At 32.7% G+C, this 144179-nt stretch overlaps 1 protein-coding gene across 4 annotated transcripts; it reads left to right on the plus strand.

Annotated features, from left to right (window-relative positions):
* The first annotated feature begins 45857 nt into the window (after nucleotides 1-45857).
* Nucleotides 45858-111029, plus strand: LOC113519262 (U8-agatoxin-Ao1a-like). Of its 4 annotated transcripts, none has more exons than XM_052893931.1 (4): nucleotides 45858-45967; nucleotides 105968-106079; nucleotides 108543-108621; nucleotides 109881-111029. In XM_052893931.1, the coding sequence occupies exons 2-4, from the start codon at nucleotides 105995-105997 to the stop codon at nucleotides 110041-110043; spliced, it is 327 nt and encodes a 108-aa protein (XP_052749891.1). In that variant the 5' UTR covers nucleotides 45858-45967; nucleotides 105968-105994; the 3' UTR covers nucleotides 110044-111029. The 4 variants fall into 4 exon arrangements, with proteins under 4 accessions (XP_052749891.1, XP_052749889.1, XP_052749890.1 ...); XM_052893929.1 differs by having other exon boundaries at nucleotides 45961-46090; XM_052893930.1 differs by having other exon boundaries at nucleotides 45965-46090; nucleotides 109908-111029.
* Nucleotides 111030-144179: the final 33150 nt, after the last annotated feature.

A 144179-nucleotide genomic window follows, 5' to 3' on the forward strand; every position in this document is an offset into this window, starting at 1 on the left:
CATAATATTGTTTTGTATTATTCTTTAAATGGTGTAATAAAGATAAATTAATAGAATTATATTTTTACTAGCTTTTACATGCGACTGTCTGTGTGTTTAAGATATGTTCATTGACTGGGCCAAAAAGTAGTCTTCTCCATTCTGTATACCAAATTTAATTATTAATGATCCATGATAAATTCAACCGTTAAGACGTGGAGGGAAGGGATGGTTAGTAATGGAAAGGTTAGTCCCCGTTGCTTAATAGTAATAATACATTAATATGTACCCTATCAGGTCGATCTCCACACGGTTCCCCCTGGAAACTGTCATGAGTAATTTATCGCTAATTCGTTATGATAGGCTAACTGACTTGCTTTTTCATTCTCACCTATCACTGGTACCCCACCAGTGTATACCGACAGCGCAGGCGGGGTTACCATGCCATTTACACGCATTAAAAAAACCGTTAAGACGCTAAGACGATGTCAAATAAACAAATTTAGACTCACATTTTTAAGTAAGGTAAGGATTATTTTCGGCTTTCTTAACTCTATCAAACCGCACCATTTACACTCTATTTATTCCATTACCCATTTGTAATTAGAGGCTATAAAGTTGTTTAATTTGAACCTCAAGCGAGCACTAAAGGAATTTTTCCATTCAAGTACATTCAAGACTTGCTTTCATTAAATCAAATTGCGTCGTAGGATTTTAATAGAGTCGTTCATTCAACTATAAATTTCTGCTCATTTCTACAAGAAATTTGAAACGTGTTATATTAAGAACTAGTTCTAACCAGTTTCGTCCGTATTGTAGTATTAGTTTGTATGGGAGAAAGGAATTGTTGGTAATTAGGACTATTGATCCCATATCTGTCAATGTATACCATGTAGTCCCTTCTGTAAATCATAGCGGCCTATTATTATTGTTCTGTTTATCTTTCAAATTTCTTAGCTTTAAGCGCTGGTAAATATACTACCCTTACGGGTACGTGACCAAGTTAGTTCAGTGTGTATGTTTTGTATAGAAGGCTATGCTTGTGTATGACGGGTGGCTACTTTATCCTCATCTATATCTACGAATTTTTTGACAATTCTGCAAGTATTTCATTCTTCATTGCATATTTTTTTTATTGGTGAAATAAATCGAGGTGATATAATTCATTTTCAAAATTAAAGGAAAAATGGTTAAAAAAAAATTTGACAGCTATTTTTTTCCGCAATGGACCTTAAAAAGGTATCCAGACACGATCAACTTAAAGTGAACTTGGTCTTTTATATAATTTTTGGGCATTCAGTGTTATAATGGAATTTTCCACCATTATGCAAAGAAGGGTTAATATGTCAGCCTTTTGTAGGGAGATGTAGAGATTTTTTTTCGTACACCTATTTGTTTTAGACCATGGTGTAAGTGGTTGGATATTATACCTGTCGATGAGAGGACTTTATTATTATTATATCATCTGTCCACTGTTGAACATAGGCATAAGAGGGTATTGCCAGTACTTGCCACGCTTGGCAGGTGGGTTGTCAACCGCAGTTGGGCTACGGTGACGTTTTAAGAGTGTAGTTGCTGCCATTCTTAGATCGTTAAGTTCCTTTAGTCGCCTCTTACGACACCCACGGGATAGAAAGCGGTGGCCCATTTTATGCCGGAACGACATGGCAAATAGTGTTGGTTTATTCTTGGTAAATTTATCATGATGAGCCATTTGACTTGACTGGGGAGGAAAGGATTGTAATGAGGACTATCAGTCATTGCTAGTAATATATTATTAGTATAGAGTTAAATAAATAAATAAATAAATTGGTCTCAAATGCATAAGAGTAGACACATAATTACTTCGCGAGTAAAGAGAAAATGCCATTGCGTGGGTAAGTTAACCTTTTCCTTACATTATTTATAGAATGCTATTGGGATTTGATGGCTTCTTTGCCATATAACAATAAGAACTTTTAACCCTACTCAATGGATACTTTACATAAACATAAATAATGTCTTAATTGAAGGAAAAAACAAGGCTGTAATATGAACAGTGTAAAAATGTAACTTGAATTTGAAAAAAAATAATTAATAATTGAGCTAAACCAACTGTAGACAAATTAAAATGTAGCCTGTATTTAAAATTTACTGGGTACAGATCCTCAGGAATGGCAACGCATGGGGGGTATCATGGGCGAAACAGTATACTCTGTTATGTCCAAGTTATTGCTCGTGTCTATAGGCGACGGTTACCACTTTCCATCAGGTGGGCCGTCAGCTTGTTTGCCATTCTAAGTTGTATAAAAAAAAAATAGATCCAGATGAGATATCTTGATCATAATGAAAAATCGATTGCTGTACATAGGCTTCTCCCATAAGGAAGGTTACATAGAGTGTATAAACATTACCTTTCCTTTTGCCATTGTCGCAGTTAAATAAGTATGGATAAGTTTACGTCAATAATTCCTAATTTCCTCAAATCAGAAATGCACCGCCTATTTATTCCTCTTCTTAAAAATCATTTTAATAACTAATTTTTAATAATTAACATATCGCTTGTTTAAGTATAAATAACTATATTAATAAATATCAATAGCTACCCTGAGAAGATTGGACGTTTTTATTCCAAATTTAATAGATACCGTTGTAACACGTAACAGTAAATATAACCAAGACGGATGACGCTTCCCATATTCTTTAAGCTATGATTTCTCATGGGGCCACACCCTTGCCGCCGTAGAGTACTTTTTGATCGATTTGAAACCTTTACATTCAATTCATTCGTCACAGTCTATATCGGTTGACAAAATATGCAAGTTTTATTTTATTCTGTCGTCATCTATTTTGTAATATATCTGTGTTTCGTTACATTTTTATCTTTATATAATTATAATAAAATTATCTTTTACTTGCGATTTCGTCCGGGTAATCGGGATATGTTTACTGACCAGGATAACAAATTGTCCAATATTCTTCTCCATACCATATAGTTATCTGTATACCAAATTTTATAGTAATTACTTAAGCCGTTAAGGAGCTATAAGGTAACAAATAAACTCACTTTCACATTTATACCTAATATTAGTAAGAATTTATTGTGTGAAATAAAAACTAAACAATTTTTGTAAATGTGATTTATGTGTATTTATATTTGATTTTGTGATATTTGATACTAAAAAGAAAACGAAAAATTTTATTTCTTTTTTCTCTTTATATTTTTGTCTGTATATATCTTAATGTTTCATATAAAAGTGGCCGGACTGATTGTGGTAAAATTGTTGCAGTATATTAAATTAAATATAGATACAGAATTATATAAGTATACATAGGTTATAGAAAGTTTTAAAAAAAATATCCTTATTGTTATGTTTTCTAAACCTATTATGTTATTAAGTAGCAAATTGTCACTACTTGCTAATAGATGGCACAGAAAATATAAAAATATTGTACAAAATTAAAATAACAAAAGACTGGGATCGTTAATAAAGAAATGTACAGATTATTATAGAGGTTGTAGGCATAGGTAGTTCTTTATATTCGCCTAAAGTTGTTCACTTTAAATAAGGGAGTTATGGAAATATAGAAAAAAAAAACATTATCCTACTTTCTTCAGTAATCGTGTAAAAACTCACTACGGAAGATATTAAAATAAACATGATATAAATATAAATATTGAACAATAAAAACATTGCAAAAAGGAATTTATATTAACTAGCTGTAGAGTTTAAATTAGAAAAAAAGTAGCCATTCTTCCTCTTCATCATTTTTCCCCTATTTCTTCTTAAAAATTCTATTTCTAAATTTAAAAAGATGAAGTAAATACGAAAAAATAATGTTATGCCGATAAAACAATACATTCTACATTACATGAGAGATCAAGCTATGAAACTATATATACTATATAGAAGTTCCAAAACTCAATAAACCATGACAGCGACGTTTCCGTCACGAATGTGTTTTGATATAAAATAAAATACAGGATATACATAGTATAAAGTAGTAGTTGACAGGAGTAGAGACCGTCACACTTAGGAATACATAATAATGTATTGTTCTAACATATTTAGAACTAAAACGTCTACTTGATACAACAGTTGTACAAAGACTAATTTGAATTTCGAAGCAGTCGCCTAACAGACGTGAGTTCTTTGACCGAAGTTACATTTGAATTAACTGTTTAACTATAGAATAAACTACTATTTTCTTAAGGAAAATCATAATTGAATAGTATGACATTATTGTACAATAATTTCTATGTACTAGAAAGTATCCCATTAATTTTCTATAGCAGTATTTTTTCTTTTTTATATGTGTCACACGACAACATCAATTAGCTGATATTTAAACTGGGATACCTTAATTTATGAGAAACCCAAGCTCACAGATGGTATCAACTCCAACCCCAAGTCTAAGGCGAGAATTTGCGTCTCTTTGTGTGTTCTACCGCTTGTATTCAACGGCTTATGTTCTGAGGAATTATTTGAAATGATACCAACAGCTACCTTTTATCATCGCACCGCTCGCCATCGACAGCGAATTCATCCTCAGACGCTTGAACTTAAATGGTCGCGTACAGTGCAGTTTCAGAGGAGTTTTGTCCAGCGAACACTCAGGCTATGTAAAGAGCTTCCTACCGAGGTTTTTCTTAGAGACTACAGTATGGTATATTAAGTTCTTGCAGGGTAGGCAACGCGTACGTGACACATTTAGTGTTGCAGGCGTTCATAGGCTACGATAACCGTTTACCAACAAACGGGCTATATACTAATAACATTTCTTTAATAAAAAGGAAAAATAAATACGAATAGTACACATTAAAAAAAACTTTATTAATTAATATAAAAAATAACTTCAACAATATAAGTGTCCTATATATGTATACTTAACTCTTAATCATCACTTAATAATTGCTGTATTATAAATAGTACAACTCTTCTTATTAAACAGAATCCCCTACAAGGCTGTCTCGTGCTTATAGATCTTTCTGTGGTCGTCGTAGTACTAGCACGATATCTATATATATAACAAGTATCTATGATCATAACATAAAATACCAATAATAATGTTATTATACAGAATAAATAGATATTTCTTTGATTCATATTTAAAAGCCACATTACTAGTAATAAAAAAAAAACCTAATAGTCTAAGAGCAAGTTACGTTACGTTCCTTTTCTAAAAAATACCTTTTTTTTATCGATTTCAACGTAGACCGCGCAAAGGAATACAGTGCAAAATACCAAATGCTTTCCTCAGTAATTCATTTTCGTACATTTTTCTTCTTTTATAAAAATTAAACTCAGGATGCCACATTTCTTTTGTAATCGGTTTACATCTTAATCTCTTCGAGTAGTTGCTTAAGTGCAAATATATCCGAAATATATTTGAAATCTCCCTCTTTATAATTTAATATCTATACCTGAAAATTTATTATTAAATAATATAATAAATTTAATAGCCTGGCAAAAAGCACTTAGGGTAACGAAATGGCGCCATCTTTATGAAAACATTGGAGGGTCATAGCAATTAATGGAACATGTTTCTGAGTTATGAGCGACTATTTGTTCCCGGAGGACAATATTTTCCTTAGCGTGAACTATGAGCTGCGTACATTAACAAATATACATAGTAATTAATTGTATTATAATAGTAATTGTATTATATCATTCGCATTTACGTGCAACTTTGTCTATGTGATCGAAATATGTTCAGTAATGGGATTAAAAACTATAAAAATCCTTTGTCTTTCTCTATACTATATATTTCATGGTGATTGGTTTTTTTAATGGATGATAATGGAATGGTAACCCCACCCGCGCTATAGGTATACACCGGCGGAGCACCAGCGAAAGATGATAGATAGCGAGGATGAAGTAGGTCAGTTAGCCCATCGTGACGAATTCCATAAGAATTGTTCACGATGGTTTCCAGGGGGAACCACGTGAAGGTCGACCTAATAAGGCATATTAGCAATGGCTAGCAATGGGGCTGTCAAATTCCAATGCTAACAATCCTTTTCCCCCCATGGTGATTGGTTAAGCTGTTAAAGCGCTAAGAGGTAACAAAGGTAACAAACAAAAACACTTTCTTTTTTTTCTATTTATAATATTATTTTACTGAAATAAGTGATATCTTGCGGAAGTCCATACCACTAGATATATGAATAGAATTATTTTGTTTAATTCTGCTAAATACATTTAATTCAGGTAAATAAATTTAACAATAGATACGTATACGCTACTGCATGCATTAATGATAATGATGAAAAGAGAGCAACATATGGAACATTTCTCTTTCCTATGCGTGCGGTAGTGAAAACGTGTCTACCGTTACATTAGTTTCCTACTTGTCTATGTGGCTATGTACTGGAGTGACAACCCTTGAGAGTATCTACTCTAGATTAATCAAAATAGAACACTTATCCCTTCGTACAAGGGTCGCGGCGTAGGTGTCAATCGTATAGGACACAAGTCGTAGGTACAATATTGGCGTCATAGTATGGAGCTGTGTGCAGGTTACGCCCACACTGTAACGAATTTTGAAACGTATCACTAACTACATAGTTGGCTAGAATGTTTTTTTTTTATGAATGATAATGGAATGGTAGCCCCGCCATCGCTATCGGTATACACGGGCGGGGCACCAGAAATAGGAAACAGTTCATTATGACGAATCTAACAATAAATCAATCACGATGGTTTCTAGGAGGAACCACGAGGAGGTCGACCTGATATAGTAAATTGCTAGCAACGGCTAGAATATGTTTATTGACTTTGTACAAAAGTCTTTTGCTAAAGTACCTCTGTCCCATTCGTATTTCAACCGTAAAGCAGTTCTGTTTGCATGGCTGTGTTTCGGTTTGAAGGATGGGATATGGCGTGAATTTACAGGGTACAGAGGAATAACACCTGAGTCCTCAGGAATGACAATACATGGGGAGTATCATGAGCGAAACAGTATACTCTGTTATGTCCATGGTATAACCGTTGCGTATGAGCTACTGCTCATGTCTATAGGCGACGGTTACCACTTTCCATCAGGTAGGCTGTCAGCTTGTTTGCCATTCTAAGTTGTATAAAAAAATACATAGATTCGTGGCCAGACATTAAAGGCCTGTATAAAAGCCAAAAGTGGCCATTTCGAATGTAATATTTTTTTTGCTGAGACTTTAATAAATATGTAGGTATAGATTTTAGTAATATTACATTAGTATTTTAGTATTATTACATTAATAGAGAATAGAAGAGGCAAAATGCTGCGCTATCTTATATGACATAACAATTTTTTAAAGAGCATAGTAGAAGGAAAAATAGAGGGCAAAAGAGGAAGAGGAAGACCGAGGAATAACTATATGGGACAGATAAAAGAAACACTAGGTGTCATGTCGTATAGGGAGGATAAGTATATGGCCTGGGATAGAAGTGGCTGGAAGAAGATGTATGAGTTAATTGCACCGACAAGAGGAAACTCTTAAATGAAAAGAATAAATAAAATATTATTAATAGTTAATGCACCGCATACTTAATTTCCTGCTTGCCTCATGGTTGATTAGTAGAGAAAGCCATTAGGTATCAAGTCCGCCATATGTACACTTACTTATATAATTGTGCATTGAAGTTTAAATATATAAATAAAGAAATTAGAAAAGGCAAAATTCGATGAATGAAATCGGTAATGGCATGTCCACGGGAAATAGGAATTTATTTTTATATATACAAATAAATTAGTCTAACTCACTTTTCATTCATGCTTGACTTCCAGAATTTAAAAATGCAATTTCGGTATCATATTAAGTTAGTATTAATTAACAGGCACTATGATCATAAGTATATATGTACATATGTATGTTATTAAAAAATAATAATTTACTCAGATGTAGTATACAGAGCTGTTTCAATACACCAAATGACGTTCGGAAACAAAATATTGTTTGATATAAAATAATTAGATATGATATGATCGTGACATAGAAAACAAGTACCTATCTATATGGATGTAAAGATAAATTAGTTTTAATGTATCTATGTAAAATTGTATAGTTTATTAATCATTTTATACATATGTATATGTATTTAGATGAAATATTAACATTTGGTAAATGGAAGAAATTTAATATTTATTTATCCAAAGCACAAAATACATTGTATTTTTTTTTGTAATTTAGAATGGCAAACAAGCTGATGGAAAGTGGTAACCGTCGCCTATAGACATGAGCAGTACCATGGACATACCTCCCATGCGTTGCCATTCCTGAGGGCTCAGGTGTTATTCCTCTGTATCCTGTAAATTCACTAATTTACAGGGTACAGAGTAGTAATTTAATACCACCCATATACCAATAGCTAGAGAAGAAAAGATATATATTATATATATATATATATATATATATATATATATATATATATATATATTTTACAAATAGTATTTGGAAGTGTGTGGTTAGTTAAAATGAATTTTCCTGTTTACGTTCGATGCTGTAGATATTTATGCAATAAAAATATAATTTAATATTTTATGCATTTTTCTGTAATAGCCAAACTGGAATCGCTGTGTGATTTCACAAAGTTAAATTGTTTTTCCCAAGTTTTGGATGTCGTAAAGGGCGACTAAGGGTGTTTTAATAGTCGATAATGATCCCCGTAAATAGATTTAGCATAATTATTGATCATCCAAACTGGGTAATTGAAAATAATAATGTCACAAAAGTTAAATTGTTTTTCCCAAGTTTTAAATAGTTTATGATCATCCGCTGGGTGTTTTAAATAGTTTATGATCATCCGCTGGGTGTTTTAAATAGTTTATGATCATCCGCTGGGTGTTTTAAATAGTTTATGATCATCCGCTGGGTGTTTTAAATAGTTTATGATCATCCGCTGGGTGTTTTAAATAGTTTATGATCATCCGCTGGGTGTTTTAAATAGTTTATGATCATCCGCTGGGTGTTTTCATTCAAATTGATACATGAAGCTACTAAGGAAACAAGTAATAATAAATCAGTATAAGAAAAATAATAAAATCATTATGCAATTTTGAAATGAAATTAAATGAATTTAAATGAATTTATTTGCTATTATGTGGACTTATTTTTTGCAGCAATTTTATTGCCTTATAGTAGTATAGACATGCAAATAGTAATTTAAAAATTACAATAAACTCAAATAATTTGATATAATTTGGATTAGTTTTTTTAGAATTGTCACTATAGGTCAGCTGGCCTAAATCTATCTCAACGTAGCTTTTTTTTTTAAGAAGAAAAAGGAACGGTTACCCCGAATCGGTATATGCAGACAGGGTACCAGTCAGGAATAATAGGTGACGATGAAAGCAGGTCTGTTAACCTATCCTGACGAATTCCACAAGAATTAGCCATAATAGTTTCCAGGAGAATTGCGTGGAGTTCGATCAGGGGGATGCGGTTATTGGCCCCCATTATTAACAATCTCTTCTCCCCACCTCACGTATCATCCCATATATCTCAGCTATTTCGTTTTAAATAGGTGAAATTAGAATGGTATCCCTGCCTGCACTATTGGTATAGGTGAGGTTGAGTGCAGATCAGTAAACTCATCGTGGTGAATTCAACAAGAATTAATCATTATGGTTTCCATGGGGAATCATGTGACGGTCGACTTAACAGAATATATTATCAGCGATGGTGTTGCTAGATTCATTACTTACAATCGTTTCCTCTCATATCTCTACTAGTGTACATCATTAGTATAAGCGTGTGTACAATTCTATCTTCATCTACAAAAATCTGGGCTAAACAAACACTTTACTCCTATTTATGGGTAGTTGGGTAAAAAGTGCTGACAACAGGAGAGATAGACGAAGGAGGAGAGAAAAAGTAAAAAGTAAAAAAAAATTTAAATTTTACCTGTCTTGTTGGTGTTGTTTCTTCTGGTATTGTACAAAATTTACTGTCCCGATTTCAATGAGGTTTTCACATTAATCTAAAGATCTAACGTAAAATCTGGATATATGTTTTATCTTGCTGTTCAAACTAGTAGTGGGCCATTGTACTAGTTTTCCTACTTCTGAAATCCACATGTACGAAGCAGCGGATTTTTTTCCGCTCCTGGTGAATAATAATACAAATAATTTATCACTTGCACCCCTGTTTTTAATAATGTCGGCATTTCCAGCCGCAATAATAAGTCAGCAATAATCTCTACGCATGAGCTCTTTTTTTGTAAAGACACTAATACCAACAGACTGTGGTTACATTGTCAGGTGAGGCGTGAAGGGCGCGCGTGTAAGCGGAAATACACCAGTTCGTAATAACTTAATGAAATAAATAGAATATAGACATGGAATAAAAATGAATGTAAATTTTAAAAATAAAAATAATATATGAAATAAGTTTTTTATAAAGAATAGTCTTTACTCTCAACTGTATCTGATATACGGGATAATACATGTATGCCAAACTTCGTGCCAATTAGAATAAAACTGAGTTTGTATATTACTTCTTGACGTCTTAACGACTTAACTAAATATTATGAAACTTCGTGTAAATATAGTATTTGATATAGGAACTATACAAATTCTTACGTCAATTACGCAGATAAAGTCTAGGGCTGAGTCCTTTACAAATTATATTTTTAAGAGTTTAATTTTCCCTATTTTTGAATAGAACATTACCTGATCTTTTTCTTTTTTTTATTTCGAGTAGGTATCACCTGAAAGGAGACTCTAGTGAAGTAAAAGTCTAGTACAGAAAAAAATAGTTTAAGAACTGTTAGAAACTCAGCAGCTATGAAAAGAAAATGACTTCACTGTTTAGGACCTTCAATATCATCATCAAAATATCAGCCGTTAATTCTTTCCTTAATCTTAATTATCACCATTATTATTTCTCCTACCGAATATATGTCTTTCCCAAAGAAGTTCTTACATAAAGGACGGTCTTGATCTTTCACTAATCACCAACACTGATCACAATTAACTCTCTGCAATTCATTTGAGATTATTAATTTAGGTTATTTGATTATAAAGATCTATCGCTTGTCAATAGAAACATAGCTTTAAACGCCAACAATTTGCACCCGCTTTGTAGCTACGATAATCTTTTTGTAGCCTAGTCATTATTTTTACATAGCGGATTCTGTTGGCGACTAACCCTTAGACGTGAAGCCGTAAACATAATACGTAAAAGAAAATGTAACTAGACCCTTGTTATATGAAAATATTATTATCTGGTCATGACACCTATTATGTTCAATCTATCGTTTTATATCTGGGGTTTTTCAAAAAAAGGGGATAAGCGGATTCTTTAGGGTAGGCAAGGTATGCATAATGCTCTTGGATTACACGTGTTTATAAGTTACGGTAACTGCTTAACACGAGGCGGATCATACTCGTATACTTGTCAGCTATTTCAGAGGTATAAAAAAATAATGACTCTAAATTATTAAACATTTTATTCCACAATAAGTCTGCATGCACGTACTTAAGCACGTACACACGCAGCACGCACGCACACAGATAATCGCCCACATGCACGTACGTACCAACACACACGCAATTGTGCACGCACACGCATCCACGCATGCACACGAACACGTACACGTGCACGTGCACGTTTTTAGTAGTCACTTAAACTTCAATCTTGTTCAAATTAGTATAAGACCTTAATTTACTTAAAATTATGAAGACTTTTTTATTGTAATAGAAAGATATTTTGAATGAGTCAAAAATTGCGGACGGTAAAATATTTATTACAAGAAAATACAATTGGAATTCAGATTTTGTGTACTCTAATATACGAGTATATACACATATTGTCCTAAAACAATACCCTCCATTCTTCAACCGTTAGGTAACAGGTAATATCTAGGAAGAAGACAGTGCTGTTATTATCCATTTACAATAGCACTACTTCTCAGAATGGCAACAAAGGGGGTGGGTGAGTCATGGGCGAAACAGTATATTCTGTTATGTCCATAGGTGGGCTGTTTGCTTGTTTGCCATTATAAGTTGCATAACTCCTAGCCAGATTATGTACAGAATTAACATATTTACATCCTAATAGTTCTGTTTGTTACTGAATCCCCAAAATTGCACGTTCGTTTGTTGTTTCCGGCTGCTTTCGGGAACTGCTAAAGCGATTTAAATAATTCACACTAAAACCTTTTGAAGGAAACCCACTACGGTTGGCGTTCACTCAGATTTATCTTAGTTTCGGATGGTAAGCGTAGGCTTAAACGGGAATTCACCTGAATTCACCTACACGGTGTTAGAGGCGATATTTTACTAATAATGCCCATTTATCAATTAAAATTTTTTTTGGTCTATTTTTTATAGGATTTCGCAGTGATTAAATATATTTATATCAAATCCTGTAATATATAATAATATATTATTTGGACTATTAAAATAAATATTATAGTAAAAAATTGCAATAAATACAAGTCGATTGCTTGGGACAGATCCCATTCATGTTTCTACCGTAAAGCAGTTGTGTTTCCATAGCTGTGTTTCGGTTTGCAGGGTGGGATATAGCGTGATTTTACAGGGTACAGAGGAATAACATCTGAGTCCTCAGGAATGGCAATGCATGGGGGTATCATGGACGAAACAGTATACTCTGTTATGTCCATGGTACTGCTCATGTCTCTAGGCGACGGTTACCACTTTCCATCAGGTGGGCCGTCAGCTTGTATGCCATTCTAAGTTGTATAAAAAAAACTAATTGTACAATAGATTGCTATCAAAGTACCTTATCAAAAGAAAGCAACTAATTACAACGTGAGTTAATGTTTTGTACCTTTTGTATGTGAATCCCTTTTGTCTAGCAAAGAATTACAGAGATTACTCTGAATTGTTTGTTAAAAAACTAACATTATGCGAAAGGAATGTAATCATTTTAAACAATGTTTGCTTTTTTATAACCATCGGACATCTTGAAACAAAAAAAAAGGTAGTTTCAGAAAAGATCTTTATTTAATCAATTGTATTTTTGTATGTTTTGTTATATATTATCATCATGTCAGTTTTTAACTGTTCACTGTTAAACATAAGCCTCCCATTAGAGGGGGTTTGACAATAGTTGACACGAAATAAATGAAACAGCAGTAAATGAAAAAAGAAAGATAATTCGAAACTGACCGTGGTATTTTCCAAAAGTTTAAAATAAAATAAAAAAAAAGAATTGTGGATGTCTAAAAATATCTTTCACTTTGTTTTATCTTTCTCAACAATTTTCGACCTATATTGAACTGAGTGAGATAATAATCGCTTTACAACTAGTAATATGCCTACCATTTACATTTGAGCAAATTAAGTTGATGTTTGAACAAATTAAAATACATGTTGGATATATTTTTAACAAAATACAAGATAAAAGAACCATTCATCATCATTATCATATCGGTCTTTAACTAATCGAACATAAGTCTCCCCATTGGGGGGGTTTTATCAATATTTGCCACGCACAGCAGGCGGGTTGGCAACCGCAGTTAGACTTTAGAGATGCTTTAAGAGGGACGCTGCTGCCCAACCAGAAAATACTTTTTTTACACACTTACAGATTGGTCCCACAGAAATTTTATCAAAATAGATTCAGTTGTTTAGTTTTTAGATTAAAATATTTGGTTTAGTCACATTTTTTTTTGTGGGACATAATTTTTATTTATTAGGTTAGAACTTCAGAAGTACAACTGTGAAAATCACATCCAATTTCGAGTATAAGTTTACATGCATTACCAGAACAAACATGCATATAATAAGACATTTTCTAAAATTATTGTTTGGGTTTATTTTGGTCTTATCAAGACCCCTAATAAAGCAATGTCTCTCTCAAAACATTTCCAAAGCCTAACTGCGGTTGCCAATCCGCCTACTAAGCATGGCAACTACTGGCAACTGGCTTATGTACAGCAGTGCCTAATATAGCCCCTAATATTGATTTTTCTTACATATCTCCTATGCCTAATATCACCTAGTTAAAATATTATTATTTTGGAAAGATTTTTATCAGTAGTCTATTACTCTAGTACTCACAATACAAAGCTCTGCTTATGAGTAGTTTGAGATTAGAGGACGCTGTGTAATGTGTTCTCGGCATTTATTTATAAATATACCTAAGCCCCTGACATACACATATGCTAGTGTAAATAACCATTCAAGACGAAGCTGTTTACTCAGATAATTCATATAAATTGCCGCCAGTGTAGTTATAGTCTTACCTCGAGCAGAATATCAATACTAGTGCTATTTTTATATCACTTAGACCTTACTGTACATGGATACATAGCGTCTGGACGTTTATTCGTTATTGAAACTATCATAGATAATAATTTATTTGCAACCAACATATAAATAGAAGATGCTAAAGGTTACATACATAAATAAATAAATAGTCATACTGGTAAAAAGAAAAGGTAACAAAAAATGAGGACCATTTTCCATCAGGTGGGCCGTCAGATTGCTTGCCATTCTAAGTTGTATAAAGAAAAAATTTAGTAATGTTGAACATTAGCAAGCTGTCTTATAAGACAAACGAATCATTTTCTCAACTATAGTTGAGAAAATGATGCGTTTGTTCATCATCTTCATCATCATCATCATAACAGCTTTTAAATGTCCACTGCTGAACAAAGCTTCCCTCATAAGGGGGATTTAGCAAGTAGTTGTTATGCTTGGCAGGCGGATTGGCAACCGCAGTTAGGCTTTAGAGGTGTTTCAAGAGGAACACTGCTCTCCATCACTCGTCCTCCTTTATCTTGCTGCACCCATGGGAAAGGAAGGAGTGGCTTATTCTATACCGAGACCACACGGTCAGGGTCACAATTGCATATACTTTCATTAAATTGTATTCAAACAGGCTATATGTATAAAAGCAATCGTGAAAGTAGATCGTAAGGCGTAGAGGTATTTTTTTAAGGATGATAATGGAATAGTAGCCCCGTCTTCGCTGATGGTATATGCTGGCGGAGCACCAATGAGGGATGATAGGTGGGAATTAAAAGGCAGGTCAGTTAGCCCATCGTAATGAATACATCTGGAATTTAGCACGATAGTTTCCAAGGGGGACCACGTGGAGGTCCACCTGACAGGGTATATGGCTAGCAATGAGACTAGTAGTCTGCATTACTAATAATTCCCTTCCCCCTAGTGCAAAGGTATGCTATCAGCATGCTGCTCTCAGTGTACTGTTGGCTTAAATTATTCAATTTTAATATTTCACTTTATTTCGCTGCATGTGCCACGCTTCCCACGTTGTCATATTTATTTATTTATCAAAGCATACTAACAGTATATATAACACATACTAGACATTACATTTACATAAAGTCAAGATATATATAAGTACTTATAAAATATTTAGAGGCAGCAGAGAGAAATTTTTCCTTACAATATTCAAGTTATCTGGTGAAATCTTACAGATGCATGCAGTGGTATGCAGTATTACCACTTTTCTCCTAAACTAACTTACCACTTACTTCTTGTACATATTTTTTTTTTATAAGACGTGTGTATGAAATTATACATTTACTTGAATGTCATTGAGTTTGGATAAAAAATTATGCCATTGTAAGTGGCATATATTACCATTTACCATAAAAAGTCACCTTGTTTTGTTTACTTTTCTGTGCTCAGAATATAAAATATGGTTTCTTTTTATGATACTTCATAAAAAACAACATTTCCTGAAAATAAAACAACAACAACAAGTTTTTATACCCTCTCCACTCCCCTCGACCACGATGTCCATTTCTCAAAACATTAAATTCCCATTAGAGCCTAATCCCATAGGTATTTTGAGAACGTTAAAAGCTTTACTTGGGACAGAGTGGAAATTTTTAAAACGTTCTGTTATCCAACATGAAACTTTCCCCAAATATTTTAACGAAATTTATCACTCTTGACATTTTAAAGCTTGCAATAACGGTTGATGTAGTAGTTTAATGCATGATGCAGAAACAAACGTACAGACAGACAGCCAAAGAAACAATAAAATAAAAAAAAACTGTTTTAGTTCTTACTGTTATATGTGTACATATAAAAGACTAAATTGTTGATGAACAGGTTTTCCCTAAAGAGTAAGAGGCTTTTCAAAAATGGTATTTTAAGGTTTCTTCAGAGTCGGCGATGCGCAAAAGACACCCCCAGTGTTACAGGCGTCCATAGACTACAGCGACTGTTTACAATCAGACGGGCAGTATGCTTGTTTGCAACATTCGTGGTATAAACGTGGTAAAAACGTTAAATATGCAAATATTTTTTACAAATTCTATACAACTTAGAATGGCAAACAAGCTGACGGCCCACCTGATGGAAAGTGGTAACCGTCGCCTATAGACATGAGAAGTACCATAGACATAACAGAGGATACTGTTTCGCCCATGATGTCTCCTATGCGTTGCCATTCCTGAGGACTCAGGTGTTATTCCTCTGTACCCAATAAATTCACGCCATATCCCACCCTTCAAACCGAAACACAGCCATGCAAACACAACTGCTTCACGGTTGAAACACGAATGGGACAGAGGTACCCAAGCAATGGACTTATGTACAAACTCTCCCTTTGGTAAATGTGTCAACTATAAAAAAAAAAAAAAAAACTTTAAAAACTATGACAATAAACAAAAAAATATATACACCCGAAAAAAACAGTACTTTTTCCTTCGACAGATATGAAATAAACCTTTAATATAATAACAAAGAATGATCCCAATTTAATAAAGGTATTTTCGTATTGAATTTCTATTGAATTAAAGTTTAACTTTATTAAGGTAATACGAGTCCACTAATTCACTCAATCCCCAACTGGAGTAGAAATTTCGGGCATTACGATCTTTACCATAGAGCTCTCCCGAACATTTCCGCCGAGAGACGGGCCATAATTTATTTTCATTAATTACTAGCCGAACACTTCAGAGGTCGTTAAAAAATTTCCTTTGTCGATACAAATTACTTTTGAGAAAAAAAAATAGAGACTTCGTCACGTTTCCATAACGTTCATTATTACGTTAAAAGGAGGTAAAGCTGTTTCATTATAAACATGAATTACTATTATTAACTAACAAGTGTTACAATAGAACAAAATGAGAAGGTAATTTTATATTATTGAAATTATCATTAGAACACTTTTAAAATGAAATTAATAACGAATCGAAACGTTTAATCGAATCGAACGAGTTCGAAACGAATCGATCGATTTTTTACTACTAATAAATTCTCATATGGCCGACCAGAGTTCGTTTATAGAACTTACTCGGGTAAGTTCTATTGGAAAAAACTACACCTATATGGGCGGCAGTAGGTTCGCCCCTTGCCATGATAAAATGTGGTCATGTCGAGTGTGTTCATTATACCTGCAGTCTATATATACTAGGCATGAGTAATATGGCTACCGATCCAATACTATCCTATATATTAGATTCCTCTGAACATTAATGGCGGAAAAAAGATTATTATCTATTTCGATATCGCCTATATCAGACGGATATCTATTTTCGAATGTCTGTTATCCAGTATTTTTTGGAGAACAGGCTTTGTACCAAATATGTTTTTTTTATGCCTGAAAATGGGATGGTTACCCGCCTGCGCTATCGATATACACTAGTGGGGTACCAGTGAGCGGTGATAGGCGAGGATGAAAAGGCAGGTCAGTTAGCCCATTGTGATGAATTCAATATTAGCATATTGATAGCAATGGGAACTAAACTCCTCATTACTAACAATTCCTCCCCCCCTACCGAATATGTTATTCAGTATTGGACCAGTACACAGATATTTTAAAATATATAGATATTCCATTATATTATCCACATCTGATATATACCTCTAACTTCTCATTGTCTGACTGACTGTCATGGATTATACTCGTATAATAGAGAATATTTATTTATTTCTGCACTAGCTATATTCCGCAGTTTTACTCATGTAAGTATACAAAATAACCTATATGCTAAGTAAGGATATAAATATAACCTACTCGTACCAAATTTCACTCGAATCTGTTTAGAAGTTTTTGCGTGAAAGAATAACAAATATCCTCTCATCCATACAAAAATCTGTCCTTACAAATTTTCACATTTATATGTTAAATAATAAAACTATATAATTGATAAATTAATATAAAATATTAATCTAATCTATATAATTTGAAATTATGAAGTAATGGAGTATTATTTCTACTAATATTGCCATGCGGTCTCAGCATATGGCCTCCCCTTCGTTTTCCGTGGGTGTCGCATGAGGCGACTAAGAGAATGATCGAGGGATGGGTAGCAACATCCCTCTTAAAACATGATCAAATCCTAACTGTGGTTATTAGCCCAGGGTAAAACTATTCCGTCGGAGATGTGGTGAGTGCGAAAGCGAACCCATGTCTCTGACATATGGCACCTTGAGGGTATATCGTCTGGTTTTTGGTGGGTACACCCCCACCTAACAGGGGGATTCCCACAGTACCCATTCACCTCCCACAAGGTGTATGCATAAAGCATTTTCCAGACGTTAAAAAAAAGGGTAAAACTACCGGTAAAACTTCAGAGGGAGGCCTGTGTTCAGCAGTAGACAGTACGGCTGATATCTTCACAAAAAAAAAACAAAAAGACTTCACATAACAAAACGGATTACAGTAAGCTTTCTAATATAAAGTACAATGTGTACTTGCTTACGACCTCTTGCATTTTTAACCATTATACGTAATGAGTACGACTTCGTGAATAATTCATAAAATCGTTGAAGTCGGCATTAGGGATCCATTCGTCGGGCCGCGGTAATGTCTACGTGAAAATGATTCTCGTTTTCCGGGGTCAAATCATCGAAAAACCCTTGTAAATGTCCCTATGGGATAGAATTTCAAATGTATGTGGAGATCATTGATATGCATTGAAATAGATGTCGCCAATGCATGTTTTGACTCCACAATTCCGCAATGGCCCTGTGGAACACATTATGTACGCGATATATTTCCAATTTATAAGTGATTTTATTGATTCTTTAAGTAATAGAAACAGTTTATTTCTATATCAATAACGTGACGATTGAAATTGCTTTTTTATTTAATGGGGCAATATCCTGGTATCTAATTTCATGTTCTAAATTCAAATATTAGAAATTTAATTTTTTTTATGCAATTTAAAATGGAAAACTGCTGATTGGCCACCTGATGAAAAGTGGCAACCGTTGCCTACAGACATGAACAGTATCATGGACATAACAGAGTATATCCTTTCGCCTATGATATCCTCCATGCGTTGCCACACCTAAGGTTTTCTCTCTGTATCCTTTAAATTCACTGCCATATCCCACCCCTCCAATCGAAACACAGTCATGCAAACACAACTGCTTCACTGTTAAAACACGAATGGGATAGAGATATGTAAACAAAAGACTTTTGTACAAAGTCTCCCTCTGGTAATTTGCAACATTATAGCAAATAGTTTAGCAGTGAGACGCTAAGTTTTTATAAAAAATAAGATATTTGCGTCGTCTATTTGCGAGCTCTATTTACATCTATGACTTTAAAGAGCTCCACTCTTAATATCTGTACGAGGTAAGGCTTTCTTCGTTTTGCAAAATTGCCTCATTAATCTTTGAGTACCGATACTGAGAACTCGACGCTTTGAGTGCAATTCTTTTTACCATTTTTAAATTTTACCTACTTATTTGTTTGTGAGTTCGAGCTTTTAATGAACAATGAGTAATCCATAGGCCGGTGTTCCAATCAGCTGTCCATTTTTAAGTAATTATAATTTTTGCCCGAATCGAGTATTGAATCCGAGGTACCATTATCAAAATTTTTCTTTAATAATAAAATATCAATTTGATTTTACAGTAAAATCTTTACTACAGTAAAGGTCTAATATTTATTAATTATTTTGTAATAAAGTCAAAATTATTATAAACAGTTTATGACGATTCAAAGAATAACATTTTAGTGAAATTATGAAATTATTATTTGTAGCGATAAATTTTTGAAAACGTCGCCTCAGAATTGAATTTTTAGTGTGGCTTACTCTTATTTGATATTTTTAAGTCATTTTCAAAAGAAGGAGGTAATTTTCAAAACTAGGTAGATATTCGTATTTTTTTATACGTTTTCAGAAAATTTTCAGACACTGAAAAAATTTTCTATAGGTAAATATATTTGTATTACATCTTTTCAAAGTACTCTCTACCAGCCTCTATACAAAGTTTCATGTGTCTGAACCAGTTTTCGAAACATTTTTTCCAGTCCGTTGCAAACATCTCGTTTACAGCCTTCTCGAACGCTGAGAACGCATCATCCGGCGACGAAAATTGTATCCCTTTGAGGTGATTTTTAATTTTGGGAATAAGAAGAAGTCACACGGTGCTAGGTCAGGGCTGTAATGAGGGTGACCCAGGAGTTTGACCGATGTGCTGTCTAAGAAGTCCCTCGTTTTGATTGCGGTGTGGGCGGATACATTATCTGTGTTTGGTCGCTTGTTGCTCACAACAGAGAAAACTTCTGCCAGGAATTTGGTAGTATATTCTTCAAGGCTCTCATATCCCTAATTCAGCTGTTTTGTGTGCATCCTTTTTACATCTGATAATACAAAAGGTGGACTATAATTTGGTTATAATAAATATGTAAAATATGATCATGGGCGGCGGTAGTCACTTACCATCAGGTGAGCCGCGTGCTCGTTTGCCCCCTGTGTTGTAAAAAAAAATTAAATATAATATATTTTTGTTTAATTTATTTAACTCTTTTGGCGTACCCACTACACATTGTAGACGCATCCAAGGAGTTTTCTTTCTGTGTCAATATCTAATATAGGGTAACTTCTTTTCTGCACGCTATTATGAACTTTATTGACTTTAAAATTTGTTTACATTAAATAGCTCAGTTTTCGTAGCGGCCACCAATGGGAACCCTTGTTTTATTTACATAATTCATATACTTATACGGTATTAAACCTATAGTACTATAGGCGATCCGTCACATGCAGCCCCCTAATTATCAAGAAGTTTACCGGATTGATAATTACAAAATTATTTTATGCCCCTCTCCCTTTTGACATGACCATATTAGATCTATTTCACTATACGCGGACCGTCATAATATACCGGGCTTGTATCAATTTAAAGTTACCGATACTGTCGCAACCTGTAGGCGTGTCGTCGAAGTTTTCTCATTTTCAGACAATTTCTTCACAAACTATAAGTTATTCATGATATTCATGCTTTCAGTGTGTTTGATAACTGGAGCGATATTATTTAGAGTATATTTTGAACAGAAACATGTAATGATATATAGATAGAGTAGAATATGTCTCACTATAAATGCTTTTACAGAAGTAGCATAACTTATTTTAACGGCGCCCTTTTAATTTGGGATTTTTATCATTAAAACAATCGTTTAATTTATTTATTACCATAAGGAGACTTTGTATAAAAGTTGTTTGCTTGGTACCCAAGCAAACAACTTTTCTGTCCCATTAGTGTTTTACCGTGAAGCAATTGCGTTTGCATGGCTGTGTTTCGGTTTGAAAGGTGGGATATGGCAGTGAATTTACACCTGAAACACCGGAATAACACCTGAGTCCTATAGGAATAACGCCTGTAGACATGAGCAGTACCATGGACATAACAGAGTATACTCTTCCGTCCATGATACCTCCCATGTCTATAAGCGACGGTTACTATTTTCCATCAGGTGGGCCGTCAGTTTGTTTGCCATTCTAAGTTGTATAAAAAGAAACCAGTATATAAAATATGCTATGAGTTAAAATATGATTTATAACCTATCTTCATAAATTTTCAGTCAATTCAATTGATCGGTTATTTTATAGAATTTTTAGAATATATGTGATATTTATACATAAATATTTTTTTTTTATTTATGAACCGATTGAAAAATAAACATGCATTAAATATTAAGTAGAGCAAACCGCAATGCATTAGTGAAGAATGCATTCAAATCAGTTCAGCCGTTTCTGAGATTAGCGTGCACAAACGTACAGACAGACAGACATACAGATAAACAAACAAAAATCTATAAATCATTGTTTTGGGTTCTATTGTGTTCCAAAAAACCCCTTATTAATAGTTTTTCTTACATATCTTCCATAGACAGTTAGTGATCAGTTACAATTTTATTATACAGGGTGGCCCAAAAGTCCTTAGAAAAGTAAAATTTGAATTAAACGAAAACGGCGCGCGTGAGCGGTGCAGGGGAAGCGGGGGCAGTAACTTCGATTTCTGGGAATTTAGTCGCGATGGAGCGTTTCACCGGAGCGGACCGTGCGTTTTGTGTGCGCGAGTTTTATCAAAACAACAATTCGGCAACCGTTGCGAGGCGTCGAGAACACAAAAACTTTGATGACACAGCTCTCCAAACGATTAAGAATTGGGTTGCTAAGTTCGAGGAGACCGGTTCGACGTTAGATAAACCGCGGTTGGGTCGCCCAAGGACATCACGTACGGAACAAAACATCGACACAGTGGCACAATCTATTCGTGAAAATCCTACACAGTCAACTCGTAAGCGTTCCAGTGCATTAAACGTATCCAGGACATCGTTACAACGGATTTTGAAGAAAGATTTACTTATGCACCCTTACAAAATTCAGTTGGTGCAAGAATTAAAAGAAACTGATGCTTTTCAGAGAGTGAATTATGCTAATGAAATGTTTAATCGGTTTACTTCGTTCAATAACATAATGTTCTCTGATGAGGCACACTTCCACATTAACGGACATGTTAGTAAACAAAATTGCCGCTATTGGAGCCCGATTAAAAAACTTACAAGCCCTAAAGTTACAGTTTTAAATGGCATCATAGGGCCTTACTTTTTTGAGGACGGCAGAGGGCGTGCTGTTACTGTTACTTCGGAGCGATATGTGGCAATGATCGAGGAGTTTTTCACACAAAAATTGCAAAACTTTCCAGGCTTTAATGCCCGAACATGGTTTCAACAGGATGGAGCAACTTCCCACACCTCCAATACTGCTATGCCCGTTATCCGTCAACTTTTTCCAAACAAAGTTATCTCTAAGAGAGGAGACATTTCCTGGCCACCACGTAGCCCGGATCTGACTCCAATGGATTTTTTTTTTGTGGGGCTACCTTAAGGCTAAAGTGTAATAACCCGCGGTCAATTAATGATAAAAGAAAACATCCGCAGAGAAATGGCAAGCATTTCAGCAGTGACGTGCCGCGCAGTCATCGACAATTTGCGTTTGCAAGAGTGCCGTGACTGTAACGGATTACATTTGGACGACGTTATTTACAAAAAATAATTCCCGTTTTTCTAGCTATATTTACAAATAAAAATATTATTCATAGTGTAATTAGTTTTATTTTAATTAATTTTTTTCATTACTAAGGACTTATGGGCCACCCTGTATGTAATGATATTGCATTATGTTCGTGTGGTCCCAGCATAGAATAGACCATCTTTTTCTTTCCCCCTTCCTTTCCTGTGGGTGTCGTAACAGGTGACTAAAGGAACTTAATGATAAAGGGATAGGCAGTACGTCCCTCTTAAAACATTTCTAAAAGACTAACTGCGGTTGCCAACCCGCCTACCAAGCGTGACAACTACTGACAAAACTCCCCTTATATGGAAGGCTTATGTTCAGCAGCGGACAGATAACGGTTGAAATGATGATGATATTGATGATTATACTTTAAGACTTACATTGTGTTAAAATATTGAGCATTTGAGAGCATCCAATAAAATGGACGCGTCAGATGGCTTTTGATTGATCGTTATTAGGACGTTATCGGACACCCGATACTCCATCTAAATGCATATATATCTATTATATAATATATCTGTCTCTATTTATGTAGGTTTATATTTATAAATATGATTTATAATTTATGTAAATATATATTTTAATTTCTGTTTTGAACTATTATAGCGCACTCACTACTTCCTATGCCACTGTGTTAGGTTGACTGGAAAAAAACTCTTTTAGAGATAAGTTCGCCTTTGCTAACATTGTTATTAACTTATTGTTGTTATTGTATGTTTTAGTGCAATAAAGAATATATATGTATATAAAAATTATTTCTAAATAATACCCTTACTTATATTATAAATGTGAAAGTGAATTTCTTTGTTCGTTACCTATTAGCATCTTAACGGTTTAACCAATCATTATGAAATTTGATGTATACGTGCTTTACAGGATAGAGAAGAATATAGACTATTTTCTATCTCGGTCAGTAAACAAGTCACGTAATCGAAGCTGTAGATAAAAACTAGTATTGAATATTTCTAAGTTTTTAACAAGACTTGTGTTTTTTTTTTTTCAAAATAAAACATTGCATAAAAGTTATCTGCTTGGGTACCTAGGGTCCACTCGTGTTTTCGCCTTTCGTTTGGGTTATAACAGTGAAATTAACTTATCATTATATTCTTTATTACTCTTATAAATTACATAGATAAGACAGTTATAAATATTGTGAACAAGGGTGGGCTTATCTCTGAAAGAGATCTCTTCCAGCTAACCTTATACAGTGACAAATGGTGGAGTTAGTGGGCAGCTAAATTACATGAATGTTGTGAGAATGACATAGATAGATAGATAGATGCATTTATTTGGTAGAACATTGTTTTTACATATCTTAATTTATTGTGAAGTATAAATGTTTGGTTTATAGCCTGAAGCATGCAAATTCATCGCTGGATAAGTAAAAATTATGATATTTAACTCTTAGATGATATAGATAGTGTTTCCATACAAATGCTTCGAGAAAAGTGGGTCAACTTTTTCATACAATTTTGCCTGATAAATAGTTATGAGTGATTCCTTTATAACTTCTATTTTTATTTTGTCTTACAAATTCTGTATGTAAAAAAAAACGAGTCAGCTAATTTGACAATTATCTGACAAAAAGTAGACCCATTTTTTTTAACTCGATGCTCTGTATAATGTAAGACTTAACTATTTTAATCTTACATCAATTATTCAATTGGTTAACAATAATAAAAAATCATAGTAGTATGTTAAAAATGAGTCAAAAAATGAATCAGATTCAATTCAATGTCAGTGGTAATTAATAAAAAGCACAAATTACGTATGCATTATAATAATAATAAATACTGTAATTAGTTTTTTGCCCGCTATTTCGTATGCGTGGATTTCAGAAGTCGAAAGACTAATCAAACACGAGTAGACTACTTCTAAATGCTATATTACGATAAAAATATACCAGATTTTAAATTGAACTTCCAAATAACAACTGTAGAAACCGCATCCAATTTGATACAATAGTTATGAGTTGGCATTATGACGTAACAATTATATAAACAGACAATTTCTAAAAAATATTATTTTAATATATATCGCTCTTATATATTTTTTATAAGATCTCTGATATATTTTTTAAATGTCTCCCATATACAAAAATTGTCTAGTTACAATTTTATTACATTAGTAAAATTAACAAATTATATAGATACCTACGTAAATAATGCCATAGGGGAAGCGACGGATTGTTAGTAATGCGTACTACCAGTCTTATTGCTAGCAATATACCCTGCCTGGTAGACCTCCACGTGGTCCCCCCTGGAAACCATCGTGCTGAATTCCAGCTACGTTCATCACGATGGGCTAACTGACCTGCCCTTCATTCTCATCTATCATCCCTCACTGGCGCCCTGCCAGCGTATACCGTTAGCGCAGGCGGGGTTACCATTCCACTATCATCTTTAAATAAAAAAGTCCATAGTTCTTAGGTAACAACGCGTAAGCGGTATGCTATAGCATAGTCGACAGTTACCACTTTTATACTGTTGTTTAAAGAATATGATGTTTATTTTACCATCATCATTATTTCAGCCATTTTCTGTCCACTGCATAATATATGCCTCCCCCATACACTGCTATAAGGAACGGTCTGTTTTTTAAAAAAATATTAACATACCGATCATTTTATACCACAATAACAACAACTTCAACATCAAATTTGTATGGGATCGATAGAGACGCAAACTTTTTCGTTTAAAAATTTGCTTTTCAAAATCGGTGGAGATATCGTGTAACATGAAAAAAAAAAAATGTCAAATAAAAAACTTTAACTCCTTTTAAAAACGCTTGTACAACAGTTTTTTTTTTGTAAAAAAATATATATTAAACATGGCTAAACTGCCATGGGTAACATTGAAATGTTCCTTTGATCCTTTACCTTTAAGATAAAAAGTCAAATAAACTCACGATGTTATTTAGTATTTATAAATATGTAAATAAATTGAATCTAGGTGATGTTTGTACATGAAAGATAATTCAGAAAACTTCATATGTTGAGTCTTAGTAAGAAGAAAAAGAAGTCAACATAAACATTTAAAGTCAATTCCTTGGGCACCTCTGTCTCATTCGTGTTTCTACCGTGAAGCAGTTGTGTTTGCATGGCTGTGTTTCGGTTTGAAGGGTGGGATATCGTGAATTTACAGGGTACAGAGGAATAACATCTGAGTCCTCAGGAATGGCAACGCATGGGGGGTATCATGGGCGAAACAGTATACTCTGTTATATCCATGGTACTGCTCATCTCTATAGGCGACGGTTACCACTTTCCATCAGGTGGGCCGTCAGCTTGTTTGCCATTCTAAATTGTATAAAAAAATTGTCTGTTAATTTATTTGTTTCAGCATCACGTAAAAGCTTATGCTGAGTGGGGACCATTTCAGCTTCTACCACATAATTATTATTTTAATGTATAACGTTATTATTGCTATTTTGTAGCTGAATAAATGATTTTGTTATTATAAAAAATATTATTTTTTTAAAATAATACTACACAAAATTGGATGTTTTCGCATTTGTATTCACTGAAGAACTAACATAGTATCTTATGTATGCTTTATCTATTATTATACCCATCTAAAAGTAGTTAGGTACTAACAAAATCCACGAATATGCAGGCAAAAGTTAGTTCTGTGTAAAAATTCGAAGCACGTTACCATAATTTGATTACCCAAGGACCTTTTCCATAGATGTCGCCTAAGTCAGACTCCCAGTTGGATTAGGACTAATTTGCGAAGCAAACTTTTCTTAATTGCATCAAGTCAGCCTCTAACCATACTTTACTCGGTCTCTAATATAAATAATTCTTATAAAGTTAACACTACGTGTGGTGACAGAGTATCTTATGGACTAGTTTTTACGTGCGACTTTATTCGCGTGACCAGGATTTACTATTATTACTAATAGCGTGATAGTGGTTTTTCTATGGTGTTAAGTGTTTCAAAGCCTTTAATATGGCTTACGTGCATGAACTAAGTGGAAATAATTTTTAAATGACTCAAACATGCATTTGAAAATTCAGAGGTTTAAACTAAAATTTGATCTACTGGGATATACTTCGTGATCTGAATAAAAAAGTACCTAATACCTTTATCTTACGTATCTATACCATATTTCATGATGATTGGTTAAGTCATTAAGTAATAAATAAATAAATAAACTCATTTTCATATTTACATATTGTAAAAAAAAAAATTAAGTCAGTTGGCCTATTGTGGAGAATTTACTACAATTGATTATTTGTTTAGAATTATTTTGTTTAATTCCGCTACCATTAGTATGTGTTTGACTGCCAATACTCGAAAATTGGCCATTATCATTACTATCAGAAGTTTTATTACCTTTTTATATTAGCCTTCAATCCTCGAATGCCATTTCGTAATGATAATAATATTTATTGCCATAATAATATGGAAGGTTACAGAACTTCTGGTAGTAATGATAGTAATCAATCTTCTAGTGTTGGCAATCACACACATACTAATGGTAGCGGATTTAAACAAAATAATTTTATCTATAATACCGCCTGGTCAGTATGGTAGTTATAGCATGTTATCTTCTTCATATGTGAAAAGAACTAAGTACAATGATGGAAATTTATCTAAATAAATAATTTAGAAAGGAAAATTTGTTTTTTTTTTCTTTGTAACTCAAGAAAGACTTCACAGATATAAAAATTCTTTCATCTTTAAAAAACGGCTTTATATATCAGAGAATTTTATTTTTAGAAGAATACCAAATTCAATCTCTACCCGTGTGGAGCCAGATTGATTTGCTAGTAAGTTATAACGGTTATACCTAATTATAGTAATAGCAGTCCACTAAGGTACCAAGAAAAGCTATGTGGCGGAATAATCTATTTAGATTAAAAGCTATGCTTGGGAATGGATTCGAATAAGAAACTTGCGGTGGATAATAAAATAAATACATATAATCTGGACTCGCCTATTAAAAAGTATCCATTAGACTGAAATATAAGCCATAATTATTCTTAATGGTATTTTAATGGTATTTTAACTTGATATTTATTATAAAGAGGAAAAATTTAATATTTTTATCATGGATAAAATAAAAAATGATGATAAACCGATTTTAAATGTGCTTTCATCTTAGAAATTAATTAAACAAAATAATCTCAGTGGAAAAATCGATTTTTATTATTATTTCCAAAGAGAGTTGACGTCAGGCAGGCGCCCGTCGTAAAACTATAAGCCAAATCTTTGTGTAATATGGATAAAAAAAATATTAGGCCGACCTTAAAAAAAATTGGGATTCGGGTAGGATTATATTATTATCAGGCAATATTACCACAGATGATGGTTATGAGTTTCTATCAGATCAACCATAATCTAATTTGAAATTCTCAATAGTGTAAAAAATGTTATAACGAAAACCTATTCTTAATTCGGGAAATGGCCATATGCTTACAGTATCGGAAAGGAAATCCAAACATATTGGCATCCAACCCGTATTCGAAACCACTTTGTAGTCACGTATTATTTTCTTTGTAGTGTGTATAAAGGGAAATAATCCTAAGGCCTTTTGTTTAAAGATACAAATTAGATTGACAGGGAAAAGTATTGTGGCGCAGTTTCCCGTTAAAACCTCATGAGATGACCTTTCACCGAAGGCTTTGAAGAGTCGAATCAAAGATAACCATTAATACGGATGTTTTTTACCTCGGCTTATCCTTTTTGACTGTCGAACACTGTACTAAGATGTATGTAAATAGCTAACAACATGATCACAGTATACAAATGTGACAAAAATAAATAGGTACATTGATTTTAAGAAAATATAATATATTAAATATGTTGATTTGTTAATTTAAAATGGACTAATAATGTTTCATATTATATAAAAGAGAAAATCCTTTCTTATACTTCGCCGTGTAGATCCCAGTATAGAATGGCCACCCCTTCCTATTCCGTGGTTGTTTAAGGGAACTTATGGTGAAGGGATGGGCAGCAGCGTCCCCCTTAAAACATCTGTAAAAACTTAACTGCGGTCGCTAACTCGCCTGCCAAGCGTGGCATCTACTGGTAAAACTTCCCTTCTGGGGAAGCAGTGGACAGTTAACGGCTGAAAATAATAAATAAATAAAAAATACTTATATATAATTATATAAATACTGTTTTATATCATAATTGTGGCAACTAAGCATACAACTTGTCTGATGGTAAACGGTCACTGTAGCCTATGAAAGCCTGTAACACTAGAGGTGTTACGTGCGCGTTGTCGATCTTGAAGATACCTTAATACATTTTTTTTCAAGAATCACATACTGTAGGTTCTAGAAAAAACTTCGGCAGGGACTTCATTATACGTATGCGAGAAGTAAACCCTTTTAAAACCGTATTGTCGGGACTATTTAAGTTCAAACGTATGAAGATGTATCCCCTGTTTTCGGTAAGCGGCACAATGATAAAAGCTGGCTGTGGGCATTATTTCGAATAATTCTCTAGAGCACAATACGTTATAGAAGCGGTAGAAAATACACAGGGAGGCGAAATCTTGCTAATACCACCTGTGAGTTTAGGACCGTTAATAATCCTCATAGCCTGTCTTTTGAACTAAGTCAAGAGGACCGAGTTGGTACGTGTTTACTGTTAGAATTAAAACTAGTAGGTTTATAATTAAAAAACTTTTAGCGTTTCTTTAGGCATGAGTTTCTCAATGTTCAGATTGACCTGCTGCTGACTTTCACCATCGTATAACCCGCCATAAACCAAAGTCTCATCCCAATCATCTGAACGAGTGGCGGTCTTCCACCGTGCGTTTTTCAAGGCACTTTCTTCCACGCACAACCACTCTATGAAATCAACTTGCAGCACCAGTATTTCCGAACCGATACGACATCATAACCTTCAAGAAAAAAAACATATTACTTATTAAAAGGTCAGCAGGACACCTGCGAATGTCGTTGGTGTTGTGGGTGATCATGGGCGGTGATAGTCACTTACCATCAAGTGAGCCGATAAAAAAGTAATATAACATCAGAAAGTTTAGTATTATCCTTTCAGATACCCTGTCCTATTGTATATACGTACTCTCTATTCAAGATTCCGTAATTTCAAAGCTCGGAGATGATTCATGAATAAGTTGGGAGTATGTTTAATATTTTACAGCTGATTGGAGTTCTTGAGCGGATCTTATATATATAAATAATAGCGTATACATTATATTTGATTTTCTCTTCCACAGTCAATATATTAATACAATGAAATGGGGCTTCAATTTGATATCTGCTTCAATCACCACCTGTCAAAAGCCCATAATTAATTGACCTTCGTTATTCCAATTTGATATTGATACATTTTCAATTTTGATATTGGATTTTCAACCGAAAAACCAGGCCGTGACGGTTTTTATTGCACTAATCAATTATATTCGTTGGCACAGAAAGGGTCATATGTATGTAATTATGAATTTTGACAAGGGACCAATTGTACCCGAGGCGGTGGATGCAAATATTTCAATTTGCACTTTGTTTAGATGTAGGTATTCTGTTTCTTTCAAAAGGAGAACTTTTTAATTGGTCTGTGTATCTATGTTACGATAAGGTATTTTGAATCGATTTTGATTTTTTTTATCTATTTCGGTGTTAGTCTCATATTAATTGTTAAAGAGAAACGATAGCTTTGTAATTAGCATTTTTATTTCGCAAAGATGAAATAAAAATGCTGGTTGCGTAGATATCTACTTGTACTACCTTTAACAAGATTGCATGTTCTAAATTAAAATATAAAAAAAATATCTCGTCATTTATCTACGTTTGTATGTGTGTGGGTACTTATGTGCGTATATGTATTCACGATGAAGATTTTTTTATATAAAATAGAATGTACTTATTATATACCAGAGGGAGACTTTGTACAAAAGTCGATTGCTTGGGTACCTCTGTCCCATTCGTGTTTCAACCGTAAAGCAGTTGTGTTTGCATGGCTGTGTTTCGGTTTGAAGGGTGGGATATGGTGTGAATTTACTGGGTACGGAGGAATTACACCTGAGTCCTCAAAAATGGCAACACATGGGGGATATCATGGGTGAAACAGTATACTCTGTTATGTCCATGGTACTGCTCATGTCTATAGGCGACGGTTATCACTTTCCATCAGGTGGGCCGTCAGGTTGTTTGTCATTCTAAGTTAAATAAAAAAAAAATTAAAATTCATGATATCATATTGTAACCATAGTGGAATATTATAATTATTATTATTATTTGAAACAAAAATAAAACTAACAAATAGAATTGATAATGTAATGCTGCAGCGCTGACCTTTAGCTGCTTCACAACAGTTATAAGCAATACGGTACCTTCCCAGGTGAGATACAAAAGTGTGCACCATTAAAATTCAAAGACGTTACTAAAATTGAAGTATATAATGTACGCCATCCTTGTATAGTTAAATATGCAAATATCAGTAACTTCGTCGCGACGTCGCTCGAAATATAATAAAGGAATTTAAAAGACACTTCTGTCCTTTGAAGATATACGTCGAGGGAGCAATATGTTAGCAATAGCTTTAACACTCCGCAGATATTCGACCTTACTTTTTATATACTTATATTACATACTAATATTATAACCTTTAAAGTGAATTTGTTCTTTCTTCTTGACATCTTAACTGTAAAATAATTGTTACAAAAATCTCATAGGAAACGATTTGAAGCTACATTCCAAATTTAAATTCTAGAACACCGCTACAAAATTGCGCTCTCCACTTCTTTTTCAGGATCCATTTTGTTAAGTGTGCTTAAGAACTGCATGACCTGATTCCTCCTTCGCACTTTCATCATCAGACGTTCACAAAAGGCGAAAGCTTCCACCCTTACATCGTAGATACACTATTTATACTCACAAAGCGCTTTACATCTTCCTTCATCATGCGTATGGCCAAGGAGTGGAACTTTTTCTCTGCTTATGTTTTTCCATGCAAATATAATCTGCACCTATTTAAGGCAAATGTGAATAGGCCATTCGTGGATCTGCGAACTCTATCTTAGACCACAACATCGCTTTTCATCTGGTGAGATTATGATCAATCGCGGAAGCCTTCAATAAAAAAATCCTTGCCTTGTGTGTTCGGAAGGCACGTAAAGCTATCATTTGGTATGCTACGTTAGAGGACTTAGTGTAAAACAAAGGCAGCCTTAAAACTCTTGAAAGTAAAGACGTCACTTCTACTATATATTAGGATATGGCAGTGAATTTACAGGATTAAGAAGCATAAAACATTAGTCCTTAGGAATGGCAATGCATGAAGAGTAGAGAGTATCATGGGCGAAAGAGTATACTTTGTTATGTCCATGGTACTGCTCATGTCTGTAGGTGACGGTTACCACGTTCCATCAGGTAGACTATCAGCTTGTTTGCCATTCTAAGTAGCATAAAAAATGTGTGTGTAATAGCAATAAATGATATAATGTATTGTACCCATCACTGTTCGTATCCGGTATGGTAGGTCTAGAAACGCTCGAGGTGACGCGAAAATGTAATTTGATGATGCACTGTTATCGGTTGCTCAACGGCGGAATAGACAATCCTGCAACTTTTAGCCGTTGTTCTTTGTACGCACCCCAACGCTGCATGCGATTGCGTGCTTGTCGATTACTATCGACACCGCCGGTTCGCATCTGTACTGCTCAGTTTGCTTCCACTTATCAGGCTATTTCTCTGCTCAATTCTCTGATTGCTCAGTAGCCTGATATTGATATATTTAATGACTAAATAGATATATTTTTAAAATGTTGTACAAAATTTGTAAGTTTGTAAAATAAACCTATGGCTCACTACACGTTATGGGAGACTGTAAGTGTGGTGAGTAATTTTTAAATAAATAACTAATTTTAATAAAATTTAAAATGATTTCTTATGCAATTTTATATGACAAACTGACGATTCATCGGATAGAAAATGATAATCCTATTATCCTGTTAGTTTTAGTAAACGCGAAAGCTTGTATTGATGGATGCATGGATTGATGTTTATTACTCTTTCACGCAAAAACTACTGAACAGATTTGAATGAAATTTGGAAAAGCGGGTAGGTTATATCCTAATTAGTATATCATCATATCAGCTTTTAACTGTCCAATGCTGAACATAAGCCTCCCCCTGGGGTGTTCTGCTTGTACTTCCTACGCTTGGCAGGTAGTTTAGCAACCGCAGTTAGGCTTTGGAGATATTTTAAGAGGAACGCTGCTGCCCATCTCTCGCCCTCTCTTAGTCATCTCTTACGACGCCTACGGGAAAGGAAGAGGTGGCCTATTCTATACCGGAATCATATAGGAAATTAGCATATAGGATAGTTTATATACTAATTTACGCAAACGCAGCCTCAGCTATAGCTGTTTGGCTATATATATGAAATAACCCATGCAATAGACATTACAAAATACAGAATGAAATTTGCCTGTAATTTAGTTTAGTATTTGAAGCATCAACAGATTCTGTATATTCGAAGTTGTATGTTACTACTCAGTGCTCCAATTTAATTAAGAAATGCAGTTCTAAGTGAAGTTGAGAACACGACTAATTGGTAAATTGGGACGTCTGTATACAAGGTGCAATTTATTTTAGTGTTGATTAAACAAACTATATCGCATTGAGCATTTGATTGAATTTATAGTCCATAAAAACCCTCATAAAAGTAAATGTGTTTAGTTTATTATACAGGTTTAGGTAAGGGGTATGCGGCTGAAACGGGGTTATAGTACCCGTGAAACTGTACAATTTTCCCCTTAGAGGTATAGATAAATGCAAAATAATTTAATTAATTAGCTAATTAAATTAAATAATTTATTAACACTTAATAAAAGCTAATTAATTAACGAATTGAATAAATCAACTACATTATTTTTACCAAATTTAATAAATTACTTAACATTAAATAATACATAACTAAAGAATTCAATGCATATTAATATGATATTATGTAATTAAAATAATTAATAACATTGATTGAAACAATTAATGAATTAGTTTGATTTAATTATGTGATTAATGAATTTGATTTAATTATTTAAATACATAAATTCATTAAAAGTAATTTATTTAATAAATTTTGTTACACCATCCTCAGCGAACATAGAGACAATATGGTCCATGAATAGGGTCAACCGAAAAGTCTATCAATATAAGAAAGATAAGAAAACCTATCAACAATTTAATTAATTATTCATAAAAAACGTAAAGTTACGTGAACGATGTTGTATGAAGGATTCAAAAATATCGTATTTTATTTTACTATGTCTAACACATATATATAGTCTGTCCCACTCGTGTATTTATTGCTAAGAAACTGTACTTGCGTGGCTGTCATTCGGTTTAAAGGACAGTGAAATTTCTGGGTACAGAGATATAAAACTTTAGTAGCACTTTAGGAATCGAAATACCAATGGCGTTACAATGTATTTAGTACATTTTGCATTTGGACAAATAATGGCTACGATGATGATGATGATTTTGGATTTAGTGGTATTTATAGTATTATTCACGTTTATAAGTGAAGTTTTTCACTTTCCATCAGGTTCTTTTAATGGATGAAATGATGGTATAAGGCAGGGGAAGCACAAAAGAACACCGATGGGTCGACGTGCAACGGCTTTGCTGACCCCATATGCGAATATAAGATAAATGGGTGATAATGTAATGGTAATCCTGCTTGTGCTTTTGGTATACGCTAGCGGGGCACCAGTGAGGGATGATAGGTGACGATAAAAGCAGGTCAGTTAGCTAATCGAGACGAAGTCCACTAGAATTAACCACGATGGTTTCCAGGGGAAACCACGTGGAGATCGACTTGATAAGGTGTATTGCTGGTAATGGGTTAGTTAGACCCTATTACTAACAATCCCTTTCCCCTCTTTCCATCAAGTAGGCCGTTAGCTTGTTCTCTATTACATGTTATACAAAAACTGTAAATAGATTATTTCACATTCTGATTTATTTTTATTCTTTAATTTTGATTAGGTGTATAGCTCTTTTGTTTCGGTGTAAGTCTCAGGAAACCTTAATCTCGGAGGATTTCGATTCCATTTTCTCAAAATGAAGAGTTTAGTTCTCTGTCTGTACTGTTGTAAATGCACGTTCTATTTCAGACAAATATCGTGGTTTAAATTAAATGAAATAAAATGATATATTTGCTGTGAATGTGGTACATAATGGAATGGAATTAATGATAATAAGTAGCTTTCACATTCAGCCAGTTTGGCATTCAACAGGTTCTTTTTTTATTTAGGTTTTTTATTTCACGAATTTATTTCACTCGACTATTGGATTTTTGTTAAAATAATTTATAAATGGTATAATAATACTGGCATAAAAATGTGATTTAGTTTAGATTTGTTATTCAATTCAATTCAAATCAATAATTTTATAAAGATTTATTTCTCACAATTTTTTCTTTTTGTTTTTTAATGTAAAATTAAAATTTACTACCTACTTACTTTTTTCTTGTATATTTATGCAAATAAATACATAAAATGCGGTTTAATTAATGAATCTAAAATAATCTAGCCAATTTGGATGATGTAAGGCAGTGTTTTTCAATCTTTTTCACGACGCGACCTGCGACCCCCTTATTATGTAAAAATATCTTGCGACCCCCTACCCTCCACGGTTTCGAACGTGTATGAATTTTATGATAGTACAATTATGAAATCCGTACAGTTGTATTTATATTCACAATTAGGTATCGATAAAATAAAATAAAATAAATAATACATAATAAAGTATCTAAAACAGATATGTAATCGATGTCTGTTATAGATACTTCATTATGTATTATTGATTGATTGAAGTATTTACGGATTTTCTTTTTCACTGCTTCGCGACCTTCCACGACCCCCTTGTTGAGGCTCGGGGACCCCCCAAGGGGTCGCGACCCACACTTTGTAAAACACTGATGTAAGGGATAGCCTTCTCCGTGTCTATTACGTAGGCAATTTAGTTGGATTTAATGTAATAGACAGATTTATTAATTATCACTTAACAGACCAGGGTTATATGTCTGAATAACAAACTATAATTCAACAACGCCCACGTTCTCCAAATTTAGCGCAGAGAGATTGCAGGCCACAGTGAACCAGCGTCTATTTAATGCTTAAAATAGATCGTATTGTATCCATGATTTGGGATAAACATGGTTCTTAGACTTAAATAATTGTTAATTAATTAATATGTACTCGCATGAGTGTATATGCGTGCACATGTATGTGTGTGAGTGTGTGTATATACACGTATAGTTTTACCAGAGGGAGACTTAGTACAAAAGTTGTTTGCTTGGGTACCTCTGTTCCATTCGTGTTTCAACCGTAAAACAGTTGTGTATGCCTGGCTGTGTTTCGGTTTAAAGGGTGGGATATGGCGTGAATTAACAGGGTACACAGGAATAACACCTGAGTCCTTAGGAACAGCAACGCATGGATGGTATCATGGGCGAAACAGTATACTCTGTTATGTCCATGGTGCTGCTCATATCTATAGGCGACGGTTACCACTTTCTATCAGGTGGGCCGTCAGCTTGTTTGCTGTTCTGAATTGTATAAAAAAAACTGAAAAGGTAATGGATATAAAAAGAGATTGCCAACAATGTGGTCATACTAGTGATCAATAGCAGTTATTTCCATCGAACTTTTCGCCATAATAGTTTATTTATATTTACAATGCATATATGTATTTTCACATATCTATATTTTTGTAACAGCCGTTAACTGTCCACTGCTGAATATAGTCTCTCCCATAAGGAGGGTTTTGCTATAAATTGCCACGGTTGGCAGGTGGATTGTCAACCGTAGTTTGGCGTTTTGGCTGGTGATGTTTTAAGAGGGACACTGCTGCCCATCTCTCGGTCATTGGCTTCCTTAGTCGCCTCTTACGACACCCACGGGAATTAAAGGGGTGGCCTATTCTATGCCAGGATATACATGGCTATATATGCTTCTGTAGTGGACTTTTAAACAGAGTTGACTTTAGCGTATGTAGTGCTAGTGGGTAAAATGTTTACACCTTAAAAAAAGTCGCAATTTTTTTAGTTAGGTTTTTGTTTAATTGAATACATTCTGTTCCGATGTTCAGTCAAGTTTACCAATGTCAAATTTGACGTTTGTTCTGACGGCCCCTGATAGGTGGTGGTAACCGTCGCCTATAGACATAAGCAGTACCATGGACATAACAGAGTATATTGTTTCGATACCCGCCATGATGTCCCCCATGTGTTGGCATTCCTGAGTTTGTGTTTATAAAAGTCTGTTTGTATTTTTTTAAGTTACTTATTTCGTAACTCCGTCAATTAAATCAGATTTAGATTTTTTTTTAACCGAATGGTTACGGAACCGAACTTACATATTGGTCCATACACAGAAATTTTATCAAAATTGTTTAATAATAAATTGTTACCTCATAACTTCGTCAGTTATAAACCGATTTGGAAAATTATTTCTTTTTTATCTGAAAGGATATACTTGCAGATTGGTCTCGTAGAAATTTTATTAAAATCGGTTCAAGAGTTTAGATTTGAAACGAAAATTTGTTTTTTTTTTCCAATTTCGAAGGCAGTCTTTTTTGTGGAACACTATTTTAAATTATAGATAACGCAAAACGTTACTCAAATATATGTAAGATGTATTCGATGGAATAAAATTTCGGATTTTCAGTGTCTACGTTTTAGAAAAACTTTTTCAGACAGGTCGGGTGCCTATTAAAAATTCTAATCAGATAAAACTCAATCGACTTTGATTTAGAGCGGTTTCGAAGCTCTTAAACCTGAAAAATCTTCCAGACTTGGCTGGAGAACAGACAGACAGATAGGTAGATTAACTTGAGAAACAGTTTATTGATAAGAACGTATTATGAATTATTTGTTGAGTATTTTTACTTATTTTTATATATATTATATACTAAATTTGCATAAATATACTAATATTATATAAATTTTTGGAGATTATTTATTAAATGTCGATTAAAGGGGTGAACGAAGTAAATAAAATTTAATTCATAGACTTTTTTTTTATACAACTTAGAATAGCAATCAAGCTGACGGTCCACCTGATGGAAAGTGGTAACCGTCGCCTATAGACATGAACAGTACCATGGACATAACAGAGTATACTGTTTCGCCCATGATACCCCCCATGGGTTCTTCTTCTTTACATTAACAAATAGAGTTGGTAGGTACTTTGTATAATATTTTTTATGATATATACATAAGCAAAGCTATAAAATAAACTAACACGTAATATTGGCAAAGTACTAGGACATCATGTTGCCGAGTAGGTTGCGCTTCCAACAACAAATTGTTGTTTATGATCAAGTCCTGGAACAAGGACAATATTGTAGTTGGATATTGTATAAAACGCTTTAAGTAGGTCAAGAAATTGCCCAGAGCACGCAATCACTGGCTACCTTTTCTCAATCATAAAACTTTATTAAACAAGAACAAAGTATACGACAACGACAATAATCCTTAGGGTGTAGCGGTTTAATACACTGCCTTATCGTGTAATGGTCATAAGTTCTATCTCCTTAATATAAACACTTGTATGTATGTTTTTTTGTCGGTTTGTATGCTAGGATTTCACGTAAAAATGACCAGTTTGGTTGTGACGAAATTTTTATAATTTAATATATTAAATTAGCAGTATTCCTGACTTAGAATGAGAATAATTGGAAAAAAATAATATTTCACCAAAGGTTGACTGAGAGAGAATGCTATACAATATATGTATTAAGACTGTCTTTTGTACCAGCCATTTTTTTTTTTGTAATAAATAAATAAAATAAATAAATGAGCCATCTTTTCCTTTCCCCTGGGTGTCGTAAGAGGCGACTAAGGAATTTTTTTTTAAATTTCCTCTAAAAACAAAAAAAAAAGAAAACTCTTTAAGCGAAGGATTATGTTCAGCAGTTCAATATAGTTCGAAAAATAGGATATATAAAGTTTTATAAATAATTTTCTAAAGAAATTTATTATATATATATTTAATAGAAGAAGATTTTGCAAATTACAATTACATTTAATTCCTTTATTTGTCAATAGATGGCGTTAAATATAGAAATGCTGTAAATGACTTGGGAGGTTATTACATAAAAAAGTAATCACGGGCGTGGCTTGTTACGAATGAAACTGTATTCACAAATCACTGGCTTACAATATTGGCAATAAATATGATGAATATCTAAAGGAAGCCAGCTAACAGGAACTTGCAATGAATACTTTAAATGCCGTTCGTCTCCTTGGTACTTTGTTGTTTACGATAGAATAGTAACTTTTCTGTGTAATGCTTTATTATACGGCGCTAGGAGTATTTCACAAATAAACGAGGTTAATAAACTAGCATTATGATCGATACAGACGTTCATTATGATAAATATAATAAATATAGTATACTAGATTTTACTTACGACTTCGTCCGCGAAACTGGGACTGTTTTTTTATAGGTGAAAATGACATAGTAACCGCGCCTGCGCTATCGGTATACACTGGCGGGCCACCAGTGAGAGATGATAGGTGAGGATGAAAACAGGCCCATTGTGATGAATTCAGCAAGACTTAATCACAATGGTTTCCAGGGGGAATCGCGTGGAGGTCGACCTGATAGGGTACATTGCTAGCAATGGGGCCATTACACCCTATTACTAACAATACCTGCCTCCCAACTGGGGCTGTTTAGGTACTGTTCAAGATAAAAAGGAGTCTATATCTTTCTACATCTAATATGGTACGTGTGGGGGCAAAGGGATTGTTAGTAATGGAGACTGAGAATCCTATTGCTAGCAATATACCCAACCAGGTCGACCTCCTCGCGGTTCTCCCTGGAAACTATCATGGTTAATTCTTGATGAATTCATCATGATGGGCTAACTGGCCTGTTTTCATTCTCATCTATCACCCTTCACTGGTGCTCCGCCAGCGTATCCCGTTAGCGCAGGCGGGGTTGCCATACCGTTTTCACCCATCAAAAATATGGTACGTGTATTCCCAATTTCATAGTGAATGATTAAACCATTAAGGCGCTGTAAGGTAATAAACAAACAAATTTACTTTGATTTTTATAAGATTTGTAAGGATTATAAGAGAAAGAAAAATGAAATAAATGAAAAAGAAAAGATAAATCAAAACTTTTTTACTTTACATTCGTTTGAGCTTTGAAGTAAAAAATTTCAAACAAACAAATTTTTAAATATTAAGACGTTTTAAATATTATTAAAGATTCTTTATTATTTATTGTACATAGAAAGGTATTGTATCAGAATAATAATAAAAAAAAAGCAGCGCACAAGGGTGAGCGAAAAAAGATACGAGAGAAGGAAAAATCAAGTGGACGTAGAACAGGGACAAGATTGAAATTTTATGGTTCGTTCATTCGTTCCTTTTGGAGAGAAGTCGGAAGAGGACGATCTGTCAGTGAGTTTGAACACTTCCGAAACAAACATGGATATATGTATGCCCCTATTTCCCATACATATACATATCTAATAATAAGTGTCTCTAATTATTATATATATATATATATATATATTTGAATATTTGTTAATTTAATTCACTTATAATCGTATTTACTGATATTACTCACAACTCAGGTTACATGTATATTTCAATAACTAATAACTTAACTTTTAAAATATTTGTCTAGTAATAAATTCTTCAAAATTGTATAATTGTTTACTTCATTTCATACTGTATAATTATGTTAAAGTAAATGCTGTGAATACCTTTAATAGGCATGTGCATTAATATCGTATTGTATTTAATGTTTGTTATATGTGTTATAATGCAATATGCTGTTGGTGTTCCTTTAAATTAAATACATATAAATAGATATATAATCAATATATTTATAAATCTTTCTTTTCTTGTGTGTAACCACAGCAACACAAAATAGTCACAACTCAGTTTATAGTTTTACCCTCAAAAGAGCAAAACATCGATATTATGTTGTGCCCAAAAGTGAATAAGCTAATAACAAAATAAAATTATAAATTATTTATACAATATGAAATAAATGCGACAGTTCATTGCAAGTATATTTGCTCTCTTCAGAAATGGCCGGCCTAGTGTTACAGGCGTCCATATCGTTTACCATCAGACGGCCTGTATGCTTGTTTACTACCTTTGTGTTATAAAAAAAAGGTAAATAGAATGACAAAGTATGAAATAATATCGTTAACTATATTTAATTTTATTAACAATACTTTTGTATGATGCATACAATCGCTAAGAAACTTTGCAGGAATATGTAAAATGGTGAATTCCAGAAACGAATCCACCAACTGTCTAACCTACTCGGTAGACGGCTGTCTGAGTTGAGTGGGAATGTTTCGAAGAATATCATGTGAATTTCAAATTAAATTTTGTACCCACAATATAAACCATCGACATCAAATAAGACTTGACGATGTCTGTGTGATGTATAACGGGAATTCTATGAACATACTATGTTTGTGGTTTCCGACAATTGTTTCGACTTCATCCGAAAGCCTTCTTCAGGGGGCGTACGGCGCTTAGCGTCACAGTGCCTCGTCTCGAATTACAGACTGCGACTCGCAGAGCCCACGAATGTGAATAAGGTTTAACGTGATACGAGACAAAAATGGATTTTTTATGTATAATAAGGTATAAATAAAATAAGCACTACACAATTGCTAGTATGGAAAAAAGGTTCTGAAGAAGGCGATCGAAAATACAGGAAAGAATATGTTAACAGTTATCCATAAGTTATATGGTTAAATTTAACTTATTTAACCCTAGTTACGCTGTTAATGTAAGTTAGTAGTATTCCAGTGAGTGAATACAGGTGAAAATAAAGTTATATATAATAATGAATGAAAACATGTATATATATATATATATATATATAATATTTTTTAGTGAGAGAAAAAATACACAATTTGTGTATTTTTTTATTTATTTATTAGAGATATGAAAAGTTATACTTACATATACTAAATATAGATGCTTTTCAGTGTTATGCAAATAAATAAAGCGTATAAATTTGAGTTGTATGCGAAATATTAGTGTTCGAATCACAAGGCAGCAAAGATCAAAAATTACTTTTTCATGTTTGCCATATTTTGTATCAAAACATCTGCCGGCCTTGTTTATGAAACCCAAGGTGGTAAACATAAAATGATACCTATAATAATAATGATATATATACCTTTAAATGAACTCAAAACTAGCTACATTTTAATAATATAAATAACTAGCGGCCCGGTACGTGCTTCGCTACGTACAAAGTGAAATAATAATAAAAAATAATTTTAACATCAGTATCGCTGACAATTTGCTTTAATCGAAGCACGTCCAAAATGAAATGACCCCATGAATGACATAACAACATGCTTGTACTGTCAACACTGAAAAAAGTTTGAATTTGACACAAAAATCCCCATTAACAAAACGATCCGCCATTTATTGAATTCATTTGTTACAAAAAATGTGATAAATGAAGAACCGTTAAATTTAACCATCTACTAAATAGTCCGAACAAAGCCTAAACATTTGGTTTGGGTAGGTGAGCCCGTTCTTGAGTTATAAAATTACAACGAAAAGTGGTATTAATTTTTATATATGTAGATAATAATATTTTTATTTAAATAAACTTATTTACAAGCATTTCTGAATAGCCATTGAACAAAAATAAAGTCGAATCTTGATCTTGAATGTGTTTATTAATTTTGTACAAGAACGTCACAATTGAAAGTTGCAGATAATAACATTATTTTTCTTTTTTTGTATAAAGGGCTAACAAAGAGTACCAGTTATTAATTAAACAGCCATTTGGAAACTAATAAATAAAATAAACTGCCTATTTGGAATCCAATTTTAGCTGAAAAGAACGGGTAAGATACTCAACTGTTGCTTTTTTTTAACAAAAGTTAGTTTTACAATTATTCGTGTTAATACAGAATAGCTAACAGAACAAGAGTTATTTAAATTAAATCTAGTCTAATCTCTTATTATAAATATTGTATTATATCTCAAACAAAATATATTCAAATATATGTCAGACTTAATTCATAATACATATAATAACTTATATAATTTGGGGGGATGAGATTGTTAGTAATGAGGTCCAATAAACCCATTGCTAGCAATACACCCTATCAGGTTGACCTCCACGCGGTTCTCCATGGAAACCATCGAGGTTAATTCTATGGGAATCGGTTACGATGGGCTAACTGACCTGCTTTTATCGTCACTTATCATCCCTCACTGGTGCCCCGCCAGCGTATACCGATAGTGCAGGCGGGGTTACCATTGCATTATCACCCATTAAAAAAAAACTTAAATAACTTTAATCAAAATACCATAAGAATCGTCATTGATTACACAGCGAACAAATGTTGTGTTGTACGTCAATCATTTATTATATTCTGTAACGCAATACTGCAAACATGTAAGGGTACTTTACTATTTCTATTTTTTTTTTAACCAAAAATAATTTAAAACATTGCCTATGTAAACAGTGTTTAACAAAACTCAGCCTAAGTGATTAAACATTATATATTCGGTGTTATATGTATAATGTTTTTAATTTATAATTTTTAATTTTTAATTTTTTTTCGTCAAAATTTATAAATTATTGTTTTTTATAATTTATTATTTTAAATACTTTTTGTTTTTAATAAATAGACGTTAAAAACTAGTGCTTTTGTAGTAAAACATATTCAGTATATGTGTTGACAAGTATTAAACACTTATCTCTGTCTATCGCAAGTTTTTAATTTTTTGTGGTAAAATAGTAGATGTTTGCCGATTAGCGCGTAAAAACATTGAACGTTCTTATGTCCAAACATCAAACGTCAAACATGTTTTTTATTTATTAATAAATAAATAAAAAAGATGTTGCACACTAGTGTTTTTGTAGTAAAACATCTTCAGTACATGCTTAGACAAGTATTAAACATTTATCTCTGTTTATAGCAAGTTTAGTTTTTTGTGGTAAGTGTTTGTAGATTAACGCGTAAAAACATTGAATGTTCTTTCGTTCAATGATTTTAGGCGATTATACAACACTATTTTGATTGCGTATACAGCGCACAAACGTCGAGTGGTCGTCAAAAGTTAGTGATTGTAACTTGTGCTATAGTTGCGTTTGCCGCCACTTGAGAATTTTCCCAACAGTGGACGCCGCGGTATGGGCTGCGGCGCAGATGACGGTAATAACATTTTGTTGACAACCCGCGATCGTGTGACAGGGATGGCATTGTGAAAATATATTACAGCAGTTGTTATTACCTCATATTGTTTTATTGATAACTTAATTGAAAATGGGATTATTTTTCCTATATACATCTCGTAATGTAATAGTCCTATATCTGAGGTATTTTCTATGTTGTAGAATTGAATATTTCGTTTTTAATTTTCTGAAATTAGAAAAAAAAACAAAGTAGCCTTCCAGTGAAGATATTTTGAGAGATGGCGCTAGAGTCACTGATGATACGCTATAAATTCAAGTGCTACGTTCGACAAAAAAAGGGAAGTTGACAATTGTATGTCAATTTATTCGATTTATGTATTTTGCGAATTTAATGCATGCATGATAATTCCAAGATAATGTAAAAAAAAATATCAATTTTACTACAAAATAATTTAAAATACTATCCAATAATATAATATCTATTATATCTAACTATCTATTATATTATATATAATAACCATTATAAATAGCGTCTAATATAACTCTGTGTAAATAATTAAAGATTGTTTAATCGATGTAATAATGCTCAAATCAAAATCTATAATCTGTTGCAATAAAATTTATTAATTTGAATACGTATTTATATTTAAATTTTCTTAAAATATTTAATTAAGTTATATTTGAATAGAAATTGAACTTACTACGCGATTACTTCTTGACTAACATGTTTTCCGTTAAGGCGTTCCCTATTTCACTTAATTTCTTTAATTTGATTTGGCGATGTGTGTTAGAGTTTTATAATATTTTCATTAAATATGCAATATTTTTATTTTACATAGGTGGGTGTCTATGTGAATAGATTATATAAATGAGTGTCTGCATACAAATTTTGCACCAAAAACAGGTTAAGTTTTTTTTATATTTATGAATAAGGATATCATAATATACTTTTCTACTCTGTTTATGGGATAAATTATAGTCTACGGTCAAATTGAAAAATTAAAATTATACAAAATTCCTACGAATATTTTTTAAAGAACAAAGTTAACAGTGTTTAATGATTCATAATACTGCTAACTGAATACTTTGATTTATATATGAGTATACACATACAATATGTTTTCGTTTTTAAATCATTGAAAATGCCATCATGTTATATTACAAGTAATATATTATTTTTAAGTAATGTATAAATAAAATTTGTTTCGAATAAAAAAAGTCTATGTGATCTAAAAAAAATTTGTTCAGTTAATGAATAAATTGAAAAAAACGCGTTTGGTTTTGATTTAAAAAAAGAAATGACAGCTAAATGTCAAATCAATTGATGAAATTTTGACCCTTTTTTGACACTCGATGCTCTAGCTATATAATCGAAAGTTTCCCATAAAGTTTACATTTAAACAAGGTTTTTTTTTTATAAAAATTAAAAACATACTGATTTGTAACAAATACACAAGATAACAGCTCTATATGGTTCCGCCCACCGCCTCAGTATTGGGGTTGAGGGCTGTATAAGGGAGACCGCGGCGAGTCGGCACTCACTCGCGGTACGAATCGCCTCCCGATTGCTCGGGCCGGCGTCCCGGCTATCCCGACGACACTACGACCGCGCGCGTACGTATACAGATTTAAAAATCGAATTCAGAAGTTCGAAATTGAAAATTTTAATTTGTCACTGAGATGAGTAAGTGTGTGTGTGTGTGATTGGTGAGTCCATCGTTAAGGTGCCTTCACATGGTAATGTTATCTCCCTTTTCGATTAATCTAAGGATTTTTTTCAGTATTACAATTTTGTTTACGCATTCCGGATGTCTTCGTCAATGAGACTATTCGTTTTCAATTCGTGATACGTTAAAGACTAGAGGGGAATTCGATGAATTGGATTTGGCATTGTGTTCTTGAATCTGAATTATTTTGGACATTCCTTAATGGAAAATAGCTTTTGGAAACGGGAAAAAATGAACGAATATTTTTTTGGAATAAAAAACATACTTTTTTAAAAATAATGTAAGTTTTTTAAATGGCATTATTATACAAATTTATATCTTTATAGGATTGTATGAGTATTATATTATACGTTATATGTATGAACATAAAGTATATATTTATGTACACATACAAATATTGGTTTCTTCAGGGTCGGCAAAGCTCGCGTAATACTTTTTTTGCAGGCGTCAATAGGCTACGGTAACCGCTTGCCATCGGGTGGGCCGTATGCTTGTTTGCCACCAGTGGCATAAAATTAATTAGTAATTGCTCATTCTAAGTGTGCAGTTTGTATGTATCTATCTTTATATATCAGCCAAACACTTAATGTACCACCATGACTAAATCTCATTTCTGAATTAAATACATGATACAGGTTTGCAAGCCTAGTGAATAAATCGTAGAATTAATCATCTATGTAAAAGTGCTTTGGCATACAAAATTTAAAATTAAATGAAATTTTTGCTTTACAAGAGAAAACTAATACATTCAAGCATTTCTTTAGAGAAAAAAAAAGTTTAAATTAGAGATATAATAATAAAAAATAATACCCTTATTAATATTATAAGTATGGAAATGAGTTTGTTTGTTTGTTACCTCTTGACGCCTTAACGGCTTAGCCAATTGTTATATAATTTAGATGTATATAATATGTTATTTTTTAATAGTGGCAATGGAATGGTAACCCCGCCTGCGATAACGGTATACGCTGGTGAAGCACCAGTGAGGGATGATAGGTGATAACTAAAAGGCAGGTCAGTTAGCTTATCGTGATGAATACGCCTGAAAATTAGCATATTGATTTCTAGGGGGCACCACGTGGAGGTCGACCTGGTTGGGTATGTTGCTAGCAATGGGACTTTTAGTCTCCATTGCTAATAATGTTATCCCCTCGATGTATATTTACTAATCGGTATAGAGAAATATATAGATTACTCTTTAACTCTGTCGATCAATAGATCCCGGTAGTTACGCGTACGAAATTAGGGGCTAAAAATTAGCATATGATATATATTTTTTTTATTATCAAAATTTCAATAATAAAATGAAACGTACTTAAGTATTCTAAATATTAAATTCTTAAATTCCTAGCCCAATTTTCTTATTTAATTCATTTCACGTCGCCGGATTTCCGGTTATCCAGGTGTCACCGGAATGGTCCCGGTTTAGACGCGAGGGTTTTGTTTAACGTTTCTGACGTGTACAAATTTCGGTCAATTTATTTCAGTATACGTAAAAATATATAAGAACCTAACAAAGCTACAGAAATGTTCAGAAATCGTGCTTAAATCTTAATATATAGAAATTCCGTGTCACGATATTCGTTCACGCTGTTTTCTGAAAGCGCTCGACCGATTTTAATGAATATTTGTAAATATGTGTTATACGACCCACAATGATAGATAGAATATTATCTCAATAAGAAAAATGGAGCCGGTAGGTGGCGGCAGTACACAAAATAATGTTCGCAGAGTTCGCAGAAGTTTATATATATTTCATATTATTTTTATCTTTTCCCATTATACTGTTAAAAATAATATATCTAGCGGTCTATTTAATGGAAATTGGTAAAGTGTACACGTCACTTATAAATATGATGTCACAGAATACACTATGCCACCCAGTTTGTTAGTTTGTTTATAATACTTTATTATTTATATACAGTAAAATCCTTAATACAAAATTCATTAAAAAAGAATGAGTGCAATAGCGGACTTATCCCATAAAAGAGAATTCTTCCAGTCAACTTTTGAATGTCTGATAAAACTTGTGAATTGGTAGAGAGATTAACCTAGTCGTAGAGATTACATTGGTTGCCTTCTTATTTAGTATGGTAACATCTGTAAATCTATACCTAATAATTTTAGAGTCGTGATTACGAAGTAATGTTTTTTTCCAAATGCGTGAGAGAGGTAGACGCATTGTCCTATCAGAGGGAGACTTTGTACAAAAGCCATTTGTTTGGGCACCTCTGTCCTTTTCTTGTTTCTACTATGAAGCAATTGTGTTTGCATGGCTGTGTTTCGGTTTGATGGGTGGAATATGGCAGTGAATTTACAGAGTACAGAGGAATAACATCTGAGTCCTCGAGAATGGCAAAGCATGGGGGGTATCATCACAGTATACTCTGTTATGTCCATGCTACTGCTCATGTTTATAAGTGACGGTTATCTTTCCATCAGGTGGGCCGTCAGCTTGTTTACCATTCTAAGTTGCATAAAAAAATGACGCATTGTCCATCCAGTTGAGTTACCAAACTCAACCGACCGAGAAAGATAACAATAAATGTGACGAAGAAAAGTGGTATCCAATGTTTATAGACATAATATAGGACAACAAAGAATCGCTGTAGAATCGTTTACGTACTGGAATTGAGGACATACTCGTAGAAGACTTTTTTATTTATTTTACCTGACACGTGGATTCCCTGAGGTTCTGATCTTTTAAGAGCTATTGTATTTGCCTTTTCCCAGAATCCGTAGCGAATTTCTACCAGTAACAGGAATTTAAGATTTTTTTCACAATAATGTAACTAAATACATTATTTATCCTGAGGATATAAAAACTTAGGATAAGGAATGTATATACCATAGGGAACAGGCCGTTTGTGCATCGTAGCTGTCTATATTATTTATTTTATTTGACATATAAATTACTTGAGGTTGTGATCTTTTAAGATCTAATGTGTTTGTCTTTTCCTAGAATCCGTGGCCAATATTTATTAGTAACAGGAATTTAAGTAATTTTTTCACAGCAATGTAACTATATTGGTTATCCTGAGGATATAAAATTTGAGGATAAGAAATGTATTTATCAGATGAGACACACAGTTTCTGTATATGTAGATAATCATATAAAATATGACGTTTTTTTACTTTGGTTTAATTAGACCGTTCGTTTTCAATTTATAGTATTTAGTGAGGGTACTTGTCATTAAAAAGTTATTATTTTTAATCTAATAGATAACATACTTAGGTGGTATTTTTTAATAACTATAAGGTTACTATTTTAATAGAGGTTTCATTCTTACAATAATGTATTATGTTTCTGTACCAAATTGTATTATACAACTTTAAATTTTGTACAATTTTAAAATTTCAAAAAGCTGTGCATGTGAATTTGAATGTACAAAAATATAAGTATTATATAAATTTTACTTATCAAACAATATATTTAGGTATTTTATAGGTATATAAATGGGCTCCTTTCTTACTTTCCTGTTTGCAAAAGTTTTAATTTGAATATTACAAGATGGAATTATAATACCATTGCGGATGTAGAGGAACTTGATGAAATTATTAATGAAAAATATGAAAACATGCAAATGAAGGACTCGAAGTTGATCCTTGTTTTGTATATAGAATATCATTATTTATTAACTATATTATTAACATTACAAAGCTTGGAATCTCCTTTCAAAATGCCTTAAATAAACCATTCTCTCTTCCTCTTTAGAATAAGCAGTAAGAACTGAGACCATTACCTTATATGATGATGATGATATAAAATATATTCAGCATCATTTTATTTTTATTATTTATCATCTTTATTTTTAGGGAACCTCGAATACCCATATTTTATAATTGTAATAAAAAATCAGCTAATTAGCCTTAAAAATATTATTAAAAATAAACAACATTATATCTCTTTTCCAAGATCATGTTTACTTTTGACATGTTTATTTATTTATTTATTTATTAAATACAAGAAATCTACAACAGCAACTACATTGGACCCTGCACTAGGCAAACCTGTATCTATTTAAAATCTATATGTATTTAAAATTTTTAAAAACTTAAGTTAACAAATATTAGCTTAATTGTCTGTGATAATATTTAAACTTTATCACCAGACCCTAATCATTCATGATTCTGTCACGGAAATGGGACAAAATTGGAGTTCAGTGTAAAATTTAATGCCCTTTTTTAACCCTTATACGGATTTTTTAAACCAGTTTGCGCTCGATAAATTAATAATAAATTTAATAAAAAAAGAACAATCGATAATTTAAAAAAGAACAGAATTTATTCAGAATAAAAAAAAAAGAAAAAAATATTTTTCTTATAGAAAAAAATATTAAATCATTGGAAAAACATTCTCTCCATAACTTATTAAAGCGGTACAGTTCAAACGGCTCAAAATATCGTAAGGGTCAAAACTTAAGCCAGACCGAGGTGAAAATCTCCATAAGTATTATATTGGATTCACAAAGCTCGTGTTTCCAAAAAGGGGAATCCATATCCTCAATTTCCTTTTTCCCCGGTCTGTTTTTACACTTCCGGGTATAAGTGTGCCCTTAGGTATTCCTCGGGCGTGATAATGGCATAACAGCACTTTTGCTGGAAGCAAATATTTGTTCTACAACAGACTGGTATCCTTTTAAGGCGCGGCTGCTTTTACGATGCTAAGTAGATTGGACGTTTGTTTTTTATACAATAATAAAAGGTAGTTGTGCCTTATATTATTTTTTTTTTCATACAACTTAGAATGGCAAACAAGCTGACGGCCCACCTGATGGAAAGTGGTGACCGTCGCCTATAGACATGAGCAGTACCATGGACATAACAGAGTATACTGTTTCGCCCATGATACCCCCCATGCGTTGCCATTCTTGAGGACTCTGGTGTTATTCCTCTGTACCCAGTAAATTCACGCCATATCCCACCCTTCAAACCGAAACACAGCCATGCTAGAATAAGTTACATTTTTATAGATGTTACATTACAAGAAAATTAAATCAACTATAAGTCTTAGATTATACAAACACCCTTATATTTCAGATACGAGACGGGAAAGTAAAATGGTTGGCCTCACGTTTCGTCGACAAAATTGTCCATAACGACACTGCTGCTATTAATCACTGTACGTGTGCAGACTCTCATTTATTTCAGCATTACCATGCAAAGCAGGCAGCAACAGTTGCCAAGTTCGTAAACGCCCTTATTTTATTGGTCCGTGAAGATTATCATTAAAGACAATTTCAATAGAAAATAATGAATAAAAGAAATATTATCTTAAATGAAATTAGTGGAAAATCGAAACGTTCAATCAATTAACTAGGGGGAAAGGGATTGTTAGTAATGGAGACTGAGAATCCCATTGCTAGTAATATAGCCAACCAGGTCGACCTCCTCGCGGTTCCCCCTGGAAACTATCATGGTTAATTCCTGATGAATTCATCATGATGGGCTAACTGGCCTGTTTTCATTCTCATCTATCACCCTTCACTGGTGCTCCGCCAGCGTATCCCGTTAGCGCAGGCGGGGTTACCATATCATTTTCAGCCATCAAACAGCTTCATCGTGTCGTCATCATCATATCAGATGTTAACTGAACCAATCCAACGCTGAATATAGGCCTCCCCCATAAGTGGAATTTTAGCAGTAGTTGCCACACTTGGCAGACGGATTGGCAACCGTAGTTAACATTTGTTAATGTTTTAAGGGAATGCTGCTGCCCTCCCTTGACCATTAAGTTGCTTTTGTCGTCTTTTATGATATCCACGGGAAACGAAGGGGTGACTTATTTTATACCGAGACCATATGACAATAACAGCTTAGTTCTCAGTAATGACAACGTATGAAGGGTATCGTGGGCGACACAATATACTCTGTTATATCCATGTTGCTGTTCATGTGTATAGGCGACGGTTACCATATTCCATTAGGTGGTTTTTTTATTGGATGATAACGAAATGGTTACCCCGTCTGCGCTATAGGTATACACTGGCGGGGCACCAGTGAGGGATGATAGGTGAGGATGAAAAGGCAGGTCAGTTAGTCCATCGTGACGAATTCAATGATTAATTATCTACGATAGTTTCCAGAGGGAACCGCCTGGAGGTCGACCTGATAGGGTATATTAATAGCAATGGCGACTGACCTCTTTATTACTAACAATCCTTTTCCCCCATTAGGTGTGTTGCCAACTAGTTTTTCATTCTAAGTTGAATAAATAAATTACATTGCAATACGTGATATATAGTGATACTATGTAACGAATGAATATACAACAATTTAATTTTAATAGTGTTTAGTAGAAGGGAATAAATTACAGGGATGTGAAAACCAAAAACGATTTTTATTTAAATCGATTATTATTTTCTTATAATCGATTTTTTATAACCGATTTTTATAGTAATATTATTAGATTTTTAATTAATCGATACATAAATTCCGTATCATGAAAGTTTAAAGGATTATTCGTTTTGATTTTTAGTTTCGAATTGGTTATTATTTAATTCATATCATTTAATTTGATTTTTAATCTGACAAATTGTTAATATGAAAGCTCTTAGCTTTATTATTTGAAATATGAAAAGCATGTAGATTTTTTCAAAATAGAAAATAAATCTATTTATTTTGCACATATCGAATATTTATTTTTTAATTAAAATCGATGTTTGACAAACCGATTAATATCGAATAAAGAAAAATCGATTTGAATTTAATAGTTTCTTTTCCATTAGTGTCACATCGCTAATAAATTGTGAAGCGCTAATGAAAGTTTCGGGTGAGTGCCATGGCAATTTAACTGAGTCTCTGTTGATATTACTGAGTGAGTATAAAGTTAATTCAGTAACTTTTGCTGTACTATTTTAATAAGTATTTATGGACTTAGTAAACGGTTATAGGGGAGACTGAATAGTTTACTATATTTTAATAAATGTGAAGTCTTTAATGTTGGCTTATTTGTAAAAATACTATGGGCAACATCATAAAAGAAATATGGCGACTGTAAACCTCCAAAATCAAATCTAACCATCTGTTTTTTTATGATTGGCTTTTTTCCATGTTTAATTCTGTTATTTTAATGGTTTCATGTTGCAACAGGTGTTTTATTCCTAAATAAAGTGATATCAAATAAATTATTGTTTGATATAATTTTTAGAACGTATAGTAGTGATTATGAACCGACTTTAAAAAGGAGGTTCTTAATTCATTTGAATTTTTTCTGTTTGTTACCTTTATCATATTAGCCTTTAACTGTTCGCTGCTAAAAATAAGCCTTTCCCATAAGGAGTTTTGCCAGTAGTTGCCACGCTTGGCAGGTGGGTTGGCAATCGTAGTTAGGCTGTTAGTGATGTTTTAATAGGACGCTGTTGCCCATCCCTCGCCCTCCCTTAGTCACCTCTTACGACACCCACGGGAAAGGAATGGGTGGTCCATTCTATGCTGGAACTGACACGGCATTTGTTACTTTATTTGTAAATCAATTTAGAAAATTCTTTTTTTATTTAAAATTTACTTACAGACTAGTCAATGAAATTTTATCAAAATTAATTTAGTAGTTTAATTTCTATCTGGTGTTATCACAATTGAAGTCGGTTTTGTTTGTGAAATACAAACTTAACCCTTCTTTGCATGTTTTTTGTATTGGTGAAATAAATCAAGGTGATATAATTCATGTTCAAAATTAAAGGAAAAAATGGTTAAAAAAATAATTTTGACAGCTATGTGTTGTTTTTTGCAATGGACACTAAAAAGGTATCCAGACATGATCAACTTAATGTGAACTAGGTCTTTTATATAATTTTTGGGCATTCAATGTTATGATGGAAATCTCCACCATTATGCAAAGAAGGGTTAATTATACTTGATAGGCAATAAATAACTCATTTTGAACGCTGAATCATTTGCAGTAAGTTATTTATTGCCTGATAACACACACTAACTCTTTATCACCAAATTCATACTTCGTGGTTTACTAAAACTACGATAGATACATAACGAAACAGTGTAATATCAAAAACTTTACAAACCTCTGATTTTCCTTGTTTCATTATCTTCCTACCCTTATCCAAATTATTATTTGGGGTCGACGTAATATGTTTTCCTATCCATATTAAGAAAAAAAAGATTTGGCTTATTGTCTTACGACTGGCCGCCTGCCTGACGTCAACCCTCCTTGGGAAAGCATTTGTTAGTGGTTTCCGCCACCTACGGTCAAGAGGAAAGGATTGAGGAAAAAGGAAGGGAACGTTGGAAGTGCGTAAAGGAACATGGTTAATAAGAGAGATAAAGGACTTATATGGGAAAGGAATGGGGGGGGGGGGGACACTGCAGTTGCGGGAAGGACTGGGACACTGCAGCGGCTCGGGAGGCCGGGGTCGTATACCCGTATGCCCTTATTCTAGAATCGAACAGATTTCTAGACGAGAACACCCCTGACAATTCTGATTTTTCTTGTTTAAATACATTTATTTATTTTTTATTGACCACATTGCAAAAAAAGTATTTTTTTTATGGACGATAATGGAATAACCCCGCTTGGGCTATTGGTATACGCTGGCGGGGCACCAATAAGGGGTGATAGATGAGAATGAAAAACAGGCAGCTCAGGTAACCCTTCGTGATAAATATTCTTGGAATTTTTTATATAATTATAGAAATTTAAATATTTCAATGAAATATATAAATATTTAAGTACTTTGTGCGTGTGTCTTTGTTGTAAAATGATTTTATCTTAAAATTCAAATTTTATAACAAAGTATGAATAAACATCTGTTATTCTTTCATGAAAATAAAAACTACTGTTAAATTATATATCTAACTTAAACATTTGTAATATTTAATATAGAGATTCAAGCGAAGCCGCAGAATACAGTTGTTTTTATATATAAGACCGATTTCGATACATTATCATCGGACATACTTATCTACTAGCTATATCCTACGGCATTGCTCGTGTAAATCAGTTTGTAAAGTATCTTATGTGTTAACTTAGATAAAATCTACTCGTGTACCAAATTTCGTTTAAATCTGATACGGAGTGAATTTACAGGGTACAGAGGAATAACATCTGAGTCCTCAGGAATGGCAACGCATGGAGGGGTATCATGGGTGAAACAGTATACTCTGTTATGTCCATGGTACTGCTCATGTCTATAGGCGACGGTTACCACTTTCCATCAGGTAAGCCATCAGCTTGTTTGCCATTCTAAGTTGTATAAAAAAATCTGTTCAGTAGTTTTGACATGGAAGAGTAAAAAACATTTATGCATCCTTACAAACATTCCCATTTATAATATTAATACAATTTTCTCATCTGGTTGAACTGAAATTTGTAGGTACCTAGGTAATTTCATAAGACGTAAGTCGTTTGCTTGGGTACTTCTGTCCTATTCGTGTTTCAACCGTAAACCGTATAAAAAAAAGATATAAAGAAATATGGCATAATATTTGAAATAAGTATGATAATGATGTGTCCAACATCTTCCAGCTCCAGAAGGGATTGTAAGTAATAGAGATTAGCAATCTCTAATTGCTAGCAATATATCAGGTCGACCTTCACGCGGTTCCCCCTTTCGAAGTCATACTGATTTATTTTTTGTTGAATTCATAATGGGCCAACGACCTGCTTCATCATCATCTGCCATCTCTCACTGGTGCCTCGCCGGTGTGTACAAGTAGCGTGGGCGGGCCATTCCATTATCACTTATTAAAAAAAAAAAACATCATACAGGTGACTATTTTATATTAGATCATCGTGTTTTTTATCCCTAATAAGTTGATATACGAGCTTACAATCTTGGGTTAGAATTTGGCATAATGCCATATATTGCTTCAGGCCATAAAACAAACCTCCTTTTATATTCTAACAGACATTTCAGAATCTCTGCTCTAAAAATGAGATGACATGATTTATTATTTATTTTATAATATATTTTTATTGACTATTAGTGCAGGCGGCGGTTACCTTTAAAAAGGCCATACGTCAAGGATTCCGTAGATAATTTTTTTTTTTCGAATATACAAATAAAACTTTTTCATATGATATCATTTAGATTAATAGATTCAATCAGACGTTTTTAGTAGTGAAACACAGATTGGTCAAAAAAAACAAAGGAAAAATATATTTCCTTTGCAACGTAGATAGCTTAGATTATGTAGATAGAGCATCGAGTCTCAAAAACAGGTCAACTATTTGTCAGCTAATTGTCAAATTAGCCGATTCGTTTTTTTTTATCAGTGTTCTATATACATACGCATAAAATGTATCTTGACGTATTATTTAATAAATAAAATGAGTTTTTACCCATTAAAAAGATGCAAAAAGTTATAAAAGTAAATAAATATAAAAGTTATAAAGGAAACACTCGTAACTATTTATCATGCAAAATTATAAAAAAAATTGAATCGCTTTTTCCTAAGCATTTGTATGGAGACACTCTATCTATATAATCTAAGATAAATCTATAGCATTACTAGTTGCTTAGATATAGCTCTGTGACATATAGATGTAGTACATGCAAAGTCGCATCATAAGGCTTCCTTTGTACTTTGGTACGGAACCCTAAAATAATAACTGTATCCCTTCTAAACTCTACTATTTTTAGTATATAAGGCTTTACAATACAATAGCTTTAACCCGCAACTTTGTCCGCGTGACCGGAATATGTTCAGGGGCTGGGATAAAAAGAAGCCTTAGCGGTTTAACTAATCACTATGAAATTTGGTATACACGTGGTATATGGGATGTAGAAGGACATTTCATATCAGCCTTTAACTGCTCACTTCTGAACATAAGCCTCCCTTGGGAGGTTTTGCTAGTAGAACACTTGGCAGACGGATTGACAACCGCAGTTAGGATTTGGAGATTTTTTTTTATACAACTTAGAATGGCAAACAAGCTGACAGCCCACCTGATGGAAAGTGGTAACCGTCACCTATAGACATGAGCAGTATCATGGACATAACAGAGTATACTGTTTCGCCCATGATACCCCCCATGCGTTGCCATTCCTAAGGACTCAGGTGTTATTCCTCTGTACCCAGTAAATTCACTGTTCAATCCGAAACACAACTGCTTCACGGTTGAAACACGAATGGGACAGAGGTATCCAAGTAATCGACTTTTGTACAGTCTCAAAGATGATTTAAGAGGGACGCTGCTGCCCATACCTCGACCTCTTTTACTCGCATCTTACAAAACCCACGGGAATAAAAGAGGTGGCCTATTCTATGCCGGGACCACACAGTAAGTGTCACGTTCAGCTATAATATTCTTAATTTCATTTACATCAAAAGGCAACAGTTACTTTGATTTTGAATCAGATGGGCCGTAAACTTATTTGCCAGTCCAAAATATAAAAACTGTCCATGCAAATAAAGGAGTGTTTCCCTTACAATTGTACCTTAGCATCAAAACCCGTGAGTTGGAAGTTGCCACTCAATAATCAAGTTTAAAAATTACGAGGGAAGCTGAAGTGAGGCGGATCAGATGGATCAGATTGTTCATGGTAATTACATTAAACTCAAAGCCAATCGGCTACTTCGGAGTTGTACGTAATTACAAAAGGTCCTACCTGAATAATCGTGGAAATCGAATTATTCTTATTAATATAATATAATATAATATTTTAAAATGTAAAAGTGAATTTGTTTGCTTTTTTGTTTGTTTGTCACCTCTTAGCTTTCTAACAGTTTGTGGCGACTCCCACAAACATATTTATATTTATATTTATCTATAAATATTTAGTATATATATATATATATATATATGTATATATAATATACATCTATGTAATATATCACACTACTAAATACAAATATAAACAAATACAATATAGACATAAATTACATAATATATAACATGCACTTACACATACTAAAACACAGCACACGTTTTAACCGATCGCGTCCGCAAAGTAACACGCGCTTGGCAGATCACACCGCATAGTACAGCACCGTACCTCGCCGCCGTCCTCCAGCTGGAGGTTTATTTAATTAATTTGTTATTATTTTAGTAATTAATAGTTAATTTAAGTAATTAATTAAATTGAAACTGAAGTTTAATTATTTACTATGAAATTTGGTATCATCATTATCATCATCATATCAGCCCTTAATTGTCCACTGCTGAACATAAGCCACTCTCTTGGGGGGTTTTGCCAGTTGTTGCCAAGCCTGGCAGGCAGATTGTCAACCGCAGTCAGGGTTTAGAGATGTTTTAAGGGGGACACTGCTGTTCATCTCTCGCCGTCGCTTAGTTATCTTTTACGAAACCCACGGAAAAGGAAGGGGTAGCCTGTTGGTGGCCATACGGCTATGAAATTATGTATATACGTAGTATTTGGTATGGAGCAAGATATAGGCTATTGTCCCCGTCAATCAACATATTTCGCTCACGCGAAAGAAGTCACGGGTAAAAGCTAGTTTTAATGTAGTTTTCTTTTCATTTGTATTAGCATTTATAAAGCCTTAACCGCTAACTACCTAACTATCCTTTAGCATTGCATTCCTGTTCATAATATTTATAAGTAACTTAACTTTATTTAACTTATTTTGTTAACTTTATTTTCATAAAATAAATCAAAAATATAAATAACTAACTAGCCCGTATGAATCAATATATAAAGTATCATATGTGAGTATATATATATATATATATAGCATTCACTCATGTAACAAATTTCATTTAAATATATTCAATAATTTTTGCGTAAAAAAGTAACAAACATCCATATTTACAAACTTTCGCCTTTATAATATTAATAGAAGAGCTTTAAGTTGTTGTTTGCATTTATTATTTATTAATTTTATTATTCTATTTAATATTATAAATAATGTTGTATAATTATAATAATTTTATTTAATAATCAAAATTTAATATAAATTAATATTGTACAAACATTGTGTGGGATCCTGGTTACCTTATTAAAGAATTTACTTATTAAGAGTAGGATCACCTATTATGGCATAAGAGATTTTTGTGGCTATTCACACACGGTTGAGCTGCCAGCATGCTTGCAGTACATATTTAGGTCGCGTGCACCTAACGCCTTCACGGGACTATCTCGGGGGCTTGATAAATAGGTTCCTACGTCGACTTACGACGCGGTTCAAGACATGACGGATGACTAGCATCGCCTTGAAATAGCGTTGTCATAAATTAACTGTCATCTATAGGAAATTTTCTAGGGAGTTGTTATGAATGGTGTTATTTGATATCCGGCGGATTATCTCCATCGTTAACACTTAATAGATTCAGCGTGGATATTTTATTTTCATATTTATTTATTGTGTTATTTATTTATTAAACTTTAATTCTCCTACAAAGTGCAAATGGCGAATTTAACACTATATGGCGTTATCTACCAGTCGACCGTAGATAGGTATAACAGGAAACATAATTGACGGTGCAACGTGATGAACAATATTGAAACAGTAATTTAGAAATAACATATATATAATACGCATACCCACATTATAGATACATATGTATTGATATTATATGTATTGGAGTTGCATTCTTTTTTTGTTTTCATCTCAGATTTTAAATTACATAATGCATGATGATGAATCCTGACTGTTTTCTGTCACGGTAAGTGTGTTGATTATAATTAACAATAACACCATGGAGATTTTCAGTCATTTTATTTTTGATTTTTAACTTTTTGTTTCGCTGCTTTTGCTGGCTAATTAATGATAAAGTCAATAGTTTATTGCCATATCGTCATATCAGCCTTTAATTGTTCACTATTGAACATAAGTCTCCCCTTTGAGGATTTTGCCAGTAGCTGCCATGCTTGGCAGGCGGATTGTCAACTGCAGTTAGACTTTACAGATGTTTTAAAAAGGACGCTGCTGCCCATCCCTCGCCCTCCATAGTCGGCTCTTACGACAATCACGGGATAGGAAGGGGTGGCTATACTTCGTATATATATATATATATATATATATATATATATATATATATATATATATATATATATATATATATATATATATATATATATATATATATATATATATAGTAAAACTATTAAATAGCGTGATTTTCAAAAATAGTAAAAATATAGCGTATCAAGATTTATAAGTTAGATCTTCAGGAACATAACAGTAAAAGCTGCAGTCAATTTAGTGTATTAGTTTTTGCTTGATGCCGTAACAAACATATATACAGATAGATGGATAAAATATTGTTTTGGCTTGTCTTCAATATATCCAATGTACAAACATAGGTTGGTTACAATTTCGTTACATTAGTAATATTTTATAAACCATCGTATAATAATATTGAGTAATATCGTATTTACAAACTTGCTGGTCACATAAATATTATAGGAACGCTCGTAAAAGGGACCCCTGACCCAAAAACCATTTCTTATTGATCCTTGACGTGTGACATGGGATCTGACAATAACTTCCAACGTGTATGGGGTGCGGTGTCACATTTGAATGCATATGTTATATATATAAAGGTTGGATTTAAATGTTCAAAAAATATTTTCAATAAAATCTTTATAAAAAGAAAAAAACATTTTTTTTTCACGTATTCTTTTGTAGCTCAGTGATGAATAGGTGCATTATTTCGTGTATATGGAATTCAGCGTTCGTTTCTTGATCTTGGTAACTATAAACGAACTTTACTACTTTGACTCGAAACTATGTATTTTACAAAGAATAAATGTTGGATTTAAATGTTAAAAAAAATATTTAAAGGTTGGATTTAAATGTTAAAAAAAATATTTTCAATAAAATCTTTATAAAAAGAAACAAATATTTTTTTTTCACGTATTCCTTCATAGCGCAGTGATGAATAGGTGCATTATTTCGTGTATATGGAATTCAGCGTTCGTTTCTTGATCTTGGTAACTATAAACGAACTTTACTACTTTGACTCGAAACCATGTATTTTACAAAGAAACACTAGTTAGATTTTAGAGTTCTTTTTTTTATGCAACTTAGAATGGCAAACAAACTGACGGCTCACCTGATGGAAAGTGGTAACCGTCGCCTATAAACATGTACAGTACCAAGGATATAACAAAGTATACTGTGTCACCCATGATATTCGTAATGCGTTGCCATTTCTGAGGACTAAGATGTTATGCCTCTTTACCCTGTAATTTCATTGCCATATCTCATCCTTCAAACCGAAACACAACCATGCAAACACAATAGATTCACGGCAGAAACACAAATGGGACAGAGGTAAAGAAGCAATGGACTTTTGTGTAAAGTGTCCCTCTAGAAAAATAAAAAAAAAAATTGAGATATAACAAATATCAAAAAGATACCAAAGCGAGACGTAGTATAAAAGTCACTTGGATTCAATTCCATTAGTTTTCCCCAATTCCCCAACTCTTACAGAGTTAAACTCGCCTGTTGTACATTTTTGATCAAAATAATTTGTAACAGTGTAAAAATTGTGTGTAATAAATAAATAAAATTATACAAATTAATATATAAATAAAGAAACAAATAAATAAATAAAAATAAATAATTATGAAGAACTTACACTATAGGTAATAGGGAAATTTCTAAATTATGCTCAACTAAATAAAAACACATTCGTGTAAACAGCCGACAACATTGAGTTAAACATTTTCAACGCAAACAGTGTCGCCTGTAATAAATTCTGTAATTACCCATTAACTTGCAAATGAATAAAAACATTAATAATTAATGAAAAACATTTTAATTTAATTTTATTCATTCTCTTTGACGTTGATAAATATTACGAGTATATAGCTATAATTAAATTAAACACCCTAAATATACCGTAAGACTGTTTATATCTATCTATCTATCCATTTAAGAGCTGCGCTCTTGTCGGTGGAGCTCTTGCCACTAACTACGATTTTCATCGAGTCTCTTCACCTCTTGATACGACACGACACCAACTCCTACCTTGATCTGCCTGATGTAACTATGTCTCGGTCTCCCTCTCCCCCTTCTTCCTTTTATCTTACCTTCTATTATAATGTTCATAAGTTCGTCGTGTCGTATCAAGTGTTTATATATACCCCATTAATTAAAATATAAGAAATGGTAGCAATTTTGAACTCACATACTTTATATGTATTTTTTTATTTTTACTATTATTATTATTATTTCAGCCGTTAACTGTCCACTGCTGGAGATAAGCCTTTCCCATAAGGAGAGCTTTACCAGTAGTTGCCACGCCAGGGGTGGCACATTCTGTGCCAGGGCACACACGGTGATTTTTTTTTATTAGTATTCTATTGTTCTTATCATCCTTAATTTGTTTTTACTAGCTTTTATCCGTGACTTAGTCCGCGTGATCGGGATATGTTCACTGACAGGGGTAAAAAGTAGCTTTTTCCATCCCATATGTATGTGTGTACCAAATTTCATACTTATTAAGGTTAAGTGAGTTAAAGTTCACATTCACATGTATAATATTAGTAAGTATAGTAGTATAGTAAAAGATAGTAGCATTTTCTTTCTCATTTTTAAGTGAATTTCAAATTAATAGAATGCTCTATTTTCGCTAATTCTAAAAAAATATCAATATAATTACACTGGTTATTTAATTAGAATTATTTTGTTTAATTCCGCTAAATAAAACATAGAATTAAACAAAATAATTCTAATTAAATAACCAGTAGATTTGCGCAAGATAATTTCTAGTTCAGTAAAATACAATACAATTACAGAGAATATAACTGACATCCATCTACATTTTTACCAGAGGGAGACATTGTATAAAAATCGTTTGCTTGGGCACCCCTGTCCCATTCGTGTTTCAAACATGAAGCACTTGTGTTTGCATAGTTGTGTTTCGGTTTGAAGGTTAGGATATGGCAGTGAATTTACAGGGTACAAAGGAATAACATCTGAGTCCTCAGGAATGGCGACACATGAGGAGTATCATGGGCGAAACAGTATAATCTGTTATGTCCATAGTACTGCTTATGTTTATAGATGAGAGTTACCACTTTCTATCAGGTGAGCCGCCAACTTGTTTGCTATTCTAAGTTGCATAAAATAAAACATCCGTTTTGGTCTTGTAATAATTTTGTCACAATCAATGTTAGTCATTATAATAGAGAGTACCCAAAAAATAGGTAGTACATTTTTTGCTGAGTAAAATCTTATATTTTTACATAGTAAAAAAAGTTTTCGCACTACTAGAAAAAAGTTTATAGCTAAATTATTATGTATGCATAATACAACACGAGGTTTTACGAGCGCGAAGCTTTCTGCCAACGAGCAAGCAATAAAAAAAATATTCGTAAAACACGCCGCTCACTCCTCAACTTCTGTTTACCACAACACAAATAAAATTTACTTTTATACGGACATCATTCGGTTAAAGTTTATAGATCGAAATTTGTTGAAAAATATACGCGTACTATAACTGGATTACTTTCAGAAGGGGATAAAACTCCTCATTTTTTTATGCAACTTAGAATGGCAAACAAGCTGATCTTTAATCTATTGGAAAGATATCGATTGGAAGCTTTCATCTATTGGAAAGTGGTAACCGTCGCCTATAGACTCGATACTATGGGCATAACAGTTCATACTGTTTCGCTCATGATACTCTTCATGCATTGCAATTCCTGAGGACTTAGGTGTTATTCCTTTGTACCCTGTAAAGTCACTGCCATATCTCACCCTTTAAACCGAAACACAGTCATGCAAACACAACTGCTTCATGATAGAAATAAGAATGGTACAGAGGTGCTCAAGCAAACTACTTTTGTACAAAGTCTCTTTCCGGTATGAAGGAGTGGGAGTATGTAGGAGTCCTTACTAATATTTTAAATTAAAAAAGAAGGAGATTCATAATATGCTAATATTTAAATGAATTTAGACGAATTTTTTAATCTGCGAGTTTATATATATTAAAAATTCCATAAATCGATTTACTTCTGAATTTACAATAAAAAAATCTTAGTTTTTTTTTCATTAAATCACGCAAAGGCCCTGTTTTAAGTTGTAAATATTATAATACCATTAATATTAACTGCCATAATGGATTCGCTTCGTGGACATCGATGGCCGTCTGCGTAATTCATCATTCTCGGTTTACTATTAACCGGGAAGACAAGGAAAACAGCAGATTTTTCACAATTTTACGTAATCCATCCCATCTATCCTGTAATTAATCTTGTGTTGGCGCCATGGTTCTTCCTTTTTTAATATTGCTACTACATCCGACGAGCAAAGAAATGACTGGAATACGAAATTGCAATATGAAAATTGCCTTATTAATCACTTTTTTAGATTAGGTACTTTAAATATTTTTTTAATTAATGGTATTTATTATTTATATTATCTGTCTGGTATACGTGTAGAGTAAAAATATAATTAAAATTGTATTCTACAAAGAAAAAAAAACGAAAAGATAACCAGTTACTTCGATCTGATTTACACATTCGTATATCTTTTCAGATAAAAAATAGTACATACACATTATTCCTTTCAAAAACACAATTTTTTTTTTCAATAAACAGTTTTCTTTTTGCATAATATTCCTTTGTTTTTTTTTTCAATAAACAGCCAGTACGAAATTTAAATAAAACCTTTTATTAGTTACCTCTTTGGTAGCCATGTTTCGAAGTAAAAGGTCATTCCATTTTTAAATTACAGGACAGATATGAGTTTACATAGTAATTTATCTGGCCGAAAAACACGACAGATATGGATTTTCATTCAACTTTTGCCGGCCGCTGCCCGCATGTATCTGGACAGTACGGCAATTTTGATTTATCTCTAAGAAGATTGTCAAAATAATGCTCACATTTCCAAGCATGCTTGAGAAAAATATAATTACAGCATATTATTAGCTCTTAAAATTACTGGTTGTTAAAAACGGTTAAGACGGAATTATGTAATTAACGAGATCTTTTAGGCTCTTTTATATATAACAAATAATAAATTTGAAAGTAAGTTTGTTTATTTATTTATTTATCACCTGAACGGCTCAATAGTTATGAAATGTCGCATGCATGTAGTACCTCTGTTCTTCTCCATTACAAGTTGGTAAAAGACTAAACTTAAAGGTCGTTGAATGGACAGCAATGTCTCTCTTAAAACATCATCAAATCCTAACTGCGGTGGCCTGTGCTCAGCGATGGACAGTTACCGTCCGATGATGATGATAATAGGGTATTCATTTGTACAGATCTGTTATATCACTGGTTAGTTGTTCACAATAAGAATATAATGGAATATTAATACGTTATTGTTGAAGCATGTTAAAGTTTTTTTTTTTTATTCTTTAAAGGGCTTTTACCTTCTTCAGGTATATTAGTCCTATCGTACCCTGAATTGATTTCTCAAACAAAACTTTATCTACTTTCCCTAGACACGGAAAGAGAAGAATTAATGGGCATCAATAATTTACAGAGATGCTCAAAAATTTCTGGTTTTCGTTCAGCTAACATAGATTGAATAAGACCAACATTACATTTATTTAAGTTAAAGTGGCGCATGAATTCTTCTCTTTCCTAAAGTTCAGGGAAACTAATAAAGTTAACTTTATTAGGTCCCTTTTTAGATGTGGTAGACGTATTTTAATATTATGGTAGTAACAAGAGTACAATGGATTAGTTTAATGGTCTATAAAGTTCAGATATCTATGCCAAAAGCTTTAAGTTACTTAAACTTACTTGTTGCTTAATAAAAACAATAAACTTAACAATATAAGCTTAAAGCTATTATTAACGATATATTTCCATTGGATCAATATAATAATAATAATTATTATTATAACAGTCATTAACCCTGTTGGTAGTTTTGCCAATAGTTGCCACGCTTGGCAAGCGAGTTGGCAACCGCAGGTATGCTTTGGTGTTGTTTTAAGTGACATGCAGCTGTCCATCCCTCGTACATTAACTTTTGTTGTTTATGTTCGTATGTAATTGTCACATGGGTCGTCAGTTTGTTTGTCATAATTTATCGTTTATTATCTTCTTGATTATAAGTAAGTTTGTTTGTTTGTCATCTTTTAGCGCTTTAACGGCTCAAGAAATCATAATAAAAATTAGCATATTTCTAGTTATTCCATTCCAAATGTTTTTCAATCGACTTCAAAAAGTAAGAGGTTTTGTTTGTATTTTCTTTCTGTTTGTCAACTCATAGCTCCGCCAGTTCCAAAACGGATTTAGTATTTTTTTTATAATAAAAGGATATACTTACAGATTAATGCCATACAAATTTTATCAAAATAATTTTAATGGTATAGTTTTTAGATTAAAATAACTATTTTTGTCACAATTTCAATCGGTTTCTTTGTGGGACGTAATCTTTAATTATGTACATCGCAAACTAACAAATTGTCGTGGTCACGCGGACGAAGTCGTGGATAAAGACTAGTATAAAATAATCGTCAAAGTCTCGCTTATTCGAAATAGATTAAGAAACAATGTAAAATTGAATAGAAAGTGGTTTGAATTAAAAAAAAATCTGTTATATATTTAAATATGTATACACTCGTATACACGTGTGTTATACACACACATATAATACAAATATTACAACTAATAATTACATTAATTAAAATAACGAATGCAAAATAACATTAAAGAGCTTAATTTACGATTGCTGTCCCTCAAAAACTTTGAATGTCCCAATTGACCTCCTAAATATATTTTGCGTAATTGTAAACATCAAATATATTTTAAACAAATTATAAAGGTAAGAGAGTAACATACCTATCTTGATAATATAAACAAATTTTAATCAAAAACATTTACAGTTGGTCATGACCTTGGCATGCCCTTTCATGAAGTCGTAATGAAGGACAGGTAAAATATATAGACATTATTATCTTTGTATATATATATATATATATATATATATATATATATATATATATATATATATATATATATATATATATATATATATATATATATATATATATATATTCATTTATTTATTTATTTATTTGGTACGTATTAAAATAGGTTGTAAAGCATATTTCATATTGTTAGGTGATTAGGGTATCCCCATCCCCAAATTACATGGCAGAACAACATTTTGACATGTCAACTAGTCTTTACATATAAAAATCCTTTGTCACGATGTTTTTTTACTGAAGGGCGTGGGTGTCGAAAGAGACGACTAAGGGAAATTAATTGGTCGAGAGATGGGCAGTAGTGCCCCTCTTAAAAGATCGCAAAAGCCTAACTACGATTGCCAACCCGCCTGTTAAGCGTGGCAACTACTGGCAAAACCCCTCTTTTGTGTGAGACCTGTGCTTAGCAGTGGACAATTAAGTCAGAGGCTAATATGACGATACTTTGTAATTTACATTTCCATTTTTTTTATATAACTTAGAATGGCAAATAAGCTGACGTCTAACCTGATGGAAAATGGTATCCGTCGCCTATAGACATGAGCAGTACTATGAACATAACAGAGTGTACTGTTTCGCCCATGATACCCCCCATGCGTTGCCATTCCTGAGAACTCAGGTGTTATTCCTCTGTACCCAGTAAATTCACGCCATATCCCACCCTTCAAATCGAAACACAGCTATGCAAACACAACTGCATCACGGTTGAAACACGAATGGGACAGAGGTACCCAAGCAATCGACTTTTGTACAAAGTCTCCCTTTGGTGACATTTCTACATTGTCATTATTGTAAAAAAGAATAATCATACTAAGTTCTAGAGTTAATAGTTATAAATTATTCAACATAATTATAATGATCCACGCGTCTAGAAATTTCCTGCAAAGTGGTACAATTAAATTTCAACACTGGATGTGATATATCGTGAGTGTCAGGACTCAGGCATTATTCTTCAGGTAGGTTGTATTATTAAACTCTAGATTAATATTAAAATATAAATGAGTGCATTAATAAATACGAGTAAAATTAATGACACAATTACTAGAGGGAGACTTTGTACAAAAGTCGATTGCTTGGGTACCTCTGTCCCATTCGTGTTTCAACCGTGAAGCAGTTGTGTTTGCATGGCTGTGTTTCGGTTTGAAGGGTGGGATATGGCGTGAATTTACAAGGTACAGAGGAATAACATCTGAGTCCTCAGGAATGGCAACGCATGGGGGGTATCATGAGCGAAACAGTATATTCTGTTATGTCCATGGTACTGCTCATGTCTATAGGCGACGGTTCCCACATTCCATCAGGTGGGCCGTCAGCTTGTTTACCATTCTAAGTTGTATAAAAAAAAACACAAACTGAAAGTAATTTGGTTTTACATACCGCATATTCATGAATTTAGGAAATATCTCTAAGTTGCTGTGTGATCCCGGCATAAAATGGGCTACCCCTTCCTTTCCCATGGGTGTCATGAGAGGCTACTATGGGACCTTAAAAATCGAGGGATGGGTAGCAGCGATTCTTATAAATCATCACCAAAAGCCGAATTGCGGTTGCCAATCCGCCTGCCAAGTGTGGCAACTACTGGCTCTCCGTATGGGAGAGGTCTATCTTTAACAGTAAGCAGTCAACGGCTAATATGATGATGAAACGGCTAATATGGTGATGATGATGACTGAATGAATAACATAAGTTATAATGATTTTTTTTGATGGGTGAAAATAGTATGGTAGCCCCACCTGCGCTAACGGGATACGCTGGCGGAGCACCAGTGAAGGGTGATAGATGAGAATGAAAACTGGTCAGTTAGCCCATCATGATGAATTCATCAGGAATTAACCATGATAGTTTCCAGGGGGAACCGCGAGGAGGTCGACCTGGTTGGCTATATTGCTAGTATTATTGCTATATTGTTTTGTATCACATTTTGTTGATCAATAAAGTTTACTTAAAAATAATTATAATTAAACAAAAGCATAGACAAATAATATTTAAATCCCATACATGACGACTTAACTGACGTAATCAGATGGCGAGGGTTTTTTTTTGATGGGTGAAAATGGTATGGTAACCCCTGCGATACCGGGATACGCTGGCGGAGTACCAGTGAAGGGTGATAGATGAGAATGAAAACTGGCCAGTTAGCCCATCATGATGAATTCATCAGGAATTAACCATGATAGTTTCCAGGGGGAACCGCGAGGAGGTCGACCTGGTTGGCTATATTGCTAGCAATGGGATTCTCAGTCTCCATTACTAACAATCCCTTTCCACCCAAGTTATAATGATTTTAATAAACAGTTTTTTAAGTGGTCTGAATTTTTTTTTTATCAACTTCGAATGTTAAGCAAGCTGACGGCCCACTGTGGGGTGACTCTTGAAATAGTAAATATATTTAAATTAAATAAATTTCTATAGATGGACATTGAAATTGAAATGTTTTGTACTCTCGACTTGCAATACTAGGCACGATATAATGGTTCCATACTATTCAGATAGATGGATATTAGTGTAAATTATCAATGTAAACCTATTCCAATTCTCACCTAATTCCTAATTGTTGTTTCATGAGTGTAGTATAAAATAGTTATTTACATAATAATAATAATAAACATAATAATAAATTTATTTGTATTAAATAGGGTAGGTATCGGTGGTCTTATATTACATAAAGTCTCATGCCTGTTTAGCCATTACAGAATAGCATGCAAATATCCCATTTTGATAGGAACTGATTAATTTATGCATCGACAACTATATTAGATATTTATCTATTCTTTCTTGAAAAATTCGTCAACAGAGTAAAAGCTTTTGCTAAGTAACCATTTACATAATACAATTTTAAATTTATTAAATGGAAGTTCCTTTATATCCGTAAATATATTGTTAAAGATTTTCAAACACATCATATAGGAATTTCTTAATAAACGGCTGGTTTTAGGAATTGTATTGGTCACTAGTTTTTTTAGGGTATCTTGCGCATTGGCAATAGATTGGATTGATATCGATATTGGATTCAAGAGTAGACCTGTTGACCGAAAGTGGTAACCATCATTTATAAAATTGAACAGTACCATGTACTGTACAAAGTTTATATTTTCTTATTTTATAAATTAATCTAGCAACCCGCCCCCGGCTTCGCACGGGTACACATTACATGACATCACATTAGAAACCTCTAAAATTATCAGTATTTCTCTACTATATTATACATGTATTATACATATAAACCTTCCTCTTGAATCACTCTATCTATTAAAAAATCCATATCAAAATCCGTTGTATAGTTTTAAGGATCTAAGCATACATAGGGACAGACAGACAGGAAGCAACTTCGTTTTATACCATGTAGTGATTTTCTTATTTACTTTAATGACCTCATTTACATATAGTATTTATTTATTCTTTATTGTACACAAAAAATTGCAACATATAATATATATAAAATAAAGATGTACAACAGGCGAGCTTAACTCTGTAAGAGTTCTCTTCCAGCAAACCCTGAGTGGAAAGGAGCATTAATTATTAGCGGGCAGTATGCGTACAATAATAGAAGAAAACATTATAGATGTTTCTATTAAAAAATAATAAATATATTGACATATATAAGTAACACATATAATTAAAATCAAAATACATACATATATGTATACAATATAAAATACATATATTTATATGTAATAATAATAGTACTTATATTTTAAATGAGGCAGCTTACTTTTACATTCACTTGTCAAGTTCTGATTCAACTTTTTTTAATACATTTAATACGGATTTACTGCAATTAAAATGTTAATATTTAAATGTTGAAATATGTAAATATATTTGCTAAACTGAAAGATTGTAATATTTTATATTAACACACGAGTTTTATTTATTTATATATACTTGATTGCACATAAAGACTACATTGTTACAAATTATTTCGACCAAAGATATGCAACAGGTGAGCTTAACCTTTTTAAAAGATCTCTGAGTGGAAGGGAGTATTAATTACCAGTGGGTTGTGAGCGCACAGTAAAAAGAGGAAACATTCATTTTTATTTCATTTCATTTATTTATTTTGTAATACTTAGGTTGATAACAATGGATGGTAAAAGAAAATAATAGTTACAGCTTATATTACAGTAGTTATAGCTTATACAGGGGTGGTATCATGGGCGAAACAGTATACTCTGTTATATCCATGGTATTGCTCATGTCTATAGGCGACGGTTACCACTTTCCATCAGGTGAGCCGTCAACTTGTTTGTCATTCTAAGTTGTATAAAAAAAAATATACACCAGAGGGAGACTTTGTATAAAAGTCGTTTGGGCACCTCTGTCCTATTCCTGTTTCAACCGTGAAGTAGTTGTGTATGCATGGCTGTGTTTCGGTTTGAAGGGTGAATGGCAGTGAATACAGAGAATAATACAGAGGAATAACACCTGAGTCCTCAGGAACGGCAACGCATGGGAGGTATCATGGACGAAACAGTATACTCTGTTATGTACATAGTAATGCTCATGTCTATAAGTGACGGTTACCACTTTCCATCAGGTGGGCAGTCAGCTTGTTTGCTATTCTAAGTTGCATAAAAATGTATTTATTTATTATTTTTGAGGGTAGCTTACAGCTATAATAACTTAATAATTAAATATACATGACAACAATAAGCTAATTAAAAGCTACCATATATATAGTTAAAGTTACAGTGTAAATAATTAATATGTGTTCAAACACAAGTTGAACATCATTAAAACTACTGAATGAATAATTTGCAATGGTTTAGTAATAATAGATACAGTCGTTTTAAATAGATGAGAACGGAATGATAACATCCTGCGCTAGATTTATAGAAAAAAAAGAAAGAAACTCTATTTTACAGAAATATACGACTACATACACACAGGGGTCAAAAAATTATTAAGAATAATAATAACGAAACTATACACAAAATATTAATGTATAAATAAAGAATATAAAATAAAAAAGGTAAAAAAAAAAAATTCGTATTATAACATATATCCTTATACTAGTGGAATACCAGTGAGGGATGACAGCTGAGAATGTAGTCAGTTCAGTTGGTCCTTCGTGATGAAATTACTAGAAATTGGCCTTGATGGTTTTCAAGGGCGACCGCGAGGAGGTCGATCTGATATGGTATGTTACTAGTAATGGGGTCAAAGAGCTCGATTGATAGCAATATGCGCTATCAGATTGATCTTCATTCGGTTCTTCTTAGAAACCATCTTGGCTAATTCCTGATGAATTTATCAGGATGCTACGGATTATCTGACTTGCTTTCATCCTCACCTATCATCTCTCACTGGTGCCCCGCCAGCGTATACCGATAGAAGGGCAGGTTATAATTACATTTTAAATCTTAAAAAAGACTGAAGAATGGAGTTATTTGTCTCTGTTAGATATAAAAAAATCCTAAAATGAGGGTAGAAACTAAGAGTTTAGTGCAAATATTTTATCGATCAATAATTTCATTCACATACCCACATTGAGTCTACTATAAAATATACTTCATATCATATGGGAGAATTTATTACTGAATATAGGCCTTCCCCAAGTTGACTTTTGCTAGTAATCGCCACGTTTGGCAGGCGGGATGGCAACCGCAATTGAGCTTTTGGTGATGTTTTAAATCCCTCATCTATTAAGTTTCCTTAGTCGCCTATTTCGGTACCCAAGGAAAAGAAAGGTGTGGCCTATTCTAAGCCGGGATCATACGACATGTCTGACCACACGGAAATTAATTTGGAACAGAATTTTTTTCTCAATGTAAATGTGAATAAAGACATCAACTGCGGGATAACAGGATTCACCCAACACCGACCCTCGAGAGGGAGGTCTGACATCTATACATGTATTAGCTAACATGACACTTCATGGACATTTGATTGATTGTATTTTTATGCGACTTTTAAAAGAACTTCTCAATACTGCATAATTTTTTTGTAACTTATTTTTACTTATCTTTACTTGTATACTAATTTTTGTCCGGGACTTCAGTCCGCATGACCGTGATATATCAAGTGGCCGGAATAAATAGTAGTCTACGTCCTTTTCTATCCCATATAAGTGCTAATAAGTAACAAACAATCAAACTCATTTTTCATTTATAATATTAGTAAGAACAAAGCCTATGTAGGGAATGTAGAAGGAAAACACAATTTATTAACGGAGAATGTAGGGAGGCAGCGCGATCGTGTCTTGTTTACGTTCGAGCGGAGACACAACAAAAGTTCACAAAATTCACGCGAGAGGCGCTGCCCCGCTTACTCCCGCGTTTATTCAAAGCTTAGGAACACAATATATATATATATAAAGCGAATAGAACAAATACATAGTTACGTATCGCCTACAGCTTATACTTAAGGAAATATTGCAATCACCTTTTTCTTCTTCTCTTTAAAGTCTTCCAATTTTGGAAGGGAATACTTTCAGACATGCCTATATCAATAGCTGTCAGCTATAAGCTCTCCTTCTCTTTCTCTCCTTCAGCTATTACCTTTTACTAGTCTCCGCTCAGTTTTCGGGGTGGGCACCAGAGAGTTCTGAAGTGGGCACAGTTAATTGGTGTTCACAATTCTTTTTAAAATCAACAGTCTTACTCTCATCTTAGTCACATATTAATTTAGTAACGATCAAAGAAAACACTTACCATTCAAGAATATCGCTGTGAAGCAAATGTCCACATATATCCGCGCGATTTCGCGTTCCAAATTCAAGTATTTACGAGATATTTCGTCGGTATTTTATGGACTCTATTTACGTATAAATAGATGAATACAAAAACACTTATGTTTTTAATAGCGAAAGAAATATATTTTCCTGCTTACACTGAAAAATGTTTCTCCTATATCAGTGTAATAGATGTAGCAATATAAATATTAGCATTCGGATTAAAACAATACAACTGTGTATTTTATAGGATAACACGGCGATTTTTTTTGTCTGTACAGAAATTTCTTTTTTTAATTATACCACTGAGGTGGCAAACAAGCATACGGCCCACCTGATTGTAAGTGGTTACCGTAGTCTATGAACACCTGCAATGCCAGAGCTATTACGCGTGCGTTGCCGACCCTGAAGAAACCTCTTTAGCCCCCTTTTGAAGAACCCCATGCTGTAGGCTTTTGGTTTCTATAAAACACCTTACCATATATCATATCAGCTGTCAATTATCCACTGCTTAAACATAGGTTTCCCCCTGGAGGCGTTTTGCCAGTAATTGCCATGCTTGATAGACGGATTAGCAACCCCAGTTAGACTTTGGTGATGTTTTAAGAGGGACGCTGCTGCCCATTTCTCGACTATTAAGTTCCGTTAGTCACCTCTTACGACACCTAGGAGAAAGGAAGGGGTAGCCTATTCTATGCCGGGACCACAAGGAAAAAAATATTTATTTATTCATTAAAAATAATTATAACATCATAACAGCAAAAGCCAAATCAATGTTATAAATCTAGTGTGCTAACATACAAAGATATAATAATGTAATTAACTCGACTTTAGATATTTCTGAGCCGCTTCTAATATCTTTGGCAGGCTACTACTAAATATATCAATGATGTTTATAACATTACTAGCGGCCTGGTACGTGCTTCGTTACGTATAAAGTGAAAAAAAAATATTACAAAATATATTAAAGTTTAAAAACATAAACACAAAGCAATAATTAACGCTGACAATTTGCTTTAAATGAAGCACGTCCAAAATAAAATGACCGCATGAATGACATAACAGCATGCTTGTACTGTCAACACGGAAAAAAAATTCAATTTGACAGCACAATCCCCATCTTAAAAAAGTTTGAATTTGACACAAAAATCCCCATTAACAAAATGATCCGCCATTTATTGAATTCATTTGTTACCAAAAATATGATAAATGAAGAACCGCTCGATCGAGTTTGTGTAAACTTCACATAAACCATCTACTAAATAGTCCGAACAAAACCTAAACATTTGGTTTGGATAGGTGTGCCCGTTCTTGAGTTATAAAATTACAACGAAAAGTGGCATTATTTTTTATATATATATAGTTTTAATAAGCGTGAGTTTAAATAAAACACTTTAATTTTTAATATTAGCTATTTTTTCAATTCCCTGAACATTTTTCATCGTAATTGTTTTGTAGGGTCTCCGTATTGATACTTAGCTGGAGTCTGTTAGGCTCTACTGAACCGTATTAGATAGGATGCTTCAAGTCACTCAGCGAGCTATAAAGAGTGCTATGTTCGGAGTTTCCCAGCGTTTTAGGATTGGAAACGTGGATATCCGCGGAATTAATCCGATCGATACCTTTCGTAGAATCTGCAAGATGAGGTACAAACAGACTGGCCGTATAGCACGAGCAGCTAGTTACAGATGGGGAAAAAAGATTCTTTAATGGTGACCTCGAGCAGGCAAACGCAATGTGACCGTCAAGAGATGAAGTCATGATCTTAGAAGTTCTTTTTTTAAATGAAAATGGAATAGTAATACTCCTGCCTGGGGGGAAAAGATTGTTAGTAATGGGGAGGTTAGTCCCCATTGATGTCAATATATCTTATCAGGTCGACCTCCACGCGGTTCCCCTTGAAAACAATCTTGATAAATTATAATTAAATTCGTCACGATGGGCTAACTGACCTACTTTTTCATTTTCTCCAGTCATCCCTCACTGGTGCCCCGCCAGTGTATATCGATAGCGCAGATGGAGTTACCATATGATTATCACGCATTAAAAAAATACTCCTGCCTATGCTATACGCTGGCGAGGCACCAGTGAGGTGTGGAAGGTGAAGAAGAAAGCAGGTTAGTTAGTCTATCGTGACATTTTTACCAAGAATAAATCATGATTATATTTTGCAACGAATTCCAAAGGAGACCTATGTTCACCAACCTCCATTGGTGTATATATATATATATATATATATAAATGCCACTTTTCGTTGTAATTTTATAACTCAAGAACGGGCTCGGAATATATATATATATATATGTGTAATTTGTATATGTGTATATATAGATATAGATAGATAGATAGGATATAATATTCAATTCAATAATTTATTGCATTTTCATGTTGTAACAATATAGATCTTAAACATTAAAGGCACCGTATCAACATACACCCTGGAAGGGCATCATATTAATAAACATTACATAAAATACACAGCTTCATTTTCATACATGCATAATGCAACAACAACTAGGTGCACATTCAATTAAATTTCTTAATAATTTAGATTCAAAAATTGACACAAAAACTACATACAGATGCGTCATCTATTTCGTTCCGTATCCATAACCTAATTTCATGTTACGCGTATTGCGAAATATATATGACTAATTCAAAGGCAAACAGGGTAGCTATGGCAAATAGTCCCTAATTTAAATTAGTTAAAATCCTTTCCCTTCAAACCGAAAGATACAATCTTAAGAGAGGATGAATGGTATATTTGTTTTGATATTGAACTAAGTTCAAAAAAGGTTTTATCAGTGATAAGATAAGATAAGCGACGGTCAGTTCTTTGTTTATTTTTATGCAACTTAGAATGGCAAATAAGCTGACGGACTACCTGATGGAAAGTGGTAACCGTCGCCTATAGACATGTGTGTCTATGTGTATGTGTATATGCATGTGTAGATGTGTACTAAATTCAAAATTATTATTATAAAAATGGTTATTTGAAAATGCTTTTTGTAATTTGAATGAATTCTTTGCTTCTTGAATATTTTTTTATTCTGACATTATAAATAATTTAATTAATATTTCAAATAATTATAAATATATTGCAACTGTGATCGTGTGTAAATTTATTATTGTTGATGTTATTTTATTCTATTCTGAACTTTATTGTATGACTATAAAATCTAATCTTATGTAAACGTACTGTATGCCTGGTGTATAAGTAAGCTATGTAAATAAAAAAAATATATATAGATATTATTTTTGTTAAAAGTAACAGAAACTTGATTTTAGGAAAACAAAAGCATGATTTCGAAAAATTACTTATCTACTATTACCTTATATATTATTGCAGGAGGGAAGTGATCATTAGTAATGAGACTGTAGGCCCCATTGCTAAAAATATACCTTATCAGGTCGACCTCCACGCGGTTCCTCCTGGAAACCATTTTGATTGTTTTTTTATGAAATTTCCATCCTCACCTATCATCCCTCACTGGTGCTCCGCCAGTGTATACCGTTAGCACAGACGGGATTACTATTCTATTATCATCCATTAAAAAAAAAAAAAAAGATTATTGCAATACGTATCATTATTCATTATATATTCATAGTAGTTTTCACGCACGACTTCATCCACGTGACTGGGATATGTTTACTTGCCGGGATAAAAAGTTGTTCTATCCATCCTTATATCCTTTTCCATCCCATATACGAGTATAATGTCTATACCAAACTTTATAGTAATTGCTTAAGTTGTCAAGATATGAGTTAACAAACAAACAAACTCACATTGTTTATAATATTAGTAAAGATTTAGAATTGCACTTATAAATTATAAAGATAAACCAGTTATAAATATTGTGGACAAGGGTGGAGTTATCTCGGAAAGAGATCTCCTCCAGCCAATCCAATACAGTATAAAGTATGTAGTTAGCGAACAATTGAACTGACTAATAAAACTTTAACCATAACTGTAACGGGCCATTAACAACGCAATATTGGGCACGGGTCTATTCTAATCACACCGTTATAATATAATGTTTTAGCCAATTATATATATATATAGAAAGATAAATGACATATGAAAGATGTATATATACACATATATATATATATATATATATATATATATATATATATATATATATATATATATATATATATATATATATATATATATATATATATATATATATATTATATATATATTTTATATATATATATATATTTATATATATATATTTATTATATATATATATATATATATAAATAATACCTGCATTTACCAGATTATATTTTTTTTTCAAGTTCCTAATTGCTAGAATAAGGTTTGCCTCAATGGAAATGTTTGAAAAATAGTACGGAAAAGGGAAATATCTTAATAAAAAAAAATGAGTGACTGAGAGAGAAGATTTAATCTTATTTAGTTCATCAGTACACCCGTGTGATGTCGGAGCGGGCAATTTGTTAAGGATAATACTCGTAGCTTATTAGCCGAAAGAAAATTCTATAGCACACTGGTTAATATAGCTTTTTGTTTTAAAGTTCTCTTTTTCTTGTACTGGGGTATTTTACATTATCGTAGACCTTTATGGTGTAGCGGGTTAATACAGTTTCTCACTTGTCGATGGTCACAGGTTCAATTCCTGCACATTACAAATTCATTGGTAATATGGATACCGATCCGATATTTATATATTGGGTTCAATTGGACTTAATTAAGATGTTAAGGCGCCAAAACAAACAAACAAATTTATTTTATTTCCTTAGCCATTTATTATGACATCTTGGAATCAAAAGTTGTTGTAACATATAATCTACATCTTATATCCTTAGATTATATAGATAGAGTGTCACCATACAGATGCTTCGAGAAAAGCGTGTCAATTTTTTCATACAATTTTGCATGATATACAGTTATGAGTGATTCCTTTATAACTTCTATATTTAATCTTTGTTTTATAATTGTTGTATCTTTTGAATGCGTTAAAACTCATTTTATTTATTTAATAATTAAATATAGATACGTCAAGATACATTATGTGCGTAAGTATATAGAACACTGATAAAAAAACGAGCCAGCTAATTTTACAATTAGATGACAAAAAGTTGACCCGTTTTTGAGACTCGATGCTCTATCTTTATAATCTAAGCTTATATCTTACTCCAAGGGAAATGTAATTTTGTGATCGAGAGGAAAATAATAACGAAAAAAAAAACTAAAGTTTTTAGGAATAGAAATATATGGGGGATGCTATGGGCATATATGGATACACATGTGTTATTCATGAAGACTCTCCCTTCCTGTCACGTGGAATGTCAGTTTATTTAATCCAATCCCAGTGGACATAAAAAATATCTAATTTACTATATCGTGGTAAGGAAACATAAAATCGACCATTTTTTCCTTCATTTTGGCATAAAATATATCGTTGAAAACAATTAGCTAATTAAATTAGTATTCAGATAGTAGCGTTCAGTGTCAATTAATTAATTAATTCTAAAGTTTGTATACACTTAGTTAATTTTAAACTTTCGCGTTGTTTCCACATAATTTCAAAAAACACAATCGGGACATACCTGTTTCTTTATTGCCGACGTTTCGACGTGGATTGCACCAGGTCATGGGCCACGTGACATCATGTTCAGTCGTGAAAATTATGTATTTAAAAATATTTGTATACACTTGTATAAATAAAATGTGTTGACTGTAGCTCGACGAATCTAAATACATTTTGTTCTATGTAAAAATCGATTTTAAATCGTATAACGTGATAAGAAATGTCAATGAATACAAGCATGCTTTTACGCCGCAGAGAAAATTAGGTACAAAATAAAATAAACATAATCGAATGAAAAAAAAATAATGTGTACAGAGTTGCTGAGGTTGTTGAGTACCTAGCATAATTTAATCACTATATTCTTCCACGCACAACCAAAATATGGAGGGGGAAAGAGATTGTTTGTAATGGAATCTAACTGACTCATTACTAGCAATACACCCAATCAGGTCAACTTCCACGCGGTTCCCCCTGGAAACCATCGTGGTTAATTCTAGTGGAATTCGTCTTTAGCCTTTAAGTGTCCACTGCTGAACATAAGCCTCTCCCTTGGGAGGTTTTGCCAGTAGTTGCCACGCTTGCCAAATAGAGTGACAGTGGAGTGATACGATAAATACAAAAATATTTTGTTCAAATATCTTAAATCAGTAATCAGTACATGTTGCGTTGGTTTGGTCATTTGGAGAGGATGGATGAAAGAAGAATTAAGAAAGAGATTTATCGAGCAAGAATGAATGGAGATGTCGGTAGGGGCCGCCCTAGACGGACGTATGTCGACCAAATAGGCGACGCGCTGAAGAAATACCAAATTAAAAGTACCCGTATTTTAATGAATGTGGAAGAAGCGAAAGAGGTTTGTTTGAATCGTAGCATTTGGCGTTCCATTGTTTCTGCCTTTCCTAATGGGAGACAGGCGTGACAGATATGTTTGTATGTATAATCAATTAAAAAAATATTTTTTTTAGCGATTCAATAAAAGTCAGACAGTTTCAGATTGAAATCGGCAATGTATTACAACATGCAAAAACACAAATTGAATTCAATGAATATCCAATCAATTCAATTACCATTACCAGAGAGACGTCACCACGCACCGCAGTACAATTGATTAATTACTAAAATAATTGTACTATTGGCCGGGCAATTGATTAAATTCCAAAGGCTGCGTGCCTGCCATACATTTCAGAGGAGCGTTCACAATTCTACAGTAAATTAATGTATAACGAATAGGCATAGGTTTCCGTGTGGTTTCAGCATAGAATGTGCCACCCTTTCTTTTCCCGCAAGTGTCGTAAGAGGTGGCTAAAGGAAGTTAAAGATCGAGGCATGGGCACGAGAGTCACCAATGCGTAACTGCGGTTGGCAACCCAAGTGTGACAACTATTGGAAAATCCTCCAAAAAGGGAAGGTTTATATTTAAAAGTTGACAGATAATTGATGATATAGTGACAATGATGATAATGACATCACCATCATCAGATAAAAGAAGAGTTTTCCAAATCAGTTTATAAATAACGGAGTTATGAAGTAACATAAGTCTTTCTTTTTTGAAGTCCAAAATCTCCTACGTTTCCCATCACCTATTAGTTGGAAATTTTAAATTGACACGTATTTTTAATACAAATGGGATTCGAGGTCATGACCGTTGGCTCATGACTTCAAATTCAACTAGATCAGGTCCAACCAGGTAAGTCATTTAATGGATCTAAACTAATGGATAGCGGCTGTGTCACATAAATATAAAATTTGCATCCAATTATAGCTTGACCTGATAACGTTTAAAAGGTTTGGATATGATGTTTTTTTTATACAACTTAGAATGGCAAACAAGCTGACGGCCCACCTGATGGAAAGTGGTAACCGTCGCCTATAGACATGAGCACTACCATGGACATAACAGAGTATACTGTTTCGCCCATGATACCCCCCATGCGTTGCCATTCCTGAGGACTCAGGTGTTATTCCTCTGTACCCAGTAAATTCACGCTATATCCCACCCTTCAAACCGAAACACAGCCATGCAAACACAGCTGCTTCACGGCAATCTAATGATATATAATCTCTTGTATGTGTAACACCATAAACAACTACAGTAAAGATATAGTACTAGTTATAGAACGTATTCATTAATCCGATGCTGAGCAAAACATAAAACGAGTTTCAGACTTCATTACTGGGATTAATAGGGTTATTAATTGATCACAGTCGTTTTTATTAAAGTCATTTCAATATCAGCCGTTAACTGTCCGTTACTGAACATATTTTATTTTTATAGATAGATAGATAGATACTCTTTATTGTTTCCTCCAAAAGATCACAATAGTACACTTATTATAAATATAAACAATTACAAGAAATAATCACAATAAGAAAACAATGGGCGACCTTATCGCTAAAAGCGATCTCTTCCAGGCAATCTTTGGATAGAGAGGAGTAATTATAAACAAATATATATTTTTATATTTCTTTCTTAACCAATGTAACAGTTTTCGTCGCACAATGGCAAGTCAATATTTACATTATAATTGTTAAATTTATAAAATAAATAATAACAATGATAATAGTATTTGAATTATAAAATAAAAATAATATTATAAATTAACGAGAGTTTCGCTAGTAGTTGCCACGCTTGGCACACGTGTTGGCAACCGCAGTAAGATTTTTAGCGATGTTTTTGGTCGCTGCTGCTCATCATTTTGCCATAAAGTATTCTTAGTCGCTTCTTACGACACCTATAAGAAGGAAGTTATGCCGGAACCACACGGCAATTCAATATGATCGTTGTTAATATAAAATACTTGGACTATAAAACTATTTCTTTTTTATACAACTTAGAATGGCAAACAAGCTGACGGCCCACCTGATGGAAAGTGGTAACCGTCGCCTATAGACATGAGCAGTACCATGGACATAACAGAGTATACTGTTTCGCCCATGATACCCCCTCTTGCATTGCCATTCCTGAGGACTCAGGTGTTATTCCTCTGATATTAATTTCTCATCTTGATGCCTTTTATTTTTGAGAAAAAAAAAACAGTTTATAAGGATTCCCCTTTTTGTGTTTTTTTTTTATCTCCAAAATTATTCTAAGATGTACTCGCAAAAGTAATATAAAAAATAATGAACTGATTTTAATAAAATACTTTATGAGGCCAATGTGAAATATATCCTTTTAAATAATGTACCAGAAGGAGACTTTGTACAAAAGTCGATTGCTTGGGTACCTCTGTCCCATTCGTGTTTTAACCGTGAAGCAGTTGTGTTTATATATATATATATATATATATATATATATATATATATATATATATATATATATATATATATATATATATATATATATATATATATATATATATATATATGGCGTGAATTTACTGGGTACAGAGGAATAACATCTGAGACCTCAGGAATGGCAACGCAAGGGGAAGTATTAGTACGCGAAACAGTATGATATACTCTGTTATGTTCATGATACTACTCATGTTTATAGGCGACGGTTACCACTTTACCTCAGGTGGACCGTTAGCTTGTTTGCCCTTCTAAGTTGTATTAAAAAAAAGATAAAAAAAATCCAAATTAGCTTATAACTGACAGAGTTATGTGGTAACAAAAATAATAAAAAAAAAAATAACCGAATTGAGAATCTCAAGTTTTTGAAGTCGCTTGAAAACAGAGAAATATATCAGGTTACGATACTTATGGTAACCGCTTACCATCAGGTGGGCCGTATATTTGTTTGCCGCCTTAGTGATATAAAAAAAAAGTTCTAAATTATGTTATGGTGTTACGAATTGAAGAAGTTCAAATCAGTAATATGATATGTTTATTTGATAAAAATCATTCAAATCAATTCAGACATTTACGTGTGAATAACAAATTTTTTAATGCATAATCGAAACGTTTTTGTCAAAATATACGATTATTGGGTATTAATTAAAAAAATTTCATACATTAAAATCCTCAAATATTCCATAGCTTGAATCATTTGGTTTAAATATCTCTTAAATCAAAGTATTTAAGCGTTGAAGCGACAACTTGACAACGTCTGTCTTCAATACTATTTTCCCTTTTTTTCAATAAATTATTGCCGCCCCGTTAGGCTGAGCAGCCTTTACACCCAAACGCATTATCCACTCCGAATTCGTTCATTCTAGAGCTATCGATCTCCTAACCTCAAAGCCAGGTACTTCCAATTTTTATAGGCTACAATTTAGCTGATAATATCAAATATGGACACTCAAAAGAAAAAATGTATTAAGCGCCATCTAGTGAATTTTACAAGAGAGCAAAAATATGAAACGGATCGATAAGGCAAAATAAGTGGTACTATATAGTAGAGTAAATATCTGGTTCTGTGTGGTCCCGGTATAGAATAAGCTACCCCTCCCTTTCCCGTGGGTCTCGTAAGAGGCGACTAAGGGAGGGCCAGGAATAGGCTGCAGTGTTCCTCTTAAAAAATCTTCAAAGCCTAACTGCGGTTGCTAATCCGCCTGCCAAGCGTGGCAATTACAGGTAAAACCCTCCAAGGAGAGTCTTATGTTTAACAGTGGACAGTTAAGGGCTGGTATAATTATGATGATAAAATATCTAATATATTAGATTACATAATTACATATTTGACATATTTTTTATCAATAATAATTATAAAAAATATGGAGTCTAATAATTTTTGTAGTTGGCCATTTTATGACGCTTAATTCATTAAATTCTATGATCAATTTGTTAAACATATCATTCAACGCAGAAATAAATACTGAACTCAGTAATATATGTATAATATAAATCAACATCGGCGTAAATGGTGCTCAATGCACTTTGCCTTTCTGACGTTGTTACTAATTCTATCTCTTTCATCTGCCCGCACCAAATGGAGCAATAAAATCCGTAATGTGACCCGATAAATATTACCATCGAAATAATTATTGGCTATTTATAATTGTTACTGGCAACCCTACATTCGGTGGGTTGGTGGCTAAGCAATAAAATACGAATTGGTGTCTTAAAGACAAATAATTACGGTTACTGTAATGGGGCTCTCTCGTTTGTTAACCGATTGGTTTGTTTGTACAGAATTTTGAAACATTCGGCGTATTATATACAGGAATTTTCCCCAAATTATTTACTTGATTACTCTTGTAAAATTGTTCAAAGCAATTGGTGCCTTCCTTATGTTATTTGATTAATTTGTTTTCGTAATGATTTTGTTCTTGTACATGACAAAAGCGTTATGGAATTTCAAAGATATTAAGTAGATTAATAGAATAATTATTGAACAAATCCTATTACAAACTAAACAATTATTTGAACATAAAAAGTGTGAATTTATATTTTTACGCTCATTACTATTGTTTTCCTTCTATACTTATGTTTATACTTTTCTTGTTACTAATTACTGTGTTAATAAACATTTACATTATTAAAGTGACTTTATTGAATCTTATTCGTAAATATCATCGCTTTAAATGTTTGAATAAAGGCGATTTGAATTTGATTATACTCAACATAAATATAGCAATTTCTATCGTAATAAAATTTCCTAAAAGTGACTCATAATCTTATTATTTTTATTTAAAACGCAGTGGTTAACGACCAGGTAATTTTTAAAATTTAACCGTTTACCTGTATACTCGTTTACCGCCTTTATAGTATAAAAAAAAAATTGAAATGGGGAATTTTGTCTAAAAGATAATATCGTATAGAATAAGATATCGTTTTTTCTTTTTTATCCCGATCTTGAGGCATAACTCGAAAATAACTTCATAAAAAAAGGAAGAAAATCTTTAGAAAATTAAAGTAGAGTAAACGTTTATTTATATATATTATATAAATAATTGTTGAATTGTATAAATAATTGCATAAATGTATAAATAAATAAAAATTGATATTGCAATAAGACTGTTTTCAATAAACGAAAACCGACTTAACCAATTATTTTGATTTAAAAGCTAAACTGTTAAACGGATTTTGATAGAATTTCTATGGGACCGATCTATAAATATATCTTTTTACGTAAAAAAAAATTAAATCGATTTACAATTTACAGAGCTATAAGGTAACAAATATATAAAAATACAAGCGAAATATTATTGAAACATTCCTCTTTTTGAAATCCGATGAAAATAATTATTAACGTGTATCCAAAATTACATGAGAAATGTATAAATTTATTTTAGTTTAAATATATATATATATAAAAAATTGGTCGTGTACTCTCGACATTCTTTACCGTGGGTGTCTAAGGAGGGCGAGAGATGAGCAGCAGCGTCCCTCTTGAAACATTTTCAAAGCCTAACTGCAGTTGCCAATTCGCCTGCCAAGCATGGTAACTACTGGCAAAACCCTCCAAGAGGAAGGCTTATGTTCAGCAGTGGACAGTTAAGGGCTGATATGATGGTGAAAATATAAACAAAAAAGAAATACATACGAAAACTTCCTTCTTTCGAAAAACCAAATTTATTTAACAATTTAACGCATGCTGGATATAATAGGCGAAACAGTATACTCTGTTATGTCCATGTTACTGCTCATGTTTATAGGCTACGGTTAGCACTTTCCATCAGGCCGTCAGCTTGTTTGCCATTTTATTTTGCTTAAAAAAATTCAAATACGATTGAAATTACACTGTTTGTTACTAAAACGGTCAAATGATAGGTAGATACATTTATAATCGCAAAGCGGTCAGTTTCGTTCTGTTTTGAAGAATTTGTAGCCACACAATTACACATTATCGACCCGCAGATCCCCGGTTTCTATTTTCGAGCCGACCAATTTAGGTAATGTAACTTGCTAAATTGGTTCAGAGCGTTTTGTGGTATGCTCCGAAAAGTTCGTTGTCTGGTTTCTTGTTATACAAAGGATAATTGGTGTCGCAGTATAATAATTTTTTGGTGAGGGGAGAAGAGAAGGCAAAGGACAACCTTTACGCGGTATCCCCTGGAAACCATTTTGATTGATTTATTCTTGTATTTGTTACGATAGGCTAACCATTTTTTTATTTGACGAGGGAAAATGCTTCATGCAGACCCATATACCTCGGGGTAGATATATGGGTACTGCAGGACTCCTACCGGCTAAAACCCCCCGGTGTTCCTTACTCTTGCCAGTGTCGGGGCAACGGGGGCACGTCAGCAGTTTGCCGCGACCCCGACGGCGATGTCTCGCCCTTGCAGCAGGCCTCTACTCAGTCTAGCGGAATCCGTTCCATTCCAGGGGGGCATGCGGGAACACGATAGGCTAACCTGTTTCATCCCTCACTAGTGCCCTGCCAGTGTATACCGATAACGCAAGCGGGGTTACCATTCCAATATTATGTTACAAAAGAAAACACTTTTTTAGCAACCAAGCTAGACAATTTGATTATAATTGACTGGTAAATAAAACATTTCATTATAAAACAGTATCAATTGTGATTATTACTGTACTAGAATTATTTATATTGGCTTTATTCACCCCCGCCCCTATATTACTCTACAAAATACTATTCTGCACCACTTGCATCTAGCAATTGTCCGAAACACCCTTGAGATCTTCACTCCATCTCTTATGGGCTTTATTTTTAATGGATGATAATGAAATGGTAACCCCGCCTGCGGTATACGCTAGCGGGGTTTCAGTGAAGGATGATTGAGGAGATTGAGTGAGGTCAAAGGTCAGGGTTATGGGTTAACCATAATGATGAGAACATCTAGAATTTAGTACGATGATTTCCAGGGGGGACCATGTGGACTGACAGGGTGTATTGCTAGCAATGAAACTAGTAGTTTGCATTACTAACGATCCTCTCCCCTCTCGCGGGGTTTACCTTTACTACGCTTGTCTACACAGGGTCATCCCTTAAGATCCTTTCTTCCCCATCGATTTTGTTTAGTAGTAAATAATTAACGACTGAAATGATAGTGACGAGGAACAGTAATCACTTATTAATTCAATATTACTAATAAATGTTCCTCGAATAATGGCCGACTGTTTCCTGATATTAGACGAGATAATTTTATTTGCCTTCTTCACTCGACCTTATTTCTCGAGCGCCTTAGATAATTGATAAATGGCTGTACCAATGAGGCTGAGTGGACAAGTAATCATATTTATTTGGTGCCCTTTCTATATTAGATCTATAGGGCATCTTTTAACATAGCTACGTGCAAAACTTGAACGGTTAGTCGAATTTGTTTAATGTATGGAAAGACTTTGAACAAGTCGTGATTCGGGCGTCAAGCAGTTGTGCTTGTAAGGTTGTGTTTCAATATGATGGGTGGAATATGACAGGAAAATTATTGGGTACGGCAGCGTAATAAAAAATGCCTTCGTCTGAGAGATTCTTCTGGGAATGTTTAAATATTATGTGACGCAATTTATGAAGATTTTTGACTCTTCCCTCCCCCTCATGTAACGAGTCGTAACATTTGCTTGCATCCCCTGCAAGGATGGGTTCTTAAACATTACATAATACCCAACGGACCATTTTTACCTATAAGTCACAATACTAACGAATATTGACAACGGAAATAAAATAAAAATGACCTACAATATAGTGGAGGGATTTCTCGTAAAACATAAACGAAAAAGGTTGCCAACTTGGAAGATTATAATTCCGTTGCTTTTTTATTGAAATTGTTGAAATGGTTGGATTGAGAAATAAACGATAACTTTAAATAATCTTTTTTTTTTTAAATACATATTTTAGCAGTGCAACGCAAGTGAAACCGGAGAGAGAATGCAATATGGCGTGCGCTGGGTTTTTCCCAAAGCGATAATAGATAGCGCTTCATATTCCTTTTACATAAATATGATTATTAAATTTAACCTAATTACAACAGAAATAAATAAACAATGTTACATAACGCATTGTTCTAACCCCCCTCCTGTCTCTGTAATGCATAGTAACATTTTACAAAACCCTTAATCCCCAAATTGCGTTACATAACACTTAAACGTTCCCTTATCAGTTATCCGGACGGAAAATGTCGCACTATAAGGATTACTTTGTACAATTTTAATAGAAAACCCTAACACTGGTAATATTACAAAGAAACTAGTAACCAAGGATAAGAAAAGTAAAAAAGAAAAATCCTTATCAGCATTATATTTTCCTTATCGTAGAAATATTATAAATTTTTTGCCAAATATATTTTGGGTTCCCAATTGCTGTATGCGTACTTTGAGTCACAGCGGTAGGTATATAAACGTGTAACGTTACATGTGCTGCAAGTTTCTATCTATATATATATATATATATATATATATATATATATATATATATATATATATATATATATTAAATTTAAAAGTTTAGACATTTGGTTTTTAATCACTTGTAGACTGTCGCATATCAGTAATAACAAAATCTGTGAAACCAATTCTTCTAATACGAGGTCTGTCCGGAAAGTTCGTATAAAAGTGTTCTGGAATGCGAGAAAGAGGAGTGGGGAGGCCAGGTAAGCGCAGGACCCCTTCCTTATGTCCCTAACAATGCTTCAGTTCTGGTCTGACCACCGTGCGGTGCGAACTGGCTTGTCACGTGTCACTGGCGTGTGACTTCTTCTTGTTCCCAAAAACCAAATTGGTACTTCGGGGGCGGCATTTGGGGGACATAAATGAGATAAAAAAAGCTACGACGGGGCAGCTGAGAAACCTACAACCAGAGGACTTTCAAGGAGCCTTCTCACAGTGGAAACGGCGTTGGCACAAGTGCATTATGTCACAGGGGGAGTACTTTGAAGGGGATAAAATTGATTTACCTGAATAATTGTAAAATAAAATTTTTAAAAAACTTTTATACGTACTTTCCGGACAAACCTCGTATATTACTTATTTATACCACATTTTTAGCAAAAACTTCATTCTTTTATTCATAAAAATTCTAATATTTTCAAATTTTCGTAAGTATATTTATTATGTAATTTATAATGCATAATAATAATATGTTGAGTAAATAAGCTAACAATCCACCCGATGAAAAGGTAACTGTTGCCTATAGATATAAATAGTGTAGAATAAATTGGCATTTAATTATCAACTACGTTCTTTTTATTTAGAATCCATAAAATCGTAATCATTTTACTTTGTCTGGTGCTGGTGTTTTTCTTGTATCTTAATGGATTTTCGTCCGATATTATTTATTGTTATATATTTATATATGTATGTATAACGTAAAATATATATGTATAAATTCTTGTCTACGCTCGACTAACGAGATAACGCCATATGGTGTCAAGTCCATCATTTACACTTTCTAAGTGTATTGAAGTTTAATAAATAAATAATTATATTGTACCTCTTATGGTAGCCTCATGCATTGCTTTTTTTTAGCACTAACTTGTTATGCCACTGACTTTTTAATTTCACTGCCATATTCTACCATTAAAAACCGAAACACAGCCATGAAAGCTGAATTGTTTAACAGAAACACAATTCTGTCATCAGAAATTGATGGTGTAATTTCTATTAGAAGCTACCATTAATTTCTGTTTCCATATATGGCAATACCAATCTTGCCAATATAATTTTGTACATGGCAACAACATAACCACACTCTGCCATATGTGATGTAGTTAACATCTTGTAATTATAGTCGCTCTCAATAAAATACTAATTAATTTCACGCCGCTATTTGCTATTTATTTATTTATGTAATACAAAAACAGCACTTAGAAAACAACTTACATACTAACTACTCTCTTATAAATACAGTCAATAACGGATTTTAATTAGGCAAGTTAGAGTGGGTGTATTTTTTTTTACAATACAGTGGGCGAACGAGCATGCGGTCCACCTGATGGAAAGTGACTACCGCCGCCCATGATCACCCACAACACCAATGACATTGCAGGTGTGCTGCGGTCCTTTTAAAAAGGAATATGCTCTTTTCTTGAAGGTTATATTGTCGTATAGGTTGGGGAATACTGCAATAAATGTATGCAAGTAATGTAAGTGAATGTATGATAGAAACTACGTATACTAACCAGCAAAAAGCATTCACGAACAATCTCTATCCCTATATGTTATCCCTATATGTTTCCCTTTCAAAGTAAAATAAAATAAAAATAAAATAAAATATTATACTTAGCTTTAACTTTCCTAATTTATACGCTTTCATACGAGTATCTCATTTCTTGCATGCATGTCGGCTTTTCCAAGATTCTTGACTTAGGAAAAGCTTACCGCTAATGCTAAATTTCATATGAATTTGTTACGCGATTTCCGCGTAATACATCCTTATGTTAAAAAATTATTATTATTATAAATATGTTAGATAACATTTGTGGGGAGTTAACAGCTTTTCCATTATATAAGGCAAGTATGTATTCACCCTTCAACAGTCAGTTGTGAACAACCGACGGCCCGTTTCTAAATATGTCTTTCATATTTTTACAAAATTCAAATAACAACGCATGTTGTATTCGCAATAAGTATAGGAAATAATTATTTAAATGCATCTTCGTATTAGGTTATATTTTACCTTTAAAGTAAATTTCACCATATCGGCCGTTAATTGTGCACTGCTAAACATAGATCTCTCTCTTAAGAGCCTTTTTCAATGATTGTACTTTTGACAGGGCGGTTGGCAACTTGGTGATATTTTAAAAGGGATGCTGCTGCCCATCTCTCGACCATTATGTTCCCTTAATCACTTGTTACGACATTCACGGGAAAAGAAGGGAACCATACGATACCACGGCAGTGGTAAATGTATGTGGGTATCTGTGCATTACATAATAAAATCGCCGAAATCAACTCAAAAATGAATCGTCTATAACATTATTTTCGTTATATATATATATTATATATATATATATATATATATATATATATATATATATATATATATATATATATATATATATATATATATATATATATATATATATATATATATATATATATATATATATACACACACACACTAACAGACATATTACTTGTTAGCCCTATAGTACTCTCTTAAATATTGCATTTTTTTTATAACTCTTCTTCATTACTCATTTCAAATATTGTCTTTATTACTTATTAATATTTATTCTTTTTTTATGTGAGCAAATAAAGTACAAGTGGACTGTACAACGAATAAATTAATTTTAGTCAAAGACATAAGAATGAGTTTTGCTTGCGACCCGCAAAAAATTAATGATTGGGAACAGCATTTAAACCGATTATACTGTCGTTCAGGAGTTTGGAACGCGTCGTTAAGCAAAGATTACAAGCCACTTTTGTGCTTTGTACACTCTCTGTTCTTTTAATAAGGTAATAAAATTCTGTGCCAGTATCTGTTCGCTGAAGAGAAAACAAAGTCGATGCGATTATGGTATTTGGAACAAACTCATAGTATCTTATCCATTTTGATTAAGGTGCCTTCAGACAATCGGAAATAATCTAATTGTACTTATATTCCTTCGATGTTTATTACTACTTTTGTAATAATATATATATTTTCTATTTAATTTCCATTTTTATTATTTATTTATTCATTAGTACATATATGTGTACATGGTGGACTTAATGCTAAAAGCATTCTCTCCCAGTCAACAATAGGGAAGTCTATTTGAAATTACATTAAATTTACATAACTATATTTTAAATTTAACTACAATTCAGATTTTTCTTTTCCTTCTTTATCAGAAGTAGCGCACCTATGGCCCCATATATTTTCTACTCGCTGTATACCGCGACTTTTACATGCGATCGTGTGCATCAGCATATAGCTGGTTATTTAATTTGAATTGTTACGTTTAATTTTACTAACATTACTATGTCTGTGACTGTCAAGACTCGAAAATTGGCTATTACTATTACTGCAAGAAGATTAATAACCGTCCATTAATATCCGACTGCCATTTTGTTCACGCACGTTTTGCGACACGTGTAATAAATCGTACATTAAAGTTATAACGCTATAAGAATTGAAACATGATACATTAATATGGATACATTACTATTAATCTATTTTCCTGATGTATTTGAAAAAAAAACAAGACGTACAGTGCATAATGATTCGTAATGATGCTTATTTTTACGGTTTACTTTGATTTATATCCAAGTATATACTTATAATTTTTTTTAAATAATTGTAAATTATCGCCTTTTTAATTAATATATGTATATTAATATGCAACCAATACGAAGATATGTGTGTTTATATAATATCAGAAGAAATAATTCCGAATTTAAATTCATAAATCGATTGAATCTAGGCAATTTTTAATGTAATTACTTGCAACACTGAAAAAAATGGCGCGTTTAGTTTTGATTTAAAAAAAATATATGTGTCAAATGGAAACAGCCAAATATAAATTTATCAGACTAAATGTAGACATGTTTTTGACACTTTATGTTCTATGTATATAATCTAACTCTAAATAGACACATTCGTAAAATCGCAGAATAAGGATATTAGATTTAATTTATCAAACTCATATTGTTTTAAGATGAAATATTGGAAGATTAAGACTTAGACACAAATTTATTGTTGTATAAAGTAATCTCTTGCTTTCAAACTATCACGTCTCGCTTCTTGTAATATTCTAGCTATAATTCTAGTTTATTGTGTGAATGATAACAATATGTGTTAGAGAAATTTCGTCTAACACAAGGGAAACTTGTGAAGCGCGGCGGCTGGCATACAACTAATGAAGTTGGCGTTATCTTGTTCACACAAACGTACGGGTAGAGACTATATGCTTTAAGTATGGCGTGAATTTACTGGGTACAGAGGAATAACATCTGAGTCCTCAGGAATGGCAACGCATTGGGGGTATCATGGGCGAAACAGTATACTCTGTTATGTCCATGGTACTGCTCATGTCTATAAGCGACGGTTACCACTTTCCATCAGGGGAGGGGGGGACTTTATGAACGCAATAGAACCCAAAAACAATGATTTTTAGAATTTTTGTCTGTTTGTGTATACTTTTGTGCACGCTAAACGAAAAATGAAACGGCTTAACCGATTTGAATGCGATGCAAGCAAATCGCAACACATAAGTGTTGCGATTTGCTCCACTTAAAATTCAGTGTTTATTTCAATTAGTTTCGAAATAAAAAAAAATTATATCAATCTAATGAATCACATATAAAATGCTATAAAATAACCTATCAGTTAAATTGGCTAAAACTTTATGTACCGTTATATATCATATTTTAACTTATAGGATATTTTATATACCTATTTACCCGAGCATCGCCGCGGAGAATAGCTAGTTAATAAATAAAATGAAAGTACATAATAGTAGAATTCAACAAACGCAGTTTGAGTGGCAATATATTATTTAGAAAATGCATATTAATATAAGCATAATAGTATATTTTTGGCACAGTCACTACTATGCTAATAGTTGGGCCAAATGCCAAAAAAGATAATACGTTCAAACCACTTATATACAGAGCTACTATTATTTGAAATACATAATTATTTGTAGCAAACATTTTAGTCTTGTGTATTCACAAAATAGGAAGTGTATACAGATATATGTATATGTCTATCTTTGAGCAGGATTTCATCAAAACTGACCTTGTAAATAAGCTTAACATTAAAATACAGTAAAAACAACATTCTTATTACTAATTGTTTAATCTTGATGTATTGCGTAATTTACTAATTAAAAAATAAAAGAATAGAAAGGGAATAAATTTCATTTGTTTATTAAAAAGATACAGAAAATAATTAATAAATTATATTTTAAAAAATATATTTGTATTTTTTTTTTGGCCAATATTGAATTTTACCCTTAAGTTAAAATTTAGCACGCCAAATAATTTAAAAGACATCTCGTCCCTCGTATCATATATACTTAATGTTTATCAAACACAAGGCATGCTGTGGTTGCCTATAAATGTAAGAACAGTAAGATCTGATCTGCCAGTGTATTGTATTGAAATGTTTAGCTGTATCTTATGTTAAAATGTTAATGAAAAAAACATTTTTGTATAGTATTTTTTATAGTTCCGATACGCAAATCGATCTGTTGCTGTTGAGAGAAATGGATAATATATTTTAACAACTTTATCGTATTTTATATCTAGTATTTTTTTTAATGGACGATAATGGAATGGTATATAGAGATGATAGGTGTAAATACAATTGCTCATCAGTTAGCCCATTGTGATGAATACACCTACAATTCAGCACGATAGTTTCCAGGGGAGACCACGCAGAGATCGACCTGATAGGACCTGACCTGATATATTGCTAGCAATGGGACTAATAGTCCGCATTACTAACAATCCCTCCTCATATTTAATATAGGTATGGTATAAAATGTGAACTTAATACTAAATAGTATTTTATTTTAACCAACTTATAATTACTTTATTATCTATCCTATTTAAACATTACTCAATCCAATATATAAAATTGGCGAAACTTGGGAGAGTCCTATATTTACCAGTAAGCAGTTAAAAGCTGATATGATACGATATAAAATTGAACTTGAGTAAGCAAAAAAGTTGAAATTATTCAACTTTCTTGACTGTACAGCAGATTTCAAGTTCCATAGAGAATTTTATCATCAAACCTCTTGTGTGTGCTATCTAAAAAGAATCTAGAACATCCCAATTTGTCCGTATAAAGGAAGCAATTTAAATTGAACAAACTTCGTATTTGTGTTTCCTATCAAGAGATGTTTGTTTGAGTTTTGATTCAAAAGGAGATGTGTGTAGAACGCCGGGCAAACTTTTAATTAAAGTCTATATGTGTGTCACCAGATGTAAATGTGAAATCTCCATTGAAAGTAACTATTTGATATAATGTATAATATTTGTATTTTAAATTAGTTTCATAACTAATTTAACTAGTACTCGTGTTATAAATGTAAAAATGTTAACGTTTAGATATTTATTATTTAACTAACTTTTTACATGCTAAAATAAATTTAAAATTTGTCTTTTTTCTCCAATTTTGTTTAGACTTAAAGGTTGTTAGGAAAAGATTGCACCAACTTACACAAGTAAATAGGTGCATGAGATGCAACAAGTCATTTATTATACTCGTGTATGACTAATATTTGTAGCATATAGGATGACTCGGCAAACGCTGTACTGCCTCCTAACGCCACCTACCGGGGGGAAAGGGATTGTTAGTAATGGAGACTGAGAATCCCATTGCTAGCAACTTCCAGCAGCAGTATTTCCGAACCGATACGACAACATAACCTTCAAGAAAAGAGTATATTCCTTTTTAAAAGGCCGGCAGCACACCTGCAATGCCGCTGGTGTTGTGGGTGATCATGGGCGGCGGTAGTCACTTACCATCAGGTGAGCCGCATGCTCGTTTGCCCCCTGTGTTGTAAAAAAAATATCCAACCAGGTAGACCTCCTCGCGGTTCTCCCTGGAAACTATCATGGTTAATTCCTGATGAATCCATCATGATGGGCTGACTGGCCTGTTTTCAATCTCATTTATCACCCGTCACTGATGCTTCGCTAGCGTATCCCGTTAGAGCAGACGGAGTTACCGTACCAGTTTCACCCATCAAAAAAAAAAAAACGCCACCTACCGAGCAAATTTGTTCTTATCAGGATAAAAAGTATCTTTCAAGTTGGAGCAAACAAAATAGTAATATAATAATTTGCAAAATTTATCATTATCATCGTATGATATCGTCATCATACAAGACTTTTATATGTCAAGATGCTTACACTTGAAATTGATATCATAATTATATTTAATTTACTAAGTTATAAATTATTTTTATCATATTACCTAATTAAATAATTCACGCCGGTAAATTGTGCCTGAAATAATTACGGTTTATAACTTAAAATTAATAATAACATTTTATATTTTAAATTCACATGTAATTACAAAAAAAAAAAAAAACACTAAATTAAGTTTAAACAAACTTACGACCATTTCTTTCGATATGTAATAATTCATAATAAAAAAATACAGTAGAATTAGTTTCATCATATTTAGCGTTATTTTAAATATATAAAGTAACCATGTATTTGTAAAGGCAATATGAATTAATCCTTAAATTATGTAAATGTAACTTATTATATAACTTAGTAAAAACTTGATTTAGTAACTTAATAAGGCTAATAGTATAAAAGCGAGTTTGTTTGTTACTTCTTAATGCTTTAACGGCCTAACAAACGCCACGAAATTCCTACGCACACTATTTAGGTTGGAAAAGGGCATAGGCTACTTTTTATCCCGAGAAAGAATCCCGGTCACGAGGACGAAGTCAGGTTTTAAAGTTAGTTTTAAATATATGAGTTATCCACATACTTTTACAAATACATTTGAAGCTCTTCAAGCTGACACCGTACGTCTTAGGGCTTTAAGAGATATATTAAAATGTAGATATACATATATATGCAGTAACAGCTCTGTATTCGCATCAAGGCCGTTGGGAAATAAGCAAGATGGTGAATAAAAGAAAATGTCTTGAAGGCTTATTTGTACCTAACGCTGCATCAGTTTCTACAATCTTGTAAAAATAAAACAGGTATTGTTTAGAAAAAATAAATAATGAGTCAGTCGTGACAAAATTAACATTGTCTGGATTCAGTTCTTATTTTAAAATTTTTAAAATAAGTCAAAAGATGTTTCAAATACACATCAGAATTAAAACATTTGAATTTAGAATGCGCATTCTTTTGTCTAACATATAAAATCCGGATATATATACCTACAAAACATGAAAGTACATATCTAAAACATTTTTAATTATTATGAAATCTAAACCTTTTTAACCGACTTCCAAAAAGAAGGAGGTTCCCAATTCGGTTGTTTTTTTATATTTGTTCCCTCATACTCTTTTTTATCTGAAAGGACGTATATTCAGATTGATCTCATAGAATTTTACTCAAAATTGGTTGAGTAATAAAGTTTTTAATCAAAGTAACTGATTTTACCACTATACAACTTTGTTTTTTTTTTTTTAAAACAAAATCTTAAATAACTGTTCTACCGGTGAAACAGAATATTTTTCCTCAAAGGAAAATGAGTTAAATTTGAGCCTGAATGAGGGATTAAAACAACTTTGTTATTTATCGATTCTTTTTTCTTTGTGAATAATACTCCGTTGATCTTGTATGTATTCCCGAATGTTGAGTGTATGTCTGAATTTCGTATATTAACCACACGAAATAAATTAAAATATTATTTATCTAATATATCTATGTAACATCTTCTAAGTGAAATATTAATGATTCCAATATCATCTTACATATTATATATATATATATATATATATATATATATATATATATATATATATATATATATATATATATATGTGTATGTATATATTACCCAATAATAATTAAGTGTTTTGAGCATGTCATGCTCACTAAAATATTTAGACAGGTGGTAGCGTCGTGGGTCGGGTTATTGACTTCCCTAAAATATGGTTGAGCGTAATGATGGCAGGCTGGCTCATCCGTCATACTCATAAACGAGTGGTACCTATAGGGACTAGTCTGCTCTGATCATTACAATTGATTTATTTCATTAATTATATTTAATTTTATGCTAATATCTTAAGTTTTTTTATTACACAACTTAGAATGGCAAACAAGTTGACGGCCCACCTGATGAAAAGTGGTAATCGTCGCCTATAGACATGAGTAGTACCATGGACATAACAGAGTATACTGTTTCGCCCATGATACCCCCCATGCATTGCCATTCCTGAGAACTCAGATGTTATTCCTCTGTACCCAGTAAATTCACACCATATCCCACCCTTCAAACCGAAACACAGCCATGCAAACACAACTGCTTTACGGTTGAAACACGAATGAGACAGAGGTACCCAAGCAATCGACTTTTGTACAAAGTCTCCCTCTAGTGGTCGAGATAAATACATATATATATATATATATATATAGTCTTTATAGCCATCATCATCATCATCATATCAGCCATCTATTGTATTTATCTCGACCACTAAACGCATTACCCGTATTATATTGACAGGCGTTTTAACGCTAAGTTTTAAGACTTTAGTCTTAGACGCTCAAGCCGCCAAAATTGCGTACAATAAATTAATACTTGATAATATTTATCCCAATTTAAACGGAATCTAATCTAAATCATAATAAATCTCTCTCGATCTTGGTGCGGAGTATTCGCAATCTCGTTTGGATGGAGGGCCCCGGACCGCAACTCATTCGGCGACAAAAAGCTTTATAATTATTTACGTTTTCGCTGGGATTAACAAAAACGGCTTCCAAGAAAGTCGGGATAATGGAATCCTGTATTAATTTTTTCCTTCCCGTACTTGTTTTACAGTAAAAAATAAAGAATCGCCATGGACTGGAGAAATTGACTTGCTTCTAAGATAACCTGTTGATTTTGGAACTGGTAAAAGATTAAGTAAAAAAGAAAGTTGTTAGTCTTTTGGAGTGGCAGTGCGTGAGAAATTTAACCAAACTGTACTGGAATCAATATCAATAGGAGCACCCAGTAACTACGTGTGAGCACGTCGACGGCACTTATTCGATGTTCCATTATGAAGAACAGAGTTCGCTAAGCAGGCTCCCCTATCTCTTGCATTGAAACTACTCAATGATATTTTAAGCCAGTATCCGCAATTGGATGTATTTGCCTCCAACTTGCTGGAGTTTCGTCGAGTGACCACAGAGTATTTGTGTTCAGACGTTTTTTGTTTCAGTTGAGTATTTTTGTATTATTTTTTGTTTAATATTTTTGTGTAATATTCCTTTTTGTACGTTATTGTACTCATGTTTTCCTGGGTGAGCGTATTGGAAGACTGTAAGGCTCACCCAGTGGATGTAATAAATAAATAAATAAATATTCGGTAATGCCCACTGTTGCCTATAGTCATGAACAGCATCTATTCATGACTATAGCACTATTCATGACTATAGCACTTTTCATCAGATATCCCGTTCGCTTGCTTGCCATTCAAATTTGTATATACAAATTCAAATCATCTTTATCGAAATATACTTGTTTAGAAGCACTTTGATGTCGTATTTTTTTAAATCTACTACTGGGTTCTGAAAGTTGTTATCTGTTGAGAAGAGCTCGCAAGAAACTCAACAGTATTTAAAAACGATTACTGAAGTAATTTTGATTATTTAATAATAATCTTTTCATTATTATCACCATAATTTCAGCCCAAGATCTTAATCTATTCATATTCCGCAGAATTTCCATATAAATTTTGTCAAATTTTGTTTGTGGAAACAAATCATAAATTATTTATAAACACTAAGGTAACATAAAAATATACCCTCTATCTAATATGAGGCAGTTATTGAAGCTATAAGTGATTCGAATATCATTGGTTCGCATGCGCTGCTAACCTTTCAGGAACAGTGTTGAAGAGAAAGTATTTTTGTAAAACCAAACTCTCCAGTCTCTAGGGGAAACATCGACAGGAAAATGTAATTACGTTAGTTAGGAACGGAAGCCCAGGAAGTTTGAATACAAGTAATTTGAGCATGTAGACTTGTACTAAATCTTGTTTCTGTCAGAATTAGTTTCATGTTTCAGATGCGAATGACAGATTTATTGTCAACAAACCAAATCATTGTCATACAACAGGTTGCAATGAAAATTGTTTATTTGTAAATTGTGTAATTGTTCAAAACAAATACCTCTCTGTCTTGTTTGTTACAATGGAATTTAAATAAACGGTAACCGATTTATCTTTATGATTACAGAAATGGTCTCTAAATGAAATTAGTTGCAAATCGAACGAATTACACCGTACTTATTTTTAATTTTAAAAATTTTCCAGAATTTTGTTAACACATAATTTTTTATCCAAAATTGAGAGTAAAACCTAATGTGCCTATGCTGTTATAGGTTTATTTTTTCTGCTATATCAGCAGTAAACTGCCCACTGCTGAATATTACGCTTCCCCATTAGAAGTTTTTGTCAGTCAGTTGGTCACCGCAGATAGACTTTGAGGTTTTGTTTGTGTTTTGCTTGTTTGCCATTCTAAGTTGTATAAAAAAAAAAAAAACAATAAAAAGCACACCGCTGTGCATCTTTCGATCATTAAGTTCTCTTAGTTGCGTTTTACGATAGCCACAGGAAAGGAAGGGGTGACTCATTCTATACCGGGACCACATCGCAACTGTTACTGTATTATCTAGGTAAGTATATTTCCCCATGAAAGAAAAATATAGCCTACTATAACCGCATGACCTGATAACTCGGTGTTTGGATCTTGACGGTTAACTAGTGAATAGTTGCCGGTTTATTTTTAAATAATTAAAGAATGTTGTGGTGTTTAATTGCGAGAAAGTAAACAATCATGGATGCGGTTACAAGCAGCCTTTTTACGTTTATGTTGCCACATATAAAATTAAATAGTTAATATTTATATTTAAAAATGCCAGATGCAAAATAGAAATAATGATAGGGTTCTACACTAAATACACGATTTTATTTCAAGTCTAACTTTTCTTTTATTCACTGTATGCACTTTATCATAGTAGGTGTGTAGTGTTTAATTGAATTACACTTCGATTGATTGCACAGTAAGCTGATCCTATATTGTAAGGTTTCTACAGATACAAGATGTCATACATTAACCGGCTTCAAAAAAATAGAAAATTTTCATTTCGACTGTATTTTAAGATGTCTTTCAAAAGAAAAAAAAGTCTTAATTATTTTCGACAGACATTCTAAACTGAATAATAAAATTTTTTACAATTGATAGATATCACTTTTGTGTTTGTTCTATGATCTTTTATTTGTTTGCATTTTTGCGACACTAGAAAATGCCATCTTCCTCTACGAAACAAACAATTGTTTGTTACGAAGCAAAATTTATATCTAAATAAATTTATAATATAATTTAAGATGTAAAATTCTGAATTATAAATCTTTACTAAAAAAGAAATAATAATAAATTGATTTTTGGAATTTTTAATAATCTTATTAGCAAAATCATAGACAGTTCTAACTAAATGGGAAAACCACAGATTTAAGGAGTTCTAAATCAGTTTTCAGACACCTCCAGTGACCTCAGTCTAGTAGACGACGGTTGTAATTAAGAAGTTTGACGCCAGCTCAGAGTTACGGTAAGTTTGATTGCTTCGCCCTTTGATCGGATATGTTGAGGCGTGAAATCAAAATTTAAGGGTCAATTGTCAATTGTCTGAACATTGTTTGCTCCTTACAACCTCTGTTATATTTTATAAGAGACTGCATTATTTGAACTTTAAACTTTAATGTTCCCTTCATAAAGTAGTTAATTACAAGTATTAAATACATGTTAAGACGTCTTACTAGAAAAATGCATCTAGAATTTTTTTTTATCTAAACAATCAAAAAGTTTGCCTTATTAAAAACTAGCTACATTCTGTTACTTTGTCCATGTAATTTAATATTTAAAATATGCTATGTGCTAAGTTAGAATATAACCTATCCGTGTACAACATTTTATTTTAATCTGTTCATTAGTTTTTGCGAGAAATAATAACAAACATCCTTTCATCTATCCTTATAAACTTTAATATTTATATATTAATAAAATAAAAGGTATTTGAAGTAATAAATTTTATTATAATCAATATCATGGTTACCCAAAAGTGCTACAAGCAGTAATGTTTAGAAATATTCACGTTGCTCCTGTTAGAATTCTAGCAATATAAGCTTAGTAAAGATGTATAATAGCTATAAAACGAAACTGTTGCACAAACACATATTTTAGATTAAGAGTGCAAACAACACTAAAGCAAATGAAAAGGTACATATTTCTATTAAATTCTTACATCCTTTGTTTTTATCTTCTCGCTATTCAGGATTCATTATTTTGCAAGAAAACTGTGTTATTAAAATAAATAGACGTGAAACAAAAAAAAATCTTTAATTAATTTGATGTTGTTATAATTTTAACATAATTGCTTCTTTTTGCGCATGAGAATGAATATTCAAGGTTGTTTTTTTTAATTTTTTTGTGTATATTAAAATCAGTACAATTAATATACTAACGACGATAAAATATAATGGGGTAGTTAAAGACATTTTTCGACTATTTCCTTTGTGATGAATGAACATTTGACTTTACCATTTCACTGAATATGTTAGAATCGAACTACCCATCTGAATTATTCGAAAATTAAAATTGACGCACAAAATTTCTGTTGTCACGAATTTTGTTTTACCAGAGGGAGACTTTGTACAAAAGTCGATTGCTTGGGTACCTCTGTCCTATTCGTGTTTCAACCGTAAAGCAGTTGTGTTTGCATGGCTGTGTTTCGGTTTGAAGGGTGGGATATGGCGTGAATTTACTGGGTATAGAGGAATAACATCTGAGTCCTCAGGAATGGTAACGCATGGGGGGTATCATGGGCGAAACAGTATACTCTGTTATGTCCATGGTACTGCTTATGTCTATAGGCGACGGTTACCACTTTTCATCAGGTGGGCCGTCAGCTTGTTTGCCATTCTAAGTTGTTTAAAAAAAATTGTGGTCTGTAAGCCTGTGAGTGGTATACTACTGGGTCACGATATCTAATCACGTCTATCGAGATCAAAATTTCAACTCGTTTATAAAAAAAATATTAAAAAAAAATACTACAACATTAGAATACTTTTATTTTTATTATATATAGTATATTGAACTTCACTAATATATTATTATATATTAGTGAAGTTCAATATTTTTACCAAAAAATCTAGAAAAAGAAACTCGAAGTTCTCTAGTATTCATAGTACGAGGGAAACGAATTATTGGGATTCAACAGCACCTTTATTAGCAATATACCCTACCAGGTCGACCTCCATGCGGTTCTCCCTAGACACCATCGTGGTTAATTCTTTGTTGGTTGTCAAGATGGTCCAACTGACCTGATCATGGTCACTTAGCATGTTAATTAAAAAGTATCCATAGTACAAAATCTGCTTAGTACAGATCTGCTGACTGTGGTTGCCAATCCGCCTGCCAAGCGTGGCAACTACTGGCAGCAGTGGACAGTTAAAGGCTGTTACGATAAGCATTATTTGAGTAAATCAGTCCCTGTATTTGCTCAGAATAGTGCAGTCACATGTCTGCTTATAATAAAAAAAAAAGTCGGTTTCTTTTTGTAGTGATTTAACACAATTTTTAATTCACAAAACCACTCAATAAATCAATCAATCAAATTAAACAATCACAAATTAATAGGTACTAATGATCTGATGTTATATAAGCTATATTGTAAATTATATCTACCCCATTATCTCGTATGTACATCGTCAAGATTGCCCATTAATATAATTCCACATTTGAATGAAGGTACTGCCATTAGACCTTTCAAACCCCATGGGGTTTATTATACCCATGTCAAACAAGTCTGTTAAAATGACTGTCATCAAATGATATCAGTTCACAGATAACCGCCGAGAATTCCCAAACAAAGTATTAGAATCGTGTAACTTAATAGTCGAAGTTGAGTTACATATTATCCATAATACTTATTAATATTCTAAATGTGAAAGTTAGTTAGTTTGTTACCTTATAGTGTCTTAACAGCTTAACCAATTACTATGAAATCTGGTATACATGGAAAACGATAAAAGCTACTTCTTATACCAATCACTTAACATATTCCAGTCACTTTTCAGAGACACAGACTTTTCTATAGGCGACGGTTACCATTTTACATCAGGTGGGCCGTCAGCTTGTTTGCCATTCTAAGTGGTATATAAAAAAAAAGACAGTTCCTCCTCATAGAACCAATTTGGGTTTGCATGCACTTATAACAAGATTAAAAATCATATATATATATATATATATATATATATATATATATATATATATATATATATATATATATATATATATATATAATGTACTATCTTTTATTTGTACATTACATAATCTATATAATGTACAAATATATAAAATATTGTATAAAAATATTGATTTGAGTCCGTCCTAAATTTTTATATGTAATTTTTTGTATCTGTATGAATCTCTTTTTGTGACGATGACATGATTATGCATGTCCATAATTGATGCAAATTCTATATTTCGTTTTTTAATATATATTATCAATATATGTATTTGTATTGTTGATATGCCTAAACAAATACTTGTACAAACAAATAGCTTTGACCGTGAATTTACTGGGAACAAAGGAATAACACCTGAGTACTCAGGAATGGCAACGCATGAGGGGTATCATGGGCGAAACAGTATACTCTGTTATGTCCATAATACTGCTCATGTCTATAGGCGACGGTTACCACTTCCCATCAGGTGAGTCGTCAGCTTGTTTGCCATTCTAAGTTGTATAAAAAAAAATACAAATATAAATATATAAAAATATTCTCAAACAACTTAACAGGTTCATACGAATAATGTCACCACCACCATTGTTTTCTGTATAATAAATTGCAGCCGCAATGGTGTGTTATGGACCATTAAAGGCTTAATAGTAGGGTTAATACGTACCCATAGATATATTGTAAGCATGTACGTGAGAAACGTTGTAATCGCTTCCTTGCAGCCAACTAAGAGCAAAGCTCTGTCTTCGCTTACGTGATCTTACGAGGTTACTATGGCAATTTATCTTATTTGTAAATCTGTATTCATCTATGTTGAGTTATCTTAAATTAGGACAAAGCACAGTCCTTAAAAAAGGAAAGTTTCCATCAAGATATTGGAGGGCTATTCATTGAATAAGTCAGCTTTTAAAATGGTCTTCCGTAGTGTTAATAATTTCCTTAGCTTTATCGTAAAATTTCATTAATCTTATATTTTTATTGATCTTGTTTAGTTTTGAGATGTCAGCAACAATCCCATGTCATTCCCATACGATTGGAATTATTCTTTTTTTTTATTGAGAAATGTTTTATTAGCTCGAGCGTCACTGTTAAATTGGAAAAAGATTGACTGGAACTCTACGAACAAAATTCATTATTTAGAGGCCAATCCAATTCACGAGAATGGTACAAGAATACGAATTCTTGTCCTTTCCTTTACATCATATACGGTTCGTATGTGAATTTTCATTCAATTTGTAAATTAGATTTGGACTCATCAAAGAAAATGTTTGTGAGAATGAATTAGAGAAAATTATCTTCAGAACAACAAGGGTCAGTGCGAGCCTACGAAAGAAGGAATTTGTGGATGTGTGCATCTATTTGTGTGTATGTGTATGTATGTCTATGTGTGTGTGTATGTACTGATGCGTGTGTGTCGATGTATAAGTATTATTTGCACCGAGCGAATCGACCGTGAAGAATTTCCTTATGGCCTCACCAATGAGCCCCGGACATTTACGAATCGAAAAAATTGCCAATAAAAATACGTCGAGGACTAGTATAGTATTATATTATCTGTGGTCGAGGCCACGCGTGCGGGGCGATTAGTCTGCGTCCAACACGCCGTGTTTTATAAAGTAATCGAAATTCACAAGGTGTTCTTCCAAGTTTCCAAATTTGATTTTCGAATCTTCCAATATAATATTTTAGATCAAAGTAATATTTTGTCTTGAGTTTTCAAATTTGATTATCGAATTTTCCGATATAACATGTTAGATAAAAGGAATATGTTCGGTTGAGTTTTCAAATTTAATTTTCGAAACTTCAGTTTAATATTAAAAAATAAAAAAAAAAAAATTGATTAAGGTTGATTCGTTCAGTTTGAATAAATGTATGTACTAACTTTATGGCTCATTTTTTTTTATTTTTGATTGATTATTGTTTAATCGTTTTTGAAAATTAACAGTTAACAGCCTTGCCTGCTTTAGTAAACAAAAATTATGAACGCTCTTTACTATTCACTATGGTAGGTATCAATGCGACCAAAGATACGCTGAATGTAGCAGCTACGTTCAGTCGCCGATATTCAGCCGCGGTGGATACGCTACCGACGATACGCCGAATGTGAGCTTAGTTTAAGATTAAAATGTAATGTCAACAGGCAAGCAGCGGTTGGTGCGTGGACAGTATGCCGCGCGCCGGCGCACTACTGCTGGCGCTAGCGGCTGTCCTGCTCGCCGCCGAGTGGGCGCACGCCTCATACATCGATCCTGGTAAATATATACTTTGTTTTTATATAAAATATAAGCAAACAAACATACAATCTATTTGATAATAAACAGTAACTGTAACCTATGGACGCCTACAATACCAGGGATATAATTCGTTATCTTTACGACTTATCTTTTCCTACTGCAGGAAACAGTCTCTCGTAAAAGTGGTATCATACATTTAATTATACCTTAAGTTGTACATTTTTGTGTGGTCCCAGCATAGAATATCCTTCCTTTCTCGAGGGTGTCGTAGGAATCGACCAAGGAACGGCGAGGGATGCGCAGCAGCGTTCCTCTTAAAACATCTCTAAAGCCTAACAGCGGTTGCCAACCCGCCTGCCCAGCGTGCAACTTCTAGCAAAACCCCCTAAAGGGGAGACTTAAGTTCAGCGCTGGACAGTTAAAGGCTGACATGATGATGTTACTTTTTACTTTTGTGATCAGAAAATAAACGAATCTTTTATTCATCTTTTGGAAACCTTTTATATATATATATATATATATATATATATATATATATATATATATATATATATATATATATATTTAAATTATTTTATTTAAATCTACCAGAGGGAGACTTTGTACAAAAGTCGTTTGCTTGGGCACCTCTGTCCCGTTTGTGTTTCTACCGTGAAGCGGTTTAAAAGTTTTTTCTAATAGATGATCCCACCCTCGGATATGGCAGTGAATTTACAAGGTATAGTGAAATAACACCTGAGTCCTTAGCAATAAAAACACATGGAACCCCCATGGGCGAAATAGTATTATACTCTGTTATGTCTATGGTACTGATGATGTCTATTGGCGACGGTTACCATTTTCCATCAGGTGGGCCGTCAGCATGTTTGCCATTTTAAGTACATGAAAAAAATTAACATAAATTTTAAATATAGAAACCTGCTCATTATAAAGCTTAATATTATAACAATATGATAATTAGTTTTTATGAATAGTTAATTAGTTTAGGCGTTTCCAATGAATTGCTAATAAGTATCTCCAGTAGGCGTAGTAGCTCGTTTAATTAATAACATTATAATATAAAATCACTAAAATAAAAAACACTAGCATAAATTTATATAAAATGAACGACCAATATATTTCTATAAAAGTAGCTCTAAAACTACACTTAATTTTCCATTCAGGGTAAGTTTTAAAAGGCGATTACGTTTATGATTCATGCTCTTTAGTACTGCTATTCTCCCAGCTGTATCTTTACTCTGGTATATTTGTATCGATGCGTTTGAGGAATAATATATATGTTTGAACAATAAAGAACTGAAGTAGGTAGGTAATAAGATCGTAAGTCTTTGGAATCGGAAAAACATATACAAGTACCTACAAAGCAATGTTTATTGAGGAAAATCTTATATAGATATTGGAAGGATTGCATTTTGATAGTATTCCACTTCGGTAATGGAATTGAATATTATGGATTTTTATACTTTGCATTTGAATTTAGAATAAACTTTCTTACCATGTACAAAAACTAGTGTATAGAAACTCACTCACACACACATACGAAACGCACGCTTGCACGCTCGCACGCACGCACGTACGCACCCACATTCATAGAAACATACTGAAACAGACAAATAGAGAAAGAGAGAAAGTCGTTGATACATAAAACATGGATACTTTATCATTTGTACCTAATTTTAATAAGAAATATTCTTAAAAATGCTGTAATAGTAGGTAGATACTACACGGCCAAACCAAGCCTGGTCTTGGATTTGAGAAACTAGATAAAGACAACGATAGGAACACGAATCCAACTATCGGATATTTTTTGTATGTGACGAAAATGGAATTGTAGGCGGGTGCTTGCGTTATCGATATAATGTTACGTCTCCCGGATATTTACAACGACCGTTCTTGTGCGAATAGTAATGTAAATACCGATACAAAAACCGGAAGGACTGGTCGATACCGATAACTAGGTAAAGGGACCAAGGGTAGCACTCCCAATTTATTTGACACCCTCAAACCTCCAGGGAACAGATGGGAATATTTAATTTCATGGATAATATCAATGTGACATGCGTAGGGTGGAACCATTTTGATGTCCTTTTAACCCTAATTAATTTAACCTTGTGTAAAAAATGTAATAGATTTGCATAATATTCTGCTTCATTTTTTATCGTGAGCGTCACTTATTTTGCGTGTTTTTTGTAAGATCTAAATCCAGAAGTTTAAGTTTATTTATATATCTATTTTTACAAAGTATTTTTTATACTTTGACTTTGTTCGTCCGTTCGTATGTCACAGTTTTTTATATCAGTAGAAATACTTGAAACAACGCCTTTATCTCTCAAATATTGAACTTTTATACAGTTTTCACATAGCCAGTGCTATATAAAACAGTAATCATTTGCACAATATTTTGATTGACTATTCAATATAATATTATAATTCAACAAACTGATATGAATGTTAATATATTTTTAATGTCCTTGTTCTCAGGTGACGACGATCTTGAAGTTAATTTACAAGATTACGGAGAGGATCCTGGTGATCTGCAGCTCTTGCAGGATGTTGGAAAGTGAGTATAAATTCTTTTATTTTATTTTAATTATTATTAGGAGGTTATAAAAGCAGTTGTTTCATTTTTATGTTACATAGTTCTATTCCGTCGTTTTTCAGTAGATGCATCTACTTAATTATCTCTTATAGATATTGGTTAATTAGTAATATGTATTACCATTATTTTCTTCTTAAAATCCTGCGCTGTCTTATACATTTTGTATGTGAACAAAATTTACCTTTACATCGTCTGCTTGCACAATACATGTAATTTTGGGGTTTTTATTTCAACTGAACTAAAATGTATGAGATGAAAATTAATTGAATTATAAAATGTTTAAAGATTGTCTTTCATCGGACTTGCTTGGACAAAGATGGTAAAGGGAATTGTTCACAAACAAAATGTCTCTTAACTGCGCGATCCTTACATATGAAATTCCTTGGGTATTTAATATGTCCTTTGTTGGGATTAGTTCACTAGAATTATTAATATCATTTTCATGCTGCAATACGTCTTTTACGGATTTAACGTATTGTTGTTTCCAAATTTTGATAAACTAATTACATTATGATACATTATTAAAAGCCAACGCATGCCGTATTGCAACAGATACTAAAATTTTTAAAATAGTGACATTTTTAGTAAACTCTTTTACTTTAGTGTCTTGTCTTCCTTTAATAAAAACCTGTTAGTAAATCGTAGTTATCATGTGCTCGTCACTATAAGTGTAAAGTTTTGTCCAAATGTGATATATCACTGTACTGCTTACACGCTTAGAACATAACAAGATATTATTCTGTTGTGAAAATTGCATACAATTAAATCACACATTAAAATTTACAAGCCTAAGCACATATAGTACCGTGCACATCTGCGAGAAAAATTGCATTAATTAGTTACCTATTCGAATTTTAAGGAAATGTAGCTGGTTTGATTATTATTAATAGATGATATTACAATATCTCAGATAGTAATGATACTAATATAGTTATAGATGTAATGAACTTATGAAAAATGTTATTTAGCTTAAATAAAGAAACATCAACTACCAGTTACTTTTCAATATGTAAATAATCTATCTGCATTCATGTTTGGTTTCCTGAATGGAATAAACAAATTATACAAATTTTATGTGCAGAATCTGCAGTTATAAATAATGTAGAATTTGATTGTTTAGTCCATTAAAATAGTTTAATGGTGTCATTGTTAGCAGCATGCAATTCGCACATCTATAAACCCAAGCACACTTAGGATAGTATTCGATGATGTGGTTTCAGACGTTCGTCGCTGATCTACGTTTTCAGACGAGCCTGTATCCGCCGTGGAGGGAACTGCGACCACCGTCCCGGGGATTGCTGCCACTCCTCGTCGTGCAGGTGTAACCTCTGGGGGTCCAACTGCCGCTGCCAGCGTATGGGCCTCTTCCAAAAGTGGGGTTAAACCCTGAACTCAGCTCCCCTGAAGCGGCGTTCAACTCCCGCCAGCCGACTTGACCGCCGCTCCACCGGATGCAACAACCACAGCATTTAACCAATGGACCCCTTGCGTTCTTATTTCGTTCCTATTCGCCGTTGTTTTAACACCTTCCTTTTAGTACTTAGCTATCTAAATTCGAATTGAAACAGGGACCTAGATTTAGTTTGGAAATATTTTTGGACCTTTATACAAAATTAGGAAAGAGTATTTGTTTCGGAAGCGTAACGTTAGCTCTCGAGTTCATGATTTGTTTTTGGTCGTTAGTTCTTCTCTCTGATTGAGCCGAGTGTCCGCTTACGTGGTTGGGCAATCACCCAGCCTTATTGCCCAATCAGTACGCTTCGACAACAAGCTCGGCCAATCAGACCCTGACAACTGCCTCTAGCGATACGTTCTTGGACATTATATTTTGTTCCACATTTTAGTTTGAACCAACGGACTCTCGTCTTGGAGGCAGTTCTATTCTATTGCAATGTATGTATGTAGAGTTAAGTAAGCTAAAGTAGTCGAGTAAAGCAGTAGCTACTAAAATTGGTGGTAAACTTATGTCAATAGGAAGTAGCAAATATTACAAAATAGAAAAAAAAATATATAAATAAAACTTTTAAAAATAAATGTTTTAGTAATATAAGAGACTAACGGTAAAGAAAACTTGGTGAAAGAAGCTGTAATAAGCCTTTATAAGACGATGCCACTTGTATTTGCGATTGGCAACTTAGATTTTTAAAATATCTATTAACATGTCATAATACATAATTCATACGGTTAAAAGGAATCTTTAATGTACTCTATGTGACTCTCGGACAGGGGGTATATGGTATTGCAGCCTAGTAGATCAACTGTACGTAGCTTCTTACATATATTGTATGTTCCTGATTGTGGAATATAATTGTATTATTACTAATATTGGAATATGCAAAATGATTATATTAATAAATGTTTATGGACGACATTATTGTTTCATTATTTTCTAATACTTATCCTTAACAATAAAAATTAATACTTTGCAGTTTTTTTACGCAACTTTCGAGTAGAATGGCCAATAATCTGACGGCCTACCTGATTGGAAAGTGATAACCGTTGCCTATAGACATGAGTAGTACCATGGACATAACAGAGTATAGTGTTTCGCCCATGACACCACTCATGCGTTACCATTCCTGAGAACTCAAGTGTTGGTCCTCTATACCCTGTAAATTCACTGTAATCTTCAAACCGAAACACAGCTATGCAAACACGTTTTACAGTGAAACACGAATGAGACAAGTGCCCAAGGAAACGACTTTTGTACAAAGTCTCCCTCCGGTATCGTAAGAGAGTGTCGTAAGAGGACTAAGGTAATTTAATGTTCGATGGTTGGGTAGCAGCGTCCCTCTTAAAACATTACCGAAAACGTAACTGCGGTTGCCGACTTGTCCATCAAGTGTGGCAACTACTGATGAAACCTACTTTATGGGGGAGGCTTATGTTCAGCAATGAATAGTTAACAGCTGATATAAAAATAAAAACAAGATGTTTCGAATTGTTTTTTTCTTTTAGGTCTACTGGAAACGGATCTATTTGTGTTTAGATAAGAAATCTATTGCACCTATGATGTATTACCGTTTTTAAAGACTGAGATATTATACTTCTTATATAAAAAAAATTACTGCCGATTCTTCTGATTATAATACAGAATTATAACAACATCACAGTACACATATTTTTTTCTAAAAAATAAGTTCTTACTTTGTCATATACCGTAGGTACGAAGTCAGTAAATTTATATTTAAAATAATCAATTTGGATGTATAAATAATATATAATACGTAAATGTGACTTAGTAATTTTTTTAATAAAATAAAACTTAATCTGCTTTGTTTTAATAAATTCATAAAACAAAGCAGATTAAGTATTAAGTAACTAATAATTGGGAAATACTGAGAATGACATTGAAACATTATTTAAGATTGTGTTTTACAAAAAAAAAAAATCTTCAGTCGTAGTAAAATCAATTAGTTCATTTAAATACTAATGAAACAATTTTCATGAAATTTCTTTGAAACTGATTTAGAAGTACATCCTGCCAGATAAAAAACTAATTTTCCAAATCGATTTATAATTGACGGAGTTACGAAGTAACAAGCATATAGCAAATTTTATTTTAATGGAAATCTAAAAAAAGAAAAATATTTAATGTATCTTTATTGTCAAATATCTTAATTTCGAAACATAGCTTAAATCTTAAAATTTTTCCATTACATTTAGATATCTTAAAACCTAATGCAAAACAAATAGTCATAAATTTTAATTCAAACACAAAACTAGAGCAATAAATCGCAGTACTTCATTAAAAATGTTAACGGAGAAAAGGTTATGAAACGGGGGAAAAAAATAATCCGTAAAGTTCTTTTATTAATTTTGCAAGTTTAAAATGTGGACAGTTTATAACTGAGGGAGGATTACGAATGATTGATGGAACGTCAAACTTTTGCATTAAATAACAAAGTTGTTAGTGACACTTGATGTATTGCTTAGTTTGTTAGCAAAATAAAATATTTTGAAACAAAAAAAAAAATTAAGAATTGAAATTTAGAATCAAATGAAATTGCAGATAATAAATATCTCAACTTGTTATTGTGGTTTAGGCACAGCTGATCTATTTAGAAAAAAAATGGATTCACCCGTCTTATATATGTGTATTTACATATATATGTGTCGCCTTGTAATTTTGGCATAGAATAGGCAAGAGCAGAGCCGACTAAGGGAAGGCGAGGGACGAGCAGCAGCGTCCCTCGTAAAACATCTCTAAAGCCTAATTGCGGTTGCCAACCCGCCTGTCAAGCGTGGCAACTACTGGCAAAACTCGCCTTATGGGGAAGGCTTATGTCCAGCAGTGGACAATTAACGAACGGCGTAATAATAATAATAATATGTGTGTATATATTTATTTGTATTGTGTGTGTATTTATCTACAAACAATATTTTTTCAATCTAACATTTTTTATAAACAGTTGATAAACATAGTTCTGTCAAAAACTAACAATTTGTATAGAAAGACGACAAATAGAGGTTTACACATTTTTCCGGGAATTTTTTTCAATTATTTTCATAAAAACCTTCCTCGGATTCATTGACTATTAAAAGAAATACCCGTATTGGCGATTCTCTTTTCAAAAAGCACAAAAATCAATAGTGAAAATAATTTGCTTGCATTTGTATGTTCAATATTTTTTATAAAAAATGATATTTAACTCAATTTTAATGGCGGCCAGAATGTAAGCCATAAAGGGCAGCTGGCATCATGCATATATCATACGACTTCGTAGTAGTCCCATCCTCGTGCTACAGTCGTGGAAGTGGGCATGTATATGTAAATGTACATAAATAAAAATTAAATACCGTTAACTGGTAAGCGGACCAATTATGATAGGTTATTCTTTTAAAATATTTATTTATTTATTCATTAGTACATTCAGATTTAATGCTAGAAACATTTTTTCCTAGTCAACCTTAGGGAAGTGTTAGAATATTCGAATACGGTACTAGTAATAATTGATATCATATATACTAAAATTTGCATATTATTTTATTATTATTATAGCTTTTTATCCACTTCAGTGGTCCCCAAGGGTAAAAGCCTCCTCCATCTTTTTCCACTTCTCCTTATCTGTAGCGATATTTGTCCAGTTTTTTTCTGCTGTCTTTATTATGTCATTAGCCCATCCATTTTTTTCCCGCTACACTTTCTTTTTCCTGCTGGACCTCGCCATTTTGTTGTTTGGAGAGTCCACCTTTTATTTGCATATATAAACATATAAAATATTTATTTTAGTTTAAAATATATATAAATAACAAAAATACACATATATGAGATATATTATAAACGAATATGGGAAATCAAGACAATTAACAGATATATATTTTTATGGTTCCGTACATCCAAAGGAAGAACGAACTTATGGAATCGCTTCGTTGTCCGTCCGTCCGTTTTTCCGTCTGTCAAGACTCTTTTTCTTAGGAACGCGTAAAGGTATCAAGTTAAAATTAATATGATATACTCAGGTCTGCAATCTATTAAAGCAGTGAAAAAAACCAAGCTTTTAAATTGACGCAATGAAAAGATCTAATAATCTGATAATGTGTTTAAACGTGTTTAAGTAATAAACATACAGAATGTCTTAACAAATTTTTATTAAATACATGAAATTAGAAGTAAATATGTGAAAAAAATGCTAAAGTTTAAAATTAAATGAATAAAATAATAATATCATGAATAGAGAAACAACAAGAAAGGGGGAACCTAGGCAATAAATTATAGAAGCCATCTGCAATCGGCGGCCAAAGTGATATTTTATGTACAAAGAGTAGGCATTTGAATACAAATGGCAGAGCAAATATATTTTTTTATATATATATTGGGTTAAGATTCTATTGGACTACATTTAACGTAATACGTAGGTTATGAATTTACTTATACCCTTTTTAGGGTTCCGTACAAGAAATGGGAAAAGAAATCGTTATGGTGTCTTTGTCCGTCTGTCCATCCGTTTGTATTATATATCTTAGCAATTACTAGTGCCATCGATTTGAAATTTGGACAGTTTTATATGTCATTTGTCCGCACATATTACAATGAAAACAAATACAATATTTTTAATATATAAATATTTTTAATTTCTTTGACTTTGAGGAGACCAAAAAAGATATTTCCAATTTCAAAATTAACCTATTAGCCGAAGTGTTACATTATATGAAATACATTTCATTTTCACATTTTAAAACTGATTTTAATTCATTGTAATGTTATATGGTTTTTTAGTTATAATCAAAGTGCAAGAAACCCGTCCCCTAAAGTGGGGGTATTTTTCTCCGAAGTTTCAGAAGCGAAAAATATAAAACAGATTAAAATTAAAATAGGTTTGGTGGAAGAGAACTCATTTAGAGTTAAGCTCGCTTTTGTACATTTGTTTACCTCTGTCATATTTTTTATGTATTATTAATGTGTACAATAAAGTATAAAGCATCATATCTCTATATTAAGAAATAATATAATTTCATTGTATCTCCGATCAAACTGTTTCTAATTATTCCTCTCCATCCAAAGGTTGCCTGGAAGAAATCACTTTTAGCGATAAGGTCACCCATTGTTTTCTCATTGTGATTATTTATTGTAATTGTTTATATTTATAACAAGTTTACTATTGTAATCTTTTGGAGGAAACAATGAAGAGTATAACTATAAAATAAAAAAATATGAAACTAGGTACACATGTACTATATAGGATAGAGAAGAACATAGGCCGCTTTTTGTTCCGGTCAGCAAACGTTCCCGGTCACGCCGACGAACTCGTAGGTAAAAGCTAGTAAATAAATTTTCTTCAAAATCTGTCACATCAGAATTCTTCAGACATCTACACGGACCAAAAATCTTTAAAGATATATTTCCGTAGGTTACAAATACACTTCATTCCCCCAAATTAGTTGTTAACAAACCTTCGTAAATTTTCAAGCAAGTAGAGCTGATCAATTGCTCAATCTATTTCGATTTTATAAGTATTCGAGTATTTTGGTACTCGTTAATAAATAATCGAATCCTGATTCGAGTCCGTAGACTCGCGCGTCGTACCACTTGTACGGCTATTCGAGTACGTTCTGATAAGACTAGAGTATGTTTTCAATTGATTTCTGAAGTTTAGTTTTATGAAGATAATAAATTGTTTAATAATTTAATTATTTCTTTGACTTATTAAGGAGAATATTTAAATCTATTAATATTTTTATTGAGTTATTATGTAATGAAGAATAGGTGAATAATTGTTACTCTTTCACGCAAAAACTACTGAATGGATTTGAATGAAAATTGGTACACAGATTATATCCTAATTTAGCACATCATCATCATCATCATCAAATCAGCCTCTAATTGTCAACTGCTTAACATAGGACTCCCTTAAAAGGGGTGGTTTACTAGTAGTTGACAGGCGGGTTGCCAACTTAGCACTTAGGATACTTTAATAACTGTATCATACGGGCGAGCCTCGGGCTTAATAATTATAGCTAATAAAACAGAAATAGAAAAAAACCACCAAGGTTCGACACTCGACATTCGTAACATGTAATCAAATTTTGTGTATTAATATGATTGATTAATCGAGTACTCGATTAATCAATTCTTAGTTAGGTACTCGAGTTAGTCTAAATCGGCACATCACTAATCGTGGCGGTAAATTACATGAGCCTATATGACCTGTAGATAGAGAAACCGGCTATGGTCTTACGTGGCAGGACTTGTGTGTAATGAATACGTAACGAAGGTACCAGGCATTGATGACAGCTCCGTGAATGCCTACCGAGACACTTGTGTTAAATAATTTAGTAGGTATTAGTTCCGTAATTTTTTCAAGGAAATTGCCTTGCTTACCTTTGGATTAGGGGTTGTTATATATTTATTAAGTGGGATTTATATTATACTGTCTAAAACCTGTGGTTTTTTATGTATTATGATAAAAGTATACCATTATATGTATAAGTAAGTGATACACAATCATACCAATAGCCTGATCTTCAAGCTAAGATAACATGTGTTATTAGGAAACTTAGAAAGCACCAGAGCACCAAAGAGAGGAAGCCCAGAACATCCAGACCTGAGATAATTCAGAAAACTTTATTGTTAAAAGTACCATATGTACACATTATATTTGGAACAACGGAATTGATTTACATGTATTTTAGTCGAGTAAATCTCGACTAGTTTCAGGACCAAAAGAATACATTAAAATACAATTAAAAAAAGTTCGTTTTTTAATGTGTCTTAAATTGGCTCATTTTATTTTTATTTATTAATTAGACACACAAAACAGATTATAATCATAATAAATTTAAATAGTAATTACATTCACGCAATATCTTCACCACTGTGCCCCAGAGATCAATATAATATGTTTATCCAAATTACATTATGGTCCATCTAAAATTTCATTCATGTCCATTTAGTTGTTGAAGCGTTATAACAAATAAAATATGAAATAGATAAAATATTTATTTATTTATTTACACTTTATTGGACCTCTTAAAGAACATTATAAAAAATATATATACATTACATATATGAAGTATAAAAGGCGGTCTTATTGCTAAAGCAATCTCTTTTAGACAACCTTTAGGTAGCAGAAAAAAGAAAAAGGCGGTAGCTTTTTGGTTCAAGGAATAACTATCTGATAAAAAAACACTCGTGTTAAAAAAATATGTAAATAAACATATGAATACCATACATACATCTAAATACTTATAATAGTATCTATATATTACACAAATTAATATACAATAAATATATAAAATGTATGCCCCTGCATAGAACAGGGCACCCCTTCCTTGAGTGCCGTAAGAGACGACTAAGGGAGGGCAAGGGATGGGCAGCAGTGTCCCTCTTAAAACATCTCTAAAGCCTAACTACGGTTGCTAAACCACCTGCCAAGCGTGGCAACTACTGGCAAAACTACCTTTATAGGGAAGGCTTATATTCAGCGGTGGACAGATAACGGCTAAAATAATAATAATAAAAATATATAAAATACGTTTACAATTTTATTATGTAATACTATTATTTAGTTATATATTGACTAGAAATTTAAAGAACTACATGGCGTAGGTACAAGATTGACAAACTTGTATCTTGTATTGTCACAGTTTACGTAAATAATTGCGTTAATTCGCGTCTCTTATAAACACAATGGCGGACTAAAAGGGGGTGGAAATTCGCCCCGTAACCTCTAAACCCCTCTATTTTGATCATCATACCCATATTCTATGTATAATTATTCAAGTCGAAATTTCACTCGCAAGAATTTTTTTTTTATACGACTTAGAATGGCAATCAAGCTGACGACCCACCTGATGGAAAGTGGTAACTGTCGCCTATAGACATGAGCAGTACCATGGACATAACAGAGTATACTGTTTCGCCCATGATACCCCCCATGCGTTGCCATTCTTGAAGACTAAGGTGTTATTCCTCTATACCCTGTATATTCACGCCATATCCCACACTTCAAACCGAAACACAGCCATGCAAACACAACCGCTTCACGATAGAAACACGAATGGGACAGAGGTACCCAATCTATCGACTTTTGTACAGTCTCCCTCTGGACATATATAAAAGTGAACTAAATAATATCTTGAAATATTACATTAACTTCTATGTATGTTTATTCAAGTCAAGTTCAAGGTATTAAGTGTTTTATTGTACTAAAAAAAGTTGTAAGATAAATAAATAAACATTATTATTGTTATTCTAAAAGTGAACTAAATAAAATCTTGTAAAATATATTGTAAAATTACATTAAGTTCTATGTATGTTTATTCAAGTCAAGTTCAATGTATTATTTTAAGTGTTTTATTGTACTAAAAAAAGTTGTGAGATAAATAAATAAACATTATTGTATTGTATTGTAAAATCTTTATTGTACATGATTCAAATTAAGCACTGATAAATGATTTAATATACAATGGCGGACTTATCCCATAAAGGGATCTCTTACAGTCAACCTTTGAGAAGTTGAAATTGAACTAAATAAAGCCTTGTAAAATTACATCAACTTTAATGTATTGTATGTTTATTCAAGTTGAAATTTCACTTGCAAGAATTTAACTAAATAAACATAAACACTAACACATACAACTGAATAAAAAAGCATATAAAATTGCAATCAACTTCTTAAACTGCGGCTCCCATTCAGCTTTGCCGTTTGGGCTTCTGACGAACTTAGTTTGCCACTGTATAAAGCATAAAGCATGGAGAGCGAAAGTCATATAAACTTGTATCGCGCTATATGAAAACCACGAAGAATGCATATGTTGCAGTTAAAACTCTTAACCGGTCAAAAGTACTATTGACTAGCAAAATCAGGTGAAAGTACTTTTGACCGTATGCTTTAGTCAATAATACATTTTGACTAAAATAACAGTTAAAAGTATCTAACCTAACCGTAAATTTGCAGTCAAAAGTCACTAATAACCAATAATTTTCAATTAAAGCCACTTCTGACCAACTTTTGATTGATTTTGCTAGTCAATAATACTGTTCACTGGTTTTTTTTGAATGGTAAAAATGGTATGGTACCCCGCCTGCGCTAACGGGATACGCTGGCGGAGCACCAGTGAAGGGTGATAGATAAGAATGAAAACAGGCCAGTTAGCCCATCATGATGAATTCATCAGGAATTAACCATGATAGTTTCCAGGGAGAACCGCGAGGAGGTCGACCTGGTTGGGTATTTTGCTAGCAATGGGATTCTCAGTCTCCATTACTAACAATCCCTTTCCCCCCTCTATTTACAGTTAAGAGCTTTGACTGCAACACGTATAGCAAGGCGGCACGTCTATCAAGCGCCTGAGAATATAACGTGCTTCTCGTTGCATGCATCAAATTCCTCATTTTCGTTAACGGGATGAGCTAAGAGGCAACTATGCGAACAAAGAATACACCAGTTCAGAGCAATAAAGGGAAAACTTTAAACAAAACCCTAGTTATCGATGCATAAATTAATCAGTTCCTATCAAAATGTGACATTTGCATGCTATTCTGTAATGGCTAAATAGGCGCGAAACTTTATGTAATATAAGACCACCGATACCTACCCTATTTAAAGCAAATAAATTCATTATTATGTTTATTATTATTATTATAACAGACCGCTTGGCTTGAATGGTTATTATTAGACATATTACTTTTTAACCGATTTTAAAAAAATGAAGAAGCTTCTCAATTCGGTTGATTTTTTTATGTTTCTTACGTCATAAGTTCGTCAGTTCTCAACTGATTTGGATTTTTTTTATCTGAAAGGATACACCCATAGATTGGTTCTATACAAATTTTATCTAAATCAATTCAGTACTTAATTTTTTTAAATAAAATAACTGGTTTTGCTACTATTGAAGTAACAAAACCTTTATAAAAAAAGAAAATATTTACTAGCTTTTATAAAAAGAGAGGAGTAGAAGAGATCATAATCGAACTATCCATCGCCAAATAGCTGTGTACGCATAACTGTGTTTCGGGGGGGGGGGGGGAGGGATTGTTAGCAATGGAGACTGAGAATCCCATTGCTAGCAATATACCCAACCAGGTCGACCTCCTCGCGGTTTCCCCTAGAAACTATCATGGTTAATTCGTGATGAATTCATCATGATGGGCTGACTGGCCTGTTTTCATTCTCATCTATCACCCTTCACTGGTGCTCCGCTAGTGTATCCCATTAGCGCAGGTGGAGTTACCGTTACCATACCATTTTCACCCATAAAAAAATTGTGTTTCTGATTTTTTTTTAATGAATAGTAATGGAATAGTTATTCCGCCTATGCTATCGTTATACAAAGACGGGGCACCAGTGAGAGATGATAGGTAAACATGAAGATGGTCAATTAACTAATGAATCAATCTCGATGGTTTCTAGGGGGAAGCGCGAGGGTTAGTTGGGTCGACCGATAGGGTTGCTAGTAATAGGGTTACTCACCCCCATTATTAACAATCCCTTTTCCTCCTGTAAGGTGATGCTATGACAGTGAAATTACTAGGTACAGTAGAACAACGTACTGCACAGAATCGGCAACTTAAGAGTGCCGTGGTAATCACAGTGATGTCCATTAATGTCCATGTGTATAAATAGGCAACGGTTACCACTTTTTAGACAAATGGGCCATTGCTTTATTTTATATTTTATGTTCCATAAAAAAATCTACATATGTATAAATCAATATATTGTAAATATAGTTCTTTCACATTGGTCCTTCGAGCCGGATTTATTTAATTTAATATTAAAAAATATTTTCCTATATAGTAGAGACAATATATTAGAATCTAGAATATTTTAGTAGTAAGTAAGACAATAAAAATAAGTAATCCTGTGGTGCCTACTCAGACGAATTGAACATCTAGTGAAATTTACGATGTCTGTTCATATGGACATATATTTCTAATCGATAAATATTTGGTTCACGAGTATTAAGCAAAGTTGCAAGTGGCAAGTATGTAAGCTTCTTATACGACTAAAGTTATTCGTTCACAACACGATGTTTTCGTGTTTTCTTCAAAATACTTTTATTTATGTTATATTTCTATATTTTGTTTTTCTATACTTGACACAATTTGTAAACAATTTTTTATAGAAATAATCCTTTTTAGTACATATTATAAGTCTTTCGTGGGTGTCGTTGATAGATGTCATTGAGGCGACAGAAGGAATTTAATGGTCGAGGGATGAGAAGCAGCGTCTCTCTTAAAACATGACCAAAAACCCTAACAGTTGCCAACCCACCTGCTAAGCATGGCAACTTCTGGCAAATTCCCCTTTATGGGGAAGGCCTATGTTCAACAGTGGACAATTGGAGACTATTCAATATTATAAGTATGAAAGTGAGTTTGCTCGTTAACGTACGTCGCAATATTGTTATTATTTGTTACTCGATCACTCTTAAATGATTGGACAGATTTTAATAAAAATAAAGTTGATTAAAAATCAATTTTATTTAATGATTTATTTAATAAATCCTAAATTTTTTACCTAATTTACAACAGCACAGTTGAAAATTACAATAATAATACTATTATAATTCCATTTGTGACAGTGAACATATTTTTTCCCCTCAATGTCAACAAATGACAATGCCGTTGATAGAAAACAAATAACATCTTAGATCTGCAAACATTTTACGAAAGAAAAAAAGAAACATTATTACATAAACATAAATGAAAAAAATAGTCAAATTATGCCCCGATCTTTTTGAAGTCTTTTAATAAAAAATACATATGTTTACTCGTACTTTGACGACAGTTCGGATAAAACGACAAGGGGGCCATCAAACTGTTTGACGACCTCGATAATAGAAAAAAAAAGAAATAGAAAAATCTATCATTAAAATGCAAAAACCGTCTTCTGATACACCCTCCTTTAATAGGTACAGCTATGTGTCCTTTGTTCGATTCAAAGCAAATGGAACGCAAACAAATGTCGCTCCATTTGAAATTTTATATCGGTGGGGTTTCAGTAAAATCCATTCACACCCACATTCCACTTGAAAGGAAAACATACATGTTGTACTCGTGATTCTATTATTTATTTTAGCCAATATTTGTGTTAGGTCTTTATTTTTCAACTGCCTTCAAAAAGGAGAGGGTTCTCAATTCGGTTATATCTTTTTTAATGTTTTTTTTTTATGGGTTAAAATGGTATGGTACCCCGCCTGCGTTAACGGGATACGCTGGCGAAGCACCAGTAAAGGGTTATAGATGAGAATGAAAACAGGCCTAACTGGCCTGTTTTCATTCTCATCTATCCATCATGTCCATCATGATGAATTCATCAGGAATTAACCATGATAGTTTCCAGGGGGAACTGCGAGGAAGTCGACCTGGTTGGGTATATTGTTAGCAATGGGATTCTCAGTTCCCATTACTAACAATCCCTTTTTCTCCTCTTTTTTTGTTTGTTACCTCATAACTCTGTCAGTTGTTAACCGATTAAAAAAATATTTTTTCCTTTTGAAAGATTATTTACAGATAATATAAATTCTCATAGAAATTTTATTATAATCGATTCAGTGGTTCAATTTTTAAATCATAATAACTAGTTTTGCCACAAAGAAAGTCGTGTTTTTTGGAGAACACAACCTATACATCCGTTATAAGGAAAACAAATCATTCAATTTTAAACGTTATTATCTTGTTGATAGAATAAAGAATAAGTTAATAGGATAAAAATACGATCATTGCAGTAGTTTACCTGCGATACTGACTTTTCACCCAAAAATCAAATAATTCTTCGAAAGAATGCTTTAATTTTGATTTAATCCTGTAGCATATTAATAGGTATTATAAATATGAAGGAATGGATATTTACTTATTCACACTTAAGCGGCTAAATCGTTTTGAATGAAACATATATTTTTTTTTTACTACTACCTAGAATGGTAAACGAGCTGAAGTTTATTTTTTTTATGTAATTTAGAACGGCAAACAAGCTGACGTCCCACCTGAAAGAAGTGGTAACGTCGTCTATAGACATGAGCAATACTATGGACATAACAGAATATATTGTTTCGCTTATGATAACCCCCATGCGTTGCCATTCCTAAGGACTCAGGTGTTATTTCTCTGTACCCTGTAAATTCACTGCCATATCCCACCCTTCAAACCGAAACACAGCCGTGTAAACACAACTGCTTCGCAGTAGAAACACGAATGGGATAGAGCTGACTAAGCAAACGATTTTAGTACAAAGTCTGCCTTTGGTAAAGTCCTTCTAATCGAAAACAAGAAAATAAAAGTCCTGTGGCTACTGTTCCCTACAAATCTGACACTAGATATTCTTAAATATCAAAATACGTTTCTTAATAATTCATTATATATATAATATAATATTCAATATTATATATATGATATTTATATAATAGGATATTATTCCATACACTAAAATATGAATATAATATATCGAATATTTCATCCTAAAATTCTCGGCGGTAGATATTTCCTTCAAATAAATATGCTGGACGCCGCAAATTCTTAATAAAAATCGCTAGATCCAGCGGAAGTCTCGTCAGAACGGCCGCACCTATATCATGTAACTTCAAAATATTCAGAAAATATTACCTTTGTTGAAAAATTCTATAGACCGATGTTAAGCTGAAAATGCCATACTTATATTAAAAATATTGCGGTGTGCTCCTGGTATGGAATGGGCCACCCCTTCCTTTCCCATACGTGTCGTATAAAGCGACTAAAGGTATGGGCAGCGGGGGAAAAGGGGTTGTTAGTAATAGGGATAAACAACCCCTCTGCTAATAATAAACCCTATCAGGTCGACCTCCATGCGGTTCCTTCTGGAAATTACCCTGACTTTTTGTTGAACTGGTCACGATATGCCAAGTAACATGTTTTTTTTTTCTAACTGTAATTGTTGTTGGCCGCAGATGGTCTTTACAACTTCACCGAACGCGTGTGTGCAGGGGCGAGTGCAATAACATAGTTTATAAATAAAAAATATACATACTCTGTACATAGTCTACCTGAATAAATCAATACATAAAATGTCTTATGTGCTAAGTCAGAATATAACCTACATATATACCAAATTTCATTAAAATCGTAATCGTAAAATCGTAAATCAAAAGTATGCGCGTAAAATTTGAGATATAGCCTTCTATATCTCAAATTTATAATAAACATAAAACATATTCTGATTTTTACCCCATCATATCATCAGATTCATGGCATTTATGATTTTTGGCATATCAGACATCAATAAAATCAATGTTCACTATTGAACATTGACCTTTTCCATAATTTGGGAGATTTTGCCAGTAGTTGCCACGTTTGACAGGCGGATTGGCAATCGCACTTAGGCCTCGAGAAAGAAAGGGATTGCCGGGACCTACACGGCGAATGATAACTTTTTAACCCGTTTAATAAAAATATTCCTGGCATGTAGACGAAGTTACAGGTAAAAGCTAGTCGTAGTATTTCATAACTGGATAACTTGGAAATGTTTGTAGCATTTAAATTCCATGTTGTCTCTCCAACTCAAGGGAAGGCAACTCTCGTGTCAGCTCTAACAACGTGGTCTGGAAATAGATTTGCTATTGTTCGTGGAACTGTAATTTATACGCATTTTAACTCGAAGCAGAATATGAGATACGCAATTTTAATGAAACAACCATTAACAAGATAATGTAAAGCTTAATATGTTCACATTTATCGTATATATTTTTAAAAGTAAAAATTCATAAAAGATTGTTTTTCTTATTAGTTGTATCCCCCGGATTTACTCATGTCAATAATTATATAAAATATCCTATGTGCTAAGTTAGGATATAACCTATTCGTGTACCAAATTTTATTCAAATCCGTTCGATAGTTTTTGTGTGAAAGAGTAACAAACATCTATACGTCAATCCTTCGTTACAAACTTGCATTTACGAGTATAGTAGATTTGGTACATTTTTTTTTTTGTTTTTAGTACAAAATAAAACCGATCAAATGTGAGTTATATTTTTACGTAGATAGTAATGAAATAAAATTAAATTTAAACCGGAAATTAATAATGTGTTACAATTTTGTAAACAGTGGTATCCATTGTGTTTCGCCACATCATATGGCACATAATGTTTATCATTTGATTTATTAAAATATATAACACATAATGTGTGTACTTTAAAAATTTTCATTTTGATACGGAACCCTAAAAAAGGGAAATGGAAGTAAATTTCATATCAACTTACCTGATTGAGTGATTATATGTGGAAGCGCCTGAATTCAGCAATAGTATTTTCTTTTATACAACTTAGAATGGCAAACAAACTGACGGCCCACCTGATGGAAAGTGGTAACGATCGCCTATAGACATGAGCAGTACTATGGACATAACAGAATATACTGTTTCGCCCATGATACCCCCCATGCGTTGCCATTCCTGAGGACTCAGGTGTTATTCCTCTGTACATTCTTCTGTAAATTCACGCCATATCCCACCCTTCAAACCGAAACATAGCCATGCAAACAACTGCTTCACGGTAGAAACACGAATGGGACAGAGGTACCCAAGCAATCGACTTTTGTACAAAGTCTCCCTCTGGTAAAAGTATGTTAATATGTTATTAAATTAAAAAAAAAATACAAAAAAGCACAGACTTCAGTTATGGCAAAATCAGTTATTTTGATGTAAAAACTAAATTATTGAACCGATTTTGATAAAATCTCTACAGAATTTATCTGAAAAAATATATATCCTTTTAGATAAAGGTAAAATAAATTTCCAAATCGGTTTATAAGTAACGGAGTACTGAAGTAACAAACAAAAACATACAACAGATTTGGGAATCTCCTACTTTGTCAACCGACTTGGAAAAGAAGGACATTCTAAATTCGGTTGTATGTTTCTATGTTTGTTACATTATAACTTCGTCAGTTCTAGATTGACTTCGAAAAAATATTTTTTTTTATCTAAAAGGATAGATAGATAGATAGATACTCTTTATTGTTTCCTCCAAAAGATTACAATAGTAAACTTATATAGGACATACTTACAGACTGGATTCATAAATATTTTATCCAAAAATTAGTTCATTAGTTATGTTTTGAAATCAAACTATTTTTGCTACAACTGAAGATAGATTTTCTAAGGATTACAATCTTAATTCTCTCTATTTAAAGTCATTTCAAAAGAATGTCACAAAAATATCTTAGATTTGTCTAATCTCTAAGATACATGAGTTCATATTTATTGTTTAAAAGCCATCCATTTCTCTAATTGTGACAGAACTTAAATGGGAAATGTACAGAAAATGAACAGCTACGGCAAGTAATTACTTTAAGTGAACTTTACAAAGTTGTTTGCCGTATAACTAGCGATTAAGTTTGTCATAAGAAACTGGACCTGTTTAACTCATGTTAAGTTTGCTAGAATTTAATACCCCTTCTTAAACTTTAGTAAATCTTAAATTTAGTAAGGATTAAACTGCTTCAGTAAACTATATTTTTCTAAATTATTACAAAAGTTTATTGTGGAAGTATGTGCTCTTAGATTATACCTATAGATAGAGCATCGACTCTCAAAAACGGGTTAACGTTTTATCAGCTAATTGAGAAATTAGCTGTTTTTTTATCAGTATTGTGTATACTTACGTATAAAAAGTATCTTTACATATTATTTATAAATAAAATTAGTGTTAGCGCATTTAAAAGACGCAGAAATTATATGACAAAATAAATATTGAAGTGGCCAAAGAAATCACTCATAACTATTTATCACGCTAAATTCTATGAAAAAGTGGCCCCTTTTTTGTCGAAGCATTTGTATGGAGACACACTGACATGACACCTAGTGTTTCTACATACACATAAAAAATTATTATTAAAGTATAAGTATACTTATTGTGCTAAAGATTATAAAAAATTAGGCACTCAGTTCCTGCAACTATGCTCCCATGATCATGATAAGTAAGTAATTTTTTTTAATAGGTGCAAATGGAATGGTAGCCTGTGATGTTCCCCCCTTTTTGCACCCCTTTATATATTAACTACCCTCTTTTCTAAACCTACACATGGAAAACCTACAAAGCCTAAGAAAAGCCTACGAAGGCTTTACCTAATGAAATCTATGAAAATATAATGAAAATCTACCCTAAAGAAAGGCCTAACACCCTCAATATAGCCCATACCTATATTAACTCATACACCCTAAACATCTTATGAATCTTAAAAAACCTCACAATAAACACATAATATTGAACAGATCTTTAGTAGAACACTTGATGTGTGATCGTCTAGTAATGTAGGACCCGTTGTGTGTATAGTAACCAAAAGGTTCTTTAATTGGTATATGATAGGAGTTAAATAATGAAGATGATTGATATATCTTTAAGGATTAAGAATAATTAATGAATTATACTCATAATTCATGTAACAAGGAAGTTATGTTAATTTAATAATAAATTACAGAATAACTGTAATAATAAAAAAAAATGGGGGAGCGGTCGGGCCCCTCACACGCCCGGACCAGTGGAAGACTTTCCAACTATCTATAACTCTTCCTCCAAAAAGGTAGGGAAGGGTATTACTATTTATTAATGCACTCTGATGGTAATAAGGGAATGAGTATTCTCAGTTCCAAACCAAACATAAGTACATTTACTTCAACATTACAGTGGCTCCACCAGCCCCACGATGCTTCCAGTATAAATTAGTGTTTGCCAGAGGCAAAAGGATCGGAACTGAAATCCCAGGATCACTCCGACACGAGAGCTTACTCATGGGCGATGACCCTTTCAGTCCTATATGGCGACATAGAGATCACCCACTAACAGTACGAAACTGTTTCCCAGCGTCACCCTGTTACGAGCTTACTCAATGGGGGTTTCCCTTCGGCTCCACAAGAGATCAGACCAAGAAGTGAGATCACCCAGACACCAGAACCTACTTTGTTGGGACATAACCCTTCGGCCCTATAATGTGACATTAGAGATCACCTGTGAAGACAGTCCGATAGAGATGAAGATTTGTGTGATAGGGGATACCTTCCACACCCTGGAATTGGCCAAGCCATATAATGTTGATAATTGCTATATCATAACATAGCATTGTCAATTTAATATTATTTACTTAATACCAAGAATACTCAAGGTTCAAGTTACATCTGTTGATTAGGCCAGAGCCTAAGAACGAGTAGTCCAACCCATAGGTCGAGAGCTACTAAAAGTAATGAGTGCTATTGAATGAACTATAAGTCCAGTCAATTATATATAATATTATTGTTGATTAACCACATTGTGAATTAACCAATTATTTATTCAGAGAGATATATCTAAAGGAACTATAAGTCCTTTAAAAGACACTGATTAATCACAAGTTAACAACGTCTCGTGAAATAACCAGTTGGGTTTTCTATAAGTTTGAGGACACTAAGTCCAACAAGCTATTATTGTGTTGAGAGTAATAGAGATCTTTTGTAATATTTATAGAGGTTTGATTAATCACATTGTGAAATAATCAGATTAAATAATTATGTAGCTTTATAGAGAGGACTATAAGTCCTAATTGGTTGTTGTCATAAGTACTGATAAATTACACATTAAAGTACCAGGTCAATTATTATATATAGGTATATAGGAAGGACAATAAATCCTATTTGTGTATGTTGTAGTAGTAGAGGCAATATATTGCATAATTATAATGTGAAGATATAGATTAAATATATATTTGTATAGAAAGGACAGTAAGTCCCATACAATTATTGTAGCTGTACTATAGTTATACTATATCTACTTCCTTTTAGTGTCTTAGTAAACCTATTTACTAAGAGGATTTCTCAGATAAACAAGTGTTTTAGTGTTTAAATCATCATGATTAAATCCCTAAGAAATTAGGTCTTTAAATAATTATCATATCATTTAAGTGAAATTTCTCATATAAATAATTCCAATATTTCCCCTACAGTTATTATAAAATAACAGAAAATTATATAAATTTTCTATAGACTTAGATATAGAATCATAACGTGTATAATCTCCTTTTGTTTGACATCTGTCACATTAATGACGTATTGAATGACGTATTGATGTATTGAATTGAATTTTGATTATCTATCACAACTGTCAACGTAACAAATACTAGCAAGTTTGTTTATTTGTATTTGTTTAATATAATTAAATATAAAATCATCATATATCAACCGTAATATACAACTAAATTATCAGTGACATAAATAATCATGGTTTACACCAGAAATAATTAATAGTATCCAGTAATGCTGCAGTTTTATATTCATATCAGTAGCCAAGCTTACTTTCAAATTCAAGAATGAACAGAAGATTAGAAGTTTAACATTCTTATTGCAATTGTACTTGCAATAATATATACATACAGTACTAATAATCAAGAACATTCCTCAAATACATGTGTGGTGAAGATTTCCCAATATGCTATCTATTTGATTCCTAACCTCTAATGTAAATTTATTAAAGAAGTGAATAATCAGTGTTAGTGTTTACTTTATTAATATTTAAAGTAATTGTCCTAACTTGATATTAATAGGATAATATCTCCTTGGATACAGTCCGACATAAACATATAACTCAATAATTAAATTTATAAATATTCAAAACATGTATATTAAATATAAATCCAGTAAATATTCACTAATATTAACCCTGTCTGAACTTGTCTAGTCAATATAACATGAACAAACAACACACATACAAACCTTATCGCCAGGACAACTTCCTTTCTAAATATGAGTAAAATACATAGCTTCACAAGTGTCATACAGTACCAATTTTATACTGAACCTCATGCCTAGTTAAGAGTAACTATAGTCAGAGAATCTTTTAGTACTTTTATTACCATTAGGAAATAAATCCACACCTATAATATCAGCATAATTAAATATTATTAGTAATCAGTAATACACACAGAATTGTTATTATCAGCTTGCTTACTACAACAAAATCAATATTAAAGTTTATAATAAATCAAGACAAAATATCTATTTAAACAATACAGGCTTGTTTACCATAAACACCCCACAGTCACATGAATTTATCTAGTAACACAATTAATAATGTATTAAAAGTATTACATTCACATAATATCACTTGCAACAGTTAAGCTGTCTCTTTGTACATCTGGTGTAAAACAAATCCCCACATGTAGTTATGGATAATCAAATATAGACTAAGAATCATTAATCTGGTCGACCGAGTAATGGTATAAAAACACTTCACCATGAAGCGTTAAGTATGAACAGATATTCCAAACCAACACTGTAATAGTGTAATAAATACAAATATTTCATCATCATCATCGTCTCAACCATCACCAACCCACGACTGAACACAGGCAATTTCCACCGACTGACACAAGGAACGGCCCCACAATACACATAAAACAGTCACTCCAAACAATGGAGGTAGCCCACTCCGCACTTGCATTTACAGGGTCGCCACTCAATAACCCCTCTCTCTCATCAATGGCTGTTTCCCCAGCAATGAGACCAGACCATAGTCACTTTAGTCTATTATCCTCAATAAATAAATACTTTATAATAACTAGATATGAAACTAGTTAGTATTGTAATAGTTCAATAGTTGATTCAATAAGTATTTTCCAAAACTGGACAATTAGAACATTGAATCAAATTGATGGAGTTCTATCAAACGACCATATAATTGGATTTTGTATATGAGTAGAATAACGTAAGTACGTAAATTATATTGATGTAAACTTTGTTCAAATGTGATTGCATTTAACGATATACGCATTACCTAAAGGTATATGGACTCGACTAAATACGTATTTTAATAGTTGTTGGGAAAAATATTAAGTATAGACTTTGGCTGTGATCACAGTCAAAAATCTAACTACGTAGTAATAAATGGAACAAGCTCACCGGATTCTCCAGTCTTCTATTGATTAATTTCACACACTTAATCCATAGTGATACACTAAGATCTCAAACCCCTTCATCGAACCAGTCCCTCCTAGATCTATATCCCAGTTATTTTTTTTTATTTTATTGCGCAATCCCTAAAACACGACTCCCGCGCCATTTTTTTGGCCGTCCTTTTTTATTTTTTGCGCAATTCCTAAAAACCGACTCCCGCGCGCCCGCCGATCTGCCGTCCCTCCCTTTTTTTTTTTTCTCACCTAGTAACGTCATAGATTATGTCACCGAAGGGTAGATATTTCAATAATCGGATTTAGCCTATTATTCGAACTGAACTTTTCTTTAAATTCAATTTAATTATATGTTAACGTATTTTGGTATTTTCTATTAAATTGATTATCGAATTTATAAAACTTTAAAGGCTCTCATAAACCTTATTAAACTGTGTTATATGCATTCTTTTTACACCTGATGAGAAAAAGGTAAACTATAATTTGGTTAATATAAAATATAATATATTTTTGTTTAATTTATTTAATTTTCTTGTGACGTCCACTACACTCTGGAAACACATCAAAGGAGTTTCCCTTCTGTGTCAATATTTCATATATGGTAACGTCTTCTCTGTATACTACTGTGAACCTTGACTTTAAAGTTTGTTTATATTAAATAGCTCAGCTTTCGCAGCGGTCACCCATAGGAACCCCTGTTTCTTTTCTATGTACTTATGGTATTAAACCTATTGTACTATAGGCGAACCGTCACATCCGGCCCCCTAATTATCAAGAAGTTTACCGGATTGATAATTACAACAAGATAAGTTTATTGTTACAATTTTTTTTTTCAACCCTAAAAATGTACTTCACATATGTGTATATAATTTAACTTTACAGAGCTTAAGATCATCATTTAACCTTTTCATTGATTCATCGATACTAGCCTAACACTCTGACATTCTTAAGACTCAAAACAATAAAAGTATTAAAAAGATCTTTAAACCCGGAGTTATGTGTTGTTGAATGTTATGTGTATGAATAGCCTTAAAATTTCTACTCAATATATTAATAATTAAGCATAATATTTATTTATGAATAGATTTGTAAATAATTATTTATAATTAATTTGCATACGCTATAATGATAGAGTGAATCCATTAAATTTTATAATTAAAATTTTTATACTCGTTTATTTATATGTAATAAATTCAATGCATGTAATTACAATGTCATAAACAGCATAAATGAATACAATCCTAAATGTGTGTAAAGGAGTCTATAAAACCTAAATGTATGAAAAGCCTAAGTATGTGAGGAGTCTAAATGTATAAAACCTAAATATGTGAAGAGCTTCAAGTAAAGAACCTAATAGATACGTTATTTGTATCAGTAAATTTAGATAAAGTATCTATTTAAAATATACGAGTTAAAACATCTAAATGGAAGTTCATAATTAAAAGCTTAAATGTATGAGTATAACATATCAACAAGCGAAAGAGCCTAAGTAAAAACCTAAAGCGAAATGAAGTGAAATAATTTAAGCATTAAAATGTAATAAATGCAAAAAGGAATCCTAAAATAATTGTCTAAGTGTAAATAAATGATTAGATAAAATCCCAAGTTAATTAAATATTAAAATGAAGATGTTCAAATAAATTTGTTAAAATAAATTTAAACAATACGAATAAAACTTTATGAAGCGTCTAAGTAACCACAAATACATATTTCATCTAGGAAATAACCTAGTGTTCATTGAATAAAAAAAATAATAGTCCCTAACAAAATTCAAATAAATTTAATTTTTATTTATTAATTTTAATCATAGAAGTAAAGCTTATATAAATAATAATTTATCACCACCGGCCCCCCTGTCTGACAAATTTTGCACGGCCCCCCAATTTTAAGACTCCTATAAATATGTTGCATAAAATAATACAAACGGCCCCATAGTTTAAAACTCTTATCTGTCTGACAAATTTTGCACGACCCCCCAATTTTAAGACTCCTATAAATATGTTGCATAAAATAATACAAACGGCCCCCATAGTTTAAAACTCTTATTATAAGAAATTCCTTTAATATACTTAAATTACCAATGACTATTTCTTAATACTCTCAGAAATAACATGATCAATAAGTTTTATAATAAAATATTATGTAACCACATTAGATAGGTAGATAGACCCCCCCCATCGCCTCCCCCAAAAGATCACAATAGCAAACCTAACATAAATACAAACAACTACATTAGATACATCAATTAATTTATTTTGTACAATAAATTATTATTTCAAAAGATACAGATGTCTTGTGTTATGTGCAACTACAAAGAACTAAATAACTAAGTGTGCGCAAAATCTAAGTATGTAAAATACTTAGGCATGTAAAGAGTGTACTTGAATAAATAACCTACAAAATCTCCCTCTGATATAAGTATAAGGGGTTTTTTTTTTTTTATATAATAAAGTGTCTAAGTCAAAATAAGTAAATAATCAAATAAAATCTGAACTATAATTGTAAAGTGAAATAAAGAAATTATGTGAAGAAAACTAAATAAAATATTTATAATAGCATCCTAATAAATTGTTGGAATTAAATTTAACAATATGAAAATACCTAATTAAATTTTCAAATTTAGGTAATCAAATAAAGTAACTAAAGGCCCTAACTAACCTTAATGATCTTTTATGAAACGTCTAACTTTCAATTTGAAACCCCTATAAAACATTGTATAAGCTATTTAAACATCCTAAATTAAAATCAAATCATAATTATATAATATTTGATTTTTTTTTATATATATATAAAATCAATGTCACTGCATCATAAAAGTTTATGAAATAAAAATCAATTGGATATTTCCTCAGAAATAAATAATGTCATTAATTTATCTTAATTTATTTCTTTAATAATAAAATGAGATTAATAAATTTTATGTATAAGTCATTATAGCATAATTATTGTTTATAAAATTAATATAATGTTAAATTAATAGTTCAGTAAGAATTGAGAATTAATGAAGCAAAAGAATAATAAATGTGTCCTATAGCATAAAATTAGATCAGTGTGAACTGAGTATAACGTAGCAAGCTATCTTTGCTGCTATTGTTATGTACCTATTAGTGTAGTTCTTAATATAATTTATTCAACTGATATAGAGTAAATGAGAAAAAAAAAACCAAATTATGTAATTTGTTGTACAATTGACTTCAATAGGTAACGATTGAATGAATTTGATAAATTAAATCCTAATAACATAAAATAACAGTAAAATAGGCTATTTACCTATAGACATAGAGATCATGAAATTAGGTCCAAATCCTAGATCTATGACGGTATAATTATTTAGTCATAATCATCAAAGTTGGTTTTGAGTTATACTATTAGCAGATATTACTGTTTAACTTTATACTCCTTCATATTTTAATAACCAATCCCTGAAGTCACAAGCTCCAATTGTGACCAAGTGCTCTTATTGATCTGATATGTGTAAATAGCCATGAACCAATTAAATCCTGGTCACGGCACCAATTGTGATGTTCCCCCCTTTTTACACCCCTTTATATATTAACTACCCTCTTTTCTAAACCTACACATGGAAAACCTACAAAGCCTAAGAAAAGCCTACGAAGGCTTTACCTAATGAAATCTATGAAAATATAATGAAAATCTACCCTAAAGAAAGGCCTAACACCCTCAATATAGCCCATACCTATATTAACTCATATACCCTAAACATCTTATGAATCTTAAAAAACCTCACAATAAACACATAATATTGAACAGATCTTTAGTAGAACACTTGATGTGTGATCGTCTAGTAATGTAGGACCCGTTGTGTGTATAGTAACCAAAAGGTTCTTTAATTGGTATATGATAGGAGTTAAATAATGAAGATGATTGATATATCTTTAAGGATTAAGAATAATTAATGAATTATACTCATAATTCATGTAACAAGGAAGTTATGTTAATTTAATAATAAATTACAGAATAACTGTAATAATAAAAAAAAATGGGGGAGCGGTCGGGCCCCTCACACGCCCGGACCAGTGGAAGACTTTCCAACTATCTATAACTCTTCCTCCAAAAAGGTAGGGAAGGGTATTACTATTTATTAATGCACTCTGATGGTAATAAGGGAATGAGTATTCTCAGTTCCAAACCAAACATAAGTACATTTACTTCAACATTACAGTGGCTCCACCAGCCCCACGATGCTTCCAGTATAAATTAGTGTTTGCCAGAGGCAAAAGGATCGGAACTGAAAACCCAGGATCACTCCGACACGAGAGCTTACTCATGGGCGATGACCCTTTCAGTCCTATATGGCGACATAGAGATCACCCACTAACAGTACGAAACTGTTTCCCAGCGTCACCCTGTTACGAGCTTACTCAATGGGGGTTTCCCTTCGGCTCCACAAGAGATCAGACCAAGAAGTGAGATCACCCAGACACCAGAACCTACTTTGTTGGGACATAACCCTTCGGCCCTATAATGTGACATTAGAGATCACCTGTGAAGACAGTCCGATAGAGATGAAGATTTGTGTGATAGGGGATACCTTCCACACCCTGGAATTGGCCAAGCCATATAATGTTGATAATTGCTATATCATAACATAGCATTGTCAATTTAATATTATTTACTTAATACCAAGAATACTCAAGGTTCAAGTTACATCTGTTGATTAGGCCAGAGCCTAAGAACGAGTAGTGCAACCCATAGGTCGAGAGCTACTAAAAGTAATGAGTGCTATTGAATGAACTATAAGTCCAGTCAATTATATATAATATTATTGTTGATTAACCACATTGTGAATTAACCAATTATTTATTCAGAGAGATATATCTAAAGGAACTATAAGTCCTTTAAAAGACACTGATTAATCACAAGTTAACAACGTCTCGTGAAATAACCAGTTGGGTTTTCTATAAGTTTGAGGACACTAAGTCCAACAAGCTATTATTGTGTTGAGAGTAATAGAGATCTTTTGTAATATTTATAGAGGTTTGATTAATCACATTGTGAAATAATCAGATTAAATAATTATGTAGCTTTATAGAGAGGACTATAAGTCCTAATTGGTTGTTGTCATAAGTACTGATAAATTACACATTAAAGTACCAGGTCAATTATTATATATAGGTATATAGGAAGGACAATAAATCCTATTTGTGTATGTTGTAGTAGTAGAGGCAATATATTGCATAATTATAATGTGAAGATATAGATTAAATATATATTTGTATAGAAAGGACAGTAAGTCCCATACAATTATTGTAGCTGTACTATAGTTATACTATATCTACTTCCTTTTAGTGTCTTAGTAAACCTATTTACTAAGAGGATTTCTCAGATAAACAAGTGTTTTAGTGTTTAAATCATCATGATTAAATCCTTAAGAAATTAGGTCTTTAAATAATTATCATATCATTTAAGTGAAATTTCTCATATAAATAATTCCAATATTTCCCCTACAGTTATTATAAAATAACAGAAAATTATATAAATTTTCTATAGACTTAGATATAGAATCATAACGTGTATAATCTCCTTTTGTTTGACATCTGTCACATTAATGACGTATTGAATGACGTATTGATGTATTGAATTGAATTTTGATTATCTATCACAACTGTCAACGTAACAAATACTAGCAAGTTTGTTTATTTGTATTTGTTTAATATAATTAAATATAAAATCATCATATATCAACCGTAATATACAACTAAATTATCAGTGACATAAATAATCATGGTTTACACCAGAAATAATTAATAGTATCCAGTAATGCTGCAGTTTTATATTCATATCAGTAGCCAAGCTTACTTTCAAATTCAAGAATGAACAGAAGATTAGAAGTTTAACATTCTTATTGCAATTGTACTTGCAATAATATATACATACAGTACTAATAATCAAGAACATTCCTCAAATACATGTGTGGTGAAGATTTCCCAATATGCTATCTATTTGATTCCTAACCTCTAATGTAAATTTATTAAAGAAGTGAATAATCAGTGTTAGTGTTTACTTTATTAATATTTAAAGTAATTGTCCTAACTTGATATTAATAGGATAATATCTCCTTGGATACAGTCCGACATAAACATATAACTCAATAATTAAATTTATAAATATTCAAAACATGTATATTAAATATAAATCCAGTAAATATTCACTAATATTAACCCTGTCTGAACTTGTCTAGTCAATATAACATGAACAAACAACACACATACAAACCTTATCGCCAGGACAACTTCCTTTCTAAATATGAGTAAAATACATAGCTTCACAAGTGTCATACAGTACCAATTTTATACTGAACCTCATGCCTAGTTAAGAGTAACTATAGTCAGAGAATCTTTTAGTACTTTTATTACCATTAGGAAATAAATCCACACCTATAATATCAGCATAATTAAATATTATTAGTAATCAGTAATACACACAGAATTGTTATTATCAGCTTGCTTACTACAACAAAATCAATATTAAAGTTTATAATAAATCAAGACAAAATATCTATTTAAACAATACAGGCTTGTTTACCATAAACACCCCACAGTCACATGAATTTATCTAGTAACACAATTAATAATGTATTAAAAGTATTACATTCACATAATATCACTTGCAACAGTTAAGCTGTCTCTTTGTACATCTGGTGTAAAACAAATCCCCACATGTAGTTATGGATAATCAAATATAGACTAAGAATCATTAATCTGGTCGACCGAGTAATGGTATAAAAACACTTCACCATGAAGCGTTAAGTATGAACAGATATTCCAAACCAACACTGTAATAGTGTAATAAATACAAATATTTCATCATCATCATCGTCTCAACCATCACCAACCCACGACTGAACACAGGCAATTTCCACCGACTGACACAAGGAACGGCCCCACAATACACATAAAACAGTCACTCCAAACAATGGAGGTAGCCCACTCCGCACTTGCATTTACAGGGTCGCCACTCAATAACCCCTCTCTCTCATCAATGGCTGTTTCCCCAGCAATGAGACCAGACCATAGTCACTTTAGTCTATTATCCTCAATAAATAAATACTTTATAATAACTAGATATGAAACTAGTTAGTATTGTAATAGTTCAATAGTTGATTCAATAAGTATTTTCCAAAACTGGACAATTAGAACATTGAATCAAATTGATGGAGTTCTATCAAACGACCATATAATTGGATTTTGTATATGAGTAGAATAACGTAAGTACGTAAATTATATTGATGTAAACTTTGTTCAAATGTGATTGCATTTAACGATATACGCATTACCTAAAGGTATATGGACTCGACTAAATACGTATTTTAATAGTTGTTGGGAAAAATATTAAGTATAGACTTTGGCTGTGATCACAGTCAAAAATCTAACTACGTAGTAATAAATGGAACAAGCTCACCGGATTCTCCAGTCTTCTATTGATTAATTTCACACACTTAATCCATAGTGATACACTAAGATCTCAAACCCCTTCATCGAACCAGTCCCTCCTAGATCTATATCCCAGTTATTTTTTTTTATTTTATTGCGCAATCCCTAAAACACGACTCCCGCGCCATTTTTTTTTTTCTCCTTTTTTTCTTTATTGCGCAATTCCTAAAAACCGACTCCCGCGCGCCCGCCGATCTGCCGTCCCTCCCTTTTTTTTTTTTTCTCACCTAGTAACGTCATAGATTATGTCACCGAAGGGTAGATATTTCAATAATCGGATTTAGCCTATTATTCGAACTGAACTTTTCTTTAAATTCAATTTAATTATATGTTAACGTATTTTGGTATTTTCTATTAAATTGATTATCGAATTTATAAAACTTTAAAGGCTCTCATAAACCTTATTAAACTGTGTTATATGCATCCTTTTTACACCTGATGAGAAAAAGGTAAACTATAATTTGGTTAATATAAAATATAATATATTTTTGTTTAATTTATTTAATTTTCTTGTGACGTCCACTACACTCTGGAAACACATCAAAGGAGTTTCCCTTCTGTGTCAATATTTCATATATGGTAACGTCTTCTCTGTATACTATTGTGAACCTTGACTTTAAAGTTTGTTTATATTAAATAGCTCAGCTTTCGCAGCGGTCACCCATAGGAACCCCTGTTTCTTTTCTATGTACTTATGGTATTAAACCTATTGTACTATAGGCGAACCGTCACAAGCCTCACCTGTGTTATCATTATATGCTGGCGAGGCGCCAGAAAGAGATAGTTAAGGATGAAAGCAGGTCAGTTAGATCATTGTGACGCATTTCACAAGAGGGAGACTTTGTACAAAAGTCGATGGCTTGGGTACCTCTGTCCCATTCGTGTTTCAACCGTGAAGCAGTTGTGTTTGCATGGCTGTGTTTCGGTCTGAAGGGTGGGATATAGCGTGAATTTACTGGGTACAGGGGAATAACACCTGAGTCCTCAGGAATGGCAACGCATGGGGGGTATCATGGGTGAAACAGTATACTCTGTTATGTCCATGGTACTGCTCATGTCTACAGGCGACGATTACCACTTTCCATCAGGTGGACCATCAGCTTATTTGTCATTTTAAGTTTCATAAAAAGAAACAATTATAAGTATATAAATACACTACAGTTTAAAGAAAAAATGCCTCGAATCTGTTCTAGTTACATTGAAACGATCGTGTTTCCAATTGTTTTATCAAGCTTTTTCATATTGAACAAACAGCGAAGTTGTATACACGGGCGCGGTGAAACTCCAACAGTAACTGAAGCGTATGCACGGAAATAAAATAGGAGGGTGAGGTTGCAAAATAAAACACCGCCGACGTCATATAAAAGAAAATAAATGCACTGTGCCGGATTGATAAGGCATACGAGGGGAACGCTACTGTTTATCCCGTACTAAAGGCAATTTCCGCAGACTCAGTTCAGCCGTCCAGAACGTGATATCTTCCGTTTCTATTCATACTTACAATAAACTTTTCCAATGGATGCTTACGTTACAATTTTGTGAATAAAATTCCAAACTGCTATACTAGTTTCGAGTGTATTGATATATATATTTATTTTATACTACTTTGAATGGCAAACAAGCTGACGGCCCACCTGATGGAAAGTGGTAACCGTCGCCTATAGACATGAGCAGTACCATGGACATAACAGAGTATACTGTTTCGCCCATGATACCCCCATGCGTTGCCATTCCTGAGGACTCAGGTGTTATTCCTCTGTACCCAGTAAATTCACGCCATATCCCACCCTTCAAACCGAAACACAGCCATGCAAACACAACTGCTTCACGGTTGAAACACGAATGGGACAGAGGTACCCAATGAGCTGGTCATATAGCTCGAAAAATCAACTATTACATATGTAAAGAATAAAAATTCTTGAGTGGCAACTGCGTACAGTTACAATCAGTGTTGTACCATGTGATGGTCCCCCCCTTTGTGCACCCCTATATAAAAACTACCCTCTTAACTAACCTACACGTGGAAAACCTACAAAGCCTATGAAAAGCCTACGAAGGCTTAACCTAATGAAAATCCATGAAAATCTAAAGAAAACCTACCCTAAAGGATAGCCTAACACCCTCAATATAACCCCATACCTATATTGCCTTATACACCCCAAATATCCTATGAATCATATAAACCCTTACAATAAAACATAATATTGAACAGATCTTTAGTAGAACACTTGATCATTTGGCCAGATAAATAAATGTGTGATCGTCTAGTAATGTAGGACCCGTTGTGTGTGTAATAACCAAAAGGTTCTTTAATTGGTATATGATAGGAGTTAAATAATGAAGATGATTGATAAATCTTTAAGGATTAAGAATAATTAATGAATTATACTCATAATTCATGAAACTAGAAGGTTATGTTAATTTAATAGTAAATTACAGAATAACTGTAATAATAAAAAAAAAATGGGGGAGCGGTCGGGCCCCTCACACGCCCGGACCAGTGGAAGACTTTCCAACTATCTATAACTCTTCCTCCTAAAAGGTAGGGAAGGGTATTACTATTTATTAATGCACTCTGATGGTAATAAGGGAATGAGTATTCTCAGTTCCAAACCAAACATAAGTACATTTACTTCAACATTACAGTGGCTCCACCAGCCCCACGATGCTTCCAGTATAAATTAGTGTTTGCCAGAGGCAAAAGGATCGGAACTGAAATCCCAGGATCACTCCGACACGAGAGCTTACTCATGGGCGATGACCCTTTCAGTCCTATATGGCGACATAGAGATCACCCACTAACAGTACGAAACTGTTTCCCAGCGTCACCCTGTTACGAGCTTACTCAATGGGGGTTTCCCTTCGGCTCCACAAGAGATCAGACCAAGAAGCGAGATCACCCAGACACCAGAACCTACTTTGTTGGGACATAACCCTTCGGCCCTATAATGTGACATTAGAGATCACCTGTGAAGACAGTCCGATAGAGATGAAGATTTGTGTGATAGGGGATACCTTCCACACCCTGGAATTGGCCAAGCCATATAATGTTGATAATTGCTATATCATAACATAGCATTGTCAATTTAATATTATTTACTTAATACCAAGAATACTCAAGATTCAAGATAAATCTGTTGATTAGGCCGGAGCCTAAGAATGAGTAGTCCAACCCATAGGTCGAGAGCTACTAAAAGTAATGAGTGCTATTGAATGAACTATAAGTCCAGTCAATTATATATAATATTATTGTTGATTAACCACATTGTGAATTAACCAATTATTTATTCAGAGAGATATATCTAAAGGAACTATAAGTCCTTTAAAAGACACTGATTAATCACAAGTTAACAACGTCTCGTGAAATAACCAGTTGGGTTTTCTATAAGTTTGAGGACACTAAGTCCAACAAGCTATTATTGTGTTGAGAGTAATAGAGATCTTTTGTAATATTTGTAGAGGTTTGATTAATCACATAGTGAAATAATCAGATTAAATAATTATATAGCTTTATAGAGAGGACTATAAGTCCTAATTGGTTGTTGTCATAAGTACTGATAAATTACACATTAAAGTGCCAGGTCAATTATTATATATAGGTATATAGGAAGGACAATAAGTTCTATTTGTGTATGTTGTAGTAGTAGAGGCAATATATTGCATAATTATAATGTGAAAGATATAGATTAAATATATATTTGTCTAGAAAGGACAGTAAGTCTTATACAATTATTGTAGCTGTACTATAGTTATACTATATCTACTTCCTTTTAGTGTCTTAGTAAACCTATTTACTAAGAAGATTTCTCAGATAAACAAGTGTTTTAGTGTTTAAATCATCATGATTAAATCCCTAAGAAATTAGGTCTTTAAATAATTATCATATCATTTAAGTGAAATTTCTCATATAAATAATTCCAATATTTTCCCTACAGTTATTATAAAATAACAGAAACTTATATAAATTTTCTATAGACTTAGATATAGAATCATAACGTGTATAATCTCCTTTTGTTTGACATCTGTCACACTAATGACGTATTGAATGACGTATTGATGTATTGAATTGAATTTTGATTATCTATCACAACTGTCAACGTAACAAATACTAGCAAGTTTGTTTATTTGTATTTGTTTAATATAATTAAATATAAAATCATCATATATCAACCGTAGTATATAACTAAATTATCAGTGATATAAATAATCAAGGTTTACACCAGAAATAATTAATAGTATCCAGTAATGCTGCAGTTTTATATTCATATCAGTAGCCAAGCTTACTTTCAAATTCAAGAATGAACAGAAGATTAGAAGTTTAACATTCTTATTGCAATTGTACTTGCAATAATATATACATACAGTACTTATTATCAAGAACATTCCTCAAATACATATGTGGTGAAGATTTTCCCAATATGCTATCTATTTGATTTCTAACCTCTAATGTAAATTTATTAAAGAAGTGAATAATCAGTGTTAGTGTTTGCTTTATTAATATTTAAAGTAATTGTCCTAACTTGATATTAATAGGTTCATATCTCCTTGGATACAGCCCGACATAAACATATAACTCAATAATTAAATTTATAAAATACTAATATTATATTTTACTACTTGTATATCTCCATACTATTCCCATAAATATTCAAAATATGTATATTAAATATAAATCCAATAAAGATTCACTAATATTAACCCTGTCTGAACTTGTCTAGTCAATATAGAATGAACAAACAACACACATACAAACCTTATCGCTATGACAACTTTCCTCCTAAATATGAGTAAAATACATAACTCATACTTGTCATTTAGTACTAATTTTATACTGTACCTCATACCTAGTTAAGAATAACTATAGTCAGAGAATCCTTTAGTACATTTATTACCATTAGGAAATAAATCCACACCCATAATATCAGCATAATTAAATATTATTAGAAACCAGTAATACATACAGAATTGTTATTATCAGCTTGCTTACTACAATAAAATCAATATTAAAGTTTATAATAAATCAAGACAAAATATCTATTTACACAATACAGGCTTGTTTACCATAAACACCCCAAAGTCACATGAATTTATCTACTAACACAATAATGTATTAAAAATATTACATCCACATAAAATCACTTACAACAGTTAAACTGTCTCTTTGTACATCTGGTGTAAAACAAATCCCCACATGTAGTTATGGATAATCAAATATAGACTAAGAATCATTAGTCTGGTCGACCGAGTAATAGTATGAAAACACTTCACCATGAAGCGTTAAGTATGAATAGATATTCTAAACCAACACTGTAGTAGTGTAATAAATACAAATATTTCATCATCATCATCGTCCCAACCATCACCAACCCACGACTGAACACAGGCAATTTCCACCGACTGACATAAGGAACGGCCCACAATACACATAAAACAGTCACTCCAAACAATGAAGGTAGCCCACACCGCATTTGCATTCACAGAGTCGTCACTCAATAACCCCTCTCTCTCATCAATGGTTGTTTCCCTAGCAATGAGACCAGACTATAGTCACTTTAGTCTATTATCCTCAATAAATAAATACTTTATAATAACTAGATATGAAACTAGTTAGTATTGTAATAGTTTAATAGCTGATTTAATAAGTATTTTCCAAAACTGGACAATTAGAACATTGAATCAAATTGATGAAGTTCTATCAAACGACCATATAATTGGATTTT

Source organism: Galleria mellonella, unplaced genomic scaffold (assembly GCF_026898425.1).
Source record: "Galleria mellonella isolate WM207_F2 unplaced genomic scaffold, CSIRO_AGI_GalMel_v1 utg184, whole genome shotgun sequence".
In the NCBI taxonomy this organism is placed as follows: domain Eukaryota; kingdom Metazoa; phylum Arthropoda; class Insecta; order Lepidoptera; family Pyralidae; genus Galleria; species Galleria mellonella.

Coding starts and splice junctions, on each gene's coding strand:
- LOC113519262 (XM_052893929.1), top strand. Junction 106,080..108,542: donor CGCCTCATACATCGATCCTG/GTAAATATATAC, acceptor CCTTGTTCTCAG/GTGACGACGATCTTGAAGTT. Junction 108,622..109,880: donor CTCTTGCAGGATGTTGGAAA/GTGAGTATAAAT, acceptor ATGTGGTTTCAG/ACGTTCGTCGCTGATCTACG.